At 38.5% G+C, this 144,179-nt stretch overlaps 1 protein-coding gene and 1 long non-coding RNA gene across 3 annotated transcripts; one reads left to right on the top strand and one right to left on the bottom strand.

The window, feature by feature from the left end:
- Positions 1 to 46,888: 46,888 nt before the first annotated feature.
- Positions 46,889 to 59,525, bottom strand: sall3a (spalt-like transcription factor 3a). The gene is made up of 4 exons (XM_088411888.1): positions 59,089 to 59,525; positions 49,185 to 52,319; positions 48,704 to 49,044; positions 46,889 to 48,484 (listed from the first exon to the last, which is right to left on the bottom strand). The coding sequence occupies exons 1-4, from the start codon at positions 59,168 to 59,170 to the stop codon at positions 48,053 to 48,055; spliced, it is 3,990 nt and encodes a 1,329-aa protein (XP_088268014.1). The 5' UTR covers positions 59,171 to 59,525; the 3' UTR covers positions 46,889 to 48,052.
- A 2,270-nt stretch (positions 59,526 to 61,795) lies between these two features.
- LOC148425777 (uncharacterized) lies at positions 61,796 to 118,778 on the top strand. 2 transcript variants are annotated; one of them, XR_015865110.1, is made up of 6 exons: positions 61,796 to 61,987; positions 76,039 to 76,179; positions 79,018 to 79,157; positions 90,197 to 90,262; positions 110,750 to 110,926; positions 118,007 to 118,778. It is a non-coding gene; the product is annotated as an uncharacterized LOC148425777 (long non-coding RNA). The 2 variants fall into 2 exon arrangements; XR_015865111.1 differs by lacking the exons at positions 110,750 to 110,926; positions 118,007 to 118,778 and adding an exon at positions 98,097 to 99,406.
- Positions 118,779 to 144,179: the final 25,401 nt, after the last annotated feature.

Genomic DNA, 144,179 nt, shown 5'->3' on the forward strand with positions numbered 1-144,179 from the left:
AAACTAATTGTAATTGTTAACCAGTAAAAATGTAAATTTTGTTGGTACCTAAAAATTCCCATGTAAACAAAATGAAAAATCCCCATGTAAACAAAATAAAAAGTCATGACTAGCTATAGCCACTCACAATAAGAAACAATGAGTGTTTATACCCACTTACTTCAACTCATGTTTGGGTATATTATAAAAAAAAAAAGAAAAATATTTTAATGCGTTTTGGAGGGGTTGGCTCACTCAATTAATTTATGAAATAATCAATACGTTAATCAAATTTAAATATTCAATAGTGACAGCGTATATTTGCGTGTGCTGCATTTGAGTGAATACGTGTGGATACGTGACATGATTGTGTTGCCTTTACGCCTAAGATAACGAAATGTTTGTTTATTGTTATTGTTTCGTTGGGGAGTAGAGTTAATCTCGACAAGTACTTCCGGTGAGCGATGACGCACTTCCGGCTTGCGATGGCTACTTCCGTTTCCGGTGTGGATCGCGGGTAAAAGGGAAGATGACCGTGCCCATCGTGCGGCATTGAGTTCATCCGACGCCATCTGGGGAGAATTGATCAGGCATGAACGCCGTAAGTCTTATTTTATTATAGTGTACTTATGTAAGAGTCGATGTTTAGATATATTTTGTCGAGTTGTTTTTTGTAAAACGATCGATGCACCTTTTGTTTGTTATTTCAGTTTTCACCACAAATTCAAGAATTCACAAACTCACAATAAACGAGGCAACCAAAGCGGTGAAAGAAGGATTCTCTTTGTGGTTTAACTTGGTGTCACCAACAATCAATGTTGAAAACACTACAATGATACTTTGAAAATGGTTTTAACTGTAGTATAGGGCCTTGATAAAGACAACATTTGTACACTGGTGAAATTTCACCCAAAATAAGATAACATCAATTTACCAGTTTCATTCTGAAACTGGATTTGGGCGTCAATATTCTGGAGGCCTTGTTGGTCTTTTATGGGCAAAAGACCATAACTAAATTGATAATCGGCTACATCTTGCTGCCTGGCTTTCAGTAGTTGCATTATATATGGTTTTGCTGGTAAAGTATCATCTCCTGTTTGGTGAGCATTTCATGCATTAGTCCTGAGAAACAAACAAAGTATATAAAGCATGAAAAAAAATCCAACACAGATCTGACTCATTGAATGTCATTGAATGGATTTGTTCCGATCATAAAAGTTGAATAAAGCCAGCCCTTTTAAAACACCCCTTTTAGAGAGAATGTTTACAGTGATTTTTCACACTTTTTATACAGTTAATGACTGACTATTCAACTTGAACCTCAGTTCTGCACCATATTCTTCTGCTTTTCCGGGGTCATTTCGCGAGGGCAGCAGCTTCAGCAGAGAAGGGAAAACTTCCCTTTTCTCAGCCACATCGGCCACCTCCTCAGGAAGGATCCCCAGGCATTCCCAGGTCAGCTGAGAGACATAGTCTCTCTGGCGGGTCCTGGGTCGTCTCTGGGGTCTGCACCCGGTGGGACATGCCCTCACTTAGGAGGTATTCTAAACATGAACAGATGCCCGAGCTAACTCAGGAGCAGTGGCTTGACTGAGCTTCTCGCCTTTATTTCTAAGGGGGAGCCCAGACACCCTGTGTAAGAAGCTCATTTCAGACGCTTGTATCCGGTATCCCCTTATTTCGATCACGACTCACAGCTCGTGACCATAGGTGAGGGCCAGAAGAAGAAAGTCTTTTTCTTGTTAAAAACTCTATGTAACTATTAAACTCTCTTACCGGTTGCAGATGGTATTTGTTCTTGATGAGTCCTTGATGGTGTGAGCTTTGACAGTGACCATGGGTTAGGATTGTCTTGAAAGATAGAATTATTTTTGTATAAAGAAGGAACATTTTTTGTCACAACATATGCATTAAGAGTTACATTAGACTTTAATCGATCAATGCGTTTCAAAATACAGTTAAAGAGAACGGGGAGATTAAAAATAAAAATTTGACAAGAAAATAGAAAAAGTGACTTCCTGCCCTTTAAGATAATTCTCTGACAGGCAATTAACTCAAAACGAATATTGAATGATGAGAAGACAGAGCTTAAAGTGACGGTGTGTAAGATTTAGACAGTTTTTCATGAAAAATGAATCAGTTAAATGATTGTACTTTTCAAAAATTTGCGAATGTGTTCTTAATGACCAACAGTATGTTTTAGATATAAACATAGGTCTAGTGATTATTAAATTATATGGCACGGGGAATGGCACGTGTTTGTTAAAGCTACAGAGAATGGTAAATGCAGCACCTCCTGCTGTCCGTAATGAAAAATGGTTGAAATCTTACACACTGTCCTTAAAACAGCACAGAGGAAAAGACAATCTAAATTCACATATAACATTTTCTCGTTAAAACTGTACACATTTGAACTTCAAACATCTCATATGAATTTGTGAAATGAATTCACATCTTTAACTATTCTATTACTGAGTTATAGACCATTAAGAATGTGATATGGGTAAAAACGTACGCTCAAATTGGTGACCCCACTGCAAACTGTTTTGATTGTCCTGGTCTTCATTCCAATGACTATTGAATGATGCTTGGCAAATGTTCTCATGTCTTATTTGAACAATGCTTGGCAAGTGTTCTCATGTCTTATTTCACTTTGGATTTGTCTGGCAGAGTTTGGATGAGAAGAGATGGGAGGAAGGAGTGTTGTATATACTGGTGAATGAACTGGTAGAGCACAGGGTAAAACACTGTCACGCTGCTGAAGTCTTGCATCATCCTCACTATCTGACAAATGAGTAGTTTGCAGAAATCATCTGCTTGGCCTAAAAACACATTACATTGAAAATTTAACAGTTTTCTGAAAAATAAATTTGAATTGAAATGACAGACTGACTGACTGACTTTCAAATGAAGAAAGTATTACAGCACAGGCAAAGAGTTTGTACACACCTCATTCAAATTTTTTTTTCATGACTATTTACATGACTATTTACATTGTAGATTCTCATTGAAGGCATCAAAACTATGAACACATGTGGAGTATATTAACAAAAAATGTAAAACAATTGAAAACTTGTTTACAGTATTCTACTTTTTTGGGAAAAAAACAACTTTTTGCTCTGATTAATGCTTTGCACACTCATGGTTCTCTGAATGAGCCTCAATAAGTGGTCACACAAAATGGTTTTCACTTTACACATGTGCCTTAATTTGTGCTTCTTGTTTTATAAATGGGGTTAATACACAGCCAAGAGCCCTATGGATAATTGTTAAATATGTCATGTCCCAGCTCACCTGTTTGCATCTTTTGGTTCTAGGCGTTCATGACTGGTCGGCACATTGGCGGATGCAACTGACTGGGGAAGTCACCTGCGCGGACAAGCGACTGGCGATCACCGCCTTGGTGGACTCCGGCGCAGATGACAACTTTATTCACGTGACTTTATTGACGCTCACGAATGCGCCCGCGGTCTTCCAGAATCTGGTCAACGACATTTTGCAGGATATGATAAACGTGTTTTGCTTCGTCTACCTCGATGACATACTAATCTTCTCCAAAAATCTGCAGGATCACCAGCAGCACGTCCGCCTGGTGCTGCAGCGGCTCTTGGAGAACCGGCAGAGAAATGCGAATTCCAACTCACTTCCGTTCCTTTCCTGGGGTGTATAGTGGAGAAGGGCCAGCTGCGTGCCGATCCGGCCAAAATCCAGGCCGTGGTCGAGTGGCCGTCTCCCACAAAAAGAAAGCAACTCCAACGCTTCCTGGGGTTTGCCAATTTCTATAGGTGCTTTATCCGCAACTATAGCATACTGGTGAAGCCCCTGACAAGACTCACCTCGAATAAGCTATCATTCGCGTGGGACGTTGGGGCGGAGAAGGCCTTCAAAGAATTAAAACTCAGGTTCACGAGCGCTCCAGTACTCATGCATTCCGATCCAACCCTCCCGTTCACGGTCGAAGTTGACGCGTCTGATTGGGGGGTGGGCGCGGTCCTGTTGCAAACATCCCCGCTGCACGGTACGTTACACCCGTGTTCCTTCTTCTCTCGCCGTTTGAGTCCCGCAGAGCGCAACTACGACGTTGGAAACCGTGAGCTCCTGGCCGTCGTCCTGGCGTTGGAGGAGTGGAGGCACTGGCTGTAAGGCACACAGCATCCCTTCACCATCCTATCCGAGCACAAAAACCTTTCATACCTACGCACCGCCTGACGCTTGAACCCCAGACAAGCCAGGTGGGCCATCTTCCTCACGCGATTCAACTACCTGATCACTTTCAGGCCCGGGTCCAAGAATGGCAAGGCCGACGCCCTTTCTCGAGTGTATGAGGCGGACTCCCCAGACACCCCGCCGGAAACCATAATCCCCGAATACTAGAAGGTCTTCGCTGGAAGAGCAAGTCCAACGGGCAGGGGGACAGGGTCACGCTGACTGTCCCTCCAACAAGCTGTTTGTGGCCCCCGAACTGCGCTCGGCGGTGCTGGATTCATGTCAAACTGGCATATAATGTATAGTCCCATACATTATATGACAAGAACTATTATGAAACGGTAAATGCTGCAGACTGGATGTATTATATTGGTTAAACATAGCTCTGGTTGTTTGGATCCCATTAGATAGTCAGAAACTTTTGTCTGTTGTGAAATATGATGTCACATTTATATAACATGACATTTCTAAACGAGCAGTTGCAATATTAATTCACCTGTGATTCATCCATCCATCAAGACTGCTTCTCCTTACTGTGGGTTTGCTTGAGCCCATGTGCCCTGCCTACATTTGGCAGGTGGCCCCTTCCAGCCAATCACAAACAACTGTTCAAACTGACATACACACCTAAGGTGTACAATACATACAAACTTGGAAAATCCATACAAGGAGGGTCGGAGCCAGAAGAGAACACACAACCTCTGCTATGTGAGATGGATGTGCTTACCATAGTTTCAGCATACCACTTTTGATTCAAACTTCTTTGAACATATCCAAGAGGTTTATCTTCTAGATTTTGGAACACTATAACTTTTTCAGGTTCCTTGTGTGTTTGCCAGAAGACTTACTGTAGAATGAGGATGCCGTTTGGATGGCATCTTAAAGAATGAAATAAATAGCATAACAATATGTAGAGATAGTGTCAAATGACATTATGTAAACTTGCAAAAAAAAAAAAAAACAGTATTTGAATATTGTATTCAATATTGATTGCTTTCTGTTTTTATGTTGATAATATTGTTACAAGATTGTTAAGCTAATGCTATGAACATGAAACAACATTTGTTTGAACATAAACAAAAATATTTTTGCAAAACTGCTGACAACCTAAGGATGTGTATGTAAGGTGAGGGTTCACTATTAACTGGATTATGAATGGAATATTCACAATAAATGACTCAATGCCAAACTTAAATTGTGGTCATTTGCTTGGGGTATTGGTGTCTTTGTAAACCATGCAATTATCAGCCCCATTTGGCTGGACTGGTAATGTCTCTCTATAGTATTTCACATGTGTACACTGACATCTGTTCATGGCCCATGTAATATTCTTTCCCTGTTGTAATCATTTTCAATTGATTCTTTATGAATCATTTCAAAGCTAATGGTTTGTGAGTGGTGCGTTGACAAGAGGACCTTTGGGAGAAGACAAGCAGACTGACAGAGGGATCAGAGATAAGCTGCATGCACACGGAATTTGAAGGGGGTGGGGGGGTTGAGGGCAGAAGCAAAGGATACTGAAATTTGAGCATTAAAGACTACAATCAGACAGCTCTCATCCATGATTATATTGTGAAGTGCTAATTATGTTGTGTCACAAAACTACAGTGCAAGGCTGACACTCGGCAATAAAGCAAATAATTTCCAGTCGAAGGAGTAGAATAACGTTAATATGAGGGGTGGAAGATGGGGTGAGGAGGATCTCAGTTCGAGGAAGTAGCTAATAAGGTTTAATGGTGCGTGTCAGGAAGCCACAGTATGCATGGGAAACACAGCTGGCTTCATTTTGTAAACTATTTGATATACACATTTATCCTGCTCACAATTATCAGCTGCTCACAAGCCACTAGGGACAGTTTAGAAACTCCTATCAGGAACATGTTCTCCTCAACATTCAATTGCGGTAAGCTCTACTGCTTCAGAACCAAGATACCTAATTTAATTTCGGCCAATCCTAACACCTGAATGCACTCTGTGGTGTTTGAGGTGTTGACTTCAGATTTATTTTCTTTTTTTATAGGTGAGAAGTCATGACAGTTAAACTGCCGTTTGATAATACATTGTCATTCTTTTGTATATATATATATATATATATATATATATATATATATATATATATATATATATATATATATATACACACACACACACACACACACACACACACATTATTCTCCATCTTCTGTGCTTTTTGTTTTTGTGTCATATCAATTTGATAACGCGCCTTCTAGTGTTGTAAGTTTAAGTTACGAGTTTTTAGCCAATTACAATTCAGCTAACCTATAACCAGGCTGTATGTAATCTGCCTGCTCCAGGAGTCGCTTGGGTATTCGCTTCAACAGTTGCGGGCTTCTGCGCAAGTGCAGCTGGATATGTGAGCGGCCCATATAGCTTACTGGACACTTTAATAGCCAACTGAGTCATAAGATCACCATCTAGTGGCCTCACATTGAACGTGATATGAGTGGATGCTCAATGCAGGAAGCCGGTGCAATGCTCAATGACCAAGCTACGCGATGTTGGCTTTGGCTGATTGCGTGAAAGGTGGAGCGCAGCTATTACCTAACCTGTCACGACTTGGCAATTTTTCTGACCGGGCTTGCAGGGGCGTGAGCTAGACTGATGTTTTTCTGGCTCAGCTACCAGGAGCGCTAACCCTGGCAAATAGTTCTGCTGGGAATGCCTTTTGTTTGCAAAGGATCGATTTGATGTTTGGAGCTACACTGGATTTGCAAACTTCAATTGTGTAAACCAAGGTAGCACAAGACAAAGCATGGCTGAACACACGTGCTACGTGCTTTTGAAAACTTCATGGGACACCCAAGTGGATATAGAGTATTGTACATCTCAGTTTGAAGGTAAAGAGAGTCCCTCAATGCACTAAAAAACGTTTGGGAACCCCAGAGTTGTTACGCGGTACATCTCAGTACCAAGAGAAATAGACAGCATGAAGAGGTCAAGAAAAATCGGGACATATATAGAAAAGACTGATGGATTGTGATCGCTGTTTGTTTTGGTGAGTGCAAGCCTTTTCTTTATTTATAGTTTCATTTTTAGCATGTTTGTGTCATTATTTCTTTCATATTCAATTAATAGTAAATAAATAAAATTATGTTCCTCCTATATTAAACTGCGATTGGTAATTTGTACTTCGTTAAATTTCGTGGACATTTATTTTAAATTATGATCATTTTTTTTAAGTTTTGACAGCATCATGTATAATCACAAGTTTTAATGGGTGATGCGGGTTTCTTGACATTTAAAAGCTCCGGAAAATTGCCTGTGAAGCCCAGTAATTTGTTCGTGTGCGCATGAGGGCCATTTAATCGAGAGTCTGGAATCACAGAAGGCGTACGTGTGAAACTCAACGGGCCGCTACTGATACTGATGATTTGTATATATATATATATATATATATATATATATATATATATATATATATATATATATATATATATATATATATATATATACACTTTCAATATGCTCAGTATACTATACTATATACAGTATCAAATTTCTAATAAGTGTCAAATAATTGTCGCTGTCACCAGCTGATTTAGCGCAGGAAACATTGAAGAATAACCCACAAGAGGGGACAACACTATTTTCTGCGGCATGCAAGATTTATTCTGTACTGCAGCGAGGATAAGCCCATCATTAAATCATTCTAATAACAGTCATTCACTCCAGAAGGTTTTTCCTTTTTCTTTTCATACCCACCACAGTGTGTGAAAAAAGAGGTCCAAAAATGGATATTCCGCTTCAAGCCACTTGCATTTGATGGGCCTATTTAAACTATTATGCTCTTGAGCTTCCTGGTTCAATGATAAATATTTAAAATCAAGTATTTATCATGGAAATACTGTATATCAGTGCAGATTTCCTGTGCAAGTAAAGGTCACCAAATTAGAAGTATAAACATGCAAGTAGGGAAGCCCTCAGAGCTTTGACCCAATCTCTGTGACAGTGCTGACAAACAAGGGATGTAGTTGCTTCACAACTTTTAAACAGGAGCTCACTTTTTTCTCAGTGTTGTTGGAGATGCTTACTGCCATTGTACTGCCTTGATGTTGTTTTCATATCATATTAGTTCCTTCCCTGTTCCCCACCACCTGTTCTAAGGCAGTCTAAATAAGTGCAGTGATGCAGGCTCGTCACTGGTAATGCCAAGTGTTTATTGCACCATGCAATGTGCAGGTGACAGTAATTATCAGCAGATGACAGTGGCAGTCCCAATGTCTACCAGATGGTGATACAAGGGTCATAAGAGGCAGGTTTGGTGAATGCTAGGAAAGAAAAAAACCCCCCAAAAAAACAACAACCCAAAAACAAACATGTAAATCAAATGGATTAAAAAAATAACATTCGGACCATTGTGACGTAGATCCTTAACTCACCTTATGAGAATATGTGTTCTGCATGCTGCATTAGTTTTGAAAGCCTGTGCACACCGGATGCAAGATTTTGAAGTAAACACCTTTGTGTACAGTACAATCTCCAAATCAACAAGTACTTCCCTGACTCTTATGGCCATTCTGCCAACATATGTGATTCGGTCAAAGATGGAATAAGCCCTAAGATCACAGGATCTCTTTTCCATCATCAGTCTGATCGTATAAACATGACTTGTGGTGTCATTCAAGGCGTAGGTCTTGGACCCCTTTTGTCTGTAAATGTTACCTTTGGGTCAAATTCTCCAAAACACAAATGTGGGTTATCCGATGACACACGGCTGCATTCAGCTATGTCCACAAATGACACCAGTTCAAATAATGTGTTGTACCACTGCATGCATAGAGCTACATATTTTAAAGTTTAGCTAAATGAAAACAAAAATGGAGATTATTGTTTTAGGCAATAAAGAAAGGAGAACTTACACTTAAATTTTGAGGCGATCATAGTCTCTCACTTTACTTTCAGCAATCATATCAAATCTATCAAAAAAATAACCATTTATCATCTGGAAAAACACATCCCAAATGATGGATTCCCAAATGTACACTTTTAGCTCCATTAGACTTGATTACTGTAATGGTCTGCTGACTGAATTCCCACAATAGAGCGTAGAATAGATTTAAAAAAATGCTATTAATCTATGAATTATTAAATGGTTGGGGTCCTGAATTCATTAAATGGTGATTGAATATTAACTCTGTAGGACTCTGAGCCCTGCGGGCAGGTTAATTAGAAGAGCCCGTATTTCACAGCAAAAATGATGAAGCGGCATTTAGCTGTTATGTTGCATGCAAGCTGAATCAGATGCCAACAGAAGTGAATCAGCACTAATTGTGAACACTTTTATATCAAGGTTACAAATGTAGTTTTTTTCCCCCCTCTATTCTTTTGATTAAGGGCTGCTAAGCATTTTAATCAATTTCACTGTACTGTGTTACAGAAATTTTAGAGAGTTACATTTGTTTTGTTGTTTTATTTTACTTTACTATTTAAAGTCACCTTAAGTTATTTTGAGCCTGGCCACTGCATAGTAAGTGTGCAAAAAACTTTTTTTTTTAGCTGTTGCGTGTGTGTGTTTTAGGGACCTGACCAAACTGCTTCACAAGTTGTGAGAATGCACCCTAGCCACAACAACACAAGCCCAAAACCAAGCAAGATAACTTTACTATGGATTAATCATTGATTAATTGAAGACAGCATTGGGTAGGTGAATGGCTGTTTGTCCCTATATGCCCTGCTGGCAACCAGTTCAGGGTGTGTCCCACCTACCCAGCCAGCAACCCTCATGAGGATAAGCAACTAAAGGGAATGGATGGATAATTTAATCATTGAGAATATAGGAAGAGTACTGTAAACATCTTACCTTGGCCACAATCAAAATGGTTGTTATATTTATATATAGCCCACTTTTTTTTTCCCCCTAAGTCACGCGGTGTCATTTGATCTACCAATACTATCTTCACGATCAACCATTTAACCATGATTGATGAGTTAAACATGGCTGCATTATCGAGATTTTGTGTCTAAGTAGGGAACATATAAACAAGACTAAAGATAGTGACTTATATGAATAAGAATATTTTCGGTTGCAATATTCGTCTGTAAAAGGCCATACAGGATGAGTCCATGTGGAACTGTAAACCTAATAAAAGAAGGGACAGGCTACTGTGACGCTTCTTTCCATGGGATTAGGTGTCACATTAAATGCCATTCGCAAGCCCCCATTAGTTCATTTCCCTCTTGGTTAATTAATGTAAGCTTGTGACCTTTCCAATAGATAGGTGCAACTTTATCTTAAAAGTCAAGGTTTCAAAACTATGTATCAAAACAGATTGATTACTGATCAGTAGACTGAAGAGTTTTTAGCTAATTCCCGGACTGCACTTTCCAAAGTAAGCACAAGAAAAAAAAAAAAAAAATGCTAAAGGTCTTCATGATATGCAATGGCAATTTTAGAGTCAGAGGTCTCTGGGTGTTGAGCCCCCAGACAGGCAAGACTGACTGAACATTCTAACATACTGTAGATTCAATTACGCATTAGTGAAGGAAAACAATTGGAAAGCAAATCACATTTGTTGAAGCTGCTTATTTGAAATGTTTCATTGTTTATTTAAATGTTTCATTATTTAAACGTTTTGTCTGACTGACAGTTATTGGTTTATAGTTTATTGGTTTATAGTTTAGGTTAGCTTTTATGGTTTATTATCATTTAATTACATGACATAATATTAAGATTTTAATACTTATTAAAGAAACTTTAGGAGTCCCAAAAGTCGTGCAGTAAAAAGGATAAAGTAAGTCTCGTGAGCAAAAAACAACAATATATTTATAAACGTCACAGTAAAAATGTATTAACATAATAGAATAAACTTATATCAAATCATCATCTTGGTATTGCAACCACCTGGGTTAGGGTTAGCACCTCAGCTAAAAGCTAAGTTTAAGAGTAAACATGCAGCTGTTGCTTCCATTGATGGGTACAATGGGAAATAATTTTCAGGAAGTTCAAATTTTCAGTCCCATTTATATCCACTAAAATTCCCAAACACTGACTCTAAGTTCCATTATAGCAGATGGAACCAACAGCTTAAGATATATGTGGAAGACATCCAACACATCACAAATTACAAGGACAGCAATCCAATGTCTATGGACTCGGCCACTTCTATGGCTGAGGAACTGAAACATTTCTTTGCCCACTTCAGAGCTGCCCGACCCACAAGATGTTGTCCAATCATCCAAATTCCCAAGGAGGCATGGATTGACAGCCGATAGGCTTGTCAAGCTCACACCCAACATCAAAAAATGGGTAGGTGCACAATAGTCACATTAAGGGAAATCTGCCTCCCACACTCGAACCTTACCAGTTTGCATACAGAGCCAACAGATTCACTACTACTGTCAAATTCAGCCCTCCGATTTCCAGTTATAACACTAAACTGTTCCTTTCTGCTGACTCACGATGTGAACAACACAGCATTGTTCTGAGATTGTGTTCCTTGACCAGTTTGGGACACTAAAAACATGGTTCAGTGGTAGAATCAATGTATCCCAACTGAGACGTTGTGGGTTAATTCCCCTGACCACTGTAAGCATGTTGAAGTGTCCTTGAGCAAGACACTGAACCCCAATTGCTCCTGATGCTGCCTTATCAATAGGTACAGTAAATGAGTTGTGAGTGCAATGTGCTTTGAGTACCTCTACCTCAGGTTTAAAAAATGTGACATGAATGTGAGTCCATCCACTTCTTGGTCCATAGCACACTTTTTCATTTTGCATCAGTCCATCTCAGATTACTTTAAGACCAGAGTAGGTGCCAGTGTTTTTTGGTTTTGTTGATACATTGCTTTCACATTGCCTGGCAGGATTTTAAAATGGACTGTGCTAACCGATTGTTTATTGAGGTGTCCCTGTGTCCATTAGCCTTTAAGATATGTTGATGATTTTTAACTCTGAACTGATGGAGAATCAGAAGTTGATGACATTTAGCACCCAGAACTGTGGCTGTTTTTCATGAGGAACCGTCCTGGATTTGGTAAGAGGAAAATATGTCAATATTTTTTCTATTACAGTAAAGGTACAGTATGTATGTGTTGTACTTGATAGATACTTTTCCAAGAGCTACATTAACGAAAGATAAACACTTGTATGACCCCAAAATACTCATTATGGTTTAATCCTTTCCTTGGAATTCCAACTGTTTACAGAACAAACCTGAAAATAGATGGATGAAACATGAATAAATATTGTTTCAATGACCTGTGATTCAGTGACCGTAGCTGTTTACGCATGCACACACAGACTTTGATACACATGGACACACACACGCAAACACATGCAGACACACACAACACACAAATAACCCCACTCTCCCACTCTTCACATTAAGGAGCCTTTGTCATATCGCCTTGTTGATATTTGAATTCATCACAGTTCCCCACTGTTTTCATAATCGGGGTTTATTGTAAGCATCACCGGCCAATGTTGAAAAACGAAGTAAAAAATGCAGTGCCTTCCGCTTTGCAGACCAAACCAAAATGGACCACACACAAAGCATAAGAAAAATTTGCACAAAGAAGATATTCAAATACATAGGAACTTCAAGTGTTCCTCTGCACTCAATGTTTGTAATAGTTTTTTTTTAATATCGTATTTTTTATACGGTATTATTTTCATATATTCACAAAGAGACATATTTCCAGTCATGTAAATACATATGCAAATAAGTACCTGAGCAGATTTGATTTTGAATCAAAGTAAAATTAAATTGAATTATTAAGTGTCTCAGTCATCTGGGTATAATGCCTCCTGGACAACATGCCGGGCATGTTCCACTGGGACTGATCAAATGCACACTGGAGGAACCCTGTTTCCCAGCTGGCCTGCAAACACCTTGTTTTCCTCCCAGAAGAATTGGAAGAAGTGGCAGAAGAGAGGGAATTCTGGTCAGGGAGGCAAGTTATTCTAAAAAAAAGAAAAAATGAAATATGACTACAACCAAAAACAAAACAGGAATGAAAACCACATAGCTAACACTCCCAGTAATAAAACATACTATGAACGATTCAACTCTAAAACTCTAAAAAAAACTCTAAAAACCACATGGCTCTAACTAACTAGGAGATCGAGGAACTGAGAGCACAACATTCACATCAACAACAACACTTTGACCCCACAAGTACTGAAAAGGAAACAGGAAATTAAATACACTCAAAACTAATGAGACAAAAAGGAGCACCTGGACATGACAGAAGCTGATTGGCCAACACAAGGGAAGCAGGTTAACATGAACAGGTGGACATAATCACACGAACAAGTGAAACAGAAACATGAGCTAAAGCGAACAAAAGACCAACAACTGAGTGTGAAAAACAACAGAAAACCTAGACACCAATCAAAACAAAAAAATCCCAACCTGGACATAACAGATTGCAAGGTAAAGATATTATCTACGACTTTTTTTTTCTGTCAGTGTGACCAGTCAGTGACAGTAGCTTGTAAAAGCCATAATATATATCTATAGTTTACAAGGAGTGTTGCATATTGTAAATTGTGTTTAAAGCTTTGAGTTGCATTCAAACTTTGCATAGTGCGCATTACAAATCCAAAGTGAGCACAAAGCAGGGTTTGAGTTTTTACTTTGAAAAACTGTGAGTAGTTTTGTAGTAGTTGAGGAAAGTTTTCGAAATGGTGCTACAAGAATCACATTTAGAGTTTAAGGATTCAAAAAGTAAGCGTAATCATCAGCATTAGTCTGTTTTGTGTGAATTTAGACACTGCTCCTTTGCTTCGGATGCGGATCAAGGTCATGAATCATAAAGTTGTAGTGACTATGGGTAAGTACTGCATTTGTTTGCATGTCCCAAAGCTGAGCTCGCTGGTTAGAGGGATTCCTTAGGACCCTGCCGGCTCCAGTTGCTGCCCCGTGACCACCGGGATGGAGGAGGCTAGCCACAGATCGATTGTCTCAGAGCTCGATCCCTGCGATAGGGGGGTGATTGAATGCAGTGCACTGGGACAGAATGACATAAGCCCAGACGTCTAAGTGTCCCATTAGCAAGGCAGCCACACATGTCCAATGCTGGCATCATTTGAAAACAGCTCAGGTGTTCCCCACAACTGCATGAGGACAAACACAAGACAAAGGGCAGCAACTTCATTCATCCATCCCTCTATTTTTTTGTATCATTTGACCTCATGAAGGTCAAACTTCGACTGAGAGACGGAGTAGCTTTAATTTTTAATTTATGGCCTTCATACATCATTGGATGAAAATCTTTCCAGTGTGTGGGTTTGTGTAGATGTGCACTTTACCCACATTCAAACTTAACAAAATCCTCCAGTTGGAGTGTTGTGAACATGCCCTAAACACATTAGTAAAACGATGACAAAACAAGGAGGCCACGCATAGGGAACGGCAGGGTTTATAACTGAGGTAGAGCCAAGTGTTAACAAAGATGTGCTGAATATTTTGTAGCATTGTACATGTTTAGAATTCAGTGTTAAGTAAGAAGTTCTATTAGGAATATAGTACAGACAGAACTTCAAGCGTGTGTGCTTATCTAATCTGTTTTATTAGCTTTTGTCCATTACTTGAGACTTTGTTTCAAGTATGCAGTTATAGACATTTGATGTGAGTTGCACAATTAATGGAGTGCATCATGGATCAGTTACAGGAAATACTCTTTAGACTCTGCTTGAGGCCATAAGTAATGGCAATATGCAAAGCTCTTTTGTTTTGACTTCTCATCTTCTGGATTGTATCTATAAATCTTAAAAAAAAAAAAAAAATGCTTTTGCAAAAGTACTCTAGCACCGCAAAATATGCTCGCTGAGCATCCTCCATAGGCCTTCGCAGATATGTAGGACTTTCAAAGGAACAAAGTAAAAATAAATTATGTCAGCATTGAAATTATTTAAACAATAAATATGTCGTGGGGTGTGAACTCTGCAACTCTAAACTCGGGAGCAGATGTTCATAAATTGGCCTTCTATTCTTCTCTCTGTAGTTCACAGATAACTTTGAAGTGAAGTCTATCTTTAAGATCCTTAAGTTGGCCAATATGGACTATTTTTGTGCTGACATTAATGAAACAATACTTGTGTTATTGCCATTTAGGATATCAGACATACTGTACTGCATAATATTGAAAAAAATATTATTTGTATACAATTTTACTAGACATCTCTGGAGGAATAAACTCGGATTCCAAGGTGATTTATTCTATTACTTTTGTATAGACAAGTACGAATCACTGAACCAGCTAACATGCATTTCATTTTGTAGAGTCTAGGCTGTTGCCTTTTCTCTCTCTCTAGCTTTCTTTTCCTCTCTGTATGTCTCTGTTTCACTCACTCACTCACTCACTCACTCACTCACTCACTCACTCACTCACTCACTCACTCACTCACTCACTCACTCACTCACTCACTCACTCTATGTTCCTCTCTCCCTCCCTTCCTAGTAATTGGAATGCAATGATGTCAGCATAACAGGTAAGACTAAATGTGAGACGTGACCAAGGTGCTGCCACAGTATCAAGAGCCCAACACAGATTAGACACACTCCATGTGTCAATTTAATCATGCATCAACAAGGTGTCATCTTGCTCAATAGATCTGTCAGTGACAAAGAGTTAGTCTTTGAGATAGATATTGCCTTTAATATATATATATATATATATATATATATATATATATATATATATATATATATATATATATATATATATATATATATATATATATATATATATATATATATATATGTTTATGTGACACACACTTGAAACAATTTGATTTAAAGGTACAATTTAGGATCTTGTTATTTTGAGGTATGAACATGTCTCTATAAATTAATAATAATCTCATGAACAGCTGAACAAAAAGTATTGAGTTTTAGAAATGACTCATTAACAGCAATTTTTCCGCATTGTCATCACTGAACTAGGTCAGAGCATTGCTGCCTTCCATTCATAACCTGCCCCATATCCTTCATTGATAGTCTGTGGGGAAACAAGAAATAATTCATATGGCTTCCCACACAAGGAGTGGGTGTCCTATGTCAGTCCTGTCTGTTCTGCTACCTGTCTGTTGCCATCTGCATTTGCAGTAATCCTCAGGACGATTATACTACAGATTGAGCGGAAAATATCTGACTACTGCACCAAAAAGTACATCTAACACTGCCACCATCTCCTTACAAAGCAGGATTATACCTTTGGAAAGTTGACACCTGCTACCCTTATCTACTTTAGCACACAATGCAAATGAATACTCTTACCTAATCAATGTACAATGTGGCTGGCTCTAAATGTATTGCATGCATAATGCTTGAATAGTTGAATGATTACATCCTTGGGCATTTCATCCAACTTGTTCGTGTGCGTGTGTGTGTTTTTGCCCTTTTTTTTTAAAATTTATTAACACTAGCTCAATTTCAAGGACTTCATGATATTGCATTATAGTTCTTGAGGCAAATTTTGTTTTCTGAGGCTCATTAAAACAGATTGAATAGCAAAACCGAAAATCAGTGTATCAAGACTTTCTAAGAAAACTTCATGGTGCTAGGTCACTCATGTGAGTAGTACTACTTTAAGTAGTCGGGGATTGAGGGACTGCTTGTTGCTACTTACGCTGCAGCAGATAGCTCACCACAAGGTTTGGCTCACGAGCGCTCTGGCAAAACACACTGTGGAGTTGCCCCAATATCAGAAACTATTGCCTCTGTTGTGGCAAATTCCCAGAAATATTGTTCTGATATAGGGAGAAGCCATTGTATGTGTGGAGTTAACCGAACATTGCAAGTTTACTATGTACATGACAAATAAACATCTTTAATCGAGTACACTGCAAACAGTTATTTTAGGAGGTCAAAACCAAACCAAAATAAGATATGCAGTATGTACAGCACATAAAATTAAAAAAAAACAATGGAATGTCATTTGGATTTAAATAATCGATCACGCTTAGTTGCAAACACAGAAATATTCAATGCTCCCACAGCATCTCATATTGCCAGAGCCAGCAGATGCATTGTACAGGGAATTGTCAACATTCCCATGATGAGTCTGCAGACACCCCTATAGCCCAGGGAGGTGTCACGATGAGGTGGGGGTTGAAATTGATTGGAAATGCTGAATTATTCAACCAAGACCTCTGCCTTTTGAATGAGTTTCTACGGTTACGTTCAGAAGAGCTTTCATTGCAGAACAGGCCAAGATTGTCTTGCACAGGCCCCTGCGGACGTTCGGGACGCCTCTCATTAATGAGGCAAAGCAAAGCATAGACACACAGATTCAGACATACTGGAACAAAGACACACAAGCGCGCCATCTCGATAGTGCTGACATTGATATTTCAGCGCTGTAAACCATGGTTGCCATTCAAATTTTATGACCAACTGCAAAAGATTACATTTGTGCCTCCAATTAAACATCCTTTTTTCTTTCCCTTGTAAGCAACATACACCTCTTCATACTGATCGTTCTGTTGTTAACATGCTCTGTTGATTCAAGCGAAAATGGAAATCCTTTCTAAAATAAATAGCTAATACATTTGAATACAAATCATGTGGGAGGTCCATCAAATCCTATGCCTGTTAAACTATCTTAATACGTTTACCTTCTCATATTAGCACTATTATTTTCAGTGTTTTCCTCTTAACTAAACAAAAGAAATTCTACAACACATATTCGTCTGCTTAATCACAAGACCAACTTCATTTAAAATAAAATAGGAAGGGCTCATTAAAAGTAATTCAATGTAAATGCCTTTCTTTCCTGTTGTGGACCTGTTAACACAAGTTTAACTGACTCCAATTACTAAAAGCCCTTCTGACCTCATGACACATCATAAATCTATCTGATCACATTAAAAGGAGACAAGAAGCTAGTTATTGGAGCTGTAATATGCTCAATATCAAACAAAATAAGAATGCTGAAATCCCAATAATATATTACTGCAGACAAGAAAAACAAGATCGTTGTCGTAATGGTTCTGTATCTTTCCCAGTCTGTCATCAAGCACTTGGCTAAAAGTTTAATTCTCTGATCACATTAAGTGCATTGGGAAGGTGTCATTTCAGTGTGAAGATGGCTATAAAAGGCTGTCAGCAAGGAGATGCTCCTTGTTTTTCATCCTCGGCGTCCTGCGACGGCTCAGGTTGCTCCTTTATATAAGATGATGGGTATTTGTGACAGCTCATTTCACCACCCGGACATAGTCATTGTCTCACACATCTCTTAACAGCATGAAATGAAGCAAGTGACAGGTCATACCACAGAGGCACAAACACGAGCAGTATTATACTTCAGAAGATCTTATTGATTATCTCTTTAATCCTGTGCCTTCTGCTTTAATTTTGTTGCGACGTGGGGCTCCAAGCCATTTAAACCACAGCATATTAGCATAAATTTATCCTATTTAAGTGGCGCGTTCGTGTAATTTGTAATCAAAAGTAGATACTGTGTTTTATTGAAATTGTATTATGAATGAAAATACACAACATCTGAAAAAGATGGTCAAGAGTAAAAATGAAGATATTATTGTTTGTCAACAATTGTTTCGCTCAAAAATACTCGAATAGGAAATGTGGGTGCCCTCAATTAAAGATTTGATAGACTGGAACATCGTCTAATCATCCATTGTGATGACCATTTATTCCAATGAGGTCGCAGGCATTCTGGTGCCTATCCCTGCTGTCCCTGATCCAGCTGTCAACACAATTACAATTACAATTACAATTGCAACACAATTAATGAGCAATACAAAAAAAAAAGACACAGCAGGAACATCTCAAGTCAGCCATCACAGATGGGTGCAAAAGGGAAAACCACATCATTGGTGAAAGGCCAGAGTCATCTGCACCGAGGAAAACAAACATCAGTGCTGGATCAGGGAGGCAATTGAAATCAGGAAGCGGGGTCCGTGGACCATCAACAGAGATGAGGGAGCTTATGTGCTCTCCACTACTTGGAGTAGTATCCTGGATTTGACAGCAGTAGGCGTGATCCATCCGTCAAAATGACAGGGGAGTCACACCTCCATGAAACATCAGTTGACAAAAAAGGACGCATCACGGATCATTATGTGACACTCTGAAGAAGGCGAAAGATAACACCGAAACACTTCAGGTAAAACCTCTTAGAAATTTTAAGATTTTAAAGATTTTTTTAGTCATTCACTGTCTGATAAAAAGGAAAGCGACAGTTGATTTCAAACTACAGACAGAACAACTCACACTTAACATTTTGGAAGGAAACTGGAATACCCAGGAAAAAGCCATTCAGGCATGGGGAAGAAATGCAAACTCGATGCTGGAAGGCCGGAGTCCAACGCAAGCCTGCATCCTCTGCACTAAGAGGCGGACATGCTAACCATTCAGCCACTGTGCTGCCTCTACTGGAACTAAATCCTTTCAAAATTTCTTGCGGGGGGGCACAATGATATCCTAATCACACATGGTTGCCGGCCAATACAGTTTAGCACCAATATACAGTAATAAATTAATAGCTCCAATTTAGCAGTGATATCACTAAACAAAGAGTAAATGCCCCCTGATCCAAAGTAAGCCTATTGATGTTCATAGCGTTGGAACGTGGTTGAGGTGGTCTCTCAGCAACCCACACACAGTCAGGCTCGGGTAGTGACTGAATGTGTGTACCAGCATTTTGTATTCAGAAAACTTAAAAAATAAAAATGGATGATGAGAGTGGATCAAAAATTGTACTTGTAACTTTAAATGTAGAAAAATTCATACAATCCAGGTGCTCCTTGAACTTGGTGGGCTGTGTGTTGTGGAGAAAGCAGCCCTTGAGGTGTTGGACTCCTCCAAGGCTGCTTTTTGTTCATGATTTTTCAAAACCATTACGGACAGAGTTTATGGGCACAGCCAAGTCGTTGAGAGGGTCCAGATTGGTGGCCTCAATATTGGATCTCTGCTTTTTGCAGATAATGTGATGATGAAGGTGTATGATGACATTAAAGGCATTTTGTTCTATTTTACTTCATACCCTGATCTCATTAGGCCGGTTCAAAGCCTGTGACATGGTTTTGATGGAAATAAGCACCCCAAGTCCAAGACTAGTGTCCTCAGTCACAAATGGGTGTAGCGCCCTTTACAGGTCGCTGCATCATCCAATGCAGTTAATTCAAATGATCAGGATCGTTATCCAGCTTCTGCTGACCTTGCTGATGAGCTGATCATTTGAATCAGGTGTGTTGGGAGGACAAAGATCTCAAAAAACATACAGAATAAGACCTCGAGGACCAGGTTTGGACAGACCTGCTCAAGATAGTCAAATCAATCAATTCAAATCAGCAAATTTGCTTCTATTCTCAACAAGCAGTTCAGATGGAAAGGTATGCCCAAATGGCACAGAAATTAGCCAGCTACAGATGTAAAAACATAGCTAATGTATATTGATGTCAGTAAAACACGCAGCATGTAAGCTTTATTATCCCATAACATGATTTAATTACATATGCACATAATCGCATGTAAATATGCAGGCAAGAATCAATTGACTCCCCAGTAACATCCATGATTAATTTGTTCATGCGGTTTCATTTTCTCGGGCAAGCGATTCAAACATGGTTTAGTTAGTATTTCACAATAAGCTCTTATAACTCCAATAAAGTATAACATGGTTTCAACAGGTCTCTTGGTTGTTGTTGTTGTTTTTTTTTTTAAGGTGACATAAATTTGTGGCTAAAGCTTGATCTGTTTTCAAATTTTAGAGGTATTTCTTGATTGCAGTGCTGGCAGTTAACTCTTCCCTAGATTAGAGTGGGCAGGGGCTCAGCATATTGAAGGTACAGTATGTTGTGGGAAATGCAAAAATGGAAGTCTTTAGGTGAAAATCTAAAGAAATATGAATTTGCACAGACCAACTACTGTAAATGTAACATTCTATGAACATTTGAAAAATAACGGATTCATGTTTTAGCTAGTCACATATTGTCATAGTCTTGATAGTTTGGATAACATTACCAAAATCTATACTCGAGACATTCATTAATGTACTTAAAGTTGTTTAATTTATTTGCCTAAATTGTTATGTAGAGGGGGCATCAATCTGTTTGTGAGGTCAAGCTGTTTGTGAGGTTGAAAGGACAGCCAGCAAATGGGGGCTTGCCTGCGCAGTGCGTGCAGCACAAGAGGAGGAATGGAAGGCAAGCGCAGCATGTGCGCTGCCGAGGAAGGATCATAACACTGCTGGAACGTAAATACTGTAGGTGACTATCCAGATGAGAACAGTTGTCTAGTGGAGCTGTTTCACGTACTCAGTAAAAATGAGAAAAGCTATGTAGAGGTTGCAGAAGCAGAAAAGGAAGCCTGGCTCCGAAAGAGACAATTTACGGCTGCATCAGTCTCCCACAAGAGATAGGAACACCAGAATCAAGGAGGGTAGAGTGTGCAGGCAACGCAAAATGTGCTTTGGAGGAAAATGTGATTAAATCAAATACTTGCACCTTGGAACAACACAACAGAAGTGGAGTGAGGTAACTTTGTCCATCACGCAAGGTCTCATATACATACACAAATGGCTAAATGGGCTGCCTGAGGTGGAGGCAGATGGGAAAGACATTTGTGAAGTCAGACTTGGAAAAATCAAAGAAATCGGAATCTGGAATCAAGCTCTAAATTTAAAATAAAATTCACAACCATAATCGTTGCACTAAAACTAATCTGAATTAGAAATGTAAAACGAGAAACTAAAAAGGTACAGGCAGGGAATAACAATAAGTTTTCCTGGCAAAAGGAGAGCTTGGCCAACAAGGTTGAGGGCAACCTTGAGAAAAAGTGATGGCCTCCAAGCGAACTTTATGCTTTCTACTGGGTCTTTGTTTGCTCCGTTTATTCTGGAATTAGGGGATTCACTGTGAAGGAGTGCACACAAAAGGTAGGTGGATCCATGCTTAGAAATGAAGGCAAGATTCAAAAGTTTTATTGTCATACAGTATGCATATAAGACGGAATGAACAGAAACCAAGGACTAAACAGACACACTGAATTAAATGAGGCCATCTGAAAGGAAATGTATGTAGGAATTTTCGATGATTATGAAAATTAACCTGAATGTAAACACTAGCAACATCCAAAAAAGCCTAAAATTACCAAAAGTTCTTGTGCTTTTAGCTGGCAGATTTTTGCTACTGAAAGCGCTTTGTGAATTAACAATGACAAGACTGGATCCTATGTCAGACGTTTTGACCGACTAATAAATCACATGTATGTATTATTGTCACAGAAAATGGTGCCAGACAATAAAGTAAGGTATGTTTCGGGGCATGTACATTTTGAATGGTTCTGGAATAAAAAAAAGAAGCAAAAGTTAATTCTCGATGGAGAAAAACAAACACATTAAGACTTAAAAAAGCAAATGTAGGTTAAAGAGTATGACAAACTGTGACAAATCCTGAGAAACAAGGAGAAAAGTGTCCGCCTACGATACATGTCTGAGAGGTATTCAATGGCGAGGAGGGAACGTATTTTGACACCATGAATTAAATTCTGGGTCAAAAACCCTGTGATTACATTGCTCAATTCCAATTTTATTTGTAGAGTAATAAAAGGAGACAAGCATATGTGACATGTTTGTTTTGCACTTTTTCGAGATATTCGCTTAAAAATGATTATAATTGCAGCTTACAACTAAAGAGATTGGACTGATATAGGTACTGATGCAATGATTACTTGTGAAGTAGTCAATTACTCAATTAATTGGTAATTATTTTTGTTTTTAATTATTTATTTTTTTATACTCAAAAATACATTCTCTCAGATCAAATCAGCAAACACATTATTAAAAAAACAAACAAAAAAAACAACAAAGACATGCGTCACACGGCAAGCAGACAGAACTAAACAATACTCGGCAACATGAAACAAAACTGTCGACACTCCTTACAAAGTTGGCACCTCAATTGAAGTGCTAGGTTTTTATGAGACGCCAAAAGGAGGTGGCGTAGGGGGAAGAGGGGGGTGGGGTGAGGGTGCCTCTCTCTTGTGGTGGTGGGGAGCAAACATAAATCTTCTTCAACAATCAGTTTTCCATCATACTTATTCACAGGGGACATCTCAAAGTGGTCCTTACCCTTTCTGTCAATGGCTGCCCTCATCTATCAATTTCATAGAGAATTATACCTCAGATCGATGTAGTTCATGACCGGGAAGCATTTGTTGAGGAAGAGAACCTTAAGGTGGTGGGGAGGAAATGTGTTTCTTCTCCTTGTCAAGATATTGCGGTGTCGTTTGCCTGACAATTTCATTCAAACTAACTATTCATTTTATATTTACATGTGAGACTAAAGAATGAATGCACACAAATTATACCATTGATGTCCTGAAGCTGGTGTTTATTTCACTAATACATAAAACAGTTTGAAACCCCCGAGTGAAATGTATCAATTGTGACTACACAAACATAGCCCACGCAACACATGGCATTGTTTGGCCATGTTTCTTATTTGTACTAATATTGATGATATACATTCAGAGCACTGGGATGATGCATATCATTCAAAAAAATAAATCAATGTTTTAAACAGAGGTTTAAACTGAATAGAAGCATACCCGATAAGGAGTGTGAAGGACAAGTCCTTGTCTACCATTATGGAATATTTAGCAATGCCATTACACGCCCTCTGACAAAGATATTCAGGCTGAATAATGGAGCGCCGAAGAGCTTTAGCACAATGCATAATTGCCCCTGCTGAAATATTGATGAATTAAATTAGGGGGTGGGATCAAATTCATAAATCAAATTACAGTACCCTTTGCTTCTGTACACTTAGCTGATCACTCTTCAAGTCTCTTTTAAACTGCACAGGGCAGCTAAAGTAAATGAAGTAGGCATAATTATGTGTATCTTCTCACTCATGCATTGTCTTTGACAACCATTAGCTACAAACTAATACTGGTTAAGTCTCAGTAAAACTGAATTATTAAATCTGTCAGCCAATATCCCATTACTGCCTCCCTATGAATAGTTGATTTGATTTTGCACAATTGACAAAGCTTATCGTCTGTTCACATCCTGTCCATTCATTGCAGTCTCTTTTCAGTAGGGTTTAATGACCTGTCATAACCGTCTGTTGCAAAGACCAGTGGAAGAAGAGGGATTAGTTTGACTTTTTCATTCAGCCGCACCTGCACATTTCAAATGATATCCAACTCAGAAAATGGATCAAAAACTTTGATTTAGCAAAGATAATAGTTAGAAAGAGCATAATGGTCGATTAAGTTTGCACAATTGGACAATGGGGTCCGTTGTCCATGACACTATTGGTCACAAACAGTATAGTAATTAATGAGTTATTGTGTCCAAAAAAAACCTGAAACAAATTGAAGTGCACACTTTGGATAAAACAAGCAACTGTATTGATGTAATCTCAATGAGTTTGTTCTCAGAAGAATTACATTTCTGTTCAAGAATGTTGTGCTGCAGCTAAAGATAAGTTTAGACCATCATAAAAACATTCAGTATGTTCAAAATAACAGATAATTCATCTGTAGTTTCCCCAGATATCATTCAAGAACATTTTGAAATACCTCCCAGGTGGGCATCCAACCTTTATTATGGCCATAAAGACCTAAAGAATTGATCAGCTCAAGTAACACTATTCTCTTTTGTACAGCACAAATGTATTGCACCGCTCATATTGGTCTTTGAAATGCAAATCCTTCTCCTTGTCATGCAGTAACACAAACACACACTTAAAACATTAAGTTTGCTTTGTGGACCAGGCCCGTGAGGGGTATTGGCATGTACATGAGATTGATGAAAATGACTTAGAAAGCATTTATTTCCTCTAATACCACTGAAAGAAGAGAGTGCACTCAGGAGATATTTGATCTGAATTAGGGAAACTGATGAAGCAATTGATTAATTGGAATTCAAGCCATCAGTCACCGGAGCCATCAGCACCATCCTTTACATTGCAAACAATCAGCTGATGGCCCAATTGGACACTGAGTATTAATACGCAGGAGTCAATACGATACTGCCATGTCACCACCAACCCTTACTGACAGTCACAATGACACATTTATTCCCTACCAGAGCTGATTCCTCATATTTTGGAATTCCCACATGTATTCAATACATCATATTTATTTTTAATCAGATAGGAGAAGCAGTAGGCTTGAGCTGAAATTGATCATTTTTCCTTCTTTACAATTAACAGATTTTTAACAGATTTTTCAAAACAAACTGTGATAATTGTGCTGAAGTATCGATTGTTAAAGTTAAATGAGGTACATAAGCAGCACATCCAAAATAATTTACATAAAAGTTGGTGTCAGTATGTATAGATCATATAATGGAGCAGTATGAGAAGTTCTGCCTTTTAATGCTGCGTGCACACCTAATGCTACGTGCACACCGAACGCGAAAATCTGCGTCGCTACGCTCCTTCGCGGGGCTTTCTGTCGCTGTTGTACTTATTGTCCACTTTTTTGCTACGCAAGGAGGGGGGAGGGGAGTGGAGTGAGCTTGCTGTGTACTTGGTAAAAAGTGGACAAAAAGTACAACAGCGACAAAAAGCCACGCGAATTAGCGTAGCGACACAATTTTTGCGTTAGGTGTGCACGCAGCATAAGAATTAACATCCAAATTTTGGATTACGGTATGTTTGAAATTGTTTTCAACTGCCCTCAATTGTGGCGCTCAATAATGAGACAAAGAATATTGGAAACATCTGTATTTAAATGTAGCCTTTTACATGACTGCAAATTACATGACCGCTACAAGAATATCTATTATGTTAAGTGATCACTCTCATTTACCAGCTACCACCAACTTACTTTCCAATCCCCAGCTCTCACCCTGTCAAAAGCACTGCACAAGCAACATGGTTGAGGCAGAACAATCTGATACAGTTCCTGCATTGATGTCATTGTGGAGGGATGCCTAATAAATCCATTTATCCAAGACCATAGGTGAGGACAGGAAAGCAGATTGTCTTGTAAATAAGGAGCTTTGCCTTTCGACTCTGCTTTTTCTTTACCATGACAGACTGGTACAGAGTCCGCATCACAGCAGGCACTGATCTGCCTGTCAATCTCCAAGGTTACTGAAACTCCTCCATTTGGTGCAGGGCCTCATCCCTGACCCGGAGCGGGCTCTCTTTTCTGACTGAGGACCATGGACTCAAATTTGGAGGTGCTGATCTTCATCACTCCAGTGAGAGTTGGAGATCATGGCCTGAAGTAGCCAAGTCCACCACATTAACTGCAAAAAGCAAAGAAGCAATGCTGAGACCACCAAACCAGAAACCCCCAAACGCTGGCTGCACCTCAAATTCTGTCCATAAAGTTAACGAACAGGGTCGGTGAAAAAGGACAGCCTTGGCAGAGTCCAACCTTCACTGGAAATGAATTTAACTTACTGCTAGCAATGCAGACCAAACTCTGACATCAGTCATACAGGGACTTAACAGCTCAGATCAGGGGGTCTGGTACCCTGTACTCCCAAAGCACACCCTAGAGAACTCCCCCAGGGACACGGTGAAAAGCCTTCTTCAGATCCACAAAACCCATGAAGACAGGTTGGGCGAAGTCCCATGCAGCTTCAAGGGCCGTGCTTAGGGCATAGAGCTGGACCACTGTTCCACGGCTGGGAGAAAAAACATTCTGGTCCTCCTGAATCTGAGGTTCGACTTTCTCTCCAGCACTCCTAAACATAGTGTCATGTGTCTTGCTAACTGTTCTTTTGCTTTGGTTGTGGAAGCAGAGTACTTTCCGTGATGAGGGGGGCCAAGTTGGCGACTGCAAACCTGAGCCATATCTGTCATCAGGGGCCTTCTTAGGTGCAACCAGAGCAGGAGAACCACGCCGCGTGACTCCTCGTGATCTAAGTGTTTTTCCAGTACCATTATTCTCAGCAGTGTTTCCCGTATGTGTATGCTTTGCAGTCTTATTTGTTGTACTTTCATGCTCTGAGATTCCTCTGATGATTTGGTCTTTCTGTTGTTATTTTAGTGAAGTTCTCCTGTGGGCTCCACTCCTCTCACTCTGTTTTGGTGTGTATTTTGTAGACAGATTCCAAAATCCAAAAGCAACATCCTTTTTGTCCATGGAATGTTGTACAGACATGTCAACCAGTAGAGCCGCAAAACATCCACAGCCTTCAAGAACTACTGTCAGAGTTCATCGACCCCCAGGGCTTTGCCACCAAGGTGTATTTTGAACATCTCGGGGACTTCAGCCTCAGAGATGGGAAAGCCCTCCTTGGAGTTTCCAGGTTCTGCTTCTTCAAAGAAAGACGTAGAATTGAGGAAGTCCTCAAACTATTCTGGCAACTGGCTTATGACGTACATAGTGCACTGACTCCCGTCTGAGAGAGGACTCAGCTAAACATTCCCAGCAAACCCTCAGGATATGTTAGAATCTGCCTGGTCTGACCGGCATCCTACTTCACCATCGAAGCCAACATACCACCAGATGGTGATTGAGAGCTCTGCCCCTCTCCCTACCCGAATGTTCAAAACTTGCTGCAAGTCCAAAGATACAACCACAAAGTTGATCATCGAACTGCGGCCTAGGGTGTCCTGGTGCGAAGTGCGCATATGGACACCCTTATACAGTGAGCCCCCCCATTTACAAACTCCCTGTTTTACAAATTTTTCATCTTACAAACGTGGAACGCGGCGTTTTTTTGTCCCCCTCTTACGCACAAACCTTTCGTCTTACGAACAATCCAACATGCCGATCAGTGTGTCCGCACTATTTTTTTCGCTTTGCTGCATCAACAAAAGTAACTACTCTTGCATGTCACGGATATGCTATTGGTCTTATAAGGTCACAGTCACGGTCTCAGTCACGGAGATGCCGATATGCTATTGGTCGATTAAGGTCATAATTCACAGTCTCAGTCACGGAGATGCCGATATGCTATTGGTCGATTAAGGTCACAGTCACAGTTTCAGTCACGGAGATGCGGATATGCTATTGGCTGGCGTCACGTCAATCACAGAAATGCCGATATGCAATTGGCCAAACGCCTTCATCTAGCTTGATGTCACAGCTGGTCGGTGTGTTGTGAAGACTTTGCAAACTTTATCTGTTAGACATGGCTTCTAAAATTGCAAGTGGCGGTAAAGGAAGAAGTAAGAAGATGATGACAAGAGAAACGAAGCAGGAGATAATTAAAAAAATACGAAGGAGGCGCACGCATAGTTAACCTTGCTAGTGAGTATGGCCGTAACTGCTCGGCAATCTTCTAAAGGCAAGACTTTCCTTGCCAGGGGACGGACCTCGGTCAACAACAAAATGGAGAGGCTTCTTCCTTTATGGATTAAAGAGAAGGAAATCGCCGGTGATATGTTCTCGTTTGAGAAAAGTTCTCATTTAAGAAAATAAATAAATAAATTCTGCGGGTTCGTCTTTGCTCCCCTCCGCCTCCACCCAGCTCAAGTTAGGTCGCCCCAAAGGTAAATGTCATTTTTCCTTTGTATGTTTATGTTATTTAATTTAACTGTATAGTAGATTATGTTACTAATTTTTAATACGTGTATAAAGTCGTGATGTTTTTACCTAAGGTTTTTCCACGCGTTGCACGCATTCACTAATTAACATAGGTGTGGATTGCCCGTCATACGAGCAATTCGAGTTACGAGCAAAGCCGCTGAACGGATTAAGTTTGTAACACGGGGACCCACTGTACTTCTATTTTGAAAATAGTGTTCGTTATGAACAGGCCAGACCTGGCTCCACAGCAGGACCTCAGTAACGTTCGTCCGGGAAAGGGAAAACCAGATCCAATATTTTTTTTCATCACAAAGGCTCTGTGAGCCATGCTTAGTCGAGTTCCTCACCTAGCACCAGGGGCTTCTAAGATCACTGGGACACGCAATCTCCTCCACCAGGATAAGATGATGGCTCATGGGTGGGTCCTAATGTATTTTGAAATATATGTTTTTTTCCAAATGAAATTGTCAATGAGTGAGATGACTATTTTGTGCTGTAACCAGACTCTGATATTGTCAGGAATTTTTTTATGATGAGCTTCTGATATGATGATTATAACACAGTTATTGTCAGTTTACAGGGAAACAAAAAATGTTTTGAGATTTCATTTACAGCATTTCCACGTGCTGAAATGTAATTTCCAAAGGCCACTAATAATTTTTTCATGCTTTGGCACAGACTCACAGTTGCAAACATGAATCACAGACAGGTTATATGATTCACAGAGGCCATTGTTCTTCTCCAATAGTCATTACAGAGGCCTATCATTGCACCGTCAAGCCCTCCTTTCAATGACAGTGCTGACGTTTTCCCACTTGGCCCGAGCCTCCTTCTGAATAGGAAAGCCAGCAAAGAACCCCCATCCCTGATCCCCCCCCCCCCCCCCCCCCCCTCCGTGCAAGCATACACACACATACACACATTTTGCTCAAGAAGTTTGTCATTAGATGAAATAGCACAGCGTTGTAATGAAATCTACAGGCCACATCGATAGTGTTTTACTGTTGCCAGTTTGCTTTGCTCCATGCTTTTTCTAATTTAGTTGTATGGTGTTCAGCACAGCAGGGCCAGTAATGTTTGCTCCTGACTGCTGTGTAAAGACAATCATACTGATAACATTGACAATTTTGGATGATGTCGGACTAGTGCTGCCAAGTGATTAAAAAATGAGATTAAGTAAAATCTATAATTAATTGGTCAAACTAATCTCATTTTATTTGACCAAATCCAAAAAAAAACCCCTCAGAGAATAACATTCAACCAAAATTTCTTTTAATTTACATACATTGTGTTAATCAATGACGGATCAAAAGATTGGTGTATAGCAACAAAAAATTGACTTCAGTCATTTAATTTCTTTAACATATGCACTAACCGTTTTGCTTTTGCTGTATTTGAAACTAGTCCTAAGTGCTAGTTCAACCTTTAATTTTGACCATCAAAAGAAATGGTGCCGTTTTCTTTTATGAGTTACCAATTATTAGGAATTAACATTGAAATAAAACAACATCCATGCTGTCTGTTGCAGTCATGCTCAAATACATGTGCTCTTGAGTTTAATTTGAGAAAGAACTTTGCTACGGCTCGCTAAATAAGCATCTTTGTTGCAATGCTTTGTTTATTTAATTTGCACAAATGGGAGCATACCAATAAAGCAATTTTATTTTATTCTACCGTAAGATGTACCTCCAGTCGTACCTAGGTACTTTGCATTTATTAGGCAGGCTAAACCCAGCTACTTCTGTGGTACGCAAGGTAGTTCTTACAAAGAATGCTTATCACTTTATCAAAGGTGCCATCTGGGCACTTTTGGGGTCTAATACCTTCCTCCACCTCTCCGACTACACCATGCCACATAATCATGACAGACAGCCTATTAGTGTCCACTTCAGGGCGTTATTTGTTTTCCAACCCCCAACAACTCTAGCACAAGAGGCCTGATCTAATCAGCATACAAGAAATATAATGTTAGAGATTATAGTCTAAAACATGTAACAAGTAAAAAATGTGCAATCATATAATCAGTTATTTTGATGCCTCTATTTAATGCTGTGTATTCTCTCTTGCTCTCAAAAATGCAAATGCAAAAAGACAATAAAAACGTTAAAAACTGTACTTTGCATGTAAACTTTCTCTCATTTTGTTGTAATACTGTTTTATTTTGCCAATCATACCTGTTTGAATAAACTCTGCATAAGCATCAGACATGAGATGGAAAAATCAATGAATGAGAATCGAAAGGGAAAGTTAAGAATTTTGATGTGTTTTAAAGGATGTGACTTTAGATGAAAAAATAAAATGAGTCATTTTAAATGGGCATGTCTTTCTCTTTAAAGAGTTTCATTCATCTAAGAAATAATTATTCTAGTATTTAATTAATGACCAGACAACCTTTTTTTCCCTCTTTTATTTTGGCACTTAGTATAGTTTGACAGTTAAGCAGCAAAGTTTATTTCTCTCAGTCCTTTCCAATGATAAATGTGCATTGCATGCTTCTGCAGTAACATTTAAATTATATTTACATGTAGCGCTATTCTTTTGCATTAGATAAACTGAAAATACACGTTTGCTATGATTATGGAGCACCATCCAAAATTTTACTTTTTCCACCTTTTGCCAACACATAAAACAGTTCATTTCAAATTTTGCATTAAAAAATGCACACAGTTTTGCTATGCTTTCATATGAACATTTCCCCAAATCTTCATACAAATGAATTATTCAACCATCTAAATTTTTAATCATCAATCAAACATTTGAGCACATTTACCGTTTAAAGTACAACATAATAGATTTATAAATATGCAGCAAACAGCAATAGTGGGGAAGCAACATAGAAACTGAACAGTTAACTCACAATGGGAATGTGTGTTTAACCCAGCCAGCTTCAGTGAACTCCCACACTTAACCAGTCTTTTGATCAAAAAGCAGCATCTTACCAGCTGCCTTTTAATACTCATGCTGATGATTCAGTCCTGCACAATCTGTTCCATTGCAGCAGTAGGCTTGCACATGCAAAGCCCCTTTGCTTCACTGTATGTGATAGCAGTGTTTGTTTACCTTCGGTTTGCTTTTCACTGAGGCTGGGTAAGACGTCTTCAGTGCTTTGGGCAAAACTATTACTTCACTCTGCTCCTCTTTGCTCATTTCTATGTTGCACTGCTATTAATTTTAATACATTGGTCTCTCCTTTTTTCAAATCAGCTTTGATGTGTTGTTTAGGTGGGCCCCAAAGAATGACCAGTGTTAGCCTAATGGTAGGCCTATCCCCAACTGTAGTTGTACGGCTGGTTAACTGGGCAAGATTCTTTGTCAGAGTTGTGTAAGCCTCTAATTTTGGTAGGAGAGGCTGAAGAAACAGTGAGCAAACCTCAATAGACAGGCTACGCAAGAGAAGCATTCACTCGCTGTGAGCGTTTCCTCAGATGATATCAAAAACACCCCTTTGTCTGCCTCTCATCAAAATCCCTGTGCAGAAATGGGGAGTGTGATTATGAGGAGAAAGATTAAAGTTTTTTGGAGTGGGAATCTTTGGCTGTCTCACAATTCGATTCGATTGCAATTTTGGGCTGTCTGATTCGATTCAGAATCGATTTTCAATCCTCAACGATTTTCAATTCACACAAGAGGAAACAAAACAAATTAGAACAAGATACATTGTCATTTCATTTTCCAAAACATTATTTTATTAATATGTTAAATACCGTATTTTCAAACTGTTGCCCAAATGAAAAATATTAATATTTATCTTTATATTTATGATAGATAGATAGATAGATAGATAGATAGATAGATAGATAGATAGATAGATAGATAGATAGATAGATAGATAGATAGATAGATAGATAGATAGATAGAAATGAACTTTTCAAGATATGAATTTTCAAGTAGATAGTACGGGTAAAGTTAAGGGGAAAAAGTTGGAAGCATTATCAGTCACAATTGTTTTTAACAATAATTAGTACAGTAGAGACATTATTTGTATTTATTTGCATAGATTGTTTTGTATTGTTGACTCACTTTTTGCTTTATGTTGTATTTAATATTTTTTCTTGGTTAACTCATTTATTTCAATAGTTCCTACCTTAACACCAAAGTGAAACTTTCCAATCCGCACTGAGACGAGTGTAAGCTTTACATAGCAAGACAGCAAGCTAAACTTTGAAGTGATGATGAAAGACGTCCTCATAGTACTTTGTGGCTTTCAAAACACATAGCATCAACAAGTGAAACTAAAAATAAAGAAGGTAACTCAAATCAGCCATTTTTTTCAATAGCACACATTCACAGCAGGTGTAAAAAAAAGAAACTTAAACTAGCTGACAATTCGACAGCAATTACTTTATGTGTCACTTTAGCTTTTAAACATGACCATAACAATTTACCAAGCAACATTATGCATATAAGCATTGACGCTGTAGGATATCAATACTGGTCTCTATCGGCATGGATTCGATTACATTCTTTTCCCCAACTGTATACCTTGCAGGCTCGAAAGCTCACCAAGGTTCCTGTTTGCACATTTTGCAGCAAAATAAAAGCATTGCAAGAGTAGTCTGGAAGAAATTACTGTACTCTAACTGAAATGATGGGTACACACCAAATGCGATTGTGGCGAAAAAGCGGACAGGTTTGTATTGTAGTCAATGGAGATTGCCCGATGAACGCCAAAGGAGCGACGTGAGACGCCGCGCGGCGTGAAATTTCACCTGTCACGTGAAGTTAAAAAAATGTAACTTCTGTCGGGTGTCACGTCGTGACAGCCAATCAACTTCGGGAAGGTTCATTGTATCACACGGGGGCAGGAATGAATCATGGAGGCCGCTTTGTAGTCACCGGGAAAGCTAAACTCTCGGTCCTCATAGGCACATTTGTTTCTTGGGTCATTTATCATTTTCAAACTAGTACTTTTAGAAGTTGCTTGTATTTTAGATAAGAACAGAAGGTGGGTCATTTCCATGGAGGTGCTGCGGTGGGGCAGGATCAAGCAGGTTCTTCTTTAAAATGAGCTTAAATTATCTAGTCAGGTCTCGTATATATATATATATATATATATATATATATATATATATATATATATATATATATATATATATATATATATATATATATATAAGGTGAAGATAAGCAGCTCTAGAAAATGGATGTATGGATTATCAAGACTATACATTTTATTTTTGGGTCAACAAAAATAAAAGCTCACTGTTTGCTTAATTTAATAGAATGTTACTTTCCAAATGAGCTTATTTTCACTAGTCAGATCCATTTAAGCACCTCCTAAACGATACATACAGTACACTAGGCATGCTTGGGCTCACAAATGAGCATTTGAACATATGTAACACGCCCAGTCAATCCGAGCTCTGAAGCCAAGTTGCCATCTGGTCAGAACATGATCATCATAAGCAATCTTCCCACTCTTACTGGCACTGATTCACGAGACCAACACTCAAATTACCCTCATCATGCCAATAGTAGAGCACAAATCCAAACAGGCCAAGTGCCACCCACCAGTGCATCTCATGGATTCTGCAATCACCAGATAAATGTGTCAATGACATGTAATAGAGCTTTCTAGTGAGATACAGTACATTTATAAACATGGGCAATGGCTTCGCAAAACAAATGCTTTTATGTACTAGTAGGCAAAACTCATTTGAGTTGGTGAAAGGATGGTTGTACCCTAAATCATCTGTCAACGTTATCATATTGATTAGAGTTGAAAGTACATGACCTTTTAAATGATCAATAAACAAAAATAGTCAGTGACCTCCTAGAATACAACCATTGCTGTTCATACAAACATTAACGAAAACAAAGAATACCAGCGCGATTCATGGCTTTCTAAATCGAGCTGAAGTTTCCAAACCCTGTCTCATGATTGAGATTTCATCAGAGAATCTCTGACCATTGATCCGGTGACCCCTATTAGGTATAAGCCTGGTGGCTCAACATTGATCCATCTCCCTGCTCATTTCCCTTTCTTCATTTTAATTTAGCCATTTCTAACTCATGCTAATGTGACTTCTCTGCTGTATGATCATGGACCAAAGGCCTCAGCACTGCCGGGTGCCAGGAAGGGTCACTGTCAATTATATCCATTTAATACCTACTTATGTCTGAAACGACATCATCCTACTGAGGTCACACGGACTTCGCCCTGCACTTTATCCAATAATCTCACGGAATATAGGCTTGGATATTCCTAAAGATCAATGTGATTAACAAGGGGGCACAAAATGCATTTGATTATAGATGTAATTAGTACAGGCTTGAGCGGACTTTCTCCTTTGCCCAAAGAAGCAAAATCCACTTAGTATCAAAAATACCTCCACTTTGAGATAATTTTTGCAACTGATTACCACCATAATGTAATTAGTATCACTAATGTTGCGGAATTAGGGCTGATATACATAATACTCATACCTAAGTTTGACATAAAAATAACTGAATTAAGTGTGCCTGACTGCAAAGAGAGAGTTAATTTACCACTACAGACAGTGGCTCACGCTGGACTGGTTTATTCACTCTTGATATACCTAAAGAAAGAAGTAGTTCACTTGGTTTCATGTCTCTGTGAAAGGGGGTACCGTGATTGCATATTAGCCTCTTAATAATACTCCCACAGACTCTGAGAATATCAGGCATGGGTGATGTTACTACACTGGTGATCCATGATGACATTAAAACACCTCCCAATTAAATTTGTAATTAAAGTCAACTTTTCTTTTTACAGTATCGGGGCCCCACAAGTAAATGAAAACATCAAAATGATAGCATACAATATGTTAGTATAAAAATCAAATGCCTGCTATGGACTTAGAGCTAAATATTTACAAGAAACCACATAGGTTCAGTGGTTGTAAAGATCAGTTCCTTGTTGAGAACTGCCATAGCTTCCTTTGCAAACCTGTTGCTAGAGATTTGAAAAGGGAAGAGACAAAATGACAGGAATAATGAGAGTTTCTGTTGGCTGTATTAAATTGCATTGTCCTGAAACTCAAGCTTGCATGCTATCAGGGTACAGACACTTAAGATGGCAAGATAGCTATGATGATGGTCTTTTTTTTTTTTTAAATATCCACAGGTTGTACTTCACAACATGGGATGTGGCACTTATTTCCATGACCAAAACTATTGAAGCGTTGATACCGAGTAGTGACTTTTGCAACTTATCGTCCCCAGTTTTAAGTTTTACGAATGGCTTCATCATTCACGCACAAAACGGGAAGTGGCTAAGACATCAGCTTTGCAGGCACCCGTAATTAAAAAAAAAAAAAAAGAAAAAGTACTTTTTTTCAGGACTTTCAACCCCCCCTCAAAAAAACAAACAAACAAACAAAAAAACAACAACAATGTTTTAGTTCCATCAAAACTCACATGACAATTATAGGTCAGTATATCTGAGAGTGCCGTGGAAAAATGGAAAACAGAGGCTAGCATAAATTCCCTTTTAGTGCGTCACAAAACCACAGTAAAGGCACATATGCAAAAGCCTTCTGTTTCCCATCATTTTGCTGTGTAAGGGTAGTTAAATGTAGGTGGAGGAATCATATATCAAAAGCTACAATAGTCAAACATTTTCTGTTAATAAAGTAGGAGTGCACAGCACCTGAAATCTCCAGTAGTGAGTGATTGGCATTGCGAAAATTGCATACTGTATCTAGTATACAGTATGTTTCGATGCATGATGCTTAATGACAAAAGAGTATTCATTTATATCTGTATTCTATATCTGAGAAATCTGTATCCTCAATTTTAAGGTAATATACGAGGGCTGGGCAATTCCGGGCCTCGGGGGTCGGTGTCCTGCATGTTTTTTTTTCAGTTTTCTCACACCTGGTTCAAATGATTTGGATTAGAGCTTGTTGATGAGCTAATGGTTTAAATCAGGTGTGTTGGGGAGAGAAAACTGGAAAACATGCAGGACATTGCCCACCTCTGGTATATACCCTCAGTTCTATGGTATATACCTTCAGTCTCCAAATCAGTGTTTCTCAACCTTTTTTCAGTGATCCTGTGAAATATTTGTTTCCGCCAAGTACCCCTTAACCAGGGTAAAGCATTTTTGGTTAAAAAGAAAAAAAAAAGACCCCAAACATGCCATAAATGTCTGATGCATTAAACTTTAGAACCTTTCAAACTTAATTTGTATTGGTCCACAAGAAATGATCAACATAAATTGTCCTCTTTTGGATCGTAGAAGCAGTATGTTATCTAAAGAAATCACTTAATTATAAATGTATCTACCAAAAATGATCAACATAAAGTGTCAGACCTGTTCTCAAAAAGAAACCATTATAAGTAAATTGTTGTCCACAGAAACATATTAAACATAAAGTGTCCGCTTTTGGGATTAAAGTATAAGTCTGGTCACAATAATAAATTATTAACTAATAAACACAGAGAAATATTAAACATAAAGTGTCCTCATGGTAGAGATCTGTTCACAATGACATCATGACAATGAGATTATTAACTTGACAGGTAACGAGAGGTACATAACAGATTAGGTCGAACCATTCTAGTATGGGAGAGAATCTGAGTTTTGAAATGAATGAAATTTAATAACCTACTGTACATAAACCTTATATTTTCTTGAAACATTTGATTACTTCAATAATTATTTTCAAATGATTTTGGCATGTTTGTTTTATTTAAAATCTTGAGTACCCCCTGGAGTTCCTTTAAGTACCCCCATGGGTACCCGTAGACCCCATTTGAGAACCACTGCTCTAAATCATCCCAATAATTTAATCATCTTTACCCAAATGAACTAAAGTGCCTTCAGTTTAGTAATTTGTGCATGTAGTTCGAACTGAGAGCATAGTTTTGTAGATTCAGGGCTCTTATAGGGTGGATAATTGTAATTTGGACTCTCTGCCAAAAAACATGTGGTGGGGTACACCCTGGGCTGAAGCCTAAAGCTTGTGTACAGACAACCAACCATTTACACGCAAGAACAATTTAGAGTCTTTATTTAACTTATGAAGCATATTTTTGGAACTTACTCAACACTGGGAGAACGTGCTAACTCCAAACAAAAACACTGGAGCCCAGTGTCCAATCCACACAACCACAGAACTGTGAAGAACAACCATAAAGAATCATTAGTTGTATTAATTATGTGGGAAAATTATAATGTTGTTTTTGTAATGTTTCTGTATTCTTTAAATGCAACATACAGTATTTACATGACTGTCCAAAGCCATACAAAGCACTTACCCATTTTACGGGTGAAAAAATGAGCAAGATGGGAAATCAAGTCCTGATGGACAGTAGAAGTAAAGCTGCCAAGACACAAAAAGCCAAGCAAGAATGATTTGTCAGCCATGGTAACAATGTTTGTCACAAATACCCTCTTTCTAGCCGTAGCTCAAATGAACGAAGTCCAAAAATATGGGATCACTGTGACTTATATTTGACGCTGTAACCTTAGAGCCGTCTGTATGAAATCATCTCTGTTGATTGGCTGTTTCTGCACTCTGCAGCATCTGATATGATTTCAAATGGTAACACATCAAAGCCATTTGTGTGAAGTAAGCGCAGTTTGCACACATTTAATTAAAATACTGATTTTTATCAGCATCTTGTTGATTGACATGAGCATACTGTTGTGAAAAAGATACTGTGGCTGTCATAGTCATTATGGATTTTTGTGCGTAAGGACCAGTTGAGAGAGAGGAGAAGTGTATTGAGGTCGACGTGGTACTTGCTATAAAATGCTCTTCGGCTGGCACAGCTGGAAAAGAAAGCAAAGGTTTGAATATATGTTGCTTTTACTTGGTTTTTGTGAATGATGATGATTTATCATGGTAAGTTATATATTGCAATTCCAATACAATAAATGAGAATAGGCTCGTGTCAGTTAATAGTTGATTGACCTTTTGACCTTTCAAAAGGAAGTGACAGGAGGTAAAAAGATGGACCTTCCTCATCTAATGGAGACGGAAAACAATTTTATCCAGAGAAGGTGGTTTTCACGTGGCCTTGCTGTTGGTCAAACAAAAAAATAAGACAATAATAAGACAAGGAATGGAGGAAGCCTACTTAGGCAACTTAATTGTGATTGCAAAAACGCTTGCAATCTCTTCTGGTTCTGCACGTAAGATCAATACTCTTAGGTAATTTTAAGGCTGATCGGTTTGGATGGATTATTGCTTGGCAGGAAGGCTTTTTTGCATTGATCCTCTCATCATGTCAATCGCCTACAGTGACAACCAAAATCTTCAAATTCCATACATCAGCATGAATTGTATACATTTAGACAGCAATAGACCCATGTGGTGCTATTTGTTATTAAAATGGTTTTGGTGTTCGGATGTGGTTCAGTCTTGATGCATGTTGTGGTTTCTGCTTGGTTAGCCTTACCTTCTGCTGTTAAAAAAAAGAAAAGAAAAAAGTGCCTATTTTGCATATTTTGCCTTGTATGCTGTGGCTATCATATTGAAATTTGGGAAAGCAATTGATAAAATGTGTTTGGTACCAAATTTGCTGTTGCAACAGTACTGTTTTTATATTTATAATCCATTCAGCAAAGCAGATTATGTATATAGCACCCTTGAAAAGCTTGCCACATTTTCCATGGTCCCAGACTGTAGCTTTTCAACTAGTTGAAGAATCTCAAAACGTTATCATCCCAGCATTGAGATTAACTCCAATAATGACAAGCCTTGTTTTTCAGTGATGTCCTGCCACGTTATTAACACTTAAGGATCTTACTCTGGATCTGTGTAGCAATTAGCATACAATTATCTGTGTCCTTTCCACACATTATGCACACTATGCAGAATCTGGAATCACTGCTAATAATTCATCCACATCTTCAGGTAGCAGAATATCAAACAAGAGTCATTGGCAAGAACAAAACAGGATTGGCAGAGAAGATTTGTTAGTTTAGTTTTTGTTTTTTGTTGTTGTTTGTGAGCGTATCCCACATAACTCAGGTTTGCTAATCATCCCATGAACACATGCTCCTTCCAACTCTGGCACCACTCAAAGTGGAAATAAACAGGCTGTCATGTATAACAAAGAAACATTGTTAAAAGACATACAGTAATACATACAAACATGTATTTCCATCCATTTTGTGTTGTAATAACTTGCAATGCAATGACGTTACAGTATTCTCATAAAATATATAGATATGAAATGATCTTTTACATTTGTAGTGCTATTATAATTGACAAATATAGAGGCAGTGCTGCAGTGGCGACAAAGTCGCACAATTGATAATATAAGTAAGTGCTTGACTAAAATTATACATAAACTTAAAAAAAAGGACTGTTACAGGACAGATCAGATTTTTACAACCTGCGGCAGTTGTGATACCTACAATTTCTTTGAACCGCAGTAGATCAAAAGCATGTGAGAAGTGATGAGTGGACTTTCCACATGCATATTTTATACCTGTGTCCAGGTGTACAATTTCAGTACTTACAAGAAGTGAACAGATTTGATGAATTGATATGTTGAATAGAGGATAACATGATGGTATAATGCTGTAAGATTTCAAGTCCAACGCTTACTTAGCTTTGTTTTTCTTGTCAACATTTCTGATCACAATTTTTTTTTCATAGTGTACATATGATTTTACATAACCACAATGTAAGCATTAGTATTGGTAAATCAAAAGGTAAAAAACAGATTAAAATTGAGCATAATAAGGGAAGTTTACTGTTACAGGAAGTCATGGCTGCTTATTGGCATGGAATTTCATGATAACACCGATCAATACCAGCCAGCCAGGAGGCTTTTGTCCTAGAGGTTTGACACTTTTGAATTAGTACCTTGGAGTGGGTCTGAGCACGTGGTGAAAGGATTCAATTCCACTGTGGGCAATAACATGTTAACAAGACCATAGGCATCACCAGCTAATAACAAATGCAGAACCCTATGAAACACTTTGAATTTCCTGCTAAGGGTGACATTTCATCAACAAAATCTATGATAAATGTTTCAGCAATTAGTTCCCATATGATGTTAGAATTAAAAAAGCCCTTCAATCTCCTCCCGTTCCTTTGAGATCTCTCGCTGGGAATGATATAAGGCTTGAAGGAACAAGTTGTGAGATAAAAGGCCACATCACAATGATGATCTCTATCGATTTGCAACCTTGGGCACACAGGGGAGGTCCAGCATTTGTCACGTCGAGCTGAACCCAATAGCTGATCCATGCCGCACTCTGATGAATTGGTCCTGTTTGCCAAGTTTGTTTAATTGATGACTTGCTCTTCTTCAGGTAGACCACTACTATCTTCCATGCATTTATTGATTTACCAAAACACCCCCACTTTCCTTGGGTAACCTTTCTTTCATTTTATGGACCCAAGATAAACTCATCCCTGCTTCTCGGCCTCAGTAAGCATTCCAACAATGTGTCCCTCATTACACCTCATACTGAATAATTAAATACTGCAAAACAGTCAGTCCCCATAACTCAAATGTAACATAGAAAAGTTTCCTTCCTTTCACAAATTTACAGAAATGTGGTCAGTTTGACTGTTTCATAATTTCAAATGGTTACATTACATTTTTGCCGCTCGGTGGGGTGGTGGTTAGCATGTACACCTCACATTTCAGGGACCTGGGTTCAAATCCACCTCAATCTGGCCTAACTGTGTGGAGTTTGCATGTTCTTCCCGAGCCTGCATGGGTTCTCTCCAGGCACGCTGGTTTCCGCACACATTCCAAAAACATGCATGGCAGAAGAATTGGACACACTAAATTTTCCATTGGTGTGATTGGGTGTGTGAATGGTTGTTTGTCTCTGTGTGCCCTGCTATTTGCTGGCAACCAGTTCACACCTCTAAAGTAGCACACAAATCAAGACTAGTACAGTGGGCCCCCGGTTTATGAAATTAATCCGTTCCGCGGTTGGGATCGTAACCCGAATCGGCTGTTTGAAGGGCAATCCAAACCTATGTTAATTAGCTAATGCATGTAAAACCCCAGGTAAAAACTGCATTATTGTGTATACATATCATAAATTAGTATCAAAATAGTATAGAGAGCTACTTGCGTATAATATATATGCATACTATTAAATAACATCATGAATAAAAAATATATAAAGTGTTTATTTACGTTTGAGAGACACTTATTATGGCCATATTCCCTAGTTTAGGCTAGGCTAGCTTAGCCTTCTTCGTATTTCTTGATTATCTCCAGCTTCGTTTCCATATAAATTATCTTCTTACTTCTCTGTTTAACGTCACTAGCAATCTTGGAACCCATGGCTAACCAATTAAAGTTTGAATGAAGCACTAAAATGTACTACAAATACAGTTTTGTAAGCACTCACAGGAAAACAAAGCCCGCATCTTAGTGTTTCCGTGACGCCGGCAAATAGTAGACCAGCATCTTAGGGAGTCGTGACGCCGACCAATAGCAGACCGGCATCTTAGTGACGTAATTGGTGACGCATGTATGTACGAGCACGGAGTGACTCGTAGACCGTCATGTTTGAGGTAAGGCAAAAAAAATGGCGTAAAGAGGGTACAGAAAAACGGCCTACGATGAAAAAAAACATAAGGCAGGGACGTCGTAAACTGGGGGTCCACTGTATATATCTTGCAAGAATCAACACAGCCTCTGAGACCTCTGCAAAAGCATTCTAAACATAACTATACATTGGTTGCTTTATTGAAGAGTAATGAATACCATCACAATTGAATATAAAATAACATGAAATTAACACAATATGTATATTTTTCATTCATAACCCAAATAATTGCACAGACCCCCTGCAGTCAGGCCACAGACCTGGGGGTCCGCGTACCCCACTTTGTGAACAACTGTTCTAAAGTGATACAGTGTGGGAAGAGATTCTAGAACATGGCAAGCAAACACCTAGCATGATAGGACAAACTGCATGGTAGGAGAAAGTGCCTCTGGTTTTCTGAAGTGGATTTGATTTGATTAAAACCAACCAGCTGGAAACCAAGCTTTGGCAACTTTAACTCTTCTTGGGAGTCCTTTGCAAAATATCTGTGGGAATAAAAATCAGGGAGGGTCCAATTCGATCCACAGTATCGGTGTCGACCTGATCCAGGCCAGAAATGACTAGATCGATATCAATTTTTAGAAGCAGTCCAATCCTGTCCTCAACTTGACTTTATGTGATATGCTAGTAAGCTTCGTCATACCAAAACTAGTAGGCCACAACTGGAGGAAAGTAGTCTATAAGCTGCGGGCAAATACAAGTTGTGCCTTTATGGTTACATTATGGGACCTGAGGTATGTAAATGATGCAGCCAGCTTCCTATAGCTGCCGTGACCAGGCAACAAAAGTTGGATGGAGGTGTGCTCACTTTTCCACTTGAAGCAACTTGCACCCATGTAAGTTGCGCAGCAAACAAAAGCAAGCGATGTTTCTTGTTTTTGTTAAGTACTGTATTTGTATCCTTGCAGCCTTGGAGCATCCATACATTGTATAAATTCTGTGCCAGTGCACCAATGCTAACTTGTTTTCACCTACATACATGAAGAATACACTTTTGTTGTTTGTGTGTGGTTTTTTTTCTTTTCAATTTCATTTTTATGAGCAAGGTTTTGCAAAAAAGAAAGAAAGCGAGTATAATACACATTTGGCAGTTGATACAAGGAGCGTTGTGCTCAATGCCTTTACACGATATTCACACACTAAGACAGCTATAATAGCCTTTCAAAATAGTAATTAAATCTACTAAACAACATTTAGTGGTCAACACATTGTAGAAGGTATGCGAAAAACTTCACATCTTATTTTGATGCATAAATTCAACTGTGCCATAGTTTATTGCTCTGGACATAGATATGAAAAAAGTGGAATGAATTCATCCCTAAACAAAAAGTGCATTTGTGCTACCAGATCAGTGAGGTTGAAAAGTGAAAATCTTATCCCAAGAGTGTTCGACTGGGGCTCCCCATGTTGCATGCTTCTTATTAAACTTATAAATTGAGATGTTGGTCAAGAAATCTTACATTTATTTTACCAGGTTCTGAATGTTTAAATAATTGTCTACATATTGGAAAGAATGTTACTTTTTGAGAACTATAGTTACTGCACATGCTCACTACTGTAACTATACATCAGAGTGACGGACGCCTTAGTTCTGCATGTAGATCACTCTTCAACACACAGCTTATTTATTCAAAATCAACTGAAAATACTTTTAGTTATTATGGTCCAACACTGGTAGTCCTTCCTTGAAATCTCATCTTAAAACATATGTTTTCTCCCCAGTTTAGCTTTGCTGTTTCTTAGTTTTGTCTATTTTTTTAACGCCATTCCCATCTTGCTTTTTTTTTTTTTTTTTTAAATTTTGAAGCACATTTTAACGCTTGCCATATGAAATGTGCTATACAAATAAAATTCACATTGACATTTTTATCTTTGGGACTGGTCGGTTTTAGAGGACAAACTATTAGGTACTAGTATGTTTTTTAGTATTCTACCAATAGTCACAAGGCAAAGTGTGATAAAGCACATTGCAATCTATATTAATTTTATGAGGAGCTACGTTCATTGTGTTTAGACGAGTAGGCTTTAGTTTGAGGTGGAGTTTGACAGCACGATCAACATGAGGCTGAATTTGTAGCATCCTCATCATAGACTTTCGAATTAAAACCAGTATAAAGAATAGCTCCTGAAGCGCTTCAGCAAGCTATTGACTAGAGCTGAGGCATGAGGTACAACACGGGAGAAGCAGCACCAACATGAAGGGAAATTCTGCAAAAAGACACACTTTTGGATTTAAAGCACCTATCTCAGATCCCACAGCCTTGAGAATGGGATTGGATTACTGTCGGGTAGATTTACTCCTGTGGCTCTTTGCCACTACATCATCATAGGGCCCCCTGCCTCTGGATCAATGGGGATATTTACTGCACCTGTTTCAGAGAGACTTTCTCAGTCGGCAGGGCATTAAACAAACAGCCTGGACAGCTGAAAGCCCTGTCTCAGCCCGAGCGGGTCTGCTCCTTCTTTGCCATGCCCAAATGCAACATAGATTCACTAAAAACGCCGCTCTCTCCCTCATTTGCACACACGTGCGATAAATGACATGCAATCGGTAATGAAATGCTGACATAAAACAATTTCTAAGTTTGCACCCACTTAGTCATTTGCCCATTCACACCAATTTATAAAATTGAATTCGATGAAACACGAATGAATCCAAACTTTTTTTTTTTTTGTGAGAGTAGGAATTCTGAAGAGACACTGTTTTTTAATCTAAACCCATGAGAAAGGAGATCTCATTACTAAAATTGTTCTTGGCCTCAAGAGCACTCCTATATGAAGAATCCCTGCACATTTCCAATTCATTAAATTATATAATAAATGTATGAATTGGCATTTAGATTGTGAGACAAAAGTCTGTACATAAACATATACTGACTGTCTCCATTCACTAAATGCAAGCACATGAGTTAGGAATGGATGGAATGTGTTTGGTTTCCTCTCAAATATGAGCTCAATAATGCCTGAATGGAGAAAAGCAGGCCCTTATGAAATTTTTTCATTACATGACAATCCCGCTGACAGTGTGCCGTTAGCTGACAGGGCAGTGCCAAACAAAAGGGCCTCTAAAAGGCAACATCTTACCATTTCTGCTTTGGGAGCACACACTCATGGAGAGTGGGAAAATTAATGCTCAAGAATGGTTTTGAAAGGATATGTGGCTCAGAAAATGGATGGATGGATATTCATAGTAATAAAAAAAATAATAATTAAAAAGACTCTTTGAAACGGTAAGTCAGGTGAAAAAAAGGGATCAGAATAGTATAGCTGTCTCACAGAGTGGCCATTTTGCCACTTGCTGCTGACGTACACTTGGTAAGTAATAAGGTAACGACCGTCACAACTTGCCTGTTTTCTGGGTTTGGTTATGTGACCATTCACGGACTCAATCACACCTATGTAAGCAAGTGTTATAAAAGGCAAAATTGCCAACCCCTGTTATGGAGAAGAACAGTTTTGATTTCGTTTTGTATAATTTTCATGTGCCATCAAAATGCAATATAAAATGTAATGTTGTATAATTTTCTTGTTATTGTAAAGCATTTTTTTTAATTGACATAACCTTCAATAGCTGTCAATAGACAAAATATGCACGCAATGGGAAATACAGATATGATGGAGATAGCATATGGAGAAATGTTTTTTGTTTTGCTACTTCTACATCGTATTTTTGTAAGTCACCTTATGCCATGATGAGAGAGGTGAGAGAAAATTATTTGATTAGTTGATGTGTAAAGTTGATGTGTGAAGCTGGAAGCTAATTTGAGTAAAAGATGGAATGATGACTACATTTATACAACTTAAGAAAAGATCAGATAGATTAATGTCTGTCATAAGACATGAATACTCTCACATTGTTTATGAACATTTATTTGGCAAAAGGTACTATAGTACGAATCTATATATTTGTGATGCAAAGAAAAGTGTAGTTTAAAGTGTTTTCTTTTTTCCTCAAAACAGGTTGGATTTCATTTAAAATCAATGAAAATCAAACATGATCTTATTTTTTATTGTGTGGAATTCAGTATCATGGCAATGCAGAGACTGCCAATCAAGTCGACCTGAGATCATTTTCCATATGAATGTTGACTTTCATCTTGCATGTCAAACGGCTTCATGCTCTCCACAGCGGACCAATTCATCAGTTAAATGTCTTTTACTGAGTTTGTGTTAGAGAACATGGCTAAATATGTGAAAGTGTCAGTGAGTTTGTATGAGCTAGCACATGCGCGCCATATGTCAAATGTAATATACGGCTGGGAGGAAGCCATCGTCCTTCTACCACACACATGCACGCACACGCACACATACACACATGCAAATTCACAATAACTGGGGTAATCTCTGTGTTTATTCTTTCTGACATGAGTGTATCAGCTCAGGAAACGATCCCCATGTAAATGTGTGTACTACACTGCATTTTTTTTAACCCTTATAAGTGTTTAATCATCATATTTTTTGGTACGCGATTTTACCATTACTATTCTCATGTGTTATATGTTTTTTTGTTCATGTGCAAAAATATTATGTTTTTGGTATGAAATGTAGACACTAATAGACTTCTGTATATCTAGTCAGAAACATTACATACACAAGGATTTTTTTTTCTTACCTTAAAGTAGTCCCCAAAAATAAATGAATAAACCATGGCAAATACAAAGAACACAGCGAAATTTTGAAAGAAACTGAAAATGGGTTATAATTGGACTAAATCCAGTTTTACCAGGCATTATGATGCAGAGGAGGAACATCAGTCAAAACACAACTTTGTGGTCATTATTTTATTTACGAAGATTTTGATTGACTTATGGGTGTGCACGCCAAAGAGTAGCACTGATGCAATAACCAACTGCAAATTGTAGGAGTGGTAGGGCAAAAACAATGAAAACAGCACGGACTGCTCAGTCAAAATGTTAACAGTATCACAGACAAAACGTCTTATTTTTAAAAAGTGCATTCACAAACATGACAAATACTCAACTCGTGATGTCTATTTTTATGTGATATAAAATATGCATACCTGTTTTAGATTTGTTTGTATTTCTATACATAGATATTTCTTCAAAAGGATCACTTCCTATTCTTCCTTTATTTTTTTCTTACAAAGGTAAAAGCAGGGTTGTGGTCATAGCAGCTTTGGACTTCTCCAGCCTCACGTAATGTATTCTCCATGTGCTGAGTTTTATCAGATATCCAAATAAAAACCTTAGCATATTCTCTGTCGTTCAATTTAAATGGCTGACTTTTTTATTGAACAAGACCGTTACCTGTAAATTGGAAAATAAAAACAATGAAATCAATAAAATGTGTGGGCTGTTAAATATATTTTGTATACCCGCTTTTTTTTTTTTTGTCAATATAAATACTAAAGACACAGGACAATATTATAAGACAATGCTTGGAGACTAACTGTAAAGATTAAAATAGTTCAAACATTTTTTTTCAAGTTTTCTAGTTCAGGAGAAACAAAATATCAGGCGAGCACAAAAACACTACTGCAGACTATCCATGGCCCTTTCTTAATCTAAAAGAGCACTCAACAAGGTTTACCGAAAGCCTATGAACATTCATTCTTTTCTGTTTTAGTCCTGCCCGAGATGTCTGCCCATTGTAAATAAGGCAAAATCCCAGTTTTCAAAGGAAATCATAAAATCAGTCAAACATACAGGTAAAACTGTAAGTATCATGCAAATCTTGCAAGACAACATTCTGTATTCCCAAACAAGAAACAAAGCATCTTTCATAATATCAAGTGAACAGGGAACGGGTGGAAGCAAAAACCCCTAATCAACACTATTATACAATATTCCAAAAAGCAAAAAATATTTCATCTGTACATAATATAGTGACTGGAGTTTTAGACTGGATAAGCAGTTTGTTTCCATGCTAAGACTTTTAGTCTTTGCTTCAAGACTGTCTGTTGTCTTTCTTTAATTGATCCCAATCTCTTTGTTTTCCTCCATATACCTGGAGAAGGGTCGGCTAGCCCCAACCTCGAGTGTCGCTTTCTCGATCCCGGTCATAGGAGGGCTGCTCCCTGTGTGCAGACGGTCCATTGCACTAGGCATGGCTCGCAGTGAAGTTATTCCTGTACCACCGAGGCTGACGGGTAGCTGGGTGATACCTCCGTTTTGGATGACAGAGATCTCATTGTTCTTCATGGCCAAGCCATTGGTGATCGCCGCTGCGTACTGGTTCCAAAAACCCGGGTCAACATTCATGGCGCGAGCTGCCAGGTCCTTTTGGAACATTTCGCTGAACTTCATTGCATCCCCACCGAGGAGGGCCATGGGATTTTCCACCGAAAGTCGCCGCCCTCTGCGTGCTGGTGCATTGTTCCACATGTGTGTTCCCATGTGGACCTAAAATAAGCAAAAATGTGACCAAAGTACAAATAATTATGATGATCATAAGGGACAGGAAACCTTTTACACATACTCATGGGAAACATTTTGCTTTACTAAATACTTTTCTACGTGGAGTTAGAGCAAAATATGGAGGATTGGCAACATTTCCCTTGTCTGCTCTTTGTGACGACATCACATCCTGAAACTACGACACCCGCTGTAGTTGTCACGTACCTTTAGATTGCCTTTAGTGGTGAAGGCCCGTCCGCAGATGGAGCAGGCAAAAGGTTTTTCTCCAGTGTGTGTGCGCTCGTGGATTTGCAGAGCACTGGCAGAAGAGAAGTTCTTCCCGCAAGAGTGGCAGTTGTGCTGCTTTGGTGTACGTCGTGGGGGTGGGGGAGCCAACATGGGATTGGTGCTGGGGCTCAAGTTGGTCTGAGGAGCTGCAGCAGCGGGCACCTGTATGCCTACAGGCAGATGCGAATTGTCGCTCAAAGACATTGACTTGCTGTGTCCATTCATTTCCATTTTGATCATATTTGTTCCAGTGCTGCCAATGTTGGGAGTGTTTAGACCTAAAAAAAAAAAAAAGTCAAAATAATATAATAAGTTGACTTTTAAGACGATACTAATATATAATCAAATAATACTACAGATTATTAAATCAGCACAGATATTTTTAAAGCTTTCATTTTTAGATTTTGCTCACACACACCTCGATCTCTATTTAAAAACAGCATGCTGAAGTGACTCTCCTCCTTGATAAAGTGTCTGCTCGGTTGAATGGCAGTCAGGTCCAAGGCCCCATTGCCTTCTGTTGCAGGAAGTGGAGATGGGGTTTCAGATTTTTCAGACTTCACCGTTGCCAACCCGGCTGCATTATTCTCCTGGCTCTCGTCTACTGCCATGGCACTGTTATGATTGTTCAGAGTAGCTGGAGACTTGGATTGCTGGTTTTCACAGTGACTGTGAGCTGGGGATAAATGCTGTAAAGAGCCAGAGGATTCGGACAGAGCAGGGCTCCCCAAGCTTTGAGATTCTGCATCCCCAGCGACCGAAAGGGAATCAGTAGGAAAACCTTCGTTCTCACTTCCGTAGTTGCAGAAATTTTGACTAGGCTTTTGAATAAATGAATTCGTCATTTTTGCAGTGGAGTCAATCATCTTCATCTGGTTCTCCATAGCAGCAATGCTCGATATTATGGACGTAGGTGGAGAGCTTCCAGGTGAATAAGGTTTTAATGGGTCCATCTCACCATCTTTTAAATCAACCTCATCATCTATAGCCTGCTCCATTTCATCCAGAAGATCATCATCATAATTGCTCATTGCATCAATGCTCTTTTCATCAAATGACAGATCTGTGTCCATTTCTTGAAGATTGTCAGTCACTGGAGTGTTTGGAATCTGGCCGCCCATGTGCATACGGATATGCTGTTGCAAAACAACAGCGTTGGTGAACTTTTTCTGACATATAGGACATGAGTGCTGGACTCGGAGTGGCGGTTTGGACCGATGTACACCAAAATGTGTTTTGAGATTACCCTTGGTGGTGAAAGCCCGCCCACATATCTTGCATTTAAAAGGTCGCTCGCCAGTGTGGATGCGATAGTGCATCTTGAGAGCGCTCTGACAGCTCAAAACACGGTGGCAAATAACACACTGGTTCGGGTCAGTCATTTTCTTGTCAATGTTTTCGACGAGCTGTTGCAACTTTGATGTTTCTGAAGTTTGCATAGAGTCTAGGAGGCCTCCAAAGGGAAATTTTGCCTTAAATTGATCGGAGAGCATGGGGAGCACAGGGTGGGACACTTGATTTGAAGAGGAGTTTGGACTATTGATGGGCTCAGTGACCTGGGAGCTAGTTGAAATTGTTGTGGAAGTGACAGCGGTGGAGAGAACCACCTGAGACACTGTTGTTGTGGTAGTGGTGTTGTCACCTGGCCGACTAGGACAGGTTGGGGGCAGGAGAATACCTTCAGGCTTAAGTACAGGAGGTACATCGCTCCCTGAAGTGGGCTTTGGGGATGTTGAAGTATTGGTAATTCCAGAGTCAGTAACAATATTAGGAGACAAAGATGCACATTCACTTGATGGGGGTGATGGTCTTTGAGGTGACCTATTTACAGGAGTGAGGCTCGCAGAATCACCAAATCCCCCCATCATACTTGGTAAGGTGGGAGGTAGTTGAAGCCCAACCGACGTGGGAACAGTAGGGAGGACAGGTTTACTGTCAAGCCATGTGGTTACAGGCTTTTCTGGGGGCAAAGACATACCATAGGGAATGCCTGAGCTTGTAGGAACATTGTCAAGGTACTCTGGGACTGGATAGGGGTTCATTTGAATGTGAGGGTATTTTTCTTTGTGCCTTTGGAAGTGGACTTTCAGATTGCCCTTGGTTGAGAATCGGTTACCACATATGTTGCATTTATAGGGTCTCTCTCCAGTGTGGGAACGCAGGTGGATTTGTAGTGCACTGTCACTGCCAAATACCTTGGCACAGAACCTACACTTGTGCTTGAAAAAAGGGTCTTCAGAGCTTGGCTTGGTGTCAAAAACAGACACATTTGGGGGCTTCCCCTTTCGATGTTTCATTAGCGCAGACAGGGGATCGAGTGCATTGGCTGTTGCAGCTATGCTAGCCAACGGGTTTGGGAATATAACGCTGCTCGAGGAGCTATGAGGTATCAGCGGTAGATTGGAAGCTGAGCTCAGAAGGCTGTTATGACTAAGCAAGGGCGGAGTGTTGGAGTTCCTGGGATGGGTAGAACTGCTACTGATTCCACTGCTTCCTGTCACACTACTGCTCATGCTTATATTGGTGACTGATGATGAGCAGGAGGGTAGAAGAGCTGACAATCCAGAGGCACTGGGCGGGGAAAATACTGAACTACTCGATGGGGTATTGGGCAGTGAAGAATTAGACGGCTGACTTCTACTTGATGTTTGGGAGTGAGGCCCTTCTATTGCAGAGGTCAGAGGTGAAGAACCTTGGCTGTTGAGAGAGGCTGGCAATCTTACAGGCAGCTGATGGACAGGAGGAGTGATAAAGTTGTGGAGTTGAAGCTGACTTGCAACTGAGGGGGCACAAGGAGCAACTGGCCCGGGGGTTCCAGCCACTGTGTTGTGGTGATTAAGTGCAGGCTGTGATGCAGACTGTCTGTTCATCAGAGCCACTTGACTTCGTATTTGCTCTATCAACTGCAACTGGTGTATCTGCTGCTGCTGAAGAGCCATCAGCTGGTCCAAGATCATCGGGATAGCCATGGTGGAAACTCCGCTGCCGGCCGCCGCCCTAATGCTCTGAGAAAACTGGGCAACTGCGACCCGGGTGCCATGTAGAGTTTCTAAGGTAACGTTAGTGCTTGGCATGGTATAGCTTGCAACACTTGGCAGACTCACATCATCCAGCTGAGGTAGGGAGCCATCTGCTTCAGGTGTTGCCACATCTCTTTCTTCAAGATCCATGTTTTTTTCTGAGGTGAGTTCCACCTCCATCTCCTCATCCTCTTTTTCCATGATTCTGACCCCATTTGACGTAGATATCTCTGGGACATCCTCACCCTCACTAGCAGGCGTGCGGTTACCGTCCCTGGCATCATCACTGTCAGCTTGCTCACTAGGGCAACTGGGCACAGGCGAGGGTTCTGAGTACTCTTGGGATGGAATAGGTGTTTCTTCATTGTCATTTACAATTAGCACTAGCGGGTTCTTGGTGCAGCTCGTTAAATGTTCACAGAAATCTGCCCACTTGAAGAACTCAGCGCAACACTTTTCACACACGTGAGTTTCTTCACTACCACTGCGGCTTTCATTCCCGCTGTCAGCATCATCCAGCACATCACCCTGAGCTGAAAGGAGGAGGTGAGGGGTTTTTAAGGGGATAAAGAAGGATGGAGAAGGGGAAAAAAGGAGAATTCATGAATAACAAAATAAAAAAAGCACGTATATTTTGCAATGCAGTGCTGAGATTTAACGTTAGATTTCTCTCTCTCTCTCTCTCTCTCTCTCTCTCTCGCTCTGTCTCTTTCTCTCTCTTAACATAAAAAAATCAATACATACATGTATATATTTTTACTCCCTTCAAATTGTCCCAGTTCACCAATTGTCAAGGCCCAGGTTTGTGCATTCACACCCTGTCTCTAGAGCCAGCTAATAATTTTCTTTGTGCAATCCATCAAATTATGAGGGCCTATCAATTGTGGATACTGCCGCTTAATGAAATTCCATAGAGCCCATCGATTTCCAATATTTCATACAATTCAAAGGTGCCTCGTCTGTTGGGTACAAATCAGGACTTTGATGGTCCTATTAGGATTCCCCTCTGATATCAGGCTGCTGAATTTCCAGCTGAATTTCAAATGCTGAGGCCTGTTCATCGTGTATTGCAGAGCTATAGATTGGCCAAAGAACTACAAAATACAAAGTACTTAAGCCTTAAAACAATTGAACAAAGTGACCCTCAAAATAATTGCCAAAAAAGAAAAACAGATTTGCTTTGATGCAAGGCATTTGCTGTATTTTAACCACTCTCTCGCGGTCCCTCCCTCTCCCATGCTCTCGGAATCAGACTCAACAAATTACATGCTAGTGTGAAGGCAGCAAAGTCTCTGATTAGTTACACATGTTTAATCACAGATACAGCGAGCCACTTCCTCCTCCTCCTCTTGCGATCAGCCGAGTCCAATAGGCCAATTCATGCTTTGAACACTGACCCATTTAACACCTGTACGAAACCATTGACTTCTGTGTTATAATACGGTATACTCATCATTAATATCAGTTTAATTTGGGTGTAAATTCATTGTCAGTGTAATGTACCTGTATGCATTTTTCATTAACAGCATTTCTGTGCTCAGTGCCAGCATTTTGTACAATCTTCATGTCTCTGTTTTACAGAATGACCTTCGCATTGGACAGACATTTGGACCGTATATACATAAAAAAAAAACACCATAAAACTAATTTCTTTGCTTTCAGCAGTGTGTAATACATAGTCCTTATCATTTGTTACCGTCCTATTTAACTTTTGTTTTTTTTTTTATTTTATTCTGTGTCATATTTATCATATTATTAGTTTTTTAATAGTGTTTTGCCCAATTCTCCATATTTGCTATATGAATAAAATGTACCAGTATACTCTATATTCATACACACTCATCATTACAACAAATTAAAATGTCACATCTTTAGTCCGAAATGATGAGATTTCTATGTTACTGTATTTGCATACTATAGCCTAAACATGGTCGTTTTAAAAGTTATATTGGGTTGAAATATTGTAAAGCAGACATGGGACGTTAAGGATTTATCACACTCACACCTCTTGCATTGTATGCTCTGATGGAGTATATATACTTCATTCTTATCATTTAAATTGCACAATATCAGGTGCTGCATTTATAATCTCGCTTGAAAAAAAGTAATTAAAATATATCTTTATTCTATACTAGATTACTTTGTAGATATATAGACATATAAATTGAATTTCAAAACACACACATTTAATATTAAATAAACGAGTACTTATTTAAGTTGCACTTCATATTTCCTTCCCTTGCAGCAAAGTTGATCAAATATTAGAAAACAAAATCTAAGTTTTCAAAAGTCATCTACAACCCCCAAAACGTCTATTGTGTGATTTAAAGCAAAAATCACCAAGTAGAAAGGGACGAGTAAGTAGAAAAGACAGCGACACATGGTAGCAGGTTGAAAATCTCCTTAGCCCCTCAGCGGACAAAGAATCCATTTCCATAATTGAGGGCTGAAAGGTCAACACAAATGAGTAGGCATTGTGTTTGGATGATTAGTTATTAGAATGGTATTACTGTCAATCTCTTTTACGTTTTCACACAATTACAAGTGGAAACCTTTGTATGCCTGCAACCTCACACGCGTACAAACACACGTGTATTCCTTCGAGTTGTATCACACACACTTCACATTTATGTAAATAAATAAGTGTTGAAAAACACTGTACAAGATTTTTGAAAAATAAAATAAAATGAAGGGGGGAAACTGCCAAAAAAAACGTTGTTTCATGTAAACGTGTTCTCTGCTTAATTATTTGTATTCTTGTAAGCACTTTATTGTGACTTAAAATGTAAAACATATCACACAAGAAAGCAGCTCTGGGCTTCAATTGGAAATGTTAAAGGTCTGAAAAAAAGAGTTTAAAATTGCCATCTTGGCTCAAAGTGTGATGGCGACATTTTGTGGCTCCATGTACAAGACTGCTTGTGCGCATTTGTGTGTTAAAGTATTGATTTTCTTATAGAATGAAAAAGCTAGAGGGGGAAAAAAAGGCTCTAATACATTTTTCATTTGAGCTTTTAAGAGCCTTCATTTACTCCCATGCAAATATTAAGCAGAAGATAGTCAATAGGGTGATTGTGCACATTGAATATGTGTGTCTGTTATCATGCCCAACAATCTTTGGCATGCTAAGTGAAACCACTAATCTGACATATCAGATGAGGTATTCATGCTTTCCACCGATTCTGCGAAAACCACAGTGCTGTGCACTGAATGGAGCAATGGCCTGTTGAACAATTACAAACGATGCCATTCTTAACCATTCATAGATTCCCTTTATGAATATACACAGAAAAAAAACTATCCTGGTAGTATTTGCTGCTTTTTAAACTAAAAGTCAAGGACTCTAAATGTATTGTATCAAATGTCTCTTTACAAAGTTCTTTGGATAGAATTTTGAAAAAGTCACAAGGAAATATTTGTAATGTTTTATTCTTCATTAAAGCACCTCTCCCTTTTACCATTTGAAATGCATTAGTCTAAGGCACCTGAGGATAGGTTAGTGGCATTGAAGATGCACCAACATCAGGTGGCGTATAGTGGGGGACAATTTAACTAAGTTTCATTTAAAAAACAAAATGCATTTCACAAAAGTTATTATCCTGATACCCCATGAAATAAGTAATGAAAATGTTATCATATGATCTCCTTGAAGATGGACATATATTTCTGTGAAAAAAAAATACATTTTTGTTTGTTTTTTGTAAAAGATTTTCCAATTTCCCCAATACGTTCTGTTTTTGCTTTTACATGATTCTAGTTCTTTTAAGTGACCTCTCGTCTACATGGACGCACACGAAGCAGCTCGCAGAATGAGTGCATCCTCGGACCTGCAGAGACACGAGAGCGTGCCATTCGCATGCTCAGCTTAACTGCAGAGTGGCACAGTCATATTTGAGCGAACAGAGAGACCTTTGTCATATAGACTGCAGATGCGGCACAGCCAAAACATGGCCAGTTTGTTTATGGAAGCATTTGCAAAACAGAATACAATAGATCTTTTCGTTGGATGAGATATGATATGATATGATATGATATGATATGATATGATATGATATGATATGATATGATATGATATGATATGATATGATATGATCTTCCTTTGCAGGCCCAGAACATCTAGAATGATTTTGACAAGCAGTTTTATGATAACGTTATCCCTTCCAAAGTCTTACAAGCATCAAGTACCACTGTCCTCAACAAAAAAAATCAAAATAAAAGATGAAAAAACACCAAGTGCATGTGAAAAAAAGTGTAAGTTAGAGTTAATGTATTAATACGGTACATGTTCTGAGTGCAGAAAGGTAATTAAAATGCAGTTGTATTAAAAAGAATCATACATAAGTGCCTTCGTGAAGACATTATGGCACTCCTTGTGGGTGGTCCACCAGCTTGCACCCATCGGTGAGGGGGGATTAAAACAAAAGCCAAACAAAGCCTCACTGCAGGGGTGGGGTGCGAGTATGTGTGTGTATGGGGGGTGACAACTTGCATTTTAATACTGTCAGCTGGAGTCTTCTTACTACATTTTACTGTATCTGAGCACGAACACATTACAAAATGTGTTTTCCATTTATGAAAAACAAAAAAACATTAATGGTATGTTTGGCATGGAATGTGGAAGGTATGCAATGGAATGTATTGCTAAACATGAATGCGCACATGGGCGGATACAATATGATATTCAATGGGCATTTAAGGCCAGTAGCGTTCACCATTTAGCTTTTTATGTCGAAGCCGTGTCCAGCTTTATGGAGGGGATCACTTTCAGAAGTTTGCCAACAAGTGGGGTCAAAGCCTGTTTGCATGCAACATGCATGCCTTCGGCCCTCAGACATCAGGCACATGCACATTTTCAAATCCACTGTCTGCACAGGAAGTGGCAACAAGATGAAGAGCCTGTCACTGTTCACACTTTCTCAGACGCCAGTAGGCTGCGCAGCCAAGGTCAACGGCATCCATGTTCTAATTGTTTAAGGATCTTGACACCCAGCTGCAGGACCTACTTGGCTGGGCTGGACAAAGGTTAAGTCAGCAAGCTTTTTAAAAGCACTCCTAAGCACCCAAAGCCCCCTGCCCCACAATCCTATCATATAAACACAATCCCCAAAACTCCTGAGATGGGGGCAAATGTCCAAAAGGAACGAGGGGCAGATTATTTAGCACACATTGGCTAGATGACACTTGATGGTTATTATTATTTTTTTTTTACCACATTTGCCACAGTCATACATAATGAAATTGAAACCAAATTGACAATAGTGGGCAAAAAATATCAATGTTAAGAGAGTAGCTTCTCTCTCTTCTTTAGTCTCAATAAGCAAAAAACAAAACACACAAACTCATAAAAACAAATCCAAAGCTTGACTTATTTTTTTCAACTCATATGATATGATACATTACTTCATTCAACAATTTCCCGAGTTCGCGATCAGTGGTTTTGCATGAGTAGGCCATTGTGTTTGATCACGCTGTGACACCTGTAAGGTAGCTTCGGATAGTTTTTTAGCTTTGCATGTAGTGTTGGTTTGTGGTGGGTAAAAAAAAGAAATATCCGTACTGCATGTTAACAAGAAGACTAGTTTGGTACGCAAATAAGGAGAGTGAGGAACATTCCACCACTTCCAGTCTTAAAAAACAATGGCACACATTATTGGTGTGTGTATGCGTGCGTGTGAGTGTGTGTCTGTGAATGTGGCTGTGTATGTCTATTCTTTTACAACCACAGATACACCTCAAGTAGAATCAGGGTGTCAAGGTGAGTAATGATCCAGTAAAAGACACAGGATAGTTTTTTTTTGTTTGTTTTTTGTTTTTATAAGGGTTATTTTTACTATGCAAAGTGGGCTTGCTCTAATATCCGCAATGAAAATTCTCAAGGACTAAAACAATGCAACTTCTTATTTTTCCCAGCATCTATGAATTCCAAGAGCCATCATTGGGTATCCGAAGACGAGCAATGTTTCTGTTGATAAAATACTCTTAAGTATAAATCTCACTCAAGGCAATACAGCAGTGACCATAACTACCAAAAACACAGACAGACAAACACACACACACACACACACACACACACACACACAAATGAAAGGGGTTTATGATGGCTACACAACAAACGTGTACCCCAAAATGCTCAAGGATTTGAAGGGGTGCAGCAACACTTTAAAATGTGAGAGAATACAAGACACATTTTTGTTATTATCGGTAAACACGATTTTTGATTGAAAAACAGAATTAAAGTTTGATTTGAAAGGACTTAATTTTCTTAGCTTCTTTTGAAAAATACTTTTTCTGGCACTTATTATATTATGTCAAATTCTCAGTTATAATTATTAGACAGTCTACAATGATTATCATGTAATGACGTATGCATTACATCTTAGATATTTTATGTTTCATTAAAACTTGAATCAAAAGGGGAATTGTTTTTGCTCAGTAATAAAAAAAAATAGAATGTTTATATTTTGCAGACATTTTTACAGTTATTTTAAAACATGGTTGTGTTTTGTTCTACAGAGCAAGCTGTGTTAATCTATAATGCCAACAGTCAAAAAAAAACAAGTGTGCTAAATGTGTGTGTGCGTGTTTGCGTGTGTGCGTGCGTCTGTGCGCGCGCGCGTGGGGGTGTAAATAAAAAAACATTTACATGACAAAATAAGGCTTCGACCTGCACCGGAATTAGGGTTTTTTGTGTTTGTGTGGTCCCTTTAAAGACGAGAGACGCAGGGGGACAACACACTGTTTCGCGCAACACAGAACAATTTTAAATATTAATTATTAATGGTGGTTTTAATAGATCCCGTTTATTTATTTTTTGAAGTGACAGGGACTGCCATGAATATGTTGCTATTTATGTGTGCCTTTATCTTAATGTCTACTTGTAGATGATTAATTCAACATGTATTTATATATTTATTTATTATTTGTTTTATTTTTACAAGTGTTCCATGAATCTATTATAACAGTTACATTACAAAAATACAGTCATCATATTGCTTCAGTACTTTTGTATTTGCGGTAGGCCTTTAAAAAGGCCTGTGGAAATGTAGGCTGCGAGCAAAATCTATCATTAAAAATCTCAAAGCAATAGAAAAATAAAGTACATAGAAAGACTATTTGAAATGGAATAAAATGCAAGGGCCGACGCAACGCTAGTCATTTTGGAGAAGGGTTACAACTTACACATACTAATAATGGACTTTTCTTGAAAGATTTCAGTTCCCAAAAAAACAAGATGAGCGTGGCAGAAAACACATACAGGTACACACACACACTTTTGGACTGGGGGGTTCAGTTTGAACTCACCGTGTTGAGAAATGATCCCACTCATTGGCGCATCCTCTTCCGACTTGAGGTGTTGCGGCTTGGCTTGCTTGCGCCGGGACATGCTGGTGCTGGTTGTGGTTGCGGTGCTGGCACTAGTGTCCGCTTCTTCTGCTCTGAGGCTCCCGGCTGTGCGTGCGCGCGCGGCTCAAACACATCAGCGCAGTGCGCACCGGTTCACTCGCCAAAGTTCTTCTCCAAAAAGAGTGCAGGGGCAAACAGTGGATTTAGCCACTCTCACTGTCGTGGCTGTGCGTGGGATTGTGCATGTCGGTATAATAATTATTATAGTGAATAACGCCTGGAGATGAGTGGCACCGTGTGAAGGTGGGGACGATTGGCTGGAGTCCAGCGGACTCGCATTGGATATGCTAATGAGGGAGCGACTGAGCAATTAGCCGCTTCACACTCGGACTTTATCCGTCTCTTTTCCTTTTACCTCCGCCTCAGCAACACAACACAACAAATCTCGTGTTATGCCAGCACTTTTGGATGGAGGGAGGGGGGGGTCTTTGCTCGGGCTGCGCTTCCGTCGAAGTGCACTGACTCACAAGTGCTCCTTCAAGATGTTTTCTTCATCTTATCATCACTTTGGCATCTTTGCTTCACACTTGTTTTTGTCAAGTTGTTATTTCGTGCGCGGATGAAACTTCTGGTTTAAAGCGAGTCGATATTGGGACACGCACTTAGATGAAGGCGATTAAATTGACAAGAAAGTTGTTACCAGAATTCTCCAAAGTTTCCGATGCAAAATCTCCCCCGACAGTAATCAAACCGCTTTCGTCCCAGGAAAAAAAAAAAAAAAAACATAACAAAACGAAACAAAAACAAAACAAAAAAGTTGATCAGACTGCTTTCGAAAACAGCGCACCCTTCTTCTTCTCTCCAAGTTGTGTGCACCCCCTTTTTGTTTCTCAAAAAAAAATGTTAAGTCGTTTCTTTAGTTTGCTGGGCCTCGACTTTTTTTCCGCCCGCAGGATAAAAGCGTCGTCGGAGGCTTCCGCGTCAAGGCCCGCTTCAAAGTTCTTTAGAGCGGCCCACCGGTGTAGCGGAGGGTCGAGCGGGCTCCGTGTGAGAGAGGACGAGCGGCAAGAGTGAGTGTGTAACCCCCACCAAGGCAGCAGCAGGCTCAGCCCATTGCTTCCCGCCGCCGCTAGGATGTACCACCACGTTGCTGTTGAATGGCGCGTGCTCGCCCTCCCGTGTCAACACCCACATTTGGTTTGACCTCCCATCTCATGACGCCCCGACACATTCGACCAGTCAAAGCCTGTCCGGCTGTCATACGAACTGGAGATTGAATTAGATTTTTTGATGGCGTAATTTCTTTCATGGCGTGTTCACATTGCTAATAAGTGCATGTACAACACTTTGATTTTTGTACAATTGCATTCTGGAAAGATAGCATTTACATTTTAATGACATTATGTACGTTTTTTTTTTGTTTTTGTTTTTTGCCGAAGGAGAGTCATGATTTATTAGCCTACATGTATGTCAACACTGCTTTTCTACATGGATCCAAAGTAATTGCATTTAACAAGGACCAACCTATCTGTATTTACCGTCGACAAAAACATCTTAAATGTATACTTTCACCATATTATATTATTAATGATTAAATTATTTGTGTTATGTCATTACACCTTGAGATAGGCTATATTGTTTGAGTATCCTCAGAAAGTCAGAGGGGGTCTCTTTAGAGAGGGGATCGAGAGATGCACCCCCCCTTGTTTGTTTGACTTGTTCTTTCCCCGCCTCATACCAGAGACAAATCTGCTGGCAACAAGGTCGTTTGGAGCAAACTTTTCTTTCTCCACTCATTCGATCATCCCTGCAGAAGTTATGTCCAAAAGCCCGTTATTATCTGGTATTAATAGATGCAGCCCCGGGAAGACAAAATCAGCTATTGATAATTACAAAGAGTCCACGGCGGCTACTGTATCGATCGGCTTGTCCTCCTCTCCCCTGCTACCGAGAGATAAGGAGACACACTCTTTAGAGCAATATAATTTCTTTTGACCTATCTGCTTGCTACAGACTTATGATGAATAGCCGGAGTGGCTGAAGTCCTTTATCACCAAAGTTACCCCCTTGATATAATATTGATTCTTTATAACTAGCTCGCACACAAAAATCAAACTGTCCACTTGGCCATCATCATCATCAATATCATCACAAAGGCGGGAGGAATGAAGATCCTTTACGCGCTTTCTTCCTTTCCCTGCGCCTTTTACAATCATCTCCGTGGGCCTAATCGCGAGCCTGCTGATGGTGAAAGGAGAAGGGGAAACGTGTACGTACGTTGCCATTCAAGAGGAGATGCCATTTAATCTCGCTTGATGGACCACACGCACGCGCACCCGCAGAGAAGGAGGGTGCGGATGCGCTATAAAATGTGGAATATTTGGGGTTATTTCCCAAAGTATTTTTTTCATGCTATAATATTGGTTTTGCTATGCATAATCACACGAGAGCACAAAACGAAAACGGTTCATTTTTGGTTTACACTGCATTCCATAATCCAAACCTTTCCGTCGCCTGCAGCAAAAACGCAGCCCCATCACGGAGGCTGCTTTCTGGCGAGGTGGGGGTTGCAAAGTAGGCTGGATGAGTGGAAGGAGAGAGAGGGGGCAGAGGAAAACGTCTAATCACCCAAACAAACATTTTACCCATTTTCAACCCGTTTGAAAACATAGACTTCGGTAAAACGGTCTGCTTTGCCTGTGCAGACTCTCTCTCATAGACGCTTCAAAATGCACCGGCTCATTTCTCTTGAATACTTTCTTCTCTCTCTGGTGCAGTAGTTTGCGTCATCTTGTCTCTCCTCCATTGAGGATACAGATCGAGGTGGAAGGCCGGAACTGTGAAGAAGACACCAAAGGTAAATGAGAGATTGTCTTCTTTTATGTATTTATTTATTTATGTATTTATTTATTTACTTATTTATTTCAATTCCGTTGTCAGAGATTGGCGAGGTAGTGAACATAAATGTTTGACATGCACGCGTGTGAGACGTATTTGCGCAAGAGCGACATGACACACGCACACACACTACTGTTGCAGCTAGCAGCTCCTGACAATGCTGAGTCAACCTGCACTCATCAGAGGGCAGACTGCTTTGGAATCATATCAATTCATCACTGGACATTCTTTAAACGCTGTGTTTTGAGGAAACAGTTATAGACGTCTTAGTGTTATTTATCAACCATTTTTGGGAACGCATTCTAGAAAAAAAAATCACACAACTATGCAAATAAAAAAAATGCTTTTTTTTGGTCATATGTGCTTAAGCAGTTATTGTGACTTGACAGTAGAAAATGAAAACGTGTGAATTATGAGGTGGCAATCATTTGTCACACACCTCTAGGCACAACCCATTTGACTTCACACTGACCTTGTTACTCTAAAAACCACTATTGATTATGATTATTATTCCAACAATAAATGTTGTTTGAACTTTTGCCTTTTGCAAGGCCTTGTTGTGCACATCCCTGTGAGTATGCTTGCAAATGGATGATGAATGTTTAACACTTATAAGTCACTTTTTTGTGTGTGATCAATTGTATTTTCTTGGGTGCAGTGGCTCCTTTATCAAGTTGGAGGTTGGAATAGTTACCATATTTATCATGTACTACCACCGTCAAGTCAAGAAGAAGCAAATAGGGATTTTTTTTTAAACTCCTCTTTCAGGCAGGGTGAGCAGTGCCCCATGAGATGCAACAAATACCGCTGTTTGTTTCACTCTTTTTGATTTTTCATATTTAATACAGCAGAAGAATTTGATAGCAAATGTGTAATAAGTAAATGACCATGTGTCAAAGCCATTTAAGTGTTGTGTAGTCATAATGTCGTATGTGTGTTGTTGAAGGGGTACAGGACTGTGAGCCTTTCAAACAGCGGATAGGGCTTGCCTTCAAAATGGCATTTTGCCATTGGTCGATAGGGCATTACAGATTGAGTTCCATGATCTCTGCCTGGCAACAAGTTCCACTTCTCCAACTCTACGTTAGTGTTCTTAGCTAAATTGTGTTTTAATGTTGTTTGAACATTTAAAGTAAACTAAATGAAAAATGATTAATATGCAATATACTGAAATTAATTAAAGTGAATGATCTGCCATTTGCTGGCAACTAGTCTACAGTGTACCTTGCCAATGTATGAAAAGACGTCTAGAGAATAAATAGTTGGAAAGGGATAGTATTCATAAATTTTACATTCACACCAATGCTTCATCAAGAGAATTTGAAAGTAAAACATTAATCAGACAGCGACTTTTCTGTAGTTTTCCTGATATCTGGCTTTCCTCAGTGGTATGGTTACCTATCCTTTCTCATATACAAAATACACAACTCGTCCAACACGTATGGTTATCAGTGTTTTATAACGTATCATGGAGTCCTCTTTGAGGAAAATATAAATGCCAGTGCGTATATGTTGCGTATCGCGGACAAGATGAATTAGTACTACCTGACCAGTTGTATCAGTTGCCTGTGAGGATGCCCTGAAGGTTGCAGTCTTTAAAGATGCAAAAGATGTGTCAAAGATCAGGAGGTGTAATATCATCTGTTGGTGTCTCCTCTGAACTGTGGATTTCGGACACATTTATTATTTCAATGGAAATGAAATGTGAAGGATAGCTCCCACCTTGAGATGAGCAAAATTTGATCTGACTCGTCCAATCTGAACTAATTGAATTGAATTGAATCAACCTATTTCTTCTCCTACTGTAATTAAATTAGAAGCTTCAGTGTAATTGGACATCGAGTTGGCACTTGAGAGGTGATGACAAAATCCTCATTGTTGCCACCAAAGGCCCAAGTGTCAAATTTAGTGTGAAATGCAGAGCACCAAATACTGGCTGACACACTGACAAGCCTGCTACTTAGCAATAAGGTGATCATCCTGACCGTCTCGATTTCTGTGAAGATATCTAAATAAGATGAGTTCAAATCATTCATGGAGTGCAAATGATACTTTGTGTATATCATGAATCTTTAAAAAAAAAAAAGAAGAAGTTAAACATATCCTCCATGTTCAGATTTTTTTGAAAGACAGCAAAATTGGATTCTGCCCAAATTAAAAAAAAAAATATATAAAAAAAAAAAAAAAAAAAATATATATATATATATATATATATATATATATATATATATATATATATATATATATATATATATATATATATATATATATATATACAATTTAATGTTTGAATTGGATATTCTGTATTAAATATATCTGGAAATTAACCCGCGTGTGAACAGAAAGTGTTTTACTACTCCAAGCCCTTGGTCATCTGCAGCGTTAATGCTATTTCCAAGAGCAATGAGAAGAAAAGGACTAAAGCCACACTGATGATACTTAATCTCATTGGAATTCCTTGTCAGGTGTGACCTTGGAAAGATATTAGCCACTAAACAAGTGTCTGCGTACGTGTGTGTGTGTGTGTCTTTAGTTGTGTGTGTCAGAGGAGGGTGCCTACCTGTGTCTACATGATATTATGTGCTGAAAATATGAGTGTGTTGCAAAAACACATAATATACACATCAGGTTCTTATTGGAGGTAAAGATCATGGAAAAACTCGAAATGCATAAAAGCCTCCCTGTGTGATCGCGCATGTTCCTGAAAGCAGTTACATCAGTGGACTGCTGGCTTCTGTGGCCCTCTGATATGTGTACCACACTGTCTGTTCAATAGAAGCCTTTGCATTTTTAAACAGCATCAGTTACTTTATACTGTCATTGTTTTTGGCACTGTTTGCCTTTCTTAATCCAGATAAGTGCATAGCTCAGTATCAGCGTTGAACTCAGTTTCTATAAGGATGTCAGGCTTGCATCATATGATCTGTCTGCTGAAGCTTGGAAATCGAACATTCTTTTGATGGTTTCATCCACAGCTACTCTTGAAAAGCCCTCTTCTTTGGAATGTTATTGTGTGTAACAATATGGACAAAATACCATATTTTCCGTATTACCATATTATAAGGCACAGCCTCAATTAATGACATATTTTAAAACCGTTTCCATATATATGGCGCACCCACAATTAATGACATATTTTAAAACTTTTTCAATCACAATATAGTAATACTCAATGCAATAACGATAATAACTCAAATAATCACTCTAAACTCTCAATAGCATAATAACTCAAGGTCAGTCTGACCAAACTTGTTCAACTGTAAACACACAAAAGAAACAGGCTTACTTTATCAGTTCATTCCCTATCTACTGATCCCAATCTCAATATTGATCCATATATAAGGCGCACCTGAATATAAGGCGGACCATCAGCTTTTTAAAAAAAATAAGGCCTTTAGGTGCGCCTTATAGTGCGGAAAATGTGGTAGGTGTTGCGTGATGTGTTTGGGACCTACGGATACTGAAGATCTTAATTTGTAAAAATGTGTTACTTACTGTAAATTCAATGACTAAATCAGATGACAACTTTAGGAAAGTCAGTAGAAAAGCTATATTTTATTATTTTTTATTTTATTTTATTTGTTTGTTTGTTTGTTTTTAAATCTAGTACAGTACATTTTTTCAATGCAGTGCAGTTGTTTTTAACTTTAAAGACCTGTATAAATATTTAGAGACATCTATTGGTGAAAAAATAAAATCATTAATTTGAAAAAACTATACATTTCAATAGTATGCAAAAAATATATATTGTATCACATCAACATACTTTTTCTTAGTAGGTCTAGTAATCACTAATTATATCGTATTGTGCGGCTGTAGAAAACTTGATGAAATATGCCAAGATGAAAGTGCTGAAAAATAAATTTTGTGAGGATTAAATTGCTGATTAATTATATCACTTCAAACTAAAATCAAGTACAAAAGACCATGCAAATATGTCCACCCAGGGTTTATACTTAAAATATGGGATGACACGATTGAACTCTTAGCAAGTGCTATGATATTTCGGTGATGTCAAGCAATCGGCGAAAAATACTGAGAAGAATGAAGGGAACAGATGGTGCAGCGCACGATACCAATTAGGGTTCTGAAGAATTTTATTCTCAACTTTGCTGAAATTACAGTAGTGTGGTTACACTGTCCAGAAGCCTTCTCATTTGAGCACCCAAGCAAAAATATTGTCATATTTTCTCATTGTTCCTGCAGTGACCAATTTTAGAGAGCCACTTACAAGTTGCATGATCCAACCACTGTTCAATGCTACACATGATGTGTTTTTGCCATGTTAATGTCTTATGTTGCTCGCAGTCTGCTGTGTGTTTTGGAGCACTGCCAAATAGCGACAGAAGAGCACCTACAAGTATTTTGAGGAGATGTAATTGTGACACAGGAGCCTCTGATTGCCAGTATCTTTCACTTTGAGCGGTCCAAGTCCCCTTTCACTTGCACCGACATCCTGATTACAGATCATCTTATTGATTTGATGAGTGCAAGATGTTTGCTAATAACTGTTCTCATGCCATCTGTTAATCTTTGTTGTGATTAAAGAGGTAATCCCAGAACACATTATTCCCAATGACAAGAGCGGTATCGTTCACTTACACAAGAATCGCCCCCCCTCATTGACTGGGGCAGGGTTTTTGGAAGGGGGCTCAAAGGGGAGCAAGACCAAAGATATCAGTGATCTCCAACGCAATATAATGCACCCAAACATAACAAGCACAATTAAAAAAACAAAAAACAAAACAAGCAACAAAAAACAAACAGAGAGAGAATTACAACCCTTGCAAAAAATTCAATTACTCTGTATAATCACACAAAATGATTTTTCTTAAATATGATAATAAATTACAGGCTGGATCAATAGGCTGTGAACCAACTGCTATGCCCTGATAAGGTATCAATCAATATTTAGTATTTTAATTAATGGCACAATGGGCATTGAGCCTCTTAACAACGAGTGAAATATAATCCTTGTTAAAAAAGAGAAACACAATAAAGACAATGTAGTTCTGTTCGAATTCCACAGCTGTTCCTCATATCTGTCATTGATCAGTCAATATCAGGTGTGATTAAAGGCCGTCTCAAAAGGAGGCTCACTCAATGTTTGTCTGTGTGCCCGGAAAAGCGTGTAGAGGTGGCATGCGTGTGTGCGTTTGCATGGAAACACACTCATCAATCATGTGTGATAGGGATTTGCCACGCTTCACAAGCAAGTGCTGTAAACTGTGCGTACTTGGCCATGTTAAAGAAATGTGCTAGGTGGTTATAAATTAGAGGAATTAGACCAAAAGAATCACCATTCATTTTAAACCAGCATTAAAATATTGTTAACACCTGACGATGTTTACGTGTTTGTTTTGCCATTCATCGGATTGTTTATCTCAAGTTTAAGTAGAGTAATCCTAATCTTCCCACTTGTGTTTAAGGGTTGCTCGCCTGCACTGTTGCTCGTCTTTAGGAGGTTTATGGCTGATTCCCTGAACTGCTCTGCACCATATTGTAAAGACCTGCAATTAATTGGCTGCTGTGTTACTCTGACAGAAACACTTAGGCAAATAGTTCTGGAGTGACGCTTTTAAGTCAATGCATTACGAATATGCACGCGATGGCCCTTCTGTAATCTTTTCTCAAGGTTTTAATCATGGGACTGCCAACTGTTTTTCAATTGGATTGACTCTTGCCCTTTGTAATTGGGATTCTTTTGGTTTCGAACGAGATTAAAATACAGACATCTTGAAATAGACAAGCAGTTTGTTTGATGGCTGATTTGTTTGAAGAGGTTGAATAGAATTTGAATTTCTATCTATCTATCTATCTATCTATCTATCTATCTATCTATCTATCTATCTATCTATCTATCTATCTATCTATCTATCTATCTATCTATCTATCTATCTATCTATCTATCCATCCATCCATCCATCCATCCATCCATCCATCCATCCATCCATCCATCCATCCATCCATCTACTGTATCTATCTATCTTTCTATCTATCCGTCCATCCATCCATCAATCCACCCATCCATTAAAATTGGCTCCTCACAGGCCTGATAAGCCCATGGTATGGTTGATTTTAAATGTCTCAACAAGGGGCAGCCCAGGTGGGTGTGTTTCTTTTAAGATGCTCCTCGACTTGTAGGCTAAAAATATGGTCCTAAAACCGTGGTTCTCAAAGTGGGGTCCGTGGCTGCAGGGGGTATGTGAAAAAATGTGGGTTATTAATAATATATATATATATATATATATATATATATATATATATATATATATATATATATATATATATATATATATATATATTTACCGTATATGAATATTGTTGATGTCGTTTTATTTTAGATTAAGTAAAGCAATCAATTCAACCAGTTTATATATTTTCTCATATGTAATCATTTTTAAATTGTCAAATAGTCCCATATAATTCACATCATCATTAAAGAGCTTGATGATTTAGTCAGAAAATGTTTGACAGCACCCTGTTTGGATAAAATTGACTTAGTTTGTTGTGGTGAAGCGCACATTTTGCCATATTAATTTGTAAACTTCGATATGGCTGAAAATCAACAAATATACTCGTCAAATTGAATATGTAGGTGAATCAAAGGGGCACTTATGTTTGGCCTAAATTATTTTGTTTTGTTTCCACAAATATTTGCTTTCCAAAAAGGGGTCCCTGACTCCAAAAAGGTTGAGTACCCCTGGGCTACAACATACACACATTTATATTGTTTTTGGCATTTTGCCATATTGAATCACCTTCTTCACAAGTCCATCATTTAGTGTTCTAGTGGTGGTGGACTAATTTTGATACCTTGGGCTCTCTTTTTGCACACTGCAGGTTTGGTACGAAATGCACTGTGAGTCTGCACAGGGGCAGGCTAGACTACCTTTTGGCATTTTCGCAGACTAGTTGCAGACCACAAGCTGAAGGGCAGCACATGTTCAAACATTGTATTGTGTGCTGCTGTAGGCATGAACACAACCACAACTTGATTGGCTGCCAATCAAAGTGATTCCCATTAGTCTCTTTATATCCCACGCACGGGAGATGCACTGATCACACTGGATATATTGGAAGAAGAAACCGATTTACTTAGTACATTCAAGAGGTGGAAGTGCGCAAAACACATTTATAAGGATCTGCAAGCAGACCTCCACTGGCAGATAATGTACAGTAAAGTTGAATATAAACCTGTAAACTGGAAGAGTACTTTACAGCCCACATCTCACATGTTTACATCAGTCTATTCAGTCGTAGAGGTTTTATTCATTTTAATGACAAAGGTATGTGACATTTAACTGTCCATCTTGTCATTTAATGCACTGCTTATTCCTTTGGAACAGTTGAGCTGGACTTTCAATTGGACTTTGGATTTTCGTTTAGTTAAGACAGAGTACATCCTAGACTGGTAGATGACCAATGACAACATAAAGGCAGATGTAGATCACAGTTCACACTCACGCTTACACCTACAGACAATTTGGAAACAGAGTTTAATCAACACGTTTTTTTTTTAATGTAAAAGCAAGGCAAAAAAAAAAAAACAAGGGGAAAACACACATTCCACACAAAAAGGGAAAATGGTACAGGCTGCATTAGTCACCACACAATCCACTGTGCTGCCATTAGTAAACTACGGTATTTAAATTGTTCTTTTATTTACCACAGAACACAACTCAGTACAACTGTAGTGGAAGTACAAAAATAATAATTGATCTTGCTTCATGTAGCCGTCTAATTTCTTTCATTTTCATTATAAATGAATGATGTGATGAAATTATTTCTGACTCTGCTGCCACAAAGAAAATAGGACATCTTCACAGTAAATTTTTGTCAATGTGGTAAGAAATTAAATGAAAGTACGTGTACTTTTAAGTTTACACAATACAAACATTTGAAATATTTTGATTTTAATATATTTTAAATTGAATAAATTAGAATTTTGATTTTTCCAAAGGGCTTTAATATACTCGATTAAAGTCAAATAAAATCACTTCCCAAAAATTATAAAACATTTATTTCTACCAAAACTGAACAAACCACTATAAACCGCTACTTTTTTCCAAAACTTTCAACCCTGCGGCTTATTCAGTGATGCGGCCAATTTATGTAATTTTTCTAACAGCCGCTAGGGGCGCTCGAGTAGAAAAGGTAAGATTAAGACCGGTAGAATATATGCGTCGAGGAAGACTGCAACTTCCTGTCTTGTGCATAAATTAAATTAGCGTGAACATACCCTCATCATGGAAAATGCAAAAAGAAAGGCATATGCCGCAGGATAAACTCCATTCCAGCTGTGATTCCTGGGGGCACAACGAAATATTTGCAGCCGCTTGACATTAGTGTGAATCGTGCATTTAAAGTGGTGCTCCGTGTTGAATGGGAGAATTGGATGACCAGGGAGTGTGTGACGACATCTATATAACAGTTTCATTCCGACACTGAGGAAGATGACTTTGATGGCTTCAATTCAAAGGAGGAAGATGAAGGCGGCTTACCGTGATTTTTACCAGTATGTTCTTTTACCAGACCTATTTTACCAGACCTGTTATACTGTGTTACTAGCGTGTTGCTACCATGCTGCTAGCGTGTTGCTACCATGCTGCTAGCGTGTTGCTATCATGTTGCTACCGTTTTACTGCCCTGTCACAGGCACCGTTTGGAAAGAAAGTTATATTATTATTGTTAAGTTATATTATTAAAACTTTGAAAACTCTCTCTGTGTACCGTCTTTCTTTGTAAATATGTTTACATGTTTTAATGTGGGCACATGCGGCTTGTATGCAGGTGCGGCTTGTGTATGTACAAAATCGGTTTTCCTCTAAAATGTAGTGGGTTTCGGCTTATAATCAGGTGCGCTCTATAGTCCGGAAATTACGGTATATAATTAATCTAGTTTCTCAACACCGCTATCTTATCTTTTTTTAATGAAGTACCGTGATTAGTAAGGCTGACTAAACATTGCTCTGATGTTTGTGCTTGTTCTAGTATGTTTTGTTAAGTTACTGTATTTTGTATTGAGTTCATACAGCAATTTGATGGTAATCAACGTTTTGTTGAACAATTTGTCTACAATATTTTTCTTCAAGCCTCTACTGGATTGTTTCAAATACATTTCCATCTAATGTGCCAAAAAATAGAGCCTAACAACACTGATCCACTGATGTTACTCATTGCATTTTATGCATATGTTATGATGCGCGAGGAAATTAGGGCATTGATTTTGCATGGCACTTGCAGTGCAGCAAAGGAAATGTGTAATTAAAGTCCGTCTAAAACTAGAAAGGTCCTTGTTTTACCAACAAGCTCAATTCAATTTTAGTCAGTAATATGATATTAGCATACATGTTCTATTTTTTTCTATTTGGTTTGGAAAAATCAATAAATAACTAACGATTTCCAAAATACCCATTGGAAATTAGCAATATGGTATGCCGTCCTCTCTCTTGCTCATGATGTGTGGGGAGGAATTTGTCCATTCTAAACCATTGTAAATACATTGCTATAAATGACAATACATAGGGATCTTTTGGCCTCAAGATTATTTGTGGACATCACTGCTACTGCCCAATTTAACCCAAATCATTCAAATTCGTAACGACCATGGAACAATAATTCCATGGTTTATGAAAGTGAATGTAAAATCATAAAAAAAAAAAAAAAACAATACCCTGTTTTTTGTTGTTACCAAGATGCACACACGAAGGGGGTTCCAAAAGCCTTTCAGAAGCCTATGTTAAAAAAACAACAACAAACCTGGTTATTCTAAATTAGATTTCAATTTCAAAGCATTATCTTGACTTATTTTTTTCTTTTAAGAGCAAAACAAAAAATATTTTAATCCCCTGTGGATGCACCTAATCATTGCTGATACAATCGTCGTTAGTGTGCTTGCTAATTAGCTACAGGAGTTAGCATACAGATTGGAGTACTGCTGTCTAGCTGTGGTAAAAAATTTAACGTCTCTAAATGTCTGAAAACTATTACCTATTACCACAAACATGCATACACATTTTCATACACTTGTCCATTTTGGTGTGTAAAAAAAAAAAAGGATCATCACATTATGTTTTATTTTGTGACATTTTTTTTTTCCTCCTAAGTGCTCACATTTGCTCTAAAAATAATAAACTATTGTGCTGATTTGTTTAATACTGGTCCCAAGTTGAAGTGGACAGAGTAAAAATGTGCATATGAATTTTGGATATTGAATTTTGATATATGAATGAGTTTTTATTGAGTGATAATTTTAGTGTAAACATGTTTTATATGCACACTGATTGCATGAGCACCAATAATCAACCCATTCAAGTGTCCGTTTAATGACTTTTCAATACTTACCATAAAATTAATTCTCCTGGTATCCTGATCACTTGAGTCAAGTAGTTTGAAGAGGGAAACAAAAACAACCATGCAGGCGAATGAAGCTTGAATATTTGAATTTCCCGGTCAAAACAAAGTAAAAATGCTCATTGTTATGACCCCTGGATAAAACCCTTCTCGATTCAGGATTTTTTTTTTTAGTATTTTTGAGTTCATAGTATTTTGTAACTGCAGGTAGTTATGTTGAATCAATATATCACCCCAAACATGTAGTGCCACTCAATACATCACAAATCTGGACTTCTTCCACTGCCAATCCCAATTAGTCCCTGAGGTTCATGAGGTGCCAAGAGGCCCAATATGGGGCTGGCATGGGCTGTGTTAGCTGAGTGGGTCAGCTGCTGCTGGCATTACTGTAATTTAATTAGTTTGTGAGAGGTTGGGCACGCGATAGGTGAAGACCTCATCAAGAATACAGTCCACAACAAACTTAGAGGCAAGGAATTACTCAGCAGTAAAATCAACAGTTTCCCATACTTTGATGAACCGTAACCATACCGCAGATATAAAATGTAAGACATGTAATGTGGTGTCCCTACTGTCAAGAGTTAACATTGTACTTGGTAAAAGGTACTTTATTTAGATTATGTTTACGCTGACTGATTTTGGATTTTTATCTAAATTAGGCACCATGCCCAACCACAGGAGTTGGTGTGAGAGTTGTTCTCACGCATTGGTAATAACACCAGGGGTGCCAAGCATCAATTTGACTGGTTGACAAGGCAAAACCAGAAGCACCAACCTGTGCCCCGCCTGGATTGACTCCAAGAAACCCCATGACTCAATGCAGCGAAAATGAATACTAAAGTGCTTGGAACTGTATAATATCAACAGGATTCTAAAAAACCTTAATCAAGAACTAACTCTATGAGGTTTTGGAAAACAACTCTGGAGGCCAACAACTCAAAGACAATTCCACCGATCAGTAACAAATGTTGCATAGGCCTTTTGGTACGATTATGTGCGATGCTAATAAAGAGTTAACATTACATAGTATCATTGAGACTGTATATTAGATAGCAAAAAAGAGTGAAAAAAAACATAGACTATGAATGCCAATGGCTTGCTAGTAATGAGATACCCAGCTGGCATAAATCCATGCCCACTAGAAGAGACGAGAATCAGTTATATCAAGACAAGAAAGCGTATTACAATGCATGGAGGGTTCCACCCCAGTTGCAGCATCATTATGTTTTGCACTGTGCTGAAAGTGCCGAAAAACCCAAAGCCCACAACAAATCTGAACTGAAAATGACAGGTACAACATATCACAGTAGATGAAGCTGCCAGGAAAGATTACATGGAGCGTAATAACCAGGTTGTAGGAAGAGTGTAACAGAAAAACTGTCCCAGATATGGGTTAGCAAATATTATTATACAGACTGTCAAAGGTGTTTGAGAAAAACCAGGCCAAAATCATGTTACACTTTGTCGGACTGACAAACCGGTGATACTTTGAGGTGGAAAAAGATTAGCAAACAAGACTTGGGATATAAGTAGCAATTTCAAAGACATAATCCAGCAAAAGAAACACAAAACCTGGAAAAATACCAATAAACGAAAGAAGGAGTTTTTGCCTCGACAACTGTTTGACCAATCAGTCCCTATCATTTTTGACTCTGATTCAACATCCCCTGTCTCCCCCCCAGATGTGGGAGAAATTCTGTGGTGTGGGAGTTGAAACACCTTCTGATAGGGAACTCTGCCAGACGTTTCTGGTAGACCCTCACAATATGTTTGGGTCTGCCAGACCGAACTGTGATCCCCCTACCACATCTGACCCAACACACCACAAGGTGGTGATTGATTGATAGTTCCTCACCTATCTTCTTCTGAGTATCCAAAACATGCGGCCGCAAACCCAAAGGCACAACCACAAAGTCAATCATTGAACTGCTGCCTGGTGTACAAATGGATACCTTTGTGGATACCCTTGGGTTCAGATTGTGGGGTTCACACCTTACAATAATTTCCACAAGTTCTCACTGTCAGTGCCTACGTGAGCATTGAAGTCCTTCAGTAGAAGGACTCAAGAAAAGGTGGGTACGCTAAAATCATTTTTTTTCTTCCATGCCTGTAAGGAGAAGGGTGGGATGCAAGTCCTATAGAGAGCTGGTTGTCTGTGAGGCTCTGGGTGATGACTGTATTAAACACAGAGCTGGTCAATATAGAGCATCCTGATGTAGGAGTCTTTATTCTCGAAGTATGTAAGGGACATGTGCAGGGCAGAAGCGATAGAATTCATGGTGGACTGGTTGGGACAGTCTACATACTACATGGAGTATGTCCGGTTGACTGCTCTGAATGTGCATCAGCACATTGAAGCAGGAAAGGGCAGTTCAAGGCTGAGGGAATGGTTGAATATTGAGGTGAGCATTTATATCATTACATTAGCTAAATCCCCGAGGACTCTTGCAGGGATATGATCTGGTCCCATGGCTTTGAGGGGGTGGATTCTTTTTAGGGCGTCGTAGACTTAGGTTGATGAGATGACTGGTGTGGGAGATTGGGGTCTGGTGGCCAATGCACCTGTTGGCCTCCTCTCTGAGTGGGAGCTGGAGGTCTCAAATTGTGTGTAGAAAATGTTGAGGTCATTGGGCAGTGTCTCCGTGGCACTGATGGTACTAGTGCTGGTCAATGGTGGAACAGAAACCGTCTAGCTTGCCTCTGTACAGCTTCTTAGCTGATGGGATGGCCTTTCTCAGTCCATACTTCACAGCTTTGTACTCTGTCTCACTGCCAGATTTAAACACAGTCGAGTGAGAATATCAAATCAAATCAAGTTTATTTGTGTAGCCCTGAATCACCAAGGTCTCAAAGGGCTTTAGAGGTGAAAAGAAGCCATACCGAGACTTCTTTTGCAAAAAAAAAAAAGAAATCATACAGAGACCTTTTTTCATCATAAGTACACAACAGCATCCCCTAATCAAAGCATGTAAGCATACAGCATACCTGACCATTGATCCACAGCTTCTGCTTAAGAAACTTCCCGACTTGTATGGGGGCATGATGTTCTTCACACAGGCAACGCTGTACCCTGTCATGCAGTCAGCATAGTCCTGTACATTGACAGAAGAATCCTCTCGAGTAGCAGCGATTTTTCTTAGATCCCAGTCTGTGGTAGCAAAGCACTCCTGTGGTATGTCCTCAGTAACTTATGTCGAGAGCCTAACCTGTTATATAACTGGATTTGATTGTTTGAGTTTCTGCTTGTAAGCAGGGTACAAAACAGAGAGATTTCTGGTGCACTGAAGACGTCATGCAGCTTGCCAAGCTCAATTGTGGAGTTGGCTCTCTGCTAAAAGCACTGACTTAAATTCCCTTGGTAGGTAGTAGGGACGACATTTAAGGATTAAAGCCTCCAAGTCAGACAAACAGTTCTTTTGGATTGTTTGTATGTCGACACACCACACATTGTTTACAAACACGCACTCACATCCCCCTCTAGTTTTAGGGGCAGCTGCTGTTCTATCTCTGCGATGAATGGAGTGTATGTAATTGAATAGCAGAGTCTGGGACATCCTCTGAAAGCCAGGTCTCAGTTTAGATTAGAACTCAGTATTCCTATATTTCCCTCTGTGTTGTGATCCTAGTTATCAATTTGTCTTGTTTGTTTTCCAGAGACCACATATTTGCCAGCAAGAGACTGGGTAGCGGTGATCGGATAGCACGGGCTTTTAGCGTCGCTTGAGCCCTCCTGTCTTGGCCATCTTCTGACGTCCCTTCCTAAGCACACTCCTTGGGTCCACTGGCTCACTCGAGGTTGGTGTATTGGGGCTGCTTGTGCAATCACACAATGAGTTCTACGTCCAATGGTACAAGTCCACTAAACCCGAAGCTACGAGCGTTGGTGTTGTTCATTAGTCCCTGCCTACTGTATGTTAAAATATCGCACAGCAAAGAAGAAAAAGCAGACGGAGCAGACAAATACGTTCGCCACAAGGGGCGCTATGTTGAAAAAAAAAGTCATGTTTAATTTAGTAGTGTTTTGATAAACTGTGACTAAAAATTGTTTGGTGGTATCACTGTTGAAGAGGTGCTAATAATTAAATACAGTGTACCCCTGGGTTACGGCGTCCCTGGCTTATGTTTTTTTCACATTACTATGTGGAATACTGAGTTTTTTCATCCCCTCTTTAAGGCGTTTATCCCGCTTTACGATTAACATCAACAAATGTCATGATCTGTGGGGTTGGTTGTGTTTGTTTTGCCTCCGTCTTGAGGCGTTATTAGGTAATTGCTCTTATTTTCTGTTGGTGTCAAACTGCCTCCGGTGCGACGCATCACTACAATGCTGGTCTGCTATTTGTTTGAATATTGTATTTATTATGCATTTTAGTGCTTAATTCATTTCATGAATTTGGTTATCCAAGATTCCCAAGATTGCTGGTGACATTAAAGAAAGAAGTAAAAAAATGATTTATAAGGTAATGAAGCCAGAGATAATAAGGAAATACAAAGAAAGCTAAGCTAGCCCAGCCTATGCTACCCTGACAAGGGAATGTGGGCATAATGAGCGTCATATCAAAGGTAATTAAAGCCTTTGTATATTTTTTATTTATGATGTTATTTAGTTGTAGGCATGTATTTTATAAATAAGTAGCATTTACTATACTAATTGGATACCAATTTTCAATATGTGTATACAATTCTTACGTTTTACTTGGGGTTTTACACACATTAACTAATTCATATAGGTTTGGATTGCCCGCCATATGGCATATTTGCATTATGATCCCAACCGCGGAACGGATTAATCTCATAGACCAGGGACTCACTGTATACTAGGTTGTATTTGCATCATTGTTTCTTGGCATATCAACAATTATTAATTCTTACAGAGATTCTGCGTTCTGTTTATCCTTTTAACCGTAGACTTGCTTTGTCCTTCCATTTTCCTTTTTATTGTATGTGCAAACTATATATATATATATATATATATATATATATATATATATATATATAAGTATGTACCAGCAGTGGTCCTTCATGGCCAGCTAGGCTTTCTCTGCAGGCCTAACTTAACCTGACATTAACATAATTATAATAAACTATAATAATTATAATAACTACAATAAAAGTCAATTTCATTTGTAATTTATTTTTACTAAATATACATATTTTACATGTTAAATTATTCTCCATATTCTGTTCTTCCCGTGTCATATTATATCCATATGGTTATACTCATTCCAGTGTTGTAGTTTTGAGTTTTTAGCCAATTACAATTCAGCTAACTTGTGTCACCAGGCTGTATGAAATCAGCCTGCAATCAGACCAATTTGAGGGCATTCCAATTGAGAGATGCAGGCTTCTGTGCAGTGTGCAAAGACATATATGCCGAGTTCAAAGACATATCTCAACGGGCCCATATACTGTAGTTAGTAGACAGTTGAAATAACGTGATTGGATGCTCACTGCAGGGAGGGGGTGCTATGTTGATTAACCACGTTTGAAGTTGGAAGTTGTTAAATAAAGTTATTAAAAAAAAGCATGTTGCTCAACCAGGCTAACCATGTTGCTTGACTGATCTGCCCTAAAGGTGTACCGTACAGCAAAGCCTGACCTTTGGACATTTAGCAGTCTAATCAGATCTATTCACTTTTTTTTGTTAAACCCACAATGGATGAAAAAGAGCTAAACGGACAGTGGACACATGCAATTTAGCACTGGCGTCCATGTCAAAAGAAAATGATTAATTGAATTGAGATGCACAGAAAAACTCTACAAGTAAATCATTTAAGTCTTTCTAAGGAAAGAGGTATGGATTTGTATTGAAATAAGTTTTGGTGAGTCAAGCATTTGATTTATTTAATTTTCTCTTCTTAATGTTTTCATGATTTTATTTCATTCATATTCAAATAGTGGTAAAGAAATTAAATGATGTTCTTATATTAAATTGAGATTTGTAAAATAGCGTGAAATCTTGTTAAAGCTTGCCTGCTCTTGGTGGACTTCATTAAACTTATTGGACAAATAATTTTAAATTATTATTATTAAGATTTGACAGCATCATGTATAATGATACTTGAAATAATGCTAAAGTTTTTTGCTGATTGCTGATGCGGGTTTATTAATGTTTATATGCTCCGGGAAATAGCAGCAATGCGTATGTGTGCTTGTAAGGGGTATATATATAAGGGGTATATATATATATATATATATATATATATATTATATATATATATATATATATATATACGCATATATATATATATATATATATATATATATATATATATATATATATATATATATATATATATATATATATATATATATATATATATATACGCATATATATGCAATGCGTATGTGTGCTTGTAAGGGGTATATATATATATATATATATATATATATATATATATATATATATATATATATATATATATATATATATATATATAAAATGAAAGAGGGGGGTCTGTTTAGTTTCAGGGGGATTGATGGACAGTTGTGGAGAAAGACTTGTTAGGTCATATAGGCTACTAGTATTTTTTTGATCGCCTAAATTTACTATATTCAGAATTGCATCTCTCTTGGCGCTACACTTTTATCAAGCCCTATGAGCCCGTATTGATTTTTTTATTTTCTTCTCAGGATAAGAAGACAGAGTTAGGGAGCTCTGGTGAATGGAGAACTTCCCTCAGATTGCTGCTATTCTCCACCTTATTGCATCCTGTCGTTTGCAGTTTCAGATGATGTCCAGTACGTCGCAGCTGCTGCAGCCAATAAGCAAGGTGACTAACAATGGAAGAGAGGCAGGGCTGAGGAGAGACCGAATTACCACCGCAGTGCACAAACAAAAGTAAAGGCGAGAAATATTACAAGACACTTTGCTTTTGCAACAGCGGGAGTCCATGGAAATGTATTTAATTGCTTAGCTACACTTTATCACTTTTATCATGAGATAAACACGTTCATGTTGGTCTATGTATTTTCAAATTACTCAAAGAATGCCGGAAGGAAGACTAACACAGTAACTAACCAATGAATTCGGATATACGTTATGATATATATATTTTTTTAATAAAATAACACAATACCATAACACTTGCACTCTGACTTGCTTTTAGGTTGTGATTAGTTATTTGTCACAGTCACTCTCCCGCTGTCTTTCACAAGCGGCATCATGGCATACATTCAATAGCCTGTCCAAGACTGAAGGGAAATGTACCGTTTTAACATTTTGGGATGTGTTTGTTAAGAATGAGTCCTGCTTCCTCATTGTATGTGTTACCCTAAGCCAAATTAATTATTACCTTTACCCTTGGGAAATGCAATCAAATATGTAATGAAATGGGACAATGGTTTTGTCTCATTGCTTTTTGATAATTTGTGTAAAGACAAATTGTTGTTGTATTCCATAACAGCTTTTTTGCCTCTCTTTTTTGGGTAATAGAATTTTAGCCCATTGTCAAATAGTTTTTTTTTTTTTGTACGCATGTAGATCAGGAAGAAAAGATGACTGACAAATTGATAAAAAATTTCCTTTTGCAGCCACCAATTATTGTTGAACAGCCACCCTAATACAAACACATTTTAGTTGGAACAACAACTCTTTCTGGTTGAGGCTGTTTTGATACTTTTCTTCATTAACCCGCTTCCATCTGTTTTATTTCTGTTATCTCTTGGTCACAAATGAAGAGAATATACAGGTACTCTAAATAATAACCCCCCCCCCCCCCCCCCCCTTATTTCCTCCCTCACTCTCTCTGTGAAGTAAAATTACTTCATTATTTAATTAAAGGCAAAACATGACGCAAATGCATCGAATAAGTTCAAATTAAACTCTGTCAATGTGAATAATTGGGCTTTTCTATGAAAACAAATCCGGTTAGAAAAGGACTCACCAGATGAATCTTTCCAATTATTAAAAAAAGAAACAACAATATGCTAATATTTTTCTGTTAACACACTGTTTACATAATCTTTCAATCTCAGAATGTTGCCAATATTTGTGTTTTGAAAGGGTTATTAGTCAATGTCAGTGGTTATTCTGCCAATAAAAGCAATCAGAACTGCACAACTACTCACTCACAGACAAATTTTGTGAAAACAATAAATTCACATTTTGGTTTATTTTCATAAGGTGGGCAGGTACCCCAGAGACCTAACTCCTTGTACCTACGAATGGAGCATAGGTCAATCTATTTTTTAAGTAAAACCTTTGAAAGAATATTTACAGCACAGGCTATATGAATCTTCCTAATTCACTGGTGGTTATAATTCTTTAGATTCTATTACATTACCAACATACTTAAATACCTAACCCAAATACAAAGTACTAGAATGTTGCAAACAATGTATTTCCAGCCAGACAATTTCACTTATTGCATGAATGATTTCAGGCTTGTGTTTATTTCTGGTTCACTTTATGGGTAAAATGAGAAGAGTGATTGCCCTGTAATGCAGAAAACCACAAATCTGGACTGGATGGTGGCAGAGTTACACTTTCATTTCCTACTGTCTGGGCTTTGGAGTCTGCTTGACCATGTGATCTTATTTATTTATTTATTTATTTTTTTTGTTTGTTTGTTTGTTTGTTGTGTCTGCATTCATACAACCATACTATGCACACACAATATGTTCTAAAGCAACCTTTAATGATTTAATTTATTTATTTATATTTTTATTTGTTTTTATTTTAATGCCATACACGGCTGGTTTTTGGCAATTTGTTGGCAATATTCTCTGTAGAGTTTTGATTTTAAAATGTCCTTACATTAGGACCATTATTTATTTATTCATTATGTCTGCTTGCATACAACCATACTATGCACACACAATTTGTACTAAAGCCACCTTTAATTTATTTATTTATATTTTCATTTATTTATTTTTATTTAATTGTCATACAAGGCTGGTTTTTGGCAATTTCTTGGCAATATTCTCTATAGAGTTTGGATTTTAAAATGTCCTTACGATAGGACTATGTGATCTTATTTATTTATTTATGTATTTATTTATTTATTCATTGTCTGCATGCATACAGCCATACTATGCACACACAATTTGTCCTAAAGCCGCCTTTAATTTAGTTATTTATTTAAAGTTGTATTTATTTATTTATTTATTTATTTATTTTTTATTTTATTGCCATACAAGGCTGGTTCTTAGCAATTTGTTGGCAAAATTCTCTGTAAAGTTTGGATTTTAAAATGTGCCTACATTAGAAAAGTTCATGTTTAAAAATGTGACTTTCATGTCGATATGTTTATTTTGGATGAGCGGTAAATACATTCCTCTGTGTATGTTGAATTACCAACAATGAGTTACTGGCTCCATCAGTTCTTTGAAAAGTTAGTCAACACCTCGCAAATTGTCCAAATTATCATTGAGTAATAAGAACTGTGAAAATTGAATAAAGCATGGTGCATGGGGTGAATATAAAAACATGCATGTTATACTAATTAATAACTCAATTTTGTGAGTTAAGAATTTTTATCAATCTAAAGATTTACTTGTGAACAAAGACAGCTGAGATGAATTCCAGTTCCTCAGAATAGAAAAAAAGAGAATAGAATTGGATGGATCGATGCAAAATGATTATGAATTCAAAATAAAGCAAAACCACAGGAATGGAAGTGCCACACTGTACTTTAGTCTAACAATATGAACTATGCTGTAAGGGTCATGACTCGAAGAAAAAGGTCAAATGAAAGAGCAGTCAAAGCATATTAAACATAATGCAATAGTGTTAGTACTCAGGAAAGCATATTTGTTGAACCTTACTCAAGTCTCACAAAATAATAATTTTTACTGGGTTGCCTTGAAGAGAAGAAAAGCAAATTGCCCTAGTTTAAGACCATAAGGATATGGTCAATTTGGTACACTACCAATTCCAGTCATTTTACTGTATGTGTTTTTTGTCAACCATTCCCAGAACAGCAGCTGAATCATCCTGTAAATTCCCAGCATAGGTTTATAGGAAACATCATGAGCTCCAAGTTTATGTTACGTGTGCTAACACTGAAATTTTAAACCTCTCATGTGGTCTCATTTAGTTATCAACACGTTGTCATGCGCAATGTTATTTTAATAACCATTCATTTAGTAGTTTCGGTTTTACATTTTGATTGTTTGACGAAGACGTGTTTACTTCATGATGGAAACAATAAGTGCTGTAGCGAACATGAAAGACATAAAGGCCCTTAGCAGCATTATTGATGCTGTATGGCTCACATTTTGATATATATGTTGAAAGAAGCTCGCCGTGAGATTGAGGAGCCCTCAGAGATCTGTGCAAAAGATGCCGTTAATAAAATGCAGGCACTTCCAACTCGACAATACACCATCTTTGTTTAGGTCCCAGGTATAACACTGATCCACACAAACGTGCTTTCACCACCTCTGGGAGAATTAGATTTTACTGTTGAGTTTTTACAATACACCAAAATAAATCACTGAATGCTTTTGTGTTCATCACAATAGCCAAGGATGACTGGTTTTGGACTCAGACGCGACCTTTCAGACAGAGCCCACCCGCGGCTCTGAGCTACATGTGGCTCCTCAGCGCTGCCCTAGTGACTCCCTGGAGCTTTTTAAAAAGTGTATGAAAATGGAAAGCGGGGCAGATGTAGTTTTTGTTTTAATATGCTTTATAATCATAACGCAAACATTTTTAAAGTTTACCATGCTGTAAAAATGAGTAGAATGAATATAAAATGTCAACATTTCTGTTAACAAATATTTATATTTAGTCATAGCATGCGACTTGTTTCTTTCAGCTGGGCCTGTGTATGTCGTGCAGATGAGATCATACAATTTTAATCAGTGTTAGTTTTAAATTGTGCCATACTTTGTTTTTTATGTACAGCAGAGTCTGATGTTCATTTTGAAAAATGGAATGTCACTTTTTACACCTGATGCTGATTGGTATTCCAAATGTTGTTCTAAACTTGGACGCCGCTAGGTGTAAAAAGGGGCGCTCTAAACGCATAGGGCATAATCTCAAAGCAAACCGGGATTTGCGGTCTATAATCTCACCCACTTGCCATATGTAGGGCGCCAGAAAAAAAAGAGCTACAGGTGTTCGATAGGCCAAAAATCCTGATGGGAAAAAGAGAAACATATCCAAGAACAGAGGTTTCAATCATTCTTGGACGGAATCATTTGCTTTCATTGTCATTGCTGAAGGATTGCAGGCATGTTTGCTTTTTGATGAGAAGTTGTGAAGTAAGAGAAACATTTTACATGCCCCATGTTGAGAAGCTGTCCTGTGATGTCCTGTGAAGTAGCGTTAAACAGGCAAGAACACAATCCTCTCATAGGCCCATATTTAGGAACAAATTGGCTGTTTTTATAACAGGAGTTCTGAGTTTTGTCAGTATATATTTGGAATGACACATTGGAATATTATTGTGTGTTGTTGCTGAGGTCCGATTATGGCATTGCATTCTGTTGTTGTTTTTTGGAATCCTCAAAATAAAAATGACAACACAAATCTGATTTCTTTAATGCATTTTAATTATTTCAGCAATGCAACAATACATAAATTGTACATTAATACTGTAATGGAAGTTAAACTTAAAGCACCATCGAACCGCAGGGTAGTCACATGGTGCGGATACGTGCACAGCAGAAAAAAATAAACATTGCATCATGGAGGCTTATTATTGTAATTTGCCTAGTAATTTAGATAGGAACGTGTGTTGGTTAATTGATATGAGGCTTTTATTTTGTTTTTGGGCGACTCCAGCCATATTTGTTTTTCTTGTATTTTTGGTTCAATATGGCTCTTTCAACATATTGGGTTGCCAAATGCAATGACTACAAAAATAGTATTCTTTGTGAGTGTCTTTGGAAAGACCTCCATGTGGGGCGACTTGGTGGAAGAGTGGTTAGCACCGAGTCCAGAGATCAACTCCTCCTCACTCCGGCCTTCCTGTGTGGAGTTTGCAGGCTCTCCCCGTGCATGTGTGGGTTCTCTCCAGGCACTCCAGCATCTTCCCACTCTCCGAAACATGCATGGCAGGTGTACTGGACACTGTAAATTGCCCTTAAGTATGGTTGGGTGCATGAATGGTTGTCTTCCTGACTGGAAACCATTTCAGGGTGTCTTTCCTATCCTGCCTGAAGACAGCTAGAATAAGCACCAGTAAACCTGGAACCCTAGTGAGGATAAGTGGCTAAAGAAAATTGATGGATGGAGGGAAGACATCAATGTGCCATTCAAGGTAGTAATAATGTGTATGTAATGGAACCAGACTAAAAAAGTCTTTAACATGAAGTTTGTTTGAAAAGTGTGTGCATGCGAGCGTGTGTGTGCGTGTGTGTTGACCAATCCCTATTTTAGGACTGAGGTTGCAAAAGACTTCCCATCTAATCTAGCTGTCTTCTGTAAGTAGTATAGAGATTTCTCCAGTTTGTTTCCCTCTAAAATGATAAACATCTGTACCCATTTGTTGTATTTTCAGTTCCCACAATTACTGTTTTCTCCCACTTGCCATTATAAGACAATTATATGACTGGTATTCATTCTCACCACTTCCAGTTGACGTCAAATCTAAGTAGATCTCATAAAGTTTTATTCCCACAATGCACGTCAGGCCTATATACGCTCTGTTGTTTGAATATATCCCCACTGTGAAGGAGAACAGAGGTGACTTGTCATTCAGCTGACCCTTAAAGCAGCCGGATGAAGGCCAGAAAAGAGGGGGGAAGGGGGGTGAAGGGTGGAAGGAAAACTTGGGCCAAGGTCAAGAAAGCTAATTTGTTTCCTGCAGAGGCAGACCACACACTGGCTGCACAAGAGGGCCTTTGATGTAGTTAAGGGGGCATAACCTGAAGCTGAGTTCATCAGCCACTGAGTTCAATGCATCATACAAGAAGGAAATTCTGTTTATTATGCTTTCATTTGTCCTATTTGCTGTGAATAGTTAAAGAAATAATTGCACAATGTTTATCTATGTCTTACTTAACAAGCTACATTCCCCGTCAACATGTCCCAGTGGGCCCATACAGTAAAGTGGAACTTCTAAATTAGAACACGATGCTTTCTGGGATGCTAGTGGATTTATTTACATTTATAAAATAGGTCAATAAAAATAATAGTCCATGAACACCAATGCAAATTCAACTGATTTATCCAAATGCCCGTTTGTGCGAGATTGGTTCTGTCTAAAGGTTTTTTTTTTCCTACCTATCTCCTGTCAGACCTGTCTTTCTTGTTTTGACAAGCTCTATCGCGTTTTTTAGATTAATGGTAATGAGCAGATATTCTTTTTTTGTGTTTCACAGTGAACGTCATTATTGCAGATACTGCTGCTCACAATTTTTTAATTATACACAAATATGGCACTACAGGAGGATGATGATAATTGTGACATGTTTTCCGCTGACAACCACCTGCTATCTTTCAAATGCTCACTAGATTATATGACATGAACCACCATTTTGGAGAGCAGCTTGGTGCTTTTAACAGTCACAGTCAAAGAGGAAATGAATGTATTTGCCACCTCAAGGGCACACATGGCAGGTTTGTGTATCCTGTAAAGCAGTGGTTAATCACTGTCTGCATAAACCTTGTAGCCTTGAGTGGTGAAAAGCCATCAGCCAGAGAGGAAAACGTTTAAGCTACTATGCTCTTACACTTTAGAAATGCCAGAACCAGTAATTTTCAACATGCACTGTTTAGCACAATAGGGTAAATATCTACAACATATCTCTGAAAATGCCAAGGATCCAAAGCTGAATACTTTATGAATAACAATAGACCAAAAGTGACATAGTTGTTTTTTGTTTATTTTAATTAGCACCTGGCGAGTTGTTTTCCATTAGCACTGTTAAAGTCTATCTGCTTTTGCTAATTAAGGAAAGTGAAAATAGATTAGACAGCTTCTCTGAACAAAGGTCAGAGATGGCTCTCCGTGTCTACACTCTGTTTGTATGGACGGCACCAGGGAAGAGAGGGAGATGGAGAGAGAGAGACAGAGAGAGAGAGAGCAAGAGAGAGAGACAAAATCTCACGCAACACTCCCTGTTTGCTTTATGCAGTCTCATTTCTGCCTATTTTTTCTACAATGTGAACAATAGCTACACGTTGTAGTTTTGATATTCTGCAGCACCGATGAAAAATGATACGCAACTATGGCAACATTCAGCTTTTTGAGCTGTTATAACAAATCACATGCAATGTCAGATTAAAGCCTAACTGCTGAAAGATAGGCATCAATCAGTGACCTTTCTCGTGAGGATGCAAGACATGCCATGGTTGTCAAGAAGGAGGAATAAGGTGGCTCATCCCTCTCTAATCTCCCTTTCCTGGCCAATTGATCGCATTTTCATATCCATTAGGCTGGCTTTAGAACTGCTGTGTTGAATGGCAGATTGCAGCCATACTTCTTAAAGGCCAGTGGATGAAAATATTAAAAATAGAATAAAATAAAATGATATGATATAATCCGATGCGCCGCGCTGTGGAAGACTGCTGAGCATGTCTGCCTCCCATGCGAAGACCATAGGTTCGATTCCGGCGCTGGCCTTCCTTTGTGCATTTTGTATGTTCACCCTGTACCTGCGTGGGTTTTCTCCAGGTGTTCCAGTTTCCTCCCACAAAGCAAAATCATGCATGGTAGGCTAGGTATGTTGGATACTCAAATAAAATAAAAATAAAATCATAATTTTACCCTTCAGCAAAAACTCAAACAGAAGTCTGGCTTAGTTGTTTAAAACATTGCCATGATGGGATTCAGACCCCGGGAAATGTAATTCACCATCTGAACTGCTTATCCTCAAAAAGTACTAGCAATCATCAGTTTTGGGATTGCTTTTTTTGATCAGTTTATTTCTGTTTTTAATTCAATTAATTTAATGCATATTATGTCACAAACATTAGGGCATGGCTCAATTGTTGTGTTTACGTTTGAGCAGAGAACCTTCCACCAAAGGAAGAGTTAAACAACAAGTACTGTATTAGTTTACAGTAATAGATTGAATTGAAATATTTTGAAATGCTTCACATTATGTCATGTCTTGATGTCGTCATTTCATGCAATATTTTCCAACGTTGACACTACCACAAGTCAGTAAGAAATTAATTCTTTATGGCAATGACAAGACTACTTTATGCTCTTTTCAGTGGGACGAAAATAAAACCTAATACGAACACTGTTAAACTCAAAGAGAGAAAGATCTTTGCAATAGGTCATATACCAGTAACCTCGCCCCGCATGTAGCGCATAGTTGCAGCAGTGACTTAAGAGGTTTCCTTTTTTTATTGTTGTTTGCAATGAATATGTCCAAGTATAAATGTCTATTCTGGTCCACCATTCAGCATCTCAGAAGTGGAAAGTAGTGCACCAATCACACTATGTACAGTGGAGAAGCGGGGCTGCCGTGTCCCTTTGAGGAGCCAGAGTCTGCAGATTCCGAGGTGGGCTCCACTATTTTGGGATAGAAGTCATTGGGGACAGTGCCTCTGAAACGGCAGACCAGAGTGGTGATCCCCCATTTAAGAAGAGAAAGGTCGACAGGCGCATTGTTGCAGTGGTCGCTGTGATGTGGACTCTTTGCTGGTCTGCCGTAGTGGAAACGGACCTGAGCCCAAAGGTGAAGCTCTCAATTTACCGGTAAATCTATGTTCATACCCTCACCTATGGTCACGAGTTGTGGGCCGTGACCGTAAGAATTAGATTTTGGATACAAGCTGCCGAAATTGGTTTTTTCCTCAGAGTATCCAGGCTCTTCCTTAAAGCTGAAGTGAGAAGCTCCATCATCTGGAAGGGGTTCAGAGTCGTGCCACTCTTCCTCCATGTTGACAGAAGTCAGTTGAGGTGGCTCGAGCATCAGGATCCCTCCAGGACGCTTCCCTGGTGAGATGTTTCAGCCATGTGCCATCGGGAAGAGGCCCCATGGACAACCAAGGACATGCTGGAAGGACTATGTATCTCGACTGGCCTGGGAACGCCTTTGGATCCCCTGGAAGATCTGGATGAAGCAGCTGGGGAAAAGGAAGGCTGGGCTTCCTTGCTAAAGCTAACTGCCCACACGACTTGACTCTAGATAAGGGGTAGAAAATGGATGGATGGATGGATGGATGGAATTTGAATCATCAAAGCAATTTTATTCAGTACCTTTACAGTATATATGTCTATAACATTAGACAAGCAGTGATTGTATGGCTGTAACTTCATTATTATCAATTGTTATCATCTAATGTAGCTATAATATTACACAAAGAACAAGATATTCCTAATTAATTGATGAATTAAAATTTTACATTGTTCTCTCGATCAGTGTTGACTCCAGACCAACCAGTAAAATAGACGGTAGTCAAGAAGAAGACGAACCGCCAGCTCTTTCACAATGGTCACCGTCTTAAGGCAGCAGACCAGGCACTCCTTGAAATTATTACCAAATACCACACAGAGCCGAGGCTAGAAATTGAACCACTCTGCCAACGTGCTGCCTAGATGGCAGTCAAGAGTTAGTAGAAAAAAGAAAAAAAAAAGTAACGGTAAATTGCATGAGGAATCTAAGCTTATACTGTACTTATGACCTGAGAAATTCTTAATGGGAACCTTCTCTCCAAATTTTGGCAACCATATAATTTTTTCTGCAAGTTGATAACTTGTATGTACTGACATTCAATGTACTGTCCAATAAATATGGTCCTTGCATGCAGCACTTGTTGTTGAAGTTTCCTATCCCTTCTCATATGATATAAAAATGTACGAAACCATAGAGTTTAAATTGCTGCACTCAGGGCACAATGCGACCTATTTTATCAGCATTTCGAATTAAGTCTGATGGTATGCACAATGCCTTCTTCATGCCTTATTCATCCTTGTATTTGTGCACTGTTTTCTGAATTAGTTGGTTATTTCTACCCATTTTTTTCATTTCTGTTGTGCAAACAGCTATTATACTGAACTCATGGAGGGATTCATACTCATGCACATGTGTAAATGAATTTTCTTTTCTTGTCCATATTCTGTACTTCAACGTTTTATTTTATCTTTCTTGAATAAATGTCTTTACCATTGTTGTTATTTTTTTTAAACAAAATGATTAAGAAAAAAATCAATAAGTTTACATCTTGTTTTGCAAAAGGTTGTTGATTGCTAAATGTAAAAAAAGATAAACATAAATTAGTAAAGAATATGGACAAAGTTGGATGGAATAAGGACCTTTTTACACAGATGTACCTAATACTTCTGCAAAATCATTATTTGAATGACAGGTTTGTTTTAAACATTATCTAAAATACTGAAAGAAAAACATCCAATTGGTTGAAAAATAAATAAACAAACTTTCAAGGGGAAGTCAGCCCAATTTTCTTACCACTAGATGAAGCCCTTTGTGGAAGCCGGGATTTTTTTTAAATGTATATAAAGATTCTATTCAAAAGATGTGTAACATTCTTTAGAGTTACAGTAAGATTCAATGGCATTCAATGCTTTTCAGAATATAGAAATATAGACATTCTGTTGATAACAATGTCCTCCTTAAAATTTCCAACCATAATTTTCAGTTTCCTGTTCGATGATTATTGCCCACGCATTCTTTCCGATTGAGCACCCTCAACCAGACCTCTTTAAAAGAAACAATGTTGCGCCCAAGCTGACAAAAGGCAGCAGACAGAAAAGAGAGTAACAACAGAATTTAGTAAAGTTCAACAAGGCAGAAAGGATTACGGTAGTGAACGGTGACTCTGCTTTCTTCTCATTTACAACTTCTGCCTACTTAAACACTTTTACATGTGCTCTTTTATCTGTGCCTTCATTTAATAGCCAAAGAATCACTTGACACGGAGACACTATTTTTTTTTTTTTAGTGTTGATCGAGTATGGCCACCATCTGCGCAAAGACTCTGACTTCTCCTGCTTCTCCAGCCATCAGTGTAAGCATCATGTAACATAAATATTCTCAGTAAACTGTCTAAAATTCTAACTGCCATGTGGCTAAATTGGTTTTGTTTTTTTGTTTTTTATTGTCATTCCTTTCATTAATTCAGCCTTTATTTGTCTTTATCTTGTGTTCAATAAGTCGCTAAAAGCCTGCCGCTAAGATCAACACAAAAAGGAGTGCTGACTTTGATTATGTTGTTTCAGTGATAAGGATGTACATGTGCTAGAAAAACAAAAGTGTTGAATGTTGTCACGTCAATAAGCAATTTTGCACCACTAACGAAAAGTTGATAATTCCCCAGCAGTAATACAATTATGAATAGAAGAGTGTGTTCATCAGACCAGCAGGGGTGCCCATTAAAATAGAGAATGATCACAATAATTGTGATTTTCAAATAAATACACTTTGAAATGCGATTCAGACTGAGGAATTGTTGAAAAAGCTATAATTTTCTGCTAAAACATGACACACTCACAAGGTTCCTTGCTAATCAACTCAAGTGTGTGTGCATTGTTTGTTGTTGAAGATAAATGATTGCAAATGCATTCGGTGAGTGCTTTGTTTACATAACTTGTTTGGTATTAATTTGATGTCATATTGTCCAAGTGGGTGACTAATGACCTATATGTGAGAAAATCGAAAGCCATTTGTCAATGTAAGAGTATGAGTGAACGTTTTTAGGTAAGGTGATGGTATCTAGCTACTGATGTTGTAGTGGTTCAGTCGCCTGAGTTTCATTTTGGCTGCTGGAGTGGGTAATCTGGACAACAGTGCGATTTCAGCCCTGTGGAGCTCTGGGATTTGAATGTAATGTTAAGTTTGCAACAGTAGCTACGTAAAATATATTGCTGGGAGAGTCAGTTAAAATGCTTCAAAACAATCAATTTAAAACCACATTTGTGGACAACTTGTTCAGAAAATTGACAAATGGATGGATTAATAATAATAATAATAATAATAAAACCATTTAATTAGTTGCACTTAAGTCTCACAACATCCTAGCTGACAGAAAATTGATTGATAGAGTTGGTAGCTATCAGAGGTGGGTATTTTACGTTTTTTAATTTTTGATGGTCCTGCAGTTGTCAGTCCGCCTTTTTTCAGCCTAAAGTACTTGTGAATATGAAATAAACAAATACCTATGCTTATTAATCATTCGGTAATGGAAAAAACAATTCAACAAACATGATCTACTATTTTAATTCTGTGACTTGCAGAGGACTTTTGAGCATAGGCATGCGTAAAGGATTCTGCTGTCTTTGAAAGAGATGACATTCTTTGGTGATTTGGTTAAGTAATAAAATGTCTAGACACCAACTAACATGAATTTCCCTTAAGAATTAGTGTCATCAACATGAAAGCTTGACTCTGTACTCTTGGGTCCTGTTTGAAATATCGTCTTTTAAATCAATGCTCTCCTCTTCACAGTTCCTTTACTTGAGCTAGGTGGTATATTGTCAAGAACCTCAGTGGTTAAGTTTGTAACGTTAAAACGTATTTTTTTTGTTTTTTTGCGTATGTATTTTTTAAAGTGTATTCTGTACTCTCAATAAGAAATAAAAGTCACTGCTTTGTGTTTCATCATCAACAACAACAACAACAACAAACTCTGACTTTATGCTGCACCAATTTGGATAATTGTGCACTGTCAAGATTTGCAACTAAAATCTGATGTCCAACAGAAAAACAAATAACACCATTGCAAACTTAATTATTTTAATGATCATGCTTAAGATTATCCAAAGCAGTTGTTGTATTTTTTTTAGTTGCTCTTTTTTTTTTTTTACTTTTATTTTGACTGCAGAGATTTTTGAAAATATTATCACAAGAACCTGACATGAAGGTGTATGAAATCCAGGGAGAAGGATGGGTGTGTCAAAGCAACCCCCCCCTCAGGGAAACAAACAAACAAAAAAAAGAATCCTTTTATCAAAGAGGAAAATTATTTTCCAAAGTATTAACCTTGGAGAATATCTCATGTAGTTGTTTTTTTTTTTTTAATAGAATTGTGAAATAATATGCTAAGAATAGAGCAGAGTTACTGTGAGTGCCAGAGGTTTACAGTTTGTCTATACTTTTGTATGGAACAATGATTAATCCAATAAGAGAACATAATACAATTGTAATTGCAAAAAAATCCATCCTATCCCAAATGTCAGTCATACTTCCAATGAGTCAAAATATCTTCGTGAACAATAGTGTTATGAAAGAGTTACTCGTAATGGGAAAAGTAAGGCAAATTAAGTTTAGTCAGGCATGATCCCGTGTTCAGGCATTCTGTTTTGAATATTGATAAAAAAATATCTTAGTTTTTGTTGTTTGTTTGTGGCTTAATTTTGTTTTAAGTGAAGAAAAAATAGTTTTAGACTTAAACACGGGCACATTTAAATCAGTGCCTGGATCCTTTAAATGGTGTGGCAAACCGACTTGGTTACCATGGCTATGTGAGGGTTCAGGCACACATTAATCACATGGATTCAGGTTTCTCTCTGCTGTTTTATTTTTCAAAAAGACACTGAATCTCCTGGACATTCTTTATGAAGCTGATTTATGACGTTTAATATATTTGTGCGTAGATCACAGGCAGTCCCTCTGAAAGGTAACAGTTTATGAGGGAGGCTAGAGTGCATGTTGTAGTCTCTGTCAGGAGACTTTATGTCTGTTTGTGTCCAGTGAATGCTTACGAAAGAAAACCGCAGAGTTTGTCGATGTAAGAACCATTTTAAGACGTGGCACAAAAGCAATGAAATGTCTCTCTTACATGTGCAAACTCTTGCACATTAGTGGCATCCTAGCATGTCATTTCAAAAGTCTGTTGTCATTGTTATTGATCAGTCACATCAAATATAGAATGGTGTTGTACTCACATAGCGTTCTGGGAAATGGGATAATGGTAGTAAATCAGTGGCAAATTCACATTATTCAACAATAATTTGCTGTTCAGCCATCAGTGGCCAGGAGTTTGTTTCAACCACAGATTAGTCAAGATGGCAATGCATGAAGAGAAAAACGGTGCTCAGAGAATAGGAAAAACAATTACAACAGACTTTTGATGTATAAACACTATGATTCTATTCTAACCATGGCCTCTACTGCATTTGGAAACAAAACACATGGAAAAACAAGAATTTAATAGCCTTGAAGAGGCAGCTGTGTCGTGAGTGCACTTCAGTTTCTTGTATCGTATGAGTGTGTTTTTGTGAATGCATTGTGAATGCTCTTGTGGCCTCTCTATGAGTTTGAGCAGGTTGAGTGGCTATAAGTTGTGAACACAGTCCAAATATCTATTTAGCCATTTTAAACTACGACTGGACGACTCCCACAAGGCAGAACAAACATTTTAATTCAGCAACCAAGTTTAATCAGACTACTGGTGGATGCTGCTGTCCAACACGCAGATGGCAAGAGTTACCATATTTTTCAGACCATCAGCCGCAACTTTTTCCTCGTGGTTTGAGCCCTGCGGCTTATAGTCCAATGCGGCTTATATGTTGTTATTTATTGTTTTGTTGCTAGCCACAAGCAAGCAAATATGTGTATTTGTTCGAGGTTTCGAATTAACGGAACGACTATGAAATAGAACGGAAAATATGTTAATTAATGGCTGTGCTCAAAGAGTTTTAAAAATATATTATTAAAAAAGATATATATCTAAATTGAATAAGAGAATGTATAAAATTTCGGGTAAATTTGTGACGTGTAAATTTCACATACAGTGAACAGTACATATGATTTTATTTATGTATATATGATTGTATATATGAATTAAGTGCAATGTGTTTTTAGGTTCACTAAAATAATCCATCAAACAAGGAAGATTAAAAAAAAGATGCTAATGAAGTATTGATATCGATTTTGAACTCAAAAAACAACAAAAAAAATATATATAAAATTCCATGTACCATCTTTTTGTGTAAATATCTCATGTTATTACTTGCGGCTTATAGTCCAGTGCGGCTTATCTGTGACAAAAAAAAATTTTCTGCTCATATTTTGCTACTGCGGCTTATATACCCATGCGGCTTATAGTCCGAAAATATGGTAGATTCCCTGATATTTGTTTTCATTTTCAATTTGGAGAATCAATAAAGTTTTGGAGAATCAATAAATTACTCATGAGTGACAAAATGGCCCCTAGAAATAAGTGAGCAATATGGCAACCCCCACCCACCCCCCTTTCCATGACACCGAAGGAACAGAACAAAATGTATCCATTCAAAATCTTTGTAGATCATATTGCTAATAAAGTAAAAAAGGAAGAAGAAAAAAAAACGAGAACAGTCCGCCCCCAAATTTGGACATTTCAGCTACTGGCCATGCTACAATGATCAGCCACTCCATGACAAAGTAAAAAAAAATGATAAGAGTATGAGCAGCACATACAATTCTGTCATGCAACAGATCTGCCAATAGACCATATCTGTTCTCTTCACCAAGATGCCCAAGCTCTACGCATTTCGAGAAGCTTTTTGTAACTCATGTAACTCACTGTTTGTGACTCATTAGATTTTGCTTCAGAAAGATAGCTTGTCTTACTTTTTCTCCGCTGCGTCTAAAGCTAACCAGACTCAGCTGTGATGTAAGCCCGAGTCTAGTGCTACAGATTTCTCATAGCACATCTTTAAAATTTTGCAAAGATAACTCTCTGGCTTATCATGCAATGCTCTCAAGTGGGGCATGGCGGAAAGGTGGCTAGTAACAACATATACCCCAGCAGCTCCGGGAGTTGCAAATGTAATAAATTGTTGCACTCCAACTCGAGATTGTGCGAACAGCAGAAGGCTATCTTGAACTTGGTCGCCTCCTCCACCACAGAGTGGGACTGACTCTAATGCTGCCCCACAGTGAAGGTTGACTCTTTTGTCGGACATAAGCCAGCGTTTGCTCTGCTATGGCTCAGCTAATCAGCGGCTGTCCGTCCCTCATATTTCCTTTGTAAAATGAGTATTTAATCCCACTAATCTTGACTGTATCAACATGTGTACATTTCTGGGGGTGACAGCGGCAGTCTCCTGTTAGCCAGTTAGCTACAGGAAGAGGCAGGTGGGCCAAAGAGCTGTTGGAAGTCCACAGTCAAAACTTACGCCACCAATAAATACGTCTCCAAATAGCATTCCATCGTCACCAAAATGTACATGGATATACCTCCTATTGGTGTCAATTTCAATCTGTAAAAATGTAAAAAATACCATCACAATATTATTGAGTTTGTCACATGATAAAGGATTAACTTAAAGTGAGCTCACATTTGCTGTTAAAAAAGAAAAAAATCCAAAATATTGTGTAGAATATTTTTACATTTCTCCAGGTTGAAGTGGATAAAAGCAGGAATGTGCATAGGAATTTTATTGGCGATATCTAACGATTTTATTTAACAACATAATGTGACAAACCAAGCCAGGAAGAATTACTAGGCTTGCCTTCTCCCTTCAGTGATGTCTAAATTCAAGATGACTCCTCCCATTTCAGGGCGCCCCAAAATTCATTGAAAAAAAAAAACATCTTAAAAAAACACAAAAAAAGACACAAAAAAACATCTTAAATAAATAAATAAAAGTTTTATTGACATCAATGTTCCACTCACTCTAGTCTGTCTTCAAATCATTGGGATTTTTTGGTTAATTGAGAAACTAAGACAATTGAAGAGTCAGGATGATGTAGCACCTACTTAGTTAACGTTAAAGTTCTGTATTTTAATCTAAAAACGGATGAAAGTCCTTTTTGCTACAGTTCAAACTCAAAGTTCGCTGCCTTGTGACTAACATCAGCTTTGCACAAGATGCTTATTTTTTTTCATCTTGTAAAGAAGCTCTTCCACCGGAAGTAGTCATGGCAACCTATGTTTGGTTTACACAACTACAATTTACAAGGTGCATTATTCCAACAAAATTGTACCTTTTGCCACAATGTGACACAGAATTGTAGTTACAGGAAGCGGTTTAAAAACTTTAATGTGTATACTAGCTACTTAGCTGACGTTTCATCATACTCAAAACAGAAACTTTGAATGAAATACAAATACACAAATATTTACAGTTGTAATTATATCGTCATGGTTGGTTTTTAAAGTAAGTGAAGGAAAAGACACAAACAATTAGCTCTGTCATTTGCAGAGGCGGACCATGCGTTAAAAACTTGGGGCTTCAACGGCGTCATATTTATCCATCCATCCATTTTTCACCATTTGTTCACATTCCTACCTAAATTAATATTCCTCAATGGGGCAGCTGAACTTGAGAATTCACACAAATACATTACATCACTCTTCAGAGTGGCTGATCAATCCACATTTTTTTCCAGCGCATTTAAAATCTATTATTTGCAGTATTTTTGACATTTGTTGCCATTGATTTAATAACCATTAAACAAGACAATTATGTATTGAAATGAAATGTTTGAAGTAGAGAAACACGGTATTGCTCCAAACACCAAACAACTTTCATTCCGAGCAATACAATTTGAAGCATTTCTTACATGCTGTCAGCCATGGCTAACTTTCAGAGTTGTCTTTATGAATATGATGGGCAAAACCTTCTCCCTGCTGGGACAGACAACATGGGGGTAGACCGAACCTTTCGAACAATATCCAGTTTTTCTTGGAAGGTCTGTCATGAAAATAGTATGACAATTATATCTGCAATCAGATACACCTATTCTGCTCCATCTGCCATCGTGTGTTGAAAAAAAATGTGTAGGTAGTAAATATCCTGGTTCAAATTCACTGCATTTTGTGGCAAGATGACATTGTCAGACTCCCTGGAGAGCTTATCCAACCACAGGAAATTTACTTGTTGATTTTGACAAAGGCCTAGCGAGCTAACCCTGAGGTCTTGTGAGATGATTGGTCAGAGCGCTGTAAACAGAACAAGCTCTGTCCATTCACTTTAAGTGGACAGGCCCTTCTCTTTTCATTTTGAAGTCTTTGGCAGATTGAATTGAACCTGACAACTCGAGCTAGCTGTAATATGGTAGAATAAAAAGTTTGTATCCAATCTTTGAAATGGAAAAAATTCAAATATAATATAGAGCAATGCAAGCACTGCAAAAAAAAAAAAAAAATCCACCATACAACAGACTAGGGAGAATAATTTCTTTTAAGATATTTCTTAGTAAATGTGTTTTTCTGAATATATTTAGGCCAGCAGAGAAGGTCTTGCTGGCCCTCAAGGCCCACCTCTGGTCATTTGGTCCTAAGGCTCAGTCCTGACTTTCCTTTCACATGCATTAGTAAAATGTACATATACTGTACAAATCAACAATGGTAACATGCTCATAAGCAATTAAAACCCAGTAAAAAAATGCTGCAGTTTAAAAAAAGAAATCATACATTGAAATACATTTTTTAGGGCAAAGCTATGCATGTGAAAACTGTCTTTACTGCAATAACAATAACACTGCCAAACACCATATTCGAGTATTCAAGATTGGTTGGTTGAAGCTCCGTTTCCTCAAAGTGTGCAGTTTTTTTATGCTAATTACTTATACAGGTATTTCTATTTACAGAAATTGTGAATACCAATTGTAAGTACCAAAATTACCATTCCGTTGTACTGGAAAAAAAAGACATGCATGAAAACTGTTTTTTAACTAAATTAGTTTTGAAGCAGTTTTTTATTCATACTGTACATAAAACCGTTCAAATATTTCACTTGCAATGCTTTTAATGAATAATGTTGCTGTCTGGTCACACCAGCCTTCTCTTTTGTGGTAAACAAGCCAACTACAATTTAAAGATTGTAATCACGTTTTCATCAACATTCTCTGGGTCAACAGGAATCTGTTACTGAGTGGAAATATTTAACCCTTTTTTTTTATCTCCATAATAGAAGCCATGTTTCTTCAAGCAGCATTTCCCTTGCCTCTCCTTCGCTGCTTGAGCAAGCTGACAGGGGGCATCTCCTTTGCTCCGGCAACGTCCTCCTCCTCCTATGCGATCATGCCTGCAGCACTTGTCATCCCCCTTGTGGCATCGTAGATTCTCCAATTTTTGGTTTAATTAATCAAAAATGATTTCTTTTCTCATTAGCCATGCAGCTGGTTTGCAATCTGCAAAATCAATGTTTTACAGATGTTTCCCTGAGTTTTGTTTTTCAAGCCTGCACTGATTTTTATTGGGTATAGATTTAAGGGGTTGCTGAGGGATTCAGAGTTAATGCAGCCACACACAATCACTCAACACGCACGGCCACAGACAAACTACGTGTATGTTGTAGTCACACATCGTGCACCATCAATAGAGTGAAGGCAAAAGCACACAACTTCTGATGTTCCATCTCGGTGAAGAATGCAGTGTTTAGAAATTAATGTTTATCTGATAGATAGCACCAACAATCCTGCACCGTCTCTCCGTGTTGCCTCTCCTTTATTGGCTTGATTGTTGACAAAGCCAGGGGGTTGAAGCACACACATTTTCTCTCTGGGTAGCACCCTTTAATCTCGTAACAGCTTCTGGTTCTAGTTCCTGTTGGTTGTAAACAAATGTAATGTTGCATTTCCTGCAGTCTAGACATAACATCCAACTTGGCAGAACAGGCGAGGCAAGCATGTGCAGCTAAATGACTAACATATTTTGGCACCAAACCATACTATAATGTGTACTTAAATGACTAATTAAATCCATTGCAATAACAAACATACAGGTAGGAATATCTAAGCTTTGCAAATTTGTTGGATGTTAACCATCCGTCCGTCCATCCTCCATCCATCCATCCATCCATATTTTGCTCTGCTTATCCTTTTCAGGGACTGACGAAAGTTAAGTAACTGGACTGGTAAATTTGATATAAGGTATATATGATTGTATTTAAATAGTTATGATTGTATGCATGAATTATCTGCAATTTGTTTATATTTTCACTCAAATAATCTAGCAATTAAACATTGAGAGACAGAGGAAGACGCTGTCAAAGAATTGATTTTGAGTTTGAACTGCTATTTAAGTATTCTGTTGTTGTTATGTTGAAAATAATCCATCCATTTTTACATAAATATGTTGGTGCTAAATATGCAGGCATGTTGTCTTTGTTAAAGAGAGGATGTTGCTGTTGGCAGGCAATTATTATTATATTTTTTAAATAACTATAAAAAATTTAAAAACTTCCATACAACATTTTTTTGCGTCAATATCTGATGTTATGACCTGAGGCTTATATTGCATTGGTTTATCGGTGACAAAAAATGTTGTTTTTTTTATCCGTAACAAAAATTGTTGTTTTGCTCAATTTTTATATATATATATATATATATATATATATATATATATATATATATATATATATATATATATATATATATATATATATAAATGTGTGTGTGTGTGTGTATGTGTGTGTGTGTGTGTGTGTATGTGTGCGTGTGTATCCACAACTCTTCAATAAAGCAATCAATTCAATCAGTTTAATTTATTTTTTAAAATGTAATAATTTTGAAATTTGTCAAAATGCTTTTGGTGTGTACAATGGCTTGCTAATGAATCGATGAAGCCAGCAAAGCTAAAGTGGCATTTTATTTTATAAAGCTGTTTTTGACAAAATAATTGAAAATTGACCCAGTTTGTTATCAGGAAGGATGCAATTTGCAATATTTATTTTCTAAACTTCAGTATAGCTAAAAAGTAGCAAATATACTGGTCAGATTCCTGCAATTGGCTGGCAACCAGTCCCCTGCCCACTGCCCGGTGCCAGCAGGGATAGGAACCGGCAAACCTATGTCATATGAGGACTAGTGGTTCTAGAAAATGGATGGATGGATACTTGTTTATAAATTAAATCTGTTTGTGAATAGAAATGGCACTTATCTTTGGCTTAATTATTTTTTTTTCACAAACAATTGTAAACGGGGTCCTTGGAAAATTTGCATTCTAAAAGGGGCCCTTGAATCCAAAAAGTTTGAGAACCCCTGCTCTAAGACTACACAATCAAATCTTTTCCTTTTTTTTTTAATGTAAATCCACATTTCAAAGCCGTTTTGGCATGAACTTATTTTTTGAAGCAAAACCATTCGGTAAAGTGTACCAAAGAATAATGAGGAATCAATGAGTTGTGCATGTATTTTGGTGCATAAGTGTGGATGAGTGCATGTGTTCCCACCAGCCGCTGTTCTGCTCAACTACACAGGAAAAGGGAGATGAAGCAGAGAAGCAAAGGAGCCCAAACAGAAATTATTATTGATTTAATCACATAATCAGCCACAAACACTTGAGGCTAGATAGCAAATCCATAATAGCCTCCCCACATAACCACCCTTACAAATTTACCATCAAAGCCCTCCGTGCACACACAGCAAACAGAGGAACCAGGGGTCACCTTCAGTTGACAGCAAAATATTGACATTCCTAATGCTTCTATATGTTTTTGAGTTAAGCGTTATCAATCACTGATAAGAGCCTCATGCTTCTGAAACATAACTCCTATGGCAGAAGGATTACAGCATCACTTTTTCTTGAATAACCTTAACATATCTTTTCAGACAAAGCAAGAGCAAGGTAAAATCAATGTTGTCACAGGCAAACATTTCCCACAGATGTTAGTTCAATGTGTCTGTAGATTAGATACAAGAATACTATTCAAAGCTATAAGACTTCACCCCCTAAGCTCCCTACAACCCTCAAAAAAGATGCGTAACAACGCCCTGGAAGTGACACGTGTGCCCAGTATATGATAAAGCACCAAACATTATTGTCATTATTAGCATTATTGTTATCATTATTGTTAGTTATTTGGTGGCAAGGTGACAGACTAGTTAGCACAGGGAGGTCAGGGGTTAGCTTCCGGCTCCGGCCTTAGCGTGTGGAGTTTACATGTGGGTTTTCTCCAACGACTCTGGTTTCCTCTCACATTCCAAAAACATGCGTGGTAGGTACAAGTAAAAGGAGCATTTTGCGGGCATAAAATGGATCTGGCCCCGGGCCTTGAACTTGACACCTGTGATATAAATGCTGTAAAAAGTTGAATAATTGTAAAAAGTGGACTTATATTGCTTTTTATTATGTTAATGTTAAAAATGCTAGTTTTAGGTATGTGTGTGCAACTTTTATAGTTAATAATCTTATAACTCTTTGGCAAGACGAGCATGGCGCTGTGAAAACTTTTCTCTTTCCTAGGGTCTTTGCAAAATATAATTAGAAAGCACTGTTCTATATTGTCATTGGTTGAAATCTCACTCACTGTTAATGCATTTTCATTGTCTAATCTACAGTACGCTCCAGTCACCAATTGGTTGGGAGTGTCAAAATATTCATGAGTCGTCATTTATTTTGATGACCAAGCCAACATCTGTGATTTCCATCACATTAGGTTGACCAGAGCTGGTTTGCAGCAGTAGACTAATAAATAAATAAATAAATAAATCTTGTATTTTTGGGGGGTAAAACTTTCATTTAAATTGGAACAATTTAAACAAAAAAACATTTTGTTACACAATAGTAGTTGGCACAAAGCAAGCAAGTTGTTTGCTCCTATAGAATTTACTCAACTGTTTTTTACTTATCTATTCAATCATGGGGACAATAGAAGGGAGAACTAATTCTGTAAACTCTTATTTCTTTTATTGAAAATGCAAGAATATTTACCTGAACAAACTCTAATTACCATACTTTTTACATCCTAGAATGCATATAAAAAATAACTATGTTGCCAATGGGACTTCTATTATTTTGACAGTAAATCAGAATATACAAAGGCCCTAAGAATTTTCTCCAGACTCCAGCTTTTATTTTTTTACGTTCTGATTATTTATATTATTTATAGTTCTGATAATTTGGCTTTAAGGCACGCATGTCAAAATCCCGCCCATCGTCCAATTCAGCCGATTCAAATGATCAGGATCGTGATCAGACTTCTTCTGAGCTAGCTGATGAGCTGATCTTTCAAACCTCAAAAACCTGCAGGAAAGAGGCCCTCGAGAAGCGGGGTTGGACATGCCTGCCCGAAGACATGTGCTTTTCGAGATTTTTGCTTTGTTCAAATGCACCACTCAAATAAGAAAAATACTCACACTGTAGAACACTATTGACCTACCCAACATAGTTTTACTCAGCATGACCTCAATAATTATTGAAGATCATCACCCATATCATTTGTCTAACTCCCGACGACAATTTCTAACAATGACAGATTTAGATTTTAAGACTCCCTCAACATCCGTCTCTCTAGTCATCTATCTATTAGCTTGCCTATCCTTGGCCATCTTGCCCTGGGCAATGGAAGCCTAATTGTTTACCAAAGGGTTGCGGCTCATTTGCTCCTGGAGATTGGGCCTAATTAACACTAACTTGTCTGAACACAGAGGAGTGCTGTCCACTCCGCTTTAATCTAATCTGTACTCTTTCAAAAATAATGAGATCATTTACACCTCATTAACAGGCAATGTAATGTCTCTGCATTAATCATAATGATTGCTTATCATTTCACTTTGCAATATTATCTCCTCTAATGAAACTGTTCACACAACTGCCAAGTGGGCCTTAATTGGTCGTGTAAAATCACAGCGCACCCGGCAGATTGTCACTACGTGTGAAGTTCTAATTTGCATCGACAGGAGGGGGAAATATGGGGGAGGGTATCAAAGAAGGGTGGGGGCTTGGTGAATGGCATCAAAAGGGGCAATTGGAAACCTGCATTCAGTAACATGTACATGGATAATCATGGGAGAAAAGAAGTGATGGGTGTTATGGAGTAAAAAAAAAAAAAAAAAAAAATCATTTTAAATCAGTTTTACACTTTGCAAGACATTTAGGATGGCATACCCTTTGGCATATCTCGGTCAGTGTGACATTAGGGCACATTTACGTTAGTCTGATCCATGTTTTTGGCTACTACACTGAGCCCAGAAAAGTATGAAAAAAAAATCCAGGTCTTGCACTCAACTTCTAAGATACTTCACCTGGTTGCTCACACACCTCACAGGTCTGGCTCTCAGGGGGTTAATACAACGCTTTAACCAGTTAGTTAATACCACCCTTTTCCAGCATATGACCCACCTAAAGAGGTTATGCTTGACTGCAAACGGCACCACTGAGGATCCTTGGCAGACTGGCTCCTCTGGCTTAGGAGAGCTTAGGTGTGGATGTCATTTGCTCCTTCTCCTTGGTCAGAGTGGCTAGCTACTAATTGTGGCTCTTGGTGAGATGAGCCATGTGAAGAAGTTTGCCCAAATTGAAATCTGAGGAGCATGTCAGAGATTTGGGAATACTCCGGTTTGCTCAAGCAGTTATGCAGCACAGCATGGAAAGGAATTGTAATTTTTGACTGAGATAATTTTGCATTGCCTTTGCCAAAAGGAGATTATTTCCTCTTTCTTGCATTTCACTATTTAGTAGGAACCCTTTTAAGTGTCACGTGTAAGCTGTGGGATAGAGTCAAACTTCAAACAGAAGTAAAAGACATTAAATGTTTCATTTGTGTTTACAACAGCAACCAAAAATGACCACATTTTTGGAAAGAAAGATATACCGGATTTTTCGGACTATAAGGCACACTTTGTCACGGATAAACCGCACTGGACTATAAGCTGCAGGGCTCAAAACATGATGAAAAAGTTGCGCTTTATAGTCTGAAAAATATAGCAATTGTCCGGTTGGGGAATACATTGTTCCCTTATAACCTCACGGTTGGGCGGCTTCACTTTATCATGGATTTTAATTAATGTCCACAACTTTTTCTATTTAATGTTTATATATATATATATATATATATATATATATATATATATATATATATATATATATATATATATATGTATATACGCACACTCACACTGTATTTTCCGAACTATAAGCCACACCGCTATATAAACCACAGCAGCAAAAAAAAAAAAAAAAAAAAAACATCCTTTGCCACAGATAAACCTCACTGGACTACAAGACGCACGTCATAACATCAGATATTTATGCAAAATGGTGGTGTATGAAAGTTTTAGTTTTCTTTTAATATGTTTTTTTAAAATGTCTACCAACTGCAACATCCTCTCTTTAACAGACATGCCTATTTGTTTAGTCCCAACATTATATTTATAGAAAATGGGTGGATCGATATTACCTCCACATCACCAACAAAATACTGCAGAGTTAAATAGAAGTTCAAACTTGAAATCAATACTTTAATAGCATTCTGTCTCCCATTGTTTAATTGATAGATTAATTTAGTGAACATTTCACACACTGCACATAAATGTTATATACAATCATTATATTATAAATACATTCATATATACTGCATACTGTATATCAAATTTACACGTCACAAACTTTTATACAAGATCTTATTGAATTTATACTTTAAAAAAATATTGTGAATAATATGTTTTAAAACTCTTTTTGAGCACAGCCATTGATTCACACCTTTTCAGTTCTATGTCATAGTTGTTCCATAAACTGATTCCTTGAGCAGATGCACACATTTGCTTGACCGATGGAAAAAAACAGCAGATAAGCCGCACTGGACCATAAGCCGCAGGGCTCAGATCATGAGGAAAAAGTCATGGCTTGGGCCAGCAAGGCTTTCTCTGGTGGCCTAACATAATCTGAAATCATAATCATAACTATAATAAAGCATATGCGAAGGTGCTCATCAATTGAGTCTCAAAATCCAGCTTCCTCCCCAGCACGGTCCTCAGAGAGGGGGCGTGCGTACACTAGAGCACCAAAATCAGGTGCTATCCCAGGGCAGCTGCCTTTTGCCTGTCGCCTCGCTATGGAAACTTTCCACCTGCCGGTGTGCATAAGTGGAGTCTCAAGTGGAGGCCAATCCAGCTAACTCCCCTGCATGGAGCTTTGGCAGAGGTGTACATATTGCTCATGCGGCCGATTCAATGCACTGGGGCCCGTGGCTTCGTAAGGGCCCATAAAGAGGTTAAAAACACCCAAACAAAAAAACGTCCAGAATTATTTTGTACAGAATTGCTTGTGCAGCGTCATTTACTCTGTGTGGCTAGTTAGGAGACGGGATAAAGTGATTATTTGTCCAATCACCTGACCATGGCACCTGTCAGCCACAAAAGTAATGACAATGCTCCATGAGTTAAAAGGAAAAAATAGAAGTGGATGTTGGTGCCATCGAAGACTGATCATATTTAAAGGCAAAAAAAAAAAAAAAAACAGGTGATAGCAATATGAAAAATGAAGTCAAACCTAAAATGTCTACAAAAGACATGTTTTTCAGTCCAAGCCAGGCTGAACATGACATGACACTCCTGCGGCTCTCGCCGGAGTTGAGCAGCGACTTGTTAACTAGCGCCATAACTGAGCCACCATTGACACTCCTTTCGTGTCCCACTTCTCCAGGCAATCAAAAGTTGTCATCCCTGTCACCTGCACAGCCACAGGGGAGTGCAGAAAGGCGGATTCTGTGATGCCCACAATTGGACCAGTTAGAGGTGCTATTCCGTCCTCAGATCGAGGACTCTGATTTTATCCAGTCTCCTGATGCCACTGCAAAAAGCTGTATTATATCAACTCTTTCAAGAACGCCCAACAAACTACTTACCGAACCAAAAAAAAAATGGAGATTTTCTGAGCAATATTACAAGATCACTTTCTAGGTAGGTATCAATTTCCCATGACAAAGATTGTGTTATTCGGCCAAAACAAGATTTATTTGAGGAGCAGCATGGGACAAGAACGTCTCAGTGGACTGGCTAGTCTATCAACAGCAGAGCAAAGGCTTTGGATCTGACAAGCATCCGAAGATGACTTTGCTGATAGGAAGGCCTGCAAGATGAGATTCTAATAAGTGAATATCTTTTTTTTAAGAAGTGGAAGTAGTGGGATTTCAATTGATGTGGCAAAGCACTTAATCTTATTTTGGTGGCGCAATGAGCTTTTTGCATATGTACTATAATATATTAGTAACATTTTTGTGGTATTGTCAAAATTTGATATAGAAATTAGAATATGAAGACGGGAGGCCTGCAAAAATCCTTGGTGACAAGTTGAAATTCACTCTCGAGTGCGCAGGCACGTTTGGTGTAGGGTGTTTTGGTCACAAAAGATTATTCGGCCCGGAGCCAATCACCATGTTGTAACGCCACAGAGCTTGAAGAAGGGCATGCACATTTGTGTCCAAAAATCAGGTATCATCCTGGGGCAGCAGTCTCATGCCGGTCTTGCCACGAAAGATTTCTGCCCATCGGCCTTGCTTCGTTGCACGCTGTTCCTTGCCTCTGAGATTTCCTGACCCGCTCCTTACTTCCTGGCTGCCTCCAGCACGACAGGAGCCCAATCTACAAAAAAATACTTTGACCATATCTATTGCAGGTTTATTGTACAAGAATACCTTGTGTAAATTTACACTCCCTTTTTTTTACTTAAATTTGGCTGCATTAAAAAAAAAAAAAGAAAATCCAAGTTTAAGTCTTCACCTGACTTTAGTGGTTACACATATCGTGGCTGTCCAATTAAAACACATGGTGTGTGTTATTAAAAAGATTAAATTACTTTATTTTTGTCACGGGGGACCCCGAGCAGGATGTGACCGACAACCGAGGGGTTGGGTTCAAAGAGTTTATTACAACAAAAAGCGCACGTCTGGCGTGGAAAATAAGGGTGTCAAAAAGGGAACGGGAAAGTACAAACAAAAGTCTCAAAGTACGAAATAAGGGAGAGATGAGAACGTCTAGGAGGGATCAGTCCAACTGAGGAGTAAGGCAACGGGGGGGGGGGGGCTGAGGCTACAGGAGAACGACTAGGAACAAAGTAACAACAAAAAACATAAAGCGAGCAAAAATACAACTAGAGAAAAGTACCAACCAAAAGAATCACAAGCGAGAGGGACGCGAGGCATGGGAGTTCACTGGGCGCAGGGAGTATGGCGAAGGAATAACCCAGCGTCGCTCTCCTGTAGCGACCAGCCTTAAAAAGACCCTGATGGGTAATGGGGAACAGGTGCGCAAGGCTGGTGACCCCACCCCCTCGTGGCACAATCGAACACTGCTTAGGCACAGAGCAAACACACACACATGACAACGTTTATACATGCATTTCTTCATTGTATATTGAATAACATATTGTTGGCAATGTGTTAATCCCTCTACCTGCTGACATCCACACATGCAATGCCACTGCTTTCGCATTTTTGTCTTGAACGGACAAGTCAAGCCATCTTTAACTTTTCATAATGGGTTCACCGGAAAAATTATCCATGTAATCTTGTTGTTGACAACAAAGTGGCAAAAAGGTAGCTTGATGAAAATGCTTTTATGCGCTGAAACGGATACACACTACAAGGGGGTCCTCGACTTACGACGTGAATCCATTCTTAAGGCATGGTGTACCCCAAATTTCTGTGGGGAGACAGGGTCAATCTCAACCTCGCTTTTATTACATCCTCAATACCCGAAAACACATTACAGCACTTGAACGGTCACTCTTGCGCACAACAACTTGTTCGTTGGCGTTTCACTGTTTTCGGACTGCTTATTGATATCGAATTTCACTTCCATGGTGATTCCCAATCATTTACCTCACGCGTTTGTCACCTCGAAACATCGTACTACGAGACTGTCGTAACCCGAGGACCCCCTGTATATTGAATTTGAGGTACATATAATAATTTTCAGCCTTGTGAATGACATATTACTTATTTCACATTTTCACATTCAAATTAATGTTCAAACACAGATATGTGGAGAAGATTGGCCTGGTTTCAAGTGATGCAAATAGAAGTCGACCCCCCCTAATAGGGAATGAAAATGAAGAAAAAAATACTTGACTTTTACACAGACAAATACAGTATATATATATATATATATATATATATATATATATATATATATATATATATATATATATATATATATATATATACTGTATTTGTGTCTGTAAAAATCAAGTATTTTTTTCCTCATTTCCATTCCCTATATGGGGGGTCGATTTCTATTCACGTGAGTGAATATATATATATATATATATATATATATATATATATATATATATATATATATATATATATATATATACTGTATTTGTGTCTGTAAAAATCAAGTATTTTTTTCCTCATTTCCATTCCCTATATGGGGGGGTCGATTTCTATTCACGTGAGTGAATATATATATATATATATATATATATATATATATATATATATATATATATATATATACATGGATGCACATATACAATAAATATATATATTTTTTTAATGTTTTACGCAGTATCGGGACATAATATTCCAAATTCTTTCATTAAAAACAGTCGTCCTAAAAGTTCTTCTGTGTGTTGTTCCCACATTCGCAGCGCACCAGCTGCGGGCGTCCTCGAAAAGTTTTATACGTCCATCAGTTATGGTTTGCAAAATCCTTTTAATTATCCAGTTGAATTAGTCCTAGGCCTGTAGTTTGTCTTGCCACCCAGCAGGAGGGCGATTAGCCATTGCTTCTCGACTAGCTTGTATACCTGTCAACATGTACGCTTTCAGCGTAATTCGTGTAGGTGCAAATACTTTTTTAAGCATGTATGCCGTACCTTGCAATTTGTTCGTCCAGCAAGTGTGAATTTTTCTATTTACGCAGGTATAACACTGGTTACGATAGCCCTCACAAAATACAAGTTTTTAAACAAAATAGTCATTAAGAAAATACATTGGTTGTAAATAATAAACTGATCAACATAACTCCAAAACATGGCAAAAGATCCAAACCTCACAAATTTGGTATTATATTTTTTTTTTCATTTAAAATGATTACAATATACATCTGAGCTTTTTTTTTAGAAAGGCTGGCAGCAAGGTAAAACCGATTATGCTGACTACAAATATGCACTTTCCTTTTTTTTTTTCGCACTTGCCTTTTTGCTCTTGCCGAAGAAAGCCAGTTGTGCAGTTAGTCTCTAGACGAGAATCTCTTAAAGCATGGGGAGAAAAATTGCTGGAAAGTTTTTCTTCAAAGCTTTTTTGTGCCACGAATGTTTTTTCTATGCTATTCAGTCTGGGTGTATAGCAAAGATCACTGTTAAGATGATAATACTTTGGAATTCAAAGAAAAATAAATTGGTTACATTCTGTATGCCACATTTGCTTTGGTTTGATCTTGCTACACATTCTACGGATGATTAAATACAGATATGTGATGGTGAATTTCATGAGCAGCTTTTTCGTTAGCATTAACAATGTTTGTCATTGATGAAAGTAGGGGAGTAGATTTTTGTCTTGCATGCAGACCTGCGTACCACTTATGTGCACCATCCATACCAGGTATATAAAATCAGTTTTATGTATTGATTTTTTAAACAAAAGAAACAGACAAAAGTAACTAGAGCAAACAATATTCAAAAAAGTTTATTCTCGAATTAGTAGATTTTGATTTCTGTGGGTATTTTTGGGAACGTAGCAGCTGTAATAAACAAGGAAACACTGTTGACAATTTGTGAATTCTTAGTAACGAATATACATCGAAGCCAAGGGAAAAAAAGACCAATTTACCACCTCTGCGGTTTATGACAAGCCCTTGTTAACATCCATTATAGAGTTGGAATCAAAGGCTTGCACTGGCAGCATCACGTGCTGATATGATTTATTCTCTCCCCGAGGACCTTTCTAATGAACAGAGATGTATGCTCAGCTGCCCTATACACGTAACCTCTGTGTGCTCTGTGGCTTGCCGCGCCGTAATATGATAAGTGTCTTGTCGATAGCTTGTATGATATGCTAATCATACTAAAACACTGTGCCTCAGGCGGTCCCCTTGTTTATTTATGAAGGTTTGACCTGAGGGAGAGGAATAATCGGCTTTTCTCTGAACTCCCTCACCCCAGGAACCAAGGGAACTGCCAATCACACACATATGAGTCCTATAATTCCTGCAGCAGCTTTTCACACTCATTCCGCGCCCTCTCGACCCGTAGCTTAAAATGACGGATTTATGACAACTATATACAGTAGCATGTGTGATTTTCTTGATGTCAAGTGCGCCAATCGTAAAAGTAAATATAAAATATACCTGACAGAATAAAGTTGCTGCCCCATAGTACTGCACAACTGCTCTGCAATTCAAAGTCCAGTGAATTAACCCTTTCATTGGTAGATTGACATGAATATGTTGATCTGTAAGATTGTGGTGTGTATTGCAATTGTTTCAAAGATTTTTGAATTTTATCACAACCCCCCCCCCCTCACACACACATACATATTTGACAATAATTTGACATAACTGAAACATGCCCCATTCAGAAAACAACTTAATGAAAGGACCTCCTTCTTGCTATTACCTACTGTACATAATCCCCTTTTAAAAAATAATTAAAGTTCCAATAATGAAATGACCCTTTTACATTAATGGGTGCTAAACTTACTTTTTTTTTCCTTCTTGTGATTAGAGCGCGTTTTAAAAAGTGCTACTGCGAGTAGTAGTAGAACACTAAAAAAATTCTGCGCTCATGCTTTGCATCTGTGAGTTTCAGAACAAAGATTTGTTTGTGTGCTTCAATCACTCTTGGTCATGAAAGCAGACACTTGAAAAAAAAAGTCCTTCTCTTTTTTTTTTTTTTCAGGGAAACACTCTAAACCAACATCCTGGGTATAAATTTGCAAAACGCAATACAGGCCTGATTGTGTGTTGAGTGGATGTGGGGTGCATACAAATAGACCATGTGCCCCTTCCTCTATCCTCCTCTGCCTCCAAGTAGTACAACTCTTTTTTCCCATCCCCCATCTTCTGATTCAGCCAAGTAAGTACAAAATAACTCTCTGCAACTTTATTGTCTCCCTCGTTACAGTACTAACATCCGAGCCTGTGTCACTGACTAGACACAAATAGACTAAACTAATTTCATATACACGTTTTTTGCCAAATGACACTAACCTGCTCATGGCGTGAAAATACGCAAAAAGTATTAAGTTAGCGTTTGATATTTGTTTGTTCTTTTTTTCTCAATGGGCACATCTCTTTTTGATGTGCCAAATGGGGTACATATGTACATAGTCTGTTGCATGGAACTATGTCGGGGAGAATGTGAATGGCTGGGAACAAGTGAAGTCTTGGCACTGTCACCAGGTCAGCTTGAAGCCCTCTTTTAGCCCAGCCCTCAGGACCAGGTGTTCCCTGCATTCAGACGATACGCTTATTCATAGACTGCCTCAACTGGAGTATTAAAACTAGAAATTTGCAAGTGAATGCTGATATAATCCTGGAAATATATGTCTCCATTAAAAAGTATCCCATTTAAAGGAACAAGAAGGTCTTTGTGTGAGGCTTTATGTATATTTATCAAGGCACTAAAAGGGATTCAGCAGAGGGGGGTGGGGGGCTAAGGAAAGGGATAGGGGGTGGCAGGGCAGACTTTCCAACTGTTTACATGTTAATTTCAAACTTAACAGCCCTTGTCCTGGAACTATTTATACACCAAATGCAAATTGATTTTTTTGTACTACTTTTGTGATGGTGTTTTCTGGACACTTGACTGTTGAGAAAAAAAATGCAAATTTACATGGATGGAAAGTTTTGAGAACTCTGGGACCTAAAGGGCTGGGTGCACGTATTTTGTGGCTTCCGTCTTAATTACTGAGAAAAGTGGTTTTTCAATTTAGGTTTATATTACTGTTCTGTTATGTCTCATTTTCAGGACATCACACATCAATCTTCATTTGGTTTCAAAATGCTATTTTACAAAATATGACGAGAAAAGCTTCTTTGGTTATAGAAATTTTTCACCTTACAACTTGGACTGCGATGTTTGGGTAAGGATGGCCTGCCCTACGGCAAATTTGCGTTGCAATCCCAACTGTGGAACATATTAATCTCGTAAACCACTGTATTTCGTCTTTTTTAAATCAATCCACTCCAGAGTGGCTTTCGAATCAAGACTTCTTTCATGACTTGTGTTTTACATGTAAATCATTCCAAGCATTTGAAATACACCACTTTAAAAGGATAGTGTGTATGATTGTTTTTCATCACAGGCAGCAGGAGGTGCTGCATTTATCATTGTCCGTAGCTATAACAAATATGGCCGCCTCCGTAGAAGTTCCACTCCTCATGTAATATAATGTCATGATAACTAAACCTACGATTACATTTAAAAGATACGGTTGGTCATTAAGAACACATTCATTTGCAAGTTTTTGAAATTTAAAATAATTTTATTTATTCATTTTTAATGAAAAAAATGTCTAAATCTTACACACTTTCTCTTCAAATGTTATAATAATTTACGAAACGTGTGAGACGATGTTCCAAACAGCAGAAAAAGAAAACTTTTTGATGCGAAAATAGTATTTCCTGCGTATTTGCCATTGTAGTCATGTCTCAGGTTTCTGCACAGTGTTCAAGCCATGCGTAGTAATTGTAGGCTTCGTTATGTGTTCCCAAGAAGCGCAATCATATCACACGCCAACTCCTCATCAATGGGCAGCCATTATAACGAGCAGGAGAATCTCACGTTACTTTTAATTCAAGTGGGAATTTTGAGATTTCAAATTTTGTTTTATTTGTTTTTGTTTGTCTTTTATTTGCTAAGGATTATTTGTAATCAAGAAAAAAAATAAAATACAAATGAATTATAATAACAGATGTCACTCCCACCAAAATTTTCCACCAGATTTTCCTATACACCTGCCATTTGTGTTTTTACTTTGAAAGACAGCGCTATATTTACGTTTCCTGTTTTTACCTTCCAAAAACTGATCCGTTATCTTGCATCACGTTTTGTGTCCCGTTGCACCAAACACATCCTATAGATGTTGCCCTGTCACCCAATCACTCAAACGGCATTGACTGCAATTCAAATGTGTCGCTTGTTACGCTGTCAATGTACTGTAGTTGATCTGAAGCAAGCACTATTTATTTGAAACCATGGAGAGGCCCCAAAGTAAGAATGAAAGAGCCGCATGCGGCTCCAGAGCCTCGGGTTGCCGACCCTTAGATTAGGCTATAGGGAGAAAACAATTGTGCATATTTTGGGTAAGAAAGTGACTTCTTCTTGTGAAAATCAAAAAGATCACTCTCCATGATGGTCTGTGCTCCCCGCAAAATGTATTTATCACTCACATTTGGAGTGCCAATGTCATGAGATATATATATATGTTATACAAGGTTAGTGATGATTATAATAACTCCATAAGTGTACAAAATCATTACCAGTTCATTTAAATGAATCGCTCAAAAGATTTGTTCACCAAATCGTTCATCCATTTTTGTTTGTGAAATGGGCCAAAAGAAATAACATGCCATTCATAGGAGTCAATGTATCGTTCTATCTGCATGAGAGTTTGCTATCGATGGACATTAGCTGCTTTTCATTGAATCTAAATTTCCTGTTGATATTTAAACAGATATTAGACACACACACACGCACACTAAATAAATTAAATGAATAAAAGTTTACTCAAGCTCATTCTAAACCCGCTCATTTTAAACCCATAGTATGTACACCAGTGAAGAAACAAAACTTTAAGCAATAATGATTGTTTGTACAGTATATAATTACCATTACTCATACTACATACAGTAAATGGTTTGGTGTTCTTCCTATTTTAACCCATTGTTGAAATGTAATGGAAATAATGACAATAGTAACTGCACTCTGCTCTATTCGGTGACAAGTGCAATTCTGGCATGAGAGGCAGAGGCTGAGGTGACCTAGATCAAGGTGTGGTATTTTTCACATACTTGGTTAAGCGGGTGCAATGTGGTGCATCTAAAAGTACATTTTGCACCATTGTGACTGTGAACACAGCAGACCAATTGCCGCCAATCAGCTTGCTGCATGCGAGAGGTACGCTTTTAGTCCTTGACATACATTGATTTGCTTGAGTCCTGCGGCAGGTCAAGGCACGCATAGTGTATATTAAGTTTAAAAGAAACTTCATGCCAGAGGTCCATGGGCGATTTTTATGTGAAGAGTGCCAAGGGAGATAAATGACCTGTGAAGTGGGCACTTAGAGAGTACCTTCCACAGCAGTCTATTTGAGAAGTCCCAGTAAGCTTTATACTTGGAGCTATAACTACTGGAGTTAAATTCAATTGTTGATTGACCAAATTCCCAAACAAGCACATCGAAACTTGCGTCAGACGAGGATCTGGGACTTTTTTTACTCCCAACACTGCTATGAGGTCTACAAATGTCAAGCCCAATATGGTCATTTTTGTACATTATTCTGCAGAAATTGTTGAACTGAACGAAAGAAACCAGAGTAAAGGGAGCAATATTGTAAAAATGATAAAGATAAAGATCTGGCATCCCAGTCTTTGTTTCTCATACTATATTTGCCAAAAAAGACGCCTAAAATCACCATCATCTGATGAAAGTCAAGAAGAAATAGGCCAACGTGGATATTTATTTGAGCCAGAAAAGGCCACCGATTCAGAATCCGGCAATGAAAATGGCAAGACTGATTTTGTCAAAGGAAGAAAATGTTGCATTCCATTGGAGAGACAGAGCAGGGCGGAGATGGAGGCTGCTGCTTTGATCAGATGCCAAAGAATGATATTGAGTGCTTTTGTTGCCATCAACACCAAATTGCAGTGGATAAAATCCAAGAAAATGGACTGAAAGGCTTGACTATAAAGGCTGGTATATCTACATTTTGCCCACAAACATTACTGGCTTGATCAACAAGTGTGTACATGCCGCCCTCAATCAGCTGTCTAACCAACATTTTTTTCTGACACTACAGAAGACATTTCAAATGTAATCCAGACGTTGCCCTGCTATTTTGATGTTCAAAGCTGGATATCCTAGACTTTAACAGGGTTCCAGCCAGACTTGTGTTGAATAGTTAAATGACTTGCTGATCGCCTGAGCTCCCCTTTAAAGCGCTACCTCGGTTATCTTAGCATGGTCAGCTGTCTTAACCAGTAAGTTTTTCGACAGCTCATCTTTGCATGGTCAGCTGTCTAACCAGTAATTTTTCGTCAGCTCAGAAGAATATTCTTTCTTCTTGAAATGTATTCCAGACATTGCTCTGCTATTTTGCAGTTCAAAGCTTGATACTCTCCACTTTAACAAGGTTCCATCCAGACTCAGCACACCTTTCTTTGATGAATTTATGATCTGAATTCATAGGTTTATGCACACAAACGTGCTTGTCCTTGTTTTTCCTCTTATTGGGGCACCCATATGCTTTGCGTTCATATTGAACGACTGAAATACCATGCAAGCTGGTGTTACCTGCTACAGCTAAGCATCCAATCTTGTCTATCGACGACTCTACGTTCTAGTTCGGCCTGAAACAGCAAATATGGCTGAGGCTATGGCATCTTTGTATGCTCTTATAAGCTTGCTCTGTTAAAACCAGTGTAACCAGAATACAACTGGATGCCATTTTTTCCAATGAACCATAATGTTTACATTTTTCTATCGAACTCTGGAGGTACAGTTAGAGTCCTATCCTTTCTTAACAGCTTTTTGTTCCTATGTCAGTAAATAATGGTAACATCTTTTCAGTCAGAGTGCTTATGAGCAACCTTCCTCAAAGATTAACACAGGGCCTATTGTAGTCACTAATTGATCATGCAATCATTAAATTTACATATGTCCAATCAATCAATCAATCAATCAATCAATCAATCAATCAATCAATCAATCAATCAATCAATCAAGCCTTAGTGAAATAGTCTTACATTCTAAAAAGATGTTTGTTGAGAAGATAAGAACACGCAAGACTGGATGAAAAGTTAAAGATGTGATATTTTGCATATTCATTTGCATATTTATTTGCATATTTAATCGCATTCTTTCATTTCATTCAAGTACATGAGTCCCTTATTTAAACCATCTCGGTTTGTGCATGATCTGAAGCAATCCTGAAGTTTGGCTTATGGGTTATGGATGCTTTGAATGTTTTCCTATTAATTGCCATACAACCCCCCCCTCCCTCCCCCCACCCACTAAAAAAAAATAAAAAATAAAAAAATTGAATATGCATTACACGTCATCACTGAAATCACTGTCTAATTATCATGCTAAAACCACCACTCCAGACAAAGAACATTTCCAAATCCTTTTGTTTTATAAAAAAGGGGAAAGTACAGCAGCATTATGCTCGCTGCAAGACTGGGGCAGAGGGCAATGCCTACAAAGGGGTTGCATCACTCTGCGAACATGATCACCTGAATTGTGCATGTTCCATTGTGCTAAAATATCATAAATTGGCACATCAACATCCCACCCCCTCTTCAGCATGAACCAAAATGATTATTTATGTGGCTGCAAAGAGACAATTAGTCATATTCACATGCTGAAATTAATTGGCAGACATGCGGGGGATGAAGAGGTAGAACAAAGACAGCTTTGTCTCACTTCTTTTCTATCTGACAGGGATAATTAAATATATGAAATAGGAATTCCTCACTAGGGGGCCTGTTGACAATGTTATTTTGTGTCTTGTTCTTCATTGCCTTTTCCCTCTTTTGTGCTTCACTTTATGCTAATAGGGACTGCTGTATTATTATTTTTTTGTCCTGACAGCTAAAAGCAGGCTTTCTACTTTTTTCTTTTTCTTATTTTTTGTTCTTTTATTTTTTGTGGCTGTTCTCCTTTCCATATGATCACTTTTACTTATGATGTACATGATTGAAATGTCTGAAAGGTCACTCTATATTACACCCTATTTGCAAAACTATTCATCTATAAATATAATTGTTTATTTATCTGGCAGGCAAGGGCCCCTCCTTTTATACTTCCAGTCAAAGAAAGACTACAGTTAGACCATGCTCACATTCATTCATATTTAGAGCAATATTTTTATTAATTTAGCATATTTTGGGTGTTGTTGTTCAATGTGATATTTAAACCAGGACTTTTTAAATGACAAAATTAAGGCTCTAAAAATCTATTTTCCATCATTGTTTTCCTTCATGTCATGTGAAACCCCTTCCTAGTTTAACAGAGGAACGTCTGATCAAAGAACATTGTGGTTGGAGTGGAATTATGGGTTATGTCACCTTTCACCACAAAAGTAGAACGGGGCCTCTCATCATGTTCCTCGAACATGAGAAACCGCCTCTGTCATGTTTCTCACAACGGAGAAAATTCCATGCGGCACGTTGCAATAAAAGCATTCAAATAGGTTCATTTCTGTTCTAATTATTAAGATACACAAGTTCCTGCTTTGTGTGTGGGTTTTTTTCCAGGAAATGTTGTAAATGTCAGTCATGTCACTCTGCATTTATTTTTACAACCATCTTTCGTAACAAAACATATGCTACTTAATGCAACTTTTACATCTTGTTTTGCGTTTCACGAAGGTAAAACAACATCAATAAAATAACAAAAAATAAAACTGACATAACTATGTATTTTATCTCCAAATACTAATCAAGAAATGTGGGCTAATAGATTAGAGCTCATAATGTAGATTCCTTAGGACTAATTACCATAGGCAATACCTAGGATCTAAATTAACTTTAATTTTTTCCAAACAACTAACCTATTCTTGCTTGAAGTACCTTGTTGTTTGTAATGTTTGCCACATTTGTTCTTGAGTGTACATCTAATTGCCCAATGCTATTTGATGGTGCCAGTGTTTCCAAATCTCATCAGCCTCTAGGCCTACACAGGCATGGAGTATCCTCTCAAACACTGGGGTAGAACAGTAATAGCTGGGCCATCAGGGAGCCAGATGAAAGGGCTGGGAAAGGGTGCCAGTAGCCCCAAAAGGATTTAATGCGGCGAAGTACGTGTTTCACCACTCTGATAAGCTGCATTGTCCTATGGTCATTCTCACAAAAGCAACAAGGCTCCAGTACATAGGATTTGGCAACTGCCACATCCATTTCTTGTAGGTTAATTCGTTCATTCATTTTCTAGCGATCATCCTGTTCGGGGCCCACAGTCGAGATTTAACCTATCCTCTCCCGACTGACTTTTCGGTGAAGGTGGTACTCTACCTGGATTGAACCACCGCCGATTCTTTTAACGTCACTTTTCAACAAACGCTCATCGAACCATCGGTCATCGTCGTTGTCAGAAAAATACGTTTATTTTTCTACAGACTTGATATTGTTTTGGTAGATTAAGCCTTTGCGTTTCTGGTTGAAAATGATGTCCAGTATGTGTAACACAGTTCATATTGCTTGGTATGTATTCCTTGTCAAAATGAATATGTCACCAATGTTTAACTCATTCACTGCCGTTGACAGATGTAATAGTCAAGTATATATCTGTTTCTTCTCCACTATACATTTCTAACATAGAAACAACTTTACTGATGCGCAAGCACCGGTAAACAACAACAACAATTTCCAATTTTAGATATGAGCTTGACAGTTTGAGAGTTCAGTTGCAGAATTTTGCAAACCTAGCCTTTTTCTACTGTTGATTATAAAAGAACACAAAATGTCAGAAAGAGAAAGTCTTTGCTTTCATTTGGTGGATTCAGTGCATATATAATCACTAAACACATTATCATTTGGGTGTGTCAAATGTCAAAATTCTCTAAAAGGGCTGGCGGTGATTGAGTTGAACATTTTGGGGGAAGGTCGGCTAATATTATCATGCATTGTTTAATGATGTGATTGTCTGCCTCACCTCACTGTGTATCATCTGTGAGGAAAGAGTAACCCACCGAATAAAAGATGAAAACCCACAATACTGGTTTGAATACCCATACCTTTAACACACTGACATGCACACTCAATGCTTAAATATGCTAATCTACTCTTGCACCTCGCTGAAAGTTATATTTTTGTTAAACTAAATGGTCACACAAAGAATAATAGATACTGACTTTTCTTACAAAGTAGTTATAAATTAGCACACGCTCATGCATCTGTGAGCATCACACAAGTTCCTGAAAGTTATGATAGCAAAGTGAACAACCATTCACAAATATCTTTTTTTTTTTTACCAAAGTTGATCCAAGTATAAGTTGACCATCCTTTTATATTTCTATTTGGATGACCTTTACAAAAGCCTGACTGTAACCATTGACTTAAGTGTTAACATATATCATGGTGTGTGTTGTTATAATGAGGGAATCACGTTTAGAGGCATTTTTACATTATATCTGGAACCCTGTGTTTCCGATAAATGATCAAACAATTAGGCTTTTGTCTTCCATTCCAGTGATTGATCTCTCAATGTATCAAAATAAAGAATAAAACTGCCTTGATGTGGGTTTACAACTCATGCAGCATAGCCCAAGCCCGTTCCCCAGGGTCATACAGACACCCCGGGTATCACATCAAAAATAACAAACAAAAGTAGAGGTAATTCCCATTCATCATGAAACACACACACACACACACAAAGAAAATATTACAACATTTGAATAAATATTTTTTAAAAGTGTGTTATTTTTCCATCACCCTGCATAATTTGTAGTGAAATTAAGAGAATATGAATACACAAATTATAAAGTGGAAGGGTGCAGGCAGTATTCTGTTTTCTCACATAACGTGGAGTCTGATGATAGCCTTCAGTCAAAGAAAACAAAATAACCAGAGGTGGTCATCCTACATTTTTTGCTGGTTCAAGAGTCATCAGTCGTTAGTGCCATGCCCCCTTCAGTCATTGTCGGTCCGCCATTTTTTCAAGCCAGACCAAATTTTGATAGTCAGTCCATCATTCCGTCGGAAACACAGAAACACATTTTTAACTAAACAGCACAAAATCACCAGTTGCACACTTGATGGCAACTAGCCATTTAGCTGCCATTCAAGCGCAGATGGAATAGAAGTATAGCATTGGATTATTCTCTGCACTCGCTAAACTTTATGCTCCTTATTGTCTCCATCTTCCAAGCCTCATTAAGTGCTGTTCCGATTAAGTATGTGTTTTCAACGTGGCTAACTTCAGAGAAAATACCACATGCAAAGGATTCTGGGATTTAAAGAGACTGTTCACTAGTGTGGACATAAGGTGATCAGTGCCTGTCATGGCAGCGATCCCCGAACCCGCTGGTGCACACCAGTGGTGAGGGATGTCATCAAGCTGAAGAAGGAGTCCTATCAGGCCTTTTTGGCCTGTGGGACTCCAGAGGCAGCTGAGTGCAGCTTCGGTGGTTGCCGAGGCAAAAACCCGGGTGTGGGATGAATTTGGTGAGGCCATGTAAAGTGACTTCCAGACAGCTTCCAGGGGGTTCTGGTCCGCCATCCAGTGTCTCAGGAGGGGGAAGCAGTGCACTGTCAACACTGTGTACAGTTGTGAACCAGTAGGCAGAGTACATCGAAGACCTCGTCAATTCCACTGGCACATTTTCCTATGAGGAAGCAGAGTCTAAAAACTCAAGAGGTGGCCTCTCCCATCTCTGGGGCTGAAGTCACCAAGGTGGTCAAAAATCTCCTTGGTGGCAGGGCTCTGGGGGTAGATGAATCCACCCCGAGTTCCTGAAGGCTCTGGATGATGTAGGCTGTCCTGACTGACACGCCTCTGCAACATCGCATGGACATCGTGGACAGCACCTCTGGATTGGCAGACAGGTTGGTGGTCCACCTTTTTAAGAAGGGAGACCGGAGGGTGTGTTCCAACTACAGAGCGATTACACTCCTCAGCCTCCTCATCAAGAGTGCTGGAGAGGAGGGTCCATCAGGAAGTTGAACCTCAGATTCAGGAGGAACAGTAAGGCTTTCCTCCCGGCCGCGGAACAGTGGAACAGCTCTACACCCTCGGCAGGGTCCTCAAGAGTGATTGGAGTTCGCCCAACCAGTCTACATGTGCTTTGTGGATTTGGAGTAGGCGTTCGGCCGTATCCCTTGGTGAACTATGGGGGTGTTTTGGGAGTACAGGGTACTGGATGCCCTCATATGGGCAGTTCGTTCCCTGTACAATCGATGTCAGAGTTTGGTCCGCATTTCCGGCAGTAAGTTGAAGTAATTTCCGGTGAGGATTGGACTCCGCCCCCTTTGTCACCGATTCTGTTCATTATGGACATAATTGCGAGGTGCAGCCGAAGCGTTGAGTTGGTCCAGTTTGGGTGTCTCAATATTTCATCTCTGCAATTTGCAAATGATGTAGTGCTGTTGGCATCCTCACTACGTGACCTCCAACTCTCAATGGAGCAGTTCGCAGCCGAGTGGGAAGCGGATGGGATAAAGATTAGTACCTTCAAATCCGAGGGGTGAAGGGTGAAGAGCCCTCTCTGGGTCGGGGATGAGGTCCTACCCCAAGTGGAGGAGTTTAAGTATCCTGGGATCTTGTTCACAAGTGAGAGCAGGATGGAACAGGAGATCGACAGACGGATTGGTGCAGCGTCTGCTGTGTTGTGGACGCTGTACCGGTCTGTTGAGGCGAAAAAAAAGCTGAGCCGAAAGAAGAAGCTCTTTATTTACTGGTCGATCAACGTTCCTGCCCTCACCTATGGTCATGAGCTGTGAGTCATGACCAAAAGAACGAGATCCCGAATACAAGCGTCCAAAAGGAGTTTCCTCCGCAGGGTGTCATGGCTCTCTCTTAGAGATGGGGTGAGAAACTCGGTCATCCGGGAGGGACTCTGCGCCGAGCCGCTGCTCCTCCATGTTGAGAAGGGCCAGTTGAGTTGTTCGGTCTTCTGGTTAGGATGCCTCCCAGACGCCTCCTTGGTGAGGTGTTCTAGGCATGTCCCACAGGGAGGAGGACCTGGGGGACGACCCAGGACAAGCTGGAGAGACTATGTCTCTCGGCTGGCCTGAGAATGCCTGGGGATCCTCCCGGAGGAGCTGCAGGAAGTGGCTGGGGAGAGGGAAGTCTGGGCCATGCTCAGGCTACTGCCCCCGCGACCCGATCCCGGAATACAGTGGTTGAAAATGGATGAATGGTTCACTAGTGTGCCTGTACATGTCCATCCTAACTCAGAGTGACCGTTTGTTGAGGTGGATGCCTCTGATTCATGAGTTGGGGCCATTTCTGGTACTTGTCAGTCAACGGGAAGCTGCATCCCTGCTACTTCTTTTCGCATCACCTCACTTCAGCTGAGAGAAACAACGATGGAGGAAATAAAGTGTTGCTGGCCATCGTCCTCGTGCTACTGAAGTGGAGGCACTGGCTGGAGGGGCACCAAGACACAGTTCCAAGTATTTATGGATTACAAGAAACTTTTCTATATTCTCTCAGCCCTTTGACTGAATCACTGACAAGCACGGTGGGTTACCTTTTTTTTACATACTTCAACTTCACCATAACCTACCAACCTGGATCCAGACACAGCAAACCAGACGCTGTTTTACCTATTGACAAATGCCAGGAGAGAAATAAGTGATTTTTGTCGGTTGTGGATAGAATCTTCAAAATGGCCCACCGTCGCTCTTCTGAGGCCGCCCTCATCCTTTAAGACTGCCAGGATAATGGTTCTCCACGTGTTTTGTATCCAGAGTATCCCAGTGGACTTGGTACCTGGGAGCTGGCCTAAGTTTGTTTCCCAGGTGTGGAAAGGTTTTGCAAAGCGATGGGGGCCATAGCTAGTCTGTCCTCTTGATAGCATCCGCAGTCTACTGGGTAGACGGAGCAGGTGAATCATGAACTGGAGACTGCCCTGTATTTTGTATGTCAGCATCATCCCTCGTCCTGGGCTTTTCACCCCCCCCTCAGTGGAGTATTCTAAAAACTCCCTCATCTGCTCTGCAATCGGGAGGTCCCAATTTCATTTGGCCTGTGGGTACCAGCCTCCAGTGTTACATTCAGAAAAGAGGTTGATCTCCATGCCTCAATCCAGGTCCACCCGAGGATGTATGGAGGGATACCAAGGCAACATTTGCACGCACTGCAGTGCGCAATCGTCAGTTAGCTGATTGCTAGCGTTCTACGGCTCTGTCTGCCAGAGACCTGTATTTGGTGTGGTCTTCAAAGAAGATGGACTTTTAAAACAGACAATTTTCAATTCTGCTTCTGTGAAACTCATCCTGCATCTATCTATGAAGGTCCATCTGGTTTTCCATGTGTCACTTTTCAAGCTTGTTCTCTTGTGGCCACTGAGCCCCTCAATGGTGCTTCTTCCTCCTTTGCAAGTGATCAATGGTGTGCCTCTCGCACAGTGTAGGCACTTCTGGACTCCTGAAGGAGGGGCAGGGGTGTTCAGTACCCTGTCACTTCTGGACTCATCTATCATCTGGAACTTTCACTCATCACTCATCCCCCATTTTTTTTTGGGGGGGGGGGCTATACTGTTATTTTCCTGTTATTGGTCTCCCCCATGTGGTTTGTTAATACACAAACCTCTTTTTTAATTGGTTCCTGTTAAGTCCATGTTTGGGTTAATTTAATTTTCTATTATACGGCCACAACAGTTTGTTTTTCTTTTGTATTATGCAATTTTCCATCTGTGAACACGCGAACATAGAGCTGATGTGAGATGCCAAAAATATCCAGTTTTGTTTCATCTATCCAAACAACATTCTCCTCGAAGCATTGTGACTTGTCAATATACATATACAGTAAATTACAGTGTTGTTAATTTCAAGTTATTTTCGTGACTATTGTGGGTTTTTCGTTTGTCAATGGTGCCAACAATTTTGCCCGTGGGAGTATGTATCAGGGCAGAGATAACTGCAGCATGAGAAAAAGCATACATATGATCTGATATGATATGATATGATGCAAAAATATGGAATATCTGAATCATATGCATTTGGATTATTTTTTAAACAACTGTAGGGAAACCCGAAACACACATAATTTAGATGCTTTTTTCATTGTCTTTTAATTGCACTTGTTGTATTTAAGATGTACAATTGTTTGTGCTTATTTCTGCATTAATAATATGAAATGCTCATGAAATGCCAGCTATTTTTTCTTCCACTGTGAATCAAGCCTTTGTGCCGGGTTCGTCATAAACAAGTGAGAAAGTTCATCGTTACGCTAGTAGAGGGGCACCTCGCTAAAACGCTCCAGTGACAGAAAAAGAAAAGCATTAATTCCTCTTGTGAAGTGAAGTCTGACTTGTCAGAGTAAAGCACTTCCTATCCTTTTGTTCACTTCTCAAAGGGAATTCAAGGAGAGAGAGTTAGATATGGCTGTTAATAAGAACGCTGAGCTCTGGCCTGTTGAATGTCGGTATGTATAAAAGCATGACAATTCAAGTAAAAATGAACACGAAAAACATCAAAACATTTATTTGATTGCTTTACTTCACAGGTGAAATGCAAGCCATAATGTGGATTTCATCAAAATAGATATGCTATCAAAAGACATCTGAGTAAATCTCATAACCCAGGCATGTAACCCATGTCACTCTACAAAGGGAAGCGCATTTCTTTCTTATTCTTATTAAACCTTTTGTATTCTGTTCTGTACATTTAACAAACAGGAAGCAGAGTGTTAGCTTAAGAGCTGCAGGGTGATGGTGGGTGCATGGAGATCAATGGGCTAATAAAACAAATCGATAGAATGAAACCACGGAAAAAAAGTGAAGTCATTAATTTGCAGAGACAGGATGATCCCACCAACCACATGCATTGATTAGAAATGAGGTCTTTGGAGAACCTTCAGGGGATATCATATTAGGAGAGGGACACAATGGAAGAGGTGGGCGGGTGATGGGGCTTTGTGCTGTACCAATGCGGGAAAATAGGTTAACTGTCGGATCAATCGTATCTCCATAACTCCAGAAGAGTGTGGTGATGTGTTTGCTCTCCAATGCACTGTCAACACAATAAAATGCAGGTGTGATACACCCCACCCCCGTGTCTCTGCAAACTCAAATCGATTTTTTTTCCTCAAACAAAGTGTACTCAGGCATGATTATGATATTGAATATATCATTGAGTACAAAAAGGTCTACAAATAAGGTCAGAGGTGAGGGCTAATGTTCCATTTTTATCAATATCATTATGGTTAATCATGATTTGTAATCAATATTATTGGTCTGTGTTACATACACAAAAGCTTGTTATTTTGGAATGTGTGGGTTGAAGTGGATACATACAATGTACACTGTCTGTAATATGTACTCCCAACCACAAAGGTGTTTGCCTCATGTTTTGTCAATGGGTTACAATTCAGATTACAGTGATTCTGTTTCAACCAAGTTGTCTTTTTTACATGATTAAGCTGGACAGCAACCAGCCTAATTTAGAACCTTCAAAACAGAGGAGCTGGACATCTTTCAAGTGTTTGATAGGTCAGAGTTCTTCCAATCTGCAGACACAGCATAGCTTTTCTCCAGCCATTTGTGTGGAAGAGAGAGAAGAAAAGAAGGTGATGGGAGATTGACGACTTAAATACTTCATCAATCAATGCTGCAGCCGATGTGTTGTTTGGTGATTGGTGGAGAATTCAGGCAATCCATCTTTCCTACCAGCTACTGGCATTTTGGATTCCCCTCATGTTCTCAATGTATTGCTTTTATTTTTTATTTCCAGGGTTAACCTGAGCTCTATAAAGTGTGTGTCTGCATGTGTGTGTGTGTGTGTGAGAGAGAGAGAGCGAGAGAGAGAGAGAGAGAGAGAGAGAGAGAGAGAGAGAGAGAGAGCACATTGAGTGTGTTATGGGGGGAGTCAGCCCAAGCCCTTCACCTGTTATTAGAGTAGATTAGACATGTTTGCTGCAGTGCCTATGTTACATTCTACAGTCTCTCCAGGATTTCACAGGCATTTTTTATGATTGTTGCAAATAAAATGTCTGATTTCGCTGACAATTTTCCTAAAATGTGTTTGGGTTTTTTTGTTCACAACCTCATTTGTTTACAAAAAGTATTGTTTTTTTTCTCTCTTCAACATCTGGAATTTTGTCAGATATACAACAATAGGGTCTACCTCAATGTGGATCCAAAGTGTTTGATTTTGTTTCTGGTAAACGGCATCTAAGCATTTTTCTTGAAGCTTGTGATATCACACCACCTGTCTCATGGCTCCTCTCTTGAAGATGTTCTCTCTGAGAAATGTTCAATGTTGGGTGGTCACTAATGTCGGGTGGAATGTTGATAGCTATGCAAGTTCAAAAAGACAACTTTTGAACATACTTGCATAAACTGTGTATACTATAATAAATTGTCATATGACATTATCAGCATGTACTGTGAAATTACAAGAGAGGGGCAATAAATAGGATTTCCAAAACATGTTGTGAATATTCATAAGAGAACATGGAAACAAAAATATAATAGCGCATGAAAAAACTGTTTTAGTGCGATGATACCAAGGTAAAATGATTAAAACATTTTGAACATTTTCACTGACTTCATTTAAAATGTGAACATTTTCAATTGGTATTATTAAATTTCTTATGTTTAAAACTCTCCCACGAAACATTTACCTAATAAATTAACGGCAAAAAGACAATGCAAACCAATTCGTGGAGGAGGTGGGGTTGAGGTCTGTCTGTAGCACGGAATGAATTAAAATGAGAACTGTAGTTTTATAGAATTTGTATGCAAATAATGCAAGTGAAGCATGTGTTTTGACAATATATTACCGATGCTAATCGATCATTAACATGTCTATCATTATGTATATAATCTATAATAATAAAAAAGGATTGATTTAATTACTTTGTTTTATTATATTTGTGCTTGATAAATTGTTTGTATTTTAGTAGCTGTACTGTACAGCATTTTGGTTTGAGGTTATTTTTAAATGTGCTTCATCAATAAACTTTGACTTGACTTGTCCAGAAATTGAGTTGTAACTGATCTCTCAATGAAAATGCTAAAAGAAAGAAAACACCCATGCTCACAGTTAGACTGCACCTTATGGTAGACTTGTGCTGCCTGTGAAAACAGTTGCCATGACTGTACATTGGTGGAAATTCATTTTCCAAAAAAGAAAAGAAGTCAAACTCCAAAAGAAACTCCAACAACACTTACAGGTGGCTGGCAGTGTATTAATCGGGTAAAGTGGCAACAACTATAGCTTCTAGCAAACAAGGATTGCGTTAGTCTGTGTGAGCAACACTGATGAGTATGATGGATTTAATTTCACATATTCTTATGACATGTTATTATCAAAACGACTTTGAACTGTTCTACTGCGGTGAAGAGATTTGGAGTTGAAAATGATATGTTCATTCACTGATTAGTGTACAAAGTATGGGTGCAGTTCTCAAATGTTGTGAGATGGTGAAGGGTTGCACTGTCTAATGACAAGCTTAAGTTATAGTAAGCCTTTTTTTTTTTCCTGCTGTTGAGCAAACCTTCTAGTGATCCAAGCACACTGTAAGTATGTCCACCAAAGGGAAGAGAGAAATGGAGTGTCGTTAGTGAAGGCCTTTATCTGAAAAGCACTACGCACCCACTGGTATGATTATATTTATGCATTTATTTACTGGATTTATCAATGCATGTTGGTTTATGTATTGTGGTTTATTCAATTGTATTAAATCTCCAAATACTAAAAACATACTTAGAGTATTCTGAAAATATATGACACCGATAGATACCAGAAGTACAACTGAAAATTTCCTTGTTATATGTATTGAATAAAGTTAACAAGGTACATGCATAGTCCACAAACTGAAATCTATTTTGACACAGCCTTTCAAATGCGAAGTTGAAAGATCAATTCATTTGCTTTCAACAAAGATGGACAAATCTGATATGTTCACCAATGTCAATGGCTAAGCTGCAGTATAGTAGGTATCATCAGAACAAAACAAAAAACCAAAGAGGGATGTGAAATCATGTCTGTGATCAAATATCATGTATGAAATCCCTTGAATTTGACTGTAGTATCACATATACAAAATGCAGCTCGATTTCGGACATTGTAACTTCTCTCTGTCCACACAGAGCACATCCACATCTGTTCTTGTTTTCTCCCTATCAACGTCCCAACCTTAGTTAGGTTATAGTAATGCTGAAGCCCCCGGGTTTTGTTTAATTAAAATACATCCTTTTGTGCTCTCCTTGGAGTCCAGCGATAGAATAACTCTGCAATGGGGTTTAGCTGTATTTAGCCCCTTGAGGAGTTGGCCAGTGTTGTGTTAGGCAGCCACTCACAGCTAAATCAACAAAACGCAGCAAAGAGGGAAGAAGAGAAAAAAGCAGAGAGGGACTACCATTCGCAAGTGGGGGGTGGTTCTGCATGAGGCGGGGGTATCACATATTGTGTAAATCCTCAGCTTTTCACTCTGGGCGGCATTTTCATGCTAAGCTCTCAGCTTGAACTGAAATCCTCTCACTTATCCTCAAATCCAAGATGAAATACTGTCAGATGTACTCTGATACAGGGAATTTGTTAAAGACTGACAGTCCAGGCATGATAGTTGAATGAGTGGCTGATACATAGAGTCAAGTGTGTGCCTGATGGAGGAGAACCTGAGTGGGCAGCTGGTTTGAAATGACTTGTTAGCACAACTGAAAACTCATGTTTCTTTAATCCATAAAAAAAAAAAGAAAACTTCCATCCATCCATCTATTTCCTAAAGCCGCTTATCCCCACAGGGGCCGCAGGCTTGCTGGTGCCTATCTCACCTGGCTTCGGGCTTATGCCCGCTTTATCTTATGCTGAATTACTATGTTTTACTTAGTTTTCTATGAATCAGAGTTAGCAGCGATAACATTTTTCTAAAAGTACTTCATAGCTTTGTTGGACGGAGTTGACAAAGTTCTGGCACTGAGCATTTTTAGCCCGGGGCAATTGGACTACGCTTCACATTGTTCTACCTGTAGACAGTAAAGTATGTGAAGCCAAGCTATAAACAAGAAACCAACAAAAAGTTCCATTGTTCAAAAAAAATGTCCTGAAAAGGTTAAAATTTTTTTAGACCCATTTGCTGATCTAAATAGAAATAGCTGGACTGTTTGTATGTAGATCGATAAGAGGAAGAGTGTCATTTCAGGATCACTGCAGCAGACTTATGTTAATGTATCTTTGCGTTCTGTGAAAAATTAGTTTTCCTTCTTACCCTCCATATACTTAATTTGAATTAAAAAAAAAAACACCATACTCTCAAGATTGCATTTATGGAACTAAAAGTTATTGTGAGGATTTAAAACTTTGCACACTTTTGATGAACACTGGTATTATTCACCCAACTGTATGTAATGTAATGGGTGTCCTGTGTCTGTTATAAAGGTGTGGGGCATAGATATTTGAAGGGTATGTAGTCTCCTGATCTCTAAATGGCTCTAAGGCATCGGCAGCAAATGGAGTTGTGGCATTTTGTTTTGCATCAGTGCTTCTGTTTATTAGAGGAGGAGAGGAGTTGGCATAGAATAATAATTGGGAAATGGTAAGCCTGCTTTCATTATAATTAGTGAGATCACAGAAAGCAATAATCCAATTGTTCTACTTAAAAGCAACTTTCCTCATCTCTGTGCAGTGTGTTTGAAGATGAACACATTTACTACACGTTGAGCTACCGGGAAAAGTTCTAATTCTCACATGTAAACACCAACATGCATCAACGTGCTCAAGACAGCTGAAGATACAATGACATATGACCAGCATTTACCAGAAGTATACATAAACATGTATTCACACATATCTCAACAACGTACAAATAATTGAGTAAGATTTGCTGGTACATTAAGTTTAATGTGTTTGACATTTGGCAGGAGGAAATGCTAGGCAAACGCTGGAGTCGCTGGGCCACATCTTCCCTCAATCAGGGCACTGCAGGGCTTCATTTTACAACCCAGATGCAAACGGAGACCCTGTCAAAGCTAATTAGTGCTGTTGCAAATGGATGCAGGTCATGGTTTTCAGCAGATTGGTCCACAGAGAGGTCACTGGGGGTCAAACCTGCACTATGGAATGATATAAACAATCATCTATAGACCACAGACTAATCAATCCCTTTTAACACTACACACTTCCTGGTTGGCTGCTCTCAGGGGTTAAGGGTCAACATGGAAAAAAAAGACAACTGAGCATGCGGGTTCAAAATAGAAAAGCATAAGGTTACCTATTTCTTAGACTTAGCAGTTCGGTAGGAATGGCAAATTTAGGAAGTCGCTTTTTTCATTGAATGTTATTCATTTTTACTGTGTGTAGTAGGTAAAGTCCATGTACTAAGCCATTGTAATAATTACTGTACTTTGTTCACATAATCTATCAATGTTCCTATGCACTCTTCATTCACAAATCCAGCAAAAAAATGAAGAAAATATATACTGTGGGAAAATGGTGGTTGGTGCCATAACTCTTCAATTTTCTCATTTTCGATTCATAATAAGACAACTTTCTTCATTTCCATTTGATGTTGTGCAATAAGATGAGCACAGAGAAAAAAGGACAGAGGGGATGAGGGTGAATGAGGGAGGGGGAGGAAGCTGGAAACCAATACAAGAGTCACTGGAGCCTTTTCTCATTATCATTTAGCCATCTTTTATGGCCCACCAGTAAGAGATGACGTTCCCATGACCCCACACAATACACAAGCATATTATTCAATCCTGCCCGATGAAATTCCTGCAAATAAAACCTTTGTGCTGGGCAACAGCTAATTATTTGACGGATCGGTCCCCTCCGAGCTCAAGTTACAGTGTGAAGTAGCTCTGGTTTTGGCTCCTCCTACATGAACCAGGAACCGCCTTCTCTCGCTTCTCAGCCACAGTGCAGAGTGGGGCCACTTTTGAGAAAATCTTTGAGGGCCTCATTCTTTTCAGGAGATTATATATTTCAGCCCCCTTACTTTCGCAAACCATCTATCCATCCAAAATCAGGGACCGTGGAGTGAGTGTGTGTGCTTACATGTGGCAGGTGGTGGTTGGTGTGGCAGTACTTGCAGTTCTTTCATGGCTGTTTTCAAGTAGAAATATTTCAACTCCCCATTAAATTAAAGCATTCAAAATTAGGGAGACATATATCAAAATAAGAACAGATAAATACATCTGATATGAAACATCTTTACAGTACATCCATCTTACAATTTTACATTTTTACATTGTTTAAAAAAAAGACCAAGATAAGATCATTCAAAACCTTTTCCACCATTAACCTGGCCAACATATACAAATCTCAAAATGAAATAAAAAAAAAAAAAAAATCAAGAAGAGGATTACAAATTACCACCTCAGATTATATGTTTGCAGACATTTTTCTAAATTAAAGTTTGACACGGGAGTGGATTTGCTCTCCACTCCAATTGCACTCCTACAGGAAAAAAAAAAAGTCTCATCCTGTCCCGAACCAAAGTTACAAAAAAAAGAAAATAAAAATCCTGTGCCTTTCCACCCTGTTGAATACGGCAACCATCCTGTCTTGCTCCAGTTCAGAATGACTCCCACTCCTGTATCTCTCCCATTTTGGAGGTCAGTTACATTCAACAACAACAAACATCTGTCCGAGGTTGTTTTTACAGCTGTGCCATACTACAGAAAATTGAATGTTTTGTGATGATACTGTTCATCAAATAGCGTCGACGCTTGATGTTGATACCGCAGTGTTTCTGTGTATGTTCGGGACAGAGTTCTTTTGACGATGACCAACACTCTGCTTGTCATAAACAAGCCTTTTGAAACAATGACCAAAAAAAAAGTTTAACCTTGGTTTCATGGACCAAAACCGCTTTTCCATTTGCTCTTCCTCATTTTTGTCATCAATTTTGGAAGGACATCCGGTTTTTGAAGTTTCTTTTAGTGTCATATTTCTTTCCCTTGATGAGTGTCTTTGCTTTGTATCATGATATCTTTAAACTCAAGGCCTTGGAAAATATTTTTTACCCTTTGTACCTTTAGGGTCGATCTCTCTTTTGCTGCTCGTTGCATACTATAGCTTAAGCTGTAAAATCAGACTACAAACCTGTCAGGAAAGGACTACTGGAATATTAGAACTATATATGGGGTTCATTAAAGGCTCTTTACTGTAAATCAGGGGTGTCAAACATGCAGGTTGGATCCAATTTTTTTATTTATTAGTGCCACCAAAATGTGCACTGGGCTCCTAGTCCTTGGCTGGGAAAGCCAACTACGGTGTTCACCTGGCATGAACCCAAGTGAGCAGAGCCTGGAGTATTCATTGCTCTACCTGGGTGAAGGTCAAAGAGTCCAGCTCTTGCCTGCTTCATTCCCAAATGAGGAAACATATGGTAACAGAGCACCTTGAATACAAAACCTCTTTTCCTAAGATGTCAGTGAAAAGACACAAAGAGTTGATCAGAAGTTTACATTTTTGCCAAACAACTGTCCACATTAACTAACCATATAGATAGAGAAGTGTGCACACTATTTTAATAAATGCATTGTACAATTTCATTCCTCACTTTTTCTAAACACCCAAACCCATCTAATCACTTCCATGTTTTCACAGTGCTAAGCTCATTAGTGTGTGACCTAAAGGCATGAAGTAAACAACAAAGACAACCGAGTCGCAAAAGAAAAATCCTTGGATAATAGATACTTGTTGTTTTAAGATTCTAAACATAAACAGGTCTGCGGTTTTAGTCATGAAAATGCTGTAAACATCTGCCCTGGCAAAGAGTGTTCCTCACTTAATAATCCAATTCCTGTGCAAGGGTTGACTTTTGCAACGTGTGCAATCAATGTCTACCTATGAGACACTACCTGTATACAATGTAAGCGGGCGGGGGCAAAATGATGACTTGTCGTGGACTATCAATGATGATGCAGAAGTGTCTCTTGTTTTAGCGATCTTAGTCCAGGTGGTAACTGGAAGGCCAACTTCATTAGCCTTAAAGAGGAAACAAAGAAAGATGCATTGAGAAAAAGCGCCATTGCTCATCTGCAAGGCCACCACCTGACACATTAGGAATCTGTATGCTCAATTAACCACTGGCAGGCTCATTTTTCCTCGAGCTCACTTGCTGGGGATCAGACAGAGAAGGCCAGCACAATCGCACCGAATAAAAATGACATTACTACAAGGTATGTTTATGTATCTATTTTGGATGAATCAGTGTGCATGAGTTTGTGTGTACAATAAGTGTTTTAATTTCTTATTTGCGAATACCTTTACAGAGTATACAGGTAATTGTTTCAGCAGTTTTCTGTTTTTTGTCAGAAAACAGAAGAAAGTTTTACCAAGCATCAGATTGTGTTCAGAGAAAAACAGATGATACCAACTTTTTCATCTTCCATCGATCCATATTCCATAGCCCATCCCAGCAGTTTACCAGCAGTAGGCAAGGGACACCCTGAACTGGTTGCCAGCCAATTGCACGGCACACAGAGACAAACAACCATTCACACATTCAATCACACACTTTCCTTTTGCTTATGTAATAGATATCAACCTTTAATGAATGATGTGAGGCAGACATGCAAGGACCCTGGTTTAGGAGGCCTCCATTCAACCCTCCAATCACTACACGTGATAGGACTAACTTCCTTTTTTTTGTAATTTACGCCCCCGGTCCCAGCCCCACTTTCCCCATCCCTCCCACTACCCCTCTCTCTCCTACTGCCACTCTATGGCACTTTCTTTTGAGAAGCAACCAAGAGATGAAAAATGGCGTGCAGCTGGCTGAGCTCTTCCTTCCTCTTTTTGGGGTCAGCGGTTCACTCTGCTGATAGAGCCCCATGCACACCTCCACTAAAAAAGAGCTCCACTGCATTCACACAGGTCGCTTTGCTGCATCACTGGAAAACCATCACATCTACTCGCGTTCATACTAGAACCGGGTGCTTGTGGTGTTTTCATTGAAATACATCTCCCTTCAAACTGAGCGACTCGGCAATCTTTTTGCGTTCACTCTGAGTCTCACTGCGTAATGTTTAGCCTGCAGGTAAAAAAATGTGAATGATTGTTATGATGTGAAAAATGTACTGTGATTAGTGATTCATCCAGGGTCTATCCTCATTTATCCTCGTCGGGTTAGGACATTGGACGTCTCTCCAGTGTGTCTTAGGTTGTCCCTAGGGCCTCCTCCTGGTGGGAAATGCCCGGAACACCTCACTAGGCTTCTCAACCTATTTCTAAGGGAGAGCCTGGAAACTCATTTCGGCCACTTACATTTGGGATCGCTTTATTTGGTGATTATATTTACAGTAAATCAGGGCTGTGGGTTGGATCCAATTTAATTATTTATTGGTGCCATCAAAATTTGCATTGGGCATATACAGTATACTGTTCACAATAAGTTATGGATATTGTTCTTTGCATGAATACAGGCACACTGTAAAGAATGGATTTTGTGTTGAATTAAGTGATTTGGGAGACAGACGTTTTGGTGAGTGCAATCATTTTATGTATTTTTCATTTTTAATATGGCTTTGTAATTTTATTTCATTCATATTCAATTAAAGGTAAATGAATAAAATGATGTTCTTTTATGAAACTGCAATTTGTAAGTTAGCCAGTAAACTTAATAAAACTTTGTGGACAAATAATTTTAAATTCCCTTTTATTTTTAAGTTTTGACAGTATCACATATAGCACTAAAATCCATTAAAAACACAATTTTAAAAACACTTTCACACAAGATCAAGTCTTTAGGCAGACATCTTTGTGACCCAGCATCTTCGTGACTTCATCACGCTGACCAATAGTAGACCAGTATCTTAGGAGCTCGAGACACCGACCAATAGCAGACAAGCATTGTAGTGACGCCTTGCAGCGCAGGCAGTTTCACGCCAACAGAAAATAAGAGCAATTACCTAAAAACGCCTGAAGAAGGAGGCAAAACAACAAGTAACTAACCCCACAGGTCATGACAGTTGTTGATGTTAATCGTAAAGCAGCATAAATGCATTAAAGAGGGGACGAAAAAACTCGGTATCCCACATCATAATGTGAAAAAAAATGCCGTAACCCGTGTCCACTATATATATATATATATATATATATATATATATATATATATATATATATATATATATATATATATATATATATATATATATATATATATATATATATATATATATATATAATCACATAGTTTAACAACACCAGGTGTGTAATTTTTTTATCGGTCATGTTATCGGGTTTGAGGAACAGTCAACTCTTGCCATCCTAAATATCACACCTTTAAAATTGGTTCGACTGAGTAAAATAAACGATGCAGGAAGGTAAGAGGGTAAGAGAAGGAAAAGAGTGTTAGAGCTATGGGTGGAAAAGTTATGTGGGTAATGGTGGGGGTATGCAGTGTCTCCCTCCTGGAGACAAGCCCTGACCTTCTCATTTCATCCTCATTAGTATCTCATGTCAACAGAGCGGCCACTCCTTAATCATCTGCTATCATCCCAGGCCAAAATACACACAAACACAATACACACAGCAACATAATGAGACCAACTTACATGATACATTTTATTCCTAGATAATAGCATCACTTTTATTTAATTCTTTACATACATACTGTATAAAATCATACAGACTTGTCTAACCATTTAAAAAAAATATGATTCTACATCCCTTATAGACATCCTATACTTGCCATCATGGCAGAGGGTGAGCTCGTCTGTCTGTGTCCCCCTCAGTGCCACAGTGGCCCCAACAGGGTCAAGCAGAGCAGGGACTCTTGGTGCCAGTACAAATGAGCTCCATTCATTTCTCTACTTTGGCATATGGTGGCCCATTGTCCTCGGCCAAAGAAGCAGAAGTGATGCAATTTGTTGTTATGTCCTGTCATTTCACAAATGCCCATCCCACTGAGGTCCTGGCCAGCAAATGACAAGCAAGGGCAGCATACTATTTCATCAAAAGCAACATTTATAATAAGCAAATGTGCTTATGCAATGGAAGCATCTGCAACTATGTGTGCAAACGTTTTTTAAAATTGTCTACACCACCATAGTAAACAGAGTCAACCTTGTTTAAGATTATAATGTATCTGTGTCAGTCTGTGATGTGATGACAAATGCCAACAGATTTCTCTTTGTTTTTTGTTGTAATTTTTTTCTCCAACGCAAGTGACATTACATATTAGTTTCATTTACGGTTGAGAGCAATGTCACCAGGATCCAGTGCTAAACTTGTGGCAAAGTGCTACCTGTGTATTTTTGCCACATGAGTGCAATCTGAAAGAGTATTCCCAACTGCTGGGGACATATTAACACAGTCAAGAGCATGCTTGAAATTAAAAAATGTTTGCTTGTAATTTAAAAAGAATGTTTAATGTGTGCTCAGAGATGTCAATGATGTGTGGCTTCTGAAAAAGAATAAATAAAATTTGTCCACTTTAATGATTTTTTTTCAGTCTTTTTTAATATATTGTATATGTAATGGATGTATGTAATGGATTTTTTCTTTTAATAAACATTGCCCAATATATCACAATACGTATCGCAATGTGCCTTTGCTATTTTGCAATATATCACAAAACACTTTTAATACCCAATACCCAGTCCTAATACATACATACATATATATATATATATATATATATATATATATATATATATATATATATATATATATATATATATATAAATGGTGTGGTTAATGGGGACTGACAACCCCCTACAAAAATTAAAATCCGTGAAGTAGGACTCCCTTCACCCCCAGGAATTTTCATTTTCATACATGTGTATAAAAAATGGATAGATGGATGGATACTGTAAGTGGGAACCGGATTGTTTTTAAAGTGATAATTGTTTATACTTTCCATATTTGACACAAAGATTACTGTAGTACTGTCGCACACATATCACATATACACATACATCTTTAATTATTAAACCTTATACAGTGGCTGTACTCATTCCTTCCCATTTCCATCCCTTGTCTGTAGTCAGGGAACATAAAGAGCCTGAGTTACCCTCGGAGTAATGGGCCTCAGAAGTCAAACTAGAGTGGACACTGTAGCTGACGAGCAAGATAGCAAGCAGAGTTTACACTCGAAATTCCAATTTATTAAAAAAAAAAAAAACAGTCTGGGTAGCATCTTCCCAAAAAGGTTCTTTCGCCGTCCTTCTCCTCCCTCTCCTTTTGCCACGAGTTTGAGTTGTCACTTGCGCATGTGAGCTTCATGAAGAAAACTGACTGGGCAATCCGTCAGCTCATGGGTTCTCTTACAAGACACGTGATTGGCTCCCGGTGCGACATTGACCAATGAGGACAGGAGCCAGTCACGTGTCTTGAGGAGTTCATGTGAGCTCATTGACAGATTGGCTCATATCACATAATACTAATCAGAGTGTTTGCTTTATGAGCTAAACATTGTTTTAAAATAAACTAAAAAATCATCTGAGCCAGTCTCCTGACTCTTTTTACTAAATGGCTCGTGAATGAATGGATCCTTTAAATTAGACAAAAGTCCCATCACAACACCTGTATGTTAATATGCAAACAATCATCAGAGTTGTACAATGCCAGAAAAGTTAGATGAGAATGATAGCATTGCATTTTGACGCTTCTTCTATCTCAGTACTGCTGTAGGAGCTACAATACTTAGGCAAGTACATACAGGACTCTGGTAATATTCACTTCACCTGTCGCTATCCATGTATACATTTTCTATACAAGCTATTATATTAAGGGTCATAGCGAGGGCTGAGGCATATCCAATATGACTTCAAAGATACTGTATACTGCGAGTTGGATAACTGTAAATGGACATGAGTGCGAATTGAGTCCATGCCAGCACCACAAGTCTGCTAAACCACTACCAATGAGCACCGCTAAGACCCTACGATTCAGATTCCAATAACAGAAAGGATTTTTAATGCAAAAAAAAAAACAAAAACATGCCACCCTTGTTGGAAATAAGAAAATAAGAAAGAAAATTTATCAGTGAGAGTGAACCAAGCAGCTCACCCATGTTCAGTTCCTGGTTTCACTATTCAGGAGCTAGTGTCAGTCAGCAGACAGGAAGGAGTCATGCCTGAACTTCCTAAAAAAGTTTTGACATGATGTGTGCAATATATGTATGCAGCAGGAAGACGGATGTGTCTAGACATGATTGCGTTCAGGCCAGACAGAGGAACATCTGATTACAAAGTCATGCACAAATTATTGCTTTATAGTGTAGAAAGGAAGTCGAAAGGCCTGGGTCAAACAATGATGACCCCATGTCACACATGAGTATGTTAGCGTGGGCCCGACAAAACCATTGTTGCTTCGTGATGTGGTGTCACTCATCCACTCTCGGTGGAATGTTGATTTTCATTGTTTGTGCAGCATTATTATTGTGCATCATGTATAACAAGAATATGAGCAACAGATTCTGAATCATTCATCTACAGGGAGAGCAATGTCAGGCGTTGTAATTTCGATGCGTGTGCAGCACTGTTAAAAAAATATATTTGGTCAAAAAAAAAATTAGATTGTTATTGTGGTCACAGAACATAGATTAACTAAAAATAATACTTAGTATAATGCCTCAAGGGCCAGAGTCCTGGGTGTTTTTTTAATTCTCACTTGCTGGAATGATCAGAAAAGCAGCAAAATCTGCAGAAGCTAGATAATGATCCTGATCATTTGAATCGGGTATCCTGCAGCAAGGAGACGTAAAACATCCAGGACACCGGGCCTCAAAGACCAGATATGAAAACCCCTGGTATAACTAAACCAAGAGTTCTTCAAACATACAAACAGTGATCAAGGTCTCTTTTGGCCCTATCATTAACCCCATTTTTAACCTCCAACCCGCCTACTTCCACCCACCAACCTGTCAGTGACCAGCTTCCCATGTCCATCACTGGGTGATGGATGAGGTGGAAGGTCATCACCCCACTCCAGAGTTCACCGATCCCATCAGACATGCAGACATCCCAAAATAATAGCGAGAAAAATGACTAATACCATATATTCAGAGATTGAAAAACATTTTTTAGATATGTCAAATCTAAAACTATTGTTATTCAAAATAATTTTGAAATACAAATAGTACAAATGTAGAGATGCTATCGTTGAAGAGCATTCCACTCAAAATTGTGTTAAAGCTCGCTTTCAGATGCACATCTAACAATGTAAGGCGTCTCACCTCTGACTGATCTCAAATTACTATGAAATACCCATGGCAGTGTTCAAAAACAGTTCCCTAATTCTGTTGGTTCATCATAGAAAATGATACATTCATGAAATGTCCTTCGAATTTGAAGAATATGACAGTGACCTGTGATCCTGCGTATGTCCTTTTCCCATCAACAGAAGCATGGGAGGCCATGGAGAAGCGGCCCTGCGCTCACTCATATTGTTCTGTCAGCTACACAGAGATTGATATCCCGTAAATACACATAAAAAATAAACAACAGTGTCAAGCCCCAGCGCTGACAGGAGCATCAATCAATGTTATTTGCCACTTTTACAAAAATACCTAATTCTCCTTTTTTTAATCAAGCATCTCCTTGCACTAGAACCTCCGCTGATTTATGATGCACCCTGCCTTTATGAGTACCTGTTTCATTTTCTTGTATCCGTAGTGACACCTAAAGTGATAGGGGTTTTATGCTTTTGATAACAATATGAGTTTCACTTTGACTCAGAATTCATGACCCTGTCAGCAGACAATAAATAACACCAGTGCATCACAAACGTTCACAAGCCTCCATGACAAAACATCTACCGAAAGGGATTTACCTGTGATGGGAACAGGGAAAATAAAAACTATGAATCTCAAAATGAGCCAAGACAAAGTGGGAAAGACAAGATATAGATCGAAAGAAAGTAGGATCTCAGTAAAAGGTCAAAGTCAGAAAGCACAGAAGTGCAAAATGTTTTCCGGTCAGAATTCATAATTGTTGAGCTGTCATACGAGCATTTGATAATGTCACCTGGGCATGAACGCCCTTCTGTGACAGTTGTCTTCAGCTATTTGATCTCACTATACCAAGGAATCTCACGTTCATGTCACAGATCTCTATGTTCAAAATCATTACAGGTCATAGAACCTGAGATTTGATCAGGCGGCCGGTATTTTTGTATGTTTTGATATTTGTTGTGTGTACATTATTCTTGGAATGAAAAATGTGTTCATATACCAACAATCCTAACCCCAAAGGCAAACGCAGGAACACTCGCAACCTAGCATTTTACAGTAAAAGTATCCTCTGCCCTTTCAACCAGATTCTAACCCACATTCACCCCATAAAACACTCCGTTACCCTCTGGTCTTCTGAGAAGATCTATTCCAATTTGTTACTAGCCGTCCAAATGTGTGAGAAAGTAATACAATGAAAGTTCTCATATACATATGAAAAATAATCTTCTGAATGGTTGCCAGCGGGCTTTGATAGATTTATATTGACACGTTGCACATTCCGTTGACAAACTGGCCGTTTGGCGCATTGTTACCAAAAACTCACTGGTTTCCTTGGCAATGACATTAAATGGCTCTTTGCATGTGATGAAGTCAAACAAAGATGACGCACTGTACCAGACAGCTATATCTACAAAAAGGGAGTAAAATGTCAAGCATTTCAAAAGGGAGCCGTTGTAAACTGTGGTAACAGAGGGTATACTGAATCCACACCCTTCTCCAAAAGCTTTTGTTCAAGCCCCTCCTGGTTCTCCTGAATGTTGTGGGCCTCAATGAAAGGAAAATGAGAGACATGGGTTTTGTATATCACCACTTGAACCCTGTATGCGATGTGTTTTGCACAGGGGCTCCAGACAGGCTCACAGAAACCAAGGAAAAATGGGTCAGGACAAATATTCGGAGCTATAAGGATGGCACCTGGCAAAAGCTCTTGGCATGGATACAATACATTGGCAGTGCCCAGAACACTCTTGGAAGAAACACATTCTTGGTGCAAATAAATAAATAAATAAATAATATCAGTCTTCTTGAGGGTCTGGAAAGGTGCTTCAAATATCATATATATATATATATATATATATATATATATATATATATATATATATATATATATATATATATATATATATCAAAACAAAACTGTGCTGAGCCATCATAAAATTTGTATTTTCTTTATGTGGCTAAATGCATTTGAAAAATAATATCAATGATAAAACTCTGCTTCATAGCGAGGCTACACCAAATGCCAAAAAATGTTATAGACACAAAAATCCAAATCAAATTTCCTTGCAATAAAATTTACATTAAAAAACATGCACAGGTGGCAACCATAAAACAACCAAACATTGATAGATGAGAATGAACTGTAATCTTAATGGAAACATTGTTTTGGGTTTGAGGCCAAAGAACCATTTTTGGCCAAGTTCATCCGTTGAGATATCAAATTTCCCCAGAATTTAAAGTATGGCAACATGAGATAAGATTAATTTTATTGTCCCCAAGGGGAAATTTATCGTGGATAAAAGTGATATAGAGCACACAGTGTTTAAAATAGGCACACATATAAAACACATCTAAAAACACATCAGCGAAGCAACATGGTACCATCAGTACAGCGAATCGGACACTCTGGCATGTATGTAGCTATTCCTACGATAAAGTCAGTCTTGCTTTAAAACCAAAACAAAATACTTGAGATACACAAAAAGAATAACATATACAAGAGCACAGTCTTTTTTTCAACTTGATCCTGCTAGCGCTCTATCCTTTTGACTTTTGTTTTTTAAAATAATCCAAGCAGCGAGAAAATATATTTTAAATTGGTGGCTTTTGCAACGACACATTCTGAAGTGTCTACCTGAGGGTAAAATCTCATATTCAGAATATAAAATGTTGCGAATCAGTCAGGATTCTTTTTGCCAGACTGAGCACAGATTTCTCAGATATCCAAAAAAAGTGTTCATATCTCAGATGAAGTCCTTACCTGCTATTGTAATTTACTTTATAGTGGTCATTAAACACTTCCTGAAAACTTTGCCTAAGGTACTGTTCGTTATGGACAGTGACATAAAGGATGACTGTGGTAAAACCTTAAAAGAGTTTTCCTCGAAACTAAGGGATTCGAGTTTGCAACATGCAATAGCTCTAACGTTTTCAAATGTTGAGCTATCGCTGTGTTTTAGATATGACTATAACGAAAGTTGGTGTAGAATTAGAAAAGGCTTCATCTCAAGTTGCATTTATAGAGAAATAAGCGTGATTTTGAGAATACATATCACACATGCACAATTATACATGTCCGAATGAGACATGCATTATGCTTATTTAAAAAAAAACAACCCCACAGGATTCACAAGACAACACCATGGACAATGCACAATGGTCATATCCACAGAAAGCAGCATATATTTAGAACATCACATAAGAGCGTGAGCTTCAAATCCCTAGGGTCATTTTCTGTTCTACACTTAATTGAGAGTGTTCTGGAAAAATCATTACTATATTAATGATTTAACACAAAGTAACTACCTGCATGTTCCAGGAGGAAAGGAAGATTTGCTTCAAATCAATACCCATATACGCTCATTATAAAGGAGGTAAAGTTATAGTAATTAGGCAGCCACCAATAACTTTTTAATGATCTTTGTTTTTAATTGCATATTATTGGCAACGTGTGTGTACGTTTATACCGAAATTGAAGATAATGTTGAAGGGAGTGGTAGATTAAAGGAAAAGTGAAAGCGCAAGGTTTTTACCTCAGCCATTATGAAACCACTAATTGTCTACTTTTTGCAAAGAAGGCAAAGATTGTGGCTATCATTCTTTTTTCACCTTTTTTTTTTGACAGCCAACAGTGGCCCACAGTGGTTAGGAAGTATTTTCAGTGGAACTTATCACTTCAGAAAGAAAAGAGTAGGGATGAAACCATATGAGGACATTTGAGAGTAAACAGGACGGTGTGCTTCCTGTTCTTCATGAAGTCGCTATAGCTTTTTCATCCTTTGAAGACAGATTTATGAAGTGAAAAATAATGATATTATGAGCACTTTGCAATAACCTAACTATTTGCATTTCTTTAAGCAAGCATAAATTACAGAAAATACTGTATTCCGAACTGTCAAGAGAGCCAAAGACGCAACTATCAAATACTGAAGATAGGGGTGTAGAGCTGTCTTCAAAATATGGCTAGAGTATGACATAGGTAAAGGTTTAGACTTGTGGTATGAGAAAGTTTTGTGAAAAGCAGCATGTTTTTACTAAAATGAAACTTGACAAGCATACATTTACATTTAGAGTGTGACAGAGGTTAAGGTTTAGGCTTCTTCCATCAGAAAGGTTCGTGAGAAGCAGTATGTTTGTTTAAATGTATGTTAATTTGACAAACAAACAACATACGCGCATGTCCGCACAAACACATGCACACAATTAGAGTACCCCAGTAAATATGCAAAGAAAAAAAAACACATTCATTTCTTTGAGCATCTGTAATGAGAGAGAATGATGTCTATAATATCTGTACAACAATATTGGATTTTGCTACAACATTTCTCACGGCTGATCAACAAAAGTCGCTGATGCAGGACGCATGTTCCCCAATTCCCAGGCCAGATGCTTATTTTTAAAATCTAGAGGTATATTTCCATTCTGTTAAAATGTTTCAATTCAAAAACTTCAGTGAAATGATCCCCTTATTCATCTTGCTAATTGCCCAATCCGCTGTATCAACAGTGCCAACTGTTAAAGAATGCATCTGAAGGCAATTATGCATGTTTTGAGAGCCAATTATGATTGCTCTCAGAGCAGCAGTTATGCTACCAGCAAGGGAGTCTTGAGAATTTTTCAATTTAATTACAATATGCTCTTTATTGGATTCAACATGCCAAACACTTACCTTCCCCCTACCTCCTATTCACAGCGTCTGCTATCTCAGCATCCACAGAGGGAGCCATTAACGCAGATAGGAGAATATTATAGCCCCTCTCAGGGGCCACAGTGGGAATGTGTGGAGCGTCCCTGCAGTACAAGGTAGATGGCATCCCCTCATTCGCTCTGCGTGACCACATCTGGCATCGTTGAGTCCAAGTGCGGCAGGTTGGTTAGTACTTTTTCCAGCTTGTACTATGCCTGCATTGGGAAATTGAGTCACCCTGTTCCGCAGCAGGAAACAACTGAGACAAACACTGCAAAGAGTTGCAGTGATCTTTGATCTTTTGTGTATGTATCCCAACACACCACTGTGTGTGTGTGTGTGTGTACAGTGGGCCGCCGTGTTACGAGATCAATCCGTTCCGCGGTTTGGCTCGTCGAATTCACCTTATGACAGGCAATCCAAACCTATGTTATATAGCTAATGCGTTTAGAACCTCAGGTAAAAACATTAAAAATTGCTACCAAAATAGTATAGTAAGTGATACATATATATAATATACATGTATACAATCATAAAGCATCATAAATAAAAAATATAGAAAGGCTCTATTTACTTTTGAGTGGCGCTTGTTATGCCCATATTCCCTAGTAAGGGTAGCAT

This window comes from Hippichthys cyanospilos, chromosome 3 (genome assembly GCF_059441005.1).
Source record: "Hippichthys cyanospilos isolate Australia breed blue-spotted pipefish chromosome 3, RoL_Hcya_1.0, whole genome shotgun sequence".
In the NCBI taxonomy this organism is placed as follows: domain Eukaryota; kingdom Metazoa; phylum Chordata; class Actinopteri; order Syngnathiformes; family Syngnathidae; genus Hippichthys; species Hippichthys cyanospilos.

What these genes read in the sequence shown, in the direction of transcription:
- sall3a (XM_088411888.1), bottom strand. Translation starts at nt 59,170, where the DNA reads ATGTCCCGGCGCAAGCAAGCCAAGCCGCAACACCTCAAGTCGGAAGAG. An exon ending in GTTTTTAAATAGAGATCGAG is followed by an intron (nt 49,045 to 49,184) that starts GTGTGTGTGAGC and finishes TTTTTTTTTTAG; the next exon opens with GTCTAAACACTCCCAACATT. An exon ending in CCACTAAAGGCAATCTAAAG is followed by an intron (nt 48,485 to 48,703) that starts GTACGTGACAAC and finishes TGCTTATTTTAG; the next exon opens with GTCCACATGGGAACACACAT.